This window comes from Malus domestica, chromosome 06 (assembly GCF_042453785.1).
Source record: "Malus domestica chromosome 06, GDT2T_hap1".
NCBI classification, from domain to species: domain Eukaryota; kingdom Viridiplantae; phylum Streptophyta; class Magnoliopsida; order Rosales; family Rosaceae; genus Malus; species Malus domestica.
In genome coordinates, this window is record NC_091666.1 from 29,251,503 (window position 1) to 29,373,438 (window position 121,936).

Genomic DNA, 121,936 nt, shown 5'->3' on the forward strand with positions numbered 1-121,936 from the left:
CCATCGGTCAAGTCAACACAAAGGGCAAGCCAAGTCTTTGGGACGTTTATGCCGTTAGATCCAAGATTTTTTTAAAAGGTTTCTTTCAAATAATTATTTTGATATTGACTTTAGAGATATTAAGAATTAAAAGATTTTTGCGCTGAGAGATATTTCGATGTCTTGAAAATACAGGTCCGTATTTTAAGTATAAGGCTTTTAGCCAAAATGGTCCCTAAGATTTGCATAACTCCTCACTTTGGTCCCTGAGATTTCAAATCAATAGCAGTGGACCCTGACATTGTCCACCATCCATCATTTTGGTCATTCTATTAAAAACTTAGTTAAGTATCCCGGAGCTCTTGGCCGGAAGTTTGGGCAATTTTCAAAGTTTCGTAACTCAATCGTTTCTTAACCAAATTTAACCCATAATATATCAAAATGAAGATAGAAAAGTGTACAATAAGATTATACCTAGTTGGAAGCCCAATAGTTTCCAGGGATGGTCGGAAAATAGCCTCAAAGTTGACTGGTCCGAGGAAAAACTGGAAAACTTGCCGGAAACTGGGTAAACTTTAAACGTTCATAACTTCTTTAATACTCAACGAAATCAAGTGATTCAAAAACAAAAATCATACTTCTTGATGAGACAAAGAGAATGGTACCTTTTCAACGGATAACTCGTCATGGTTTGGCCAGAAAACGGCTCGAAAGTGGCTATCTTGGTCTCGAGTTAGTCACTTTCAAGCCATTTTCGGACAAACCACACAGAGTTAGCCATTGAAAAATGTACCATTCTCTTTGTCTCGTCGAGAAGTATGATTTTAGTTTTTGAATCACCTGATTTCGTTGAGTATTGAAGAAGTTATGAACATTTAAAGTTTACCCAGTTTCCGGCGAGTTTTCTAGTTTTCCCTCGGACCGGTCAACTTTGAGGCTATTTTCTGACCATCTCCAACAACCATTGGGCTTCCAACTAGGTATAATCTTATTGTACACTTTCCTATCTTCATATTGATATATTATGGGTTGAATTTGGTTAAGAAACGATTGAGTTATGAAGCTTTGAAAATTGCCCAAACTTCTGGCCAAGAGCTCTGGGACACTTAACAGAGTTTTTTAATGGAAGGACCAAAATGATGGATGGTGGACAATCTCAAGGACCACTTCTATTAATTTGAAATCTCAGGAACCAAAGTGAGGAGTTATGCAAATCTCATGAACCATTTTGGCTAAAAAGCCGAAGTATAATAATACAATTAGTTTGAAACATGAAAAAAAAAAAAAATTACAACCAGTTATATTATAATACTTCGTATATCAAACCGTGTTGCAGATAGATTAAAAAAATTCATTCCTTGCTAAGGCCAATGGGCCACCATCCCCTCCAAAGTCTCCCACCGGGGCCACTCCTCCAGTCCCAGTCAACACTCTTCTCCTCTGAATTTCCAAAAAATTGTTTGCTTATTGTTTTGTCCTCTTATATTATCTGCAGGTTGGAGCCGAAATAAAATGAAGAAACGAGGGAAGAAATAAAGTTTGGTTTTTTGATTGGAAAATACTTGGCATGTAATGAGTCGTTCACACAAATTACAGTTAATAAATAACGCGTGAATGAGCACTTGATTGCGTTATTTTTTTTTTAGTACTTCGATATTTTTACATTAAGAGGAGGGAGAGTTCGGCTAAGTCACACAATAGGCAACCTAATTCTGGAATTTACTTGTCTCAAAGGAAGTATATTATTGATTTGCTACACGAAACCGACATGTCAGCTTGTCAGCTAGTAGCTACACCATTAGAGGAAAGATTGAAGCTTAGTGTTGATCCTAATCAAGTACCAGTTGACAAAGGGAGAAACCAAAGATTAGTAGGCCGTTTAATGTACTTAGCACACAAAAGACCAAACCTTGCATATGCCTTGAGTGTAGTGAGTCAATACATGCATGATCCTGGAGAACACCATATGAATGCAGTGATGAGGATTTTGAGATATTTGAAGGGAAGCCCAGGCAAAGGAATATTGTTTAAAAAGAATAATCATCTTAGAGTTGAAGGTTATACTGATGCAGATTGGGCAGGATCAGCGGATGACAGGCGGCGCTCAACATTAGCTTACATTACATTCGTTGGGGGCAACTTGGTCACATGAAGGAGTAAGAAACAAAATGTGGTTGCCCGGTCTAGTGCAGAAGCTGAATACAGAGGTATGACCTTAGGGATTTGTGAAATTTTATGGCTTAAGCTTTTGCTAAAGGATTTGGGTATAAAACATGATCAACCTATGAAATTGTTTTGTGATAATAAAGCTGCTCATGACATTGCACATAATCTAGTACAACACGATACAACAAAGCATGTTGAGGTTAACCGGTTCTTCATCAAAGAAAAATTAGAAGGGAAAATAATTGAGGTACCAGAAATAAGAACGGAAAATCAGTTGGCAGATATCCTCACAAAGGCTGGTTCAAGTCATAAGTTTTCAAGTTTCATACACAAGTTAGGCATGTGTGACATATATGCACCAACTTGAGGGGGAGTGTTGACTTTTTTGTATATATTCTATTATAGTAATCTTAGGATTCTTAGTTTAATATGTTTTTATGTAAATTATTTCTTTCCTTATTGATAGGATTGTAACATCTTATAAAACCTCCTTGAGAGATGAATAGAATACACAATTATTCCAAAAAGCATTCTCTTCTGAAAAAGGCAGAGGTTTCTTTCATGTCTACTCCCTCTGCAATTCCTTCCAAATAAGAAAATAAAAATCATTTTTCTCTACCCTTAATGCACGTGGAATTTTAAAAGTGATATATCCTAATCCAATTCTTAATACCTGACCAATTCTAAAAATATACGAGGATGCACAAAATTTGTCATGGAGAACCATACCAATTGATTCCCCTCACCATTTTATAGTCAACAATTGCAAAGGTGATGACTTTCTCTTTCTCTCCTTATCTGTTATTGCAAAAAGTTTAACAAAGGGTATTATGCGGGGTTGATGAAAAAAATTGACACCCAACACACTTATCTCCTAAACTCCAAAAAAAGTTAAATCAAACGAATTAAATATCCATAAATCTAGTCATACCTTAATTGGAGGATTTAAAACTTTAAAATCACCATCTCATGAATCTAGTTCACTTGGTTCTCCAATTTCAATCTCAGAAACTTATGACCATACTCCAAAGAAATGGAAGAGTTTGAGTGATGTATATGCTCAATGCAAGATGAGTATCATTGAACCCGAAGATTTCAATGAGGCATTTGAAGATGAAGCTTGGAAAAAGGCTATAACAGAAGTGATGTTGATGATTGAAAAGAATTCTACTTGGGAATTAGTTGACAGACCAAGTAGTAAACCTACTGTGGGAGTGAAGTGGGTATATAAAACAAAGCTGAACCTAGATGGCTCCATTCAAAAGCACAAGGCAAGGCTTGTAGCCAAGGGTTACACACAGAAACCAGGGATTGATTTCAATGAAACCTTTGCTCTAGTGGCAAGGTTAGATACTATTAGGACTCTCATTGCACTAGCTGCACAGAAAGGTTGGAAACTTTGGCAATCGGATGTTAAATCAGTTTTTCTGAATAGTGTTCTCAAGGAAAAGGTATATGTGGATCAACCTGATGGTTTTGTGATTAAAGGGGCTAAAGACAAGGTGTATAGGTTGAGAAAAAACCCTCTATGGTCTAAAGCAGGCACCAAGGGCTTGGTATGGTGAAATTGACACATACTTGATTCATTGTGGGTTTCGCAGAAGTTCAAGTGAAGCAACTCTTTATGTGAGTACCAAATAAGGTGTTGGGACTCTAATCATATCAATCTATGTAGATAACATAGTGTATACAGGGAGCAGTGATGAAATGATGTAAGAATTCAAGGCTGAAATGATGAGTAAGTATGAGATGTCAAATTTGGGTTTACTTCATCATTTTCTTGGAATGGGAGTAATTCAAAGTGAATGGAGTATATTTATAGATCAGAAAAAATATTCTTTGACTCTCTTGGATAAATCTGGGCTTAAAGATTGCAAGCCAGTAAGCACTCCACTGGTTGCAACTGATAAACTGAGAAGAGGGGATGGAAGTGAATCTAGAGATGAGAGTTTGTACAGGAAACTTGTTGGGAGTCTTTTATACTTAACATCAACTAGACCAGATATTATGTTCTCTGCTAGTTTGCTTGCACAGTTCATGCATAAGCCTTCCAAGAAACATTATGGAGCTGCCAAACGGGTTCTAAGGTATATCCAAGGGACAATTGACTTTGGAATTGAATATGTAATTAGAAAGTCTTCTCTATTGATTGGCTACTGTGATAGTGACTAGAGTGGATCCGAGGAGGATATGAAAAACATCTCAAGGTATGCTTTTTCATTTGGTAGTCGAGCATTTTGATGGGCTTTTATTAAGCAGCATAGTGTAGCACTTTCAACTGCATAAGCAAACTATGTTAGTACAACTGAAGAAACCTCTCAGGCCATTTAGCTTAGGTTTGTGCTCGAGGACTTCGGAGAAGAGCAAGTTGCTGCAACTTCCCTATTCTGTGACAACACATCAACTATAGCCATGTCAAAGAATCATGTGTTTCATCAAAGGAGCAAACACATTGGTAGGAAGTTTCATTTCATTAGAGATGCAATTCAAGAATGAGTGGTTGACTTGATTTACTGCAAGAGTGAAGAAAATATTGCAGATATTTTTATCAAGGCTCTTCCCAAAGAAAGGTTTAATTATATGAGAAGTCTACTTGGTGTGAAATCAGTTAGCAATTTAGAAGGGAGTGTTGAAATGTAAATTGCTCACTGATTTCTTATTAGTAGATGATTTACTTAGTAGATTTCTATTTGCTCTTTATGTAACTGTTTTATGTTATGGTAACTTGAGCTCGTATGCCAAGTGTATGGTCTTAGATCAGGTCTCATTTCTAATGGCTCACATACCTTGTACTGCCATGTGTCATAATCACAAGGGCTCATGTATTTAAAGGGTGATGATGACTGATGTAAGAAGAATGAATGAATATGAATGAAAAGCATGATCTCTGTGATGGTCATAATGATGCATTGAGAATATTCTCTCTCCAACTTCTTATCTCTCTCTCTGTTCTTCCAGCTCTCTTCGAAATCCAATCTCTGAATATTCAAACTCATCCAAATCTCAACAGTTCTAGTCTAGTACTATTTTTTTCTCTTCTTTTTCTCTAATAGCGGTTTTTTGGCCTAGCAATGTATTTGTCCTGTGAATTCTGCTATTAATAATTTTCTTTTATCAATCATTATATATTGTGTAGAACTTGAATAACTTCTTACGCATGCCGTGGCAAGTAAGGAATCATCTTGTTCCTTCTTCCATTTACTTTAGTCTGCTGCTTGTTCTTTCTTCCATTTACTTTTGGATTCTGCTTCTGAGATATAGGCAAAAGGTAATGCGTGAGTCTTCTCGTCTCACGGAAACCGCGTTCTGGCAACGACAATCAAATTGGCTATCCTGTGCATTGTGATACCAAAAAATTGTTGGATATATGTCAACAATCTGTGATTTAATTATATATATGCTAATAAACAATAAATGCAAATATAAAAATTATTGAATAGAGTATGAACAACGAAATAAATTTAAACATAAAAATTGATGATTGAGGCTTGCGTACCGCAATGTCCTTTAAACAGAAATTTCGTCCCTACTCAGTGCTTGTAGTTCTACGGACGTCTGTTTCACCAGGATTCAACGATCAAGTTAGAATTCCAGCACCGGAAAACTTAACTTCTGGCGAATTTCTGTGTAGTACTCTCAGTAAGAATGCTATGGATTATAGAAGGAGATTTATGTTTTTCTGTACTCTAAATGCCAGGCAGACGGATGTATATATAGAAGGATTAAGCTTGTTCGCAACAGGTATGGAGAAGAGATGCATATGTTGGCAAGCATCTTCTCAGAATGGGTGCTTTGCTCTGCGTTCTTTCTGTTCAATCTTTAAATGAGGTTTAATTATTTACTCAGTTTTTCTTTCTTTCAATATATAAAGTGTACATGTAAGAATGATGAAATGCAAAACTGTGATCAAGAGATTAAATAGGTTGTTATATATGTAGTTAGTTGGTTGGAATTTGGTTGGCTTGATAAGATTGGTTAGGGATATAGTTAGTTGGTATAAGGAGGAGGTTAGTGTTACTTGCTTTGCAAGTCTTGTAATTGCAGCACCTATATAGGTGATCATTGTAAACCATTGTGCATTAATCAAGATAGTGTTTTTAGCTACAAATCCCTATCTCTCTCTCTCTCTCTCTTTCTGTCTCTCTCTCTCTATGATTCTACATTTTAGCAATCTTAACATGGTATCATCGCCGGCCGGTCTGGTGCTTCCGCTCAATCTCTAAAGCATTTATTTCTCTTCTATACCCTCTGATTTGTATCTCTTTGTGATATTGGCGTTGGAAAACATACCAGTCGCTCCGAAAGTTGGTTTCTTCTTGTCTACCCACCAACTGCTTGATCAAAAGCCGCAGTGAAAGATTTCTTCATAAATTTTGTAAAATGATCACTGCTGCTCAGTTGCAGATTGTTTAATTGCCTATCACAAATCTTCTTTCCACAGTCTCCACTTCTGTCACAATAAAACTTGATGATTCCAACTATCTTACTTGGTGTTTTCCAGTCCAATTGCTTTTGGAAAGTCATGGAATTATGGGGTTCATGGATGGTTCAAGAAAATGTCCACCAAGATTTGACAATGATTCTAACACTGAAGGGGTTGAAAATGATGACTACTTGGTTTAGAAAATGCACAATATTGCACTTATGCAATTGCTCATTGCCACATTATCTGCGACTGCCATTTCTTGCATCATTGGAAGCAAGAGTTCTTCTGAGATGTGGCTGAATCTGATTGAGAGATTTTTTTTGCAATAACAAAAGCGAAAATCTTCCAGATGAAGACAAAACCTCAAAATATCAAGAAATGGTCAGAATCAGTTTATGTTTATCTCTAGAAGATCAAAGATGCAAGAGATCATCTTGTTGCAGCTGGGGTAATCTTTGACGATGATGACATTGTCATACTTGCATTGAAAGGTTTACCTGCAGAATTCACCTTTCGATGTGTGATCAGAGGAAGGGAGAATGGAATCTCTCTCAAATATTTCAGGTCTCAATTACTGGTAGAAGAGGCTATCATTGATCAGTCTTTTGAAAATTCATCTGGATTATCTTTTAGAAGTGTAATGGTTGCTAGAGTTCAATCTGAAAAAAGGGAAAGCTCTTGCTCTTGATCAAGTTCAAACAGGGTCTACTTCTGATCAATCTTCCAAGAACAGTGAAGGATCAAGTTCTTAGAGTTTTAATCTTTACAATGGTTCTTATAACAATCTAAATGGGGGTTATCATAACTATGGTAGCTATAAGGGTAATAATTCCCGAGGCAAAGGTAGAGGCAGATTTCAATACAGTTCTGGTCTAAGATTTTCAAATGGTAATCCTAGTATTCTTGGCACCCCAAAGCCATATCAATCTCATTGCCCGAATCACCTTTATGAGATTCCTATTTGTCAAATATGCAATAAAAAGGGCTATGTTGCAACAAATTGTTTTCAAATACACAATAACACATCTTATAGTTCTCCCATTCAATGCCAAATATGCTGTAAATTTGGACACTCAGCCCTCCAATGCTAACACAGATGCAACTTTGCTTATCAAGGGAAGCATCCAACTGTCAATCTGACTGCTATGCATGCCAATCATTAACCTTCAGCACCATCTGAGCAGTTTTGGATTGCAGATACTGGTGCTACTTCACACATGACATCTGAGTTAGCAAATTTGGAACTATTTACTCCATATCAAGGAAATGACACAATTACCACTGCAAGTGGTGCAGGTTTGCATATTTCCAATATTGGTACTTCTTAATTAGTAGTTCCAAATCATTCACTCACTCTTAAGAATGTATTACATGTTCCAAGGCTTTCTCAACACTTGTTATCTATTTATCAACTCTGCAAAGACAATAGGTGCATATTCATTTATGATGATGTTTCTTTTTGGGTTCAGGATAAATCCACATGGAAAATACTGCTCAATGGGTTGTGTAGAACTGGTTACTATCCTATACCATTCAACATTTCACAGAAGCTATCACCTACATTACTTGCATCCCATTCATGTTTTCTTGCAAAACCAATTAACTCAAGCATATGGCACAAAAGGCTAGGATACACATCAAATGCAATTACTTCTACAGTTCTACATCAATATTAAGTTCCTACATCACTGGATACATGTTCATCAATATGTAACCATATTTAGAGAGAAAGTTCACCAAGTTACCCTTTAATTTTCCTATAACAAAATTTGTACAACCTTTAGAGAAAATACATAGTGATGTGTAAGGACCTGCCCCTTTACTATCCTATGAAGGATTTAGGTATTATGTAACCTTCATAGATGATTGTACTCAATATACATGGATTTTTCCATTAAGAAATAAATCAGAAGTATTTGCAACATTTGTTCAATTTCATGCCTACTTGTGTATATAGTTTTCTGGTACAGTTAAGGTATTTCAAAGTGATGGTGTTGGTGAATATACAAGCACTAAGTTTCAACAATTTTTGTCAAACCATGATATTTTACATTATAAATCATGTCCATATACACCTGAACAGAATGGCTTGGCAGAGAGAAAGCACAAGCACCTTGTAGAAACAACAATTACACTTCTCCAAATTGCAAAATTGCCTAACCAATTATGGTTTCATGTATGTGCTACTGCATCTTCTTTGATAAATAGGATGCAATGTCTTTACATATGCAATCACCATTTCAAATGTTATATTAATACAATTCTTGAGATTAAACATCTAAGAGTCTTTGGTTGTGCATGTTTTCCTCTATTAAAACCTTACAACACCTCTAAACTTCAACCTAAAACAACAACTTGTGTGTTTCTGGGATATGTAGGCCAATATAAGGGTTTTATATGTCTAGATGTTGCTACTTGTAAACTTCATGTTTCTAGACATGTTTTATTTGATGAAAATAGTTTTCCATACTTAAATTCCAGCTTGTTTCAAACTTCAAAATTGTCTTCTGCATCATCTCAATTGCATTACCTCATTTAGCTCCAATCATCACATTAACAAATTAAGCATTATCACCCTCATCTCATTCACTATCATATCAGACCACAGACTCTTTGACTATAAATTCATCTAGTACCTCAGAATCCTTGTATGCATCCAGAGCCTCAGATTCCTTGGAAATTGTTGCATCTAGTGCTCCAAAGTTTGTTTCTTTACCTGCATATGATAACACTACATCACATATACCCTGTGAATCTCTACTACATCAGTTGTCCCTAACCAGCTCTAGTACACAGCACCCTATCTCTATGGATCTTGATTTCCAACATGAGCAACTGAGTGTTGTTTTGCCAATCCCAATGAATGTACATCCCATGCAAACAAGATTTAAGAATGGGGTGTTCAATAAGAAATCTTTCTCTGCAACTATCACTTCAAAACCTAAAACATTCAAAGATGCATCAAAAGTTTCAGAATGGCAGGTTGCAATGAAAGATGAAATAGTTGCTCTTCATTCTCAGAAGACATGGTCTTGTCACATTACCACCTGATAAGAACTTGGTTGGATGCAAATGGATATATAAAATAAAGAAAAATGCAGATGGGTCTATGGCAAGGTATAAGGCAAGACTTGTGGCATAAGGTTATAGCCAAGAAGAGGGTGTCGGTTACTTGGAAACATTCAGTCCTATGGTAAAACCTACAATTATAAGGTTGGTCTTTGCATTAGTTGCTCAATTCAAGTGGTCTCTTAGGCAGTTAGATGTCAAAAATGTCTTTTTCCATGACAAACTTCAAGAAGAGGTCTATATGGCACAACCTCCGGGGTTTAAGAGTGCAACACACCTATCAAACTATGTTTACAAGCTTCATAAATCATTATATGGTCTAAAACAAGCTCCCAAAGCCTGGAATGAGAGATCCACAAGTTTCTTACCAAGTTAGGGGTTTCAAGCTTCACAAGCTAATCCTTCTTTATTTGTGCAATAATCTTCAAAGGGGACTATTCTATTGCTTTTGTATGTTGATGATGTAATCCTCACGGGCAACAGTTCTCAATTGATCAACTAAGTTATCATAGCTCTCACTGCAGAATTTGAAATGAAAGATTTGGGTATATTACACTATTTTCTAGGATTGCAGATTAGTTATACCTTATAAGGATTGTTTGTGTCACACACAAAATATATTAATGAGTTGATTGATAAAGTGGATTTGCAGGATTCTAAACCGTGTGCTACACCATGTTTACCTTATCACAGGCTACTCAAAGATGATGGGAAGCTTTATCACAGTCCTGAACAATATAGGAGTGTTGTTGGGGCACTTCAGTACCTCACTTTTACAAGACCTGACATAGCCTTTTTAGTCAATCGAGCTTGTCAGTTCATGCACAATCCCATGGTTTCTCATATGATTGCAGTTAAAAGAATAATTTCATTCGATATCTCAAAGGTACATGTACCTATGGTATTAATTTTAAACCAGGACCAATGCATCTGCAGTCTTATAGTGATGCATATTGGACTGGTGATCCAAATGATAGGAGATCAACTTAAGGATTTGTTGTGTTTCTTGGTTCAATTCCTATTTCTCGGGCATCTAAGAAACAACATACATTTTCTCGATCTTCCACATAAGCTGAGTATCGGGCTCCAGCAATCATTGCTGTTGAACTTGCCTAGATTCGACAATTCTTCTGTGATATGCATATTCCCTTATATTCATCTCCAATGATATACTATGATAATGTGTCAGCCATTGCACTCTCCACAAATCATATGTTCCATGCTAAGCCCAAACATATTGAAATAGACTATCACTTTGTACGTGAGATAGTCACTTGAGGAGATCTTCAAGTTCAACATGTCTCTTATGTAGACCAATTAGCAGATATTCTTACAAAACAATTAGTAGATATTCTTACAAAGGGCTTATATGCACCATTGTTTCAGCAGCATTGTAGCAATCTCATGCTCAGTTCCCTCGAGCATCCGATTGAGGGGGGATGTAAGAAGGAAGAAATGCAAAACTGTGATCCAAGTGAGGAGGTTATCAATGGTCAGAACAATGCCACTTGTCAAGAGATTAAATAGGTTGTTATATATGTAGTTAGTTGGTTGGAATCTAGTTGGCTTGATAGGATTGGTTAGATATATAGTTAGTTGGTATAAGGAGGAGGTTAGTGTTACTTGCTCTGCAAGTCTTGTAGTGGCAGCACCTATATAGGTGATCATTGTCAACCATTATGCATTAATCAAGATAGTGTTTTCAGCTACAAATCTCTCTCTCACCATCTTTCTCTCTCTACGATTCTGCATTTTGGCAATCTTAACAGGACATGATGCTAACATCTATTTTATTCGCACTTTTGTTGGTTATGATCGATGTAGCTATTGAATTTCTCCTCTATTTTTTTTAAGCAAAAAAGGGCCATTAATAGTATAAGTATCTTTCTTTTTGGGGTGTGATATACACACACCTCATTTTACTTCTCACACACTTTTTTAATTTTCGGCTGTCAGATCGAATGATTAAAGAGGATCAACGAATAAAAATTATTAAGAGGTGTGTGAGAAGTAAAATAAGATGTGTGGATAGCACACCCCTTCTTTTTGTACAAACTTTGAGTACGTGTAACTGTATGTTGGTTATATGAGTTTTTTTTATAAATGACCTTCGATTTGTATATTTATAACTGACTAGATGGGTACCTTTTTTGTATATCAAGACATGCATTTGGTTTCAAATATACCAGTGAGCTTCAGGTACGTTTAATTTTAAAAATAAAAAAATAAAAAAAAAACTATAATATTAGTATGTTTGTATATATGTGGTTTCTTTGATTTTAAACGTACAAATACCGTTTAAGTACATTTTTTTTTAGCAAACAATATTATCTACACTAAGGAAGTGGGGGTTTGACTAAGTCTCACACTGATCTAGCAATAATGTGATTTAAAAATTTCTTTTATTTTTCGTTGTTTAACTTATCTTTCTTTGACTTAATTTTGCATAAATGCTAAAAAGACTTTCAAAAATAGAACTCTTTGTCGCCTTATGTTTTTAGAACAACGATTTATAATGTTGGTATATAAATTAATATTAAACTGTGAAGTATTAGAGAGTTCCATTTTACAAGAGTCTCTCCTTAGTATTTAAGGAAAATTAATGATAAGGGCTCCAAAACTTTGGATTTTAACCAAAAACCATCTAATAAGTTTATTTAATGGTTAGGACAAAGCCCAACACTTAATCAGTCCAATCAACATGGCCCAACTGAAATAACCTAATGTGTTTCCAATTTTACCCTTGACCTTCCGTTAGTTTTTTCGTGAAACAGACCAAACTACTACCCGCAAGCAAAGCAACAAAAATCCAGATCAATGCACTGCCAAAACCGCATAAAACCCAACCCTCACAAACGGCCGGCCGACTCCAACCGCACTTCGAACAATTTTATCCCTTCGAGTTCCCCATGATAAATCATTCAGTTATGATCTTTTTCTTTTGAATTCTTTCTGCTTTTTGTATGTTTTGAAGATATTTTTCACGCTCTTTTCCCCAATCGGCGGGATGTATTTATGATCTTTTGGTTAAATAATATCTATTCGAGTCTTTCTACTCCAGAGAGCTGGAGATGTTGTTCTTCATCCCGGGTTTGCTCTGCATTTTCATACAAACCTCCTGTTCATCAATAGATGTGCGCGCGGATTGTTGATATATAATTGTTCGTAGTGCGGTGATCATCCCTGACAAGGTACCGTAGTCTGTAGCATATGATTGTTGCCTTGGGACAGCATATGAACTTAATGAAAAAAGATTGGTAGCAAATCAATAGCAGGTCATATGTGGAGAATGGATTACAATATATTCAATTGTTTAAGCTCTCTGATGGCTTCCGCTATATATTTTAATTCATGTGTGTGAAGGAAGGATATGTGAAATTAATAAGCCCATATACAATCAGTGGGATCTATTTTTGATCTTTTGGTTAAATAACCGTTCTTTTTATTTTTCATACCATTCTTTTTTAATTTTTCAAGCTCCCCACGGGAAACCTTAGCTTTTTGTATCTTCATAACCTCTGTATCCTCTCATCACGAACCCAAACTGTTATAGAAATGGTTAATATTCAATTTAAGAAATAGTGATAGTATCCTTATTTAGTTCTAGAAATAGTCAGTGTTCAGTTTAATAAATAGTGATAGTACCAGTGTTGAGTTTCAAAAATAGTGTAGCACCCCTGTTTAGTTTAAGAAATAGTTAATATTCAGTTTAAGAAATAGTGATAGTACGGGAATTGAGTTTCAAAAATAGTGTAGTACTAATGTTCAGTTTCATAAATAGTGTAGTACTCGTGTTTAGTTTCTTAAATAGTCAGTGTTCAGTTTAAGAAATAGTAGTAGTACAAGTGTTCAATTTAAGAAATAGTGATAGTATCCATGTTCACTTCTAGAAATAGTGTAGTACTCGTGTTTAGTTTCATAAATAGTCAGTGTTCAGTTTAAGAAATAGTAATAGTATCAGTGTTCAGTTTAAGAAATAGTGATAGTACCAATGTTCAGTTTAAGAAATAGTGATAGTACCCATGTTCAGTTCTAGAAATAGTGTAGTACTAGTTTTCAGTTTTAAGAATTAGTTAGTGCTCAGTTTTAAGAAATAATTAATGTTCAGTTCTACTAGTGATAGTATCGGTGTTTAGTTCTAAAAAATAGTGGTAGCAACTTTTAAACTCGCAACAATCTCAAACTGACTCTTTATAAATAGCTTATAAGAAATTTATATTAATCTTACTTTGATTCTATAAATATTTTGATAAGCATTTCAACACGAGTTTGATTTTAAATCTTCCTCAGTCTAAATCTTTTTCAATTCAATTCCTTTGATTTCATTTAGTAGTTAATAAATTAGTAGATGAGCAATTCTTCCTTCTCATTTTAGTTTCTCTAATTTCATTCACAAATTTTTATGCACGCCATAAATAGTTGAAGCTCCTCTCAAACCCCATCACCTCAAAAATAAAAGACATAACCTGGCTCAATTGCCCTTAAAAATTGAGATCAATCGAGACTTAATCAATTCAATTTTAATTATACATGAGTAATGTTCAGCAAGTAAAAGAGTATATGGCAATGGCAAGCGAATGGGGAATATGTTGACGCTTAACTGGGTTCTGAACTTAATTAGTAGATATCATATAGGATGGAAGGGCAGAAGGGACTTCAACATCACATGCATTCAAACAAAAACCCAAAAGCAGACCTAAAGAGAGGAGACGCAGAGGAAAGCAGTTTGCCATGCTCAAAAATACCTCACGAACCTCCACTATATGCCATGCACTCTTTTCTTTCTTGGTTTCAACAAATTTGAATAGGTTACAAAATTGAATATTGACTTCTATTTCTGAACTGAACCAAAATAACCCACCATATTTTTGGTACTAAACCAAAATAACCAACATTATTTCTGCAACTACAACAAAATAACCCACACTATGTTTGAAATTGAACCAAAATAACCCACACTATTTCTGAAACTAAACCAAAATAACCAATACTATTCTGGAACTACAGCAAAATAATCCACATTATTTCTGGAATTACAGCAAAATAACTCACACTATTTCTGAAACTACAACAAAATAAACCATACTATTTCTAAAAATGAACCAAAAGCCCACACTATTTTTAAAACTTCAGCAAAATAACCTACACTATTTCTGAAATTACAGCAAAATAACCCACACTATTTCTAAAATTTGACAAAAAAACCTACACTAGTTCTGGAACTATAGCAAAATAACCCATATTATTTCTGAAATTGAACCAAAATAACCTATACTATTTTTGAAACTACAGCAAAATAACCAACACTATTTCTGAAATTGGACCAAAGTAACCTACACTATTTCTGGAACTACAGCAAAATAACCCACATTATTTCTTAAACTGAACTAAAATAACCCACACTATTTATGGAACTACAGCAATATAACCTACACTATTTCTGAAACAGAACCAAAATACTATGCACTACCACTAATTTAATTACAATACTATGGATGATATCATCAATCCCAATATTATAGGCCATGGCATATATAAGATTGTGACCATGAAGATAGATCAAAGTACATACTACAAATTTTCTCATCTTACAAGTTGAAACACAACATTCCATTAACATAGCTAATAAGCACCGCTGAGTCTTTATATCGGAATCTTGACTCTTTGGTATTTGATGCCCTGCACTCTTTGAATTTAATATAATTTACAATTGCCTTTTCTTCTAATCTTCTAACTTTTGCTACTTAACATATGATTAATCATTACCTTTTCTTCTGCTTTTTTTGCTTTTGCTACTGAACAAGTAGCTCAAACCTCACTTGCAATCACATCTAATAAAAAAAATATGAAACATTGTTTGTGTTTTTTGACAGCGGGTTCAAACCTCGGGGGTTGTTATGTAATTAGCTCATATGATTAAGATGAAGGTCATACAACATGTTGCTCAAACGTTAGACATATTTTAATCTGGTATTCTTTTTTTTGTTTTTTTAATATATAATCTCAAGATGTAATTGACATCTCATACAATCAAATAGCAAACTCAACTAAAACAGAATCAAAATGCAGCATTGTCATACTAAGTCCAGAGCGATCCTAACAAAATTAAATATCGAAACCCAAACCTAGATAACTGGACAATAACAACAGCAGCACCCATTTCTTTTCTTCCACGAGATGAACCTTCAAAATGCCTGCTTTCACATAAACTAACATGAGTCAAAAATGGTATTGGCAGGACAATCAATCCCCATTCCTCCTGAAAGAGGAACCCTCGGTCTCGGTGAGTCTGGCACGACCACCAGTAGGCTGGCACAGCACAGTCTGGCAGTTCCCACACACCACAACTGTTTGCGAGTGACTGAACACAGTGGTTCTGCACAAACATATTCGATTACATTCACTTTTAAACAACAAATAAATACTCTTATTTTCTAATTTAGCACATAATTTAATAAGTACTTAAACGAAAACAGCAAAAAAAGGATAAAAATTCACATGTTGAAGCACCCCTGGCACTTGACATCCTATTCAAGTTCAAAACATTCAAAACTAGTATCATCCCACTTAAACATTCAAAACTAAACAACCTAAATACAAAACCCAAAAGCGTAAGCATCCATCGATTAATATCCATACCATAAAGAAAGAGTTGGGGGTCTGTACAAGCCTCTTGATCTTGTGCTTCCTCTTCTCAAGCTCAGCTGATGGATGGAGCAAATCGATATCGTTCTGAAGCACCATCTTGATTGAAATCGAAGATCGTAGAAAATAGCGGCGACCGCGAATGGAAGACTCTAGGGAGAGACCGAGCTTGCAACAATGGCGGGTGAGAGAGCAATTTTGATTTGGTATTTTGGTTGACACCTTTGGTGGAACTGGTTGCAGAGGAAACCATGACAAGGCAACCTCTGAATCTACTAGAAGATATGCACCAAACAATCCTTCATTCAATTCACCAAGGGCTGGCTTCCGTTGGGTTAATTTTGGAAACTTAACTTTGTTCATTTTGGACTCTGTAATCCAGCCCGTGTGAAATTTGGGGCCCTTGTCCTTATGATTAATTTTGAGGTGCTTTTGATTAAAGAAAACTATAAGATGGTTTTTGATTAAAATAGTCTTGATCTAAACCCTTTTCATTAAAGTTCCCTAGTATTTATCATGCACTAAATGAAATCATATCCTATCCTTTGTCTAAATTAAGTACCTTCTTTACTATAGATTAATCCCTGTGATACTGCAGCTGTCTTTTTCCAATGGTACACCTATGGGATAGACAAACGATTTGCTCAATTGTTTCAATATCGGATATAGGCTATAGCCTATATTGAAACAAAATACACAGGTACATTTATGATATAAGCTGCCTATAGCCTAAATCTAAGAGGTCTGAGACCGTGAGATTCCAATTTAAAACTTCTTTCAACGTGAAAAGAGAAATACTAATCAACCAACAGCTTTCGGTGGTTTAGATTTTGAGTTTGACTGTGTCTAAAAATTTAGGAAAGGTATACCGTTACTGTTACTGCAGGTACCCAACAATGTTCTGAACTTGTATAAGACTTCCATTGAAAGCACTCAAAACCTAACCCTACGGTCCCTACCTAGACTATCTTCCACAATCTTCTGAACTTCTCTCTCTTAGACTTTTCAACAAAACGCGCCGCCATGGCCCACGAATAACGATAACAAACCCTTCCGGGAGAACGAGGATTTTTTCCGGATTCTCTTTGTGAAGATTTCAGAGATATTTCAATCACATTCATTTATCGTATATCGTACGATCAATTTTCGTTATGTACTGTTTATATTTAATTTTAAATAAAAAGATTTACAATGATTTTTATTCGCACGATATACAATAAACGGATATGATTAGAAGATTATGAAATCCTCACAAAGAGAATCCGGAAAAGATCCTCATTCCTTTCAGGAAATACCATGAATTAAAAAATAGGAAACTTTAACGAAAAGCTCATGGTACTGTTCACTTTAACGAAAAACCACATTTTTACACTAAAAAGTCAATCCTGGTACTATTCACTTTACCCTTTATTTTATCCTTATCATTAAAACTCAAAGTTTTCAAACCCTTTTCATTAGTTTTCCTTAAAAAATATTCCCGACCCAACACATAAAATTCACACTTATGATATATTGGCAATAGCGACGGTCAAAGCGAAATAATAGGTGACAATAGAAGGCTTAGAGCCTTGGACATAAAATACAAAGGCCAATACACGTACGAGACAATATGCCCTCTATCTTTCAACATAAATATGGAATAGCAACAGCTCTGAGAGGATATTTTCTGTGGACTGTTATACCCGTAGATTCAGTCGTATCTAAATCCTCCCCACTTGCTCCACCAGGCAACTCCCAGTCGAACTTGTGCACGATATTTGCCAAGGCAATCTCATTAAGAGTCATGCCAAACTGAATTCCAGGACAGACCCTCCTACCGGCACCAAATGGAATTAACTGAAAGTCATTCCCTTTATAATCTACCTCACTATTCAAGAACCTTTCTGGCTCGAACTCCTCTGGTTTTTCATATAGTTTGGGATCTCTTCCAATTTGCCATGCATTGACCATAACGTGTGTCTTGGCTTTAATTTTGTAACCACCTATTTCCGCATCTTGGGTCGCAATCCTGGGCAATAGTAGTGGAACTGGTGGATGTAAGCGAAGAGTCTCCTTTATCACCGCCTTCAAGTAGTGCATTTCAATCGAATCATCCTCTGTTATGAGTTCTTCCTTTCGGACTATTTCACGTACTTCATTCTGCAACTTTTTCATGACCCTAGGATGCCTTAAAAGCTCAGTCATTGCCCACTCTAGGACTGTAGATGCTGTATGAGTGCCAGCAGTAAACATATCCTGCAACAGTTTATATTATTAATTAAAGTATTACAAATACATATTATTACATGGAGGGAGAATTGTAGTCAGTTTTAACGGAAAAACAGCAGCGGGAAGCACGACAACTTATCCGATTTGATTTACTTCTTAACTTATAACAGTATACAATAATAATGTGGTTTATATATCACTGAAGTTTTTGTTTTTCAGCTATTTAATATCTTATATATGTACTAATCAGTCTGTTAAATAACTTTCTAACAGAAACACAGGGAGAGAGAGAGATGATTACCAAGATGAGAGCTTTTATAGTAACTGTATCAATAGAAAAACCAGGCAAGTTTTCTTTCTGAATTGCAAGCAAAACATCGACAAAATCCGCTTGGTCATCATCTCCAGTCTTTGGACTCTGATCCATGTGCTCTTGGACCACTTTATCTAAAAAGTCATCAAACTTCTTAGCCACCTTGTCGAACTTGGCTTCCAAACCGTTGACACGGCTCAACCAAGAAAGCCATGGGATATAGTCACCAATTTTAGTAGTTCCCAATAACTCAAAGAACTCCCGCAAAAGTCCCTCAAACTTCATCCCACCTTCACCACTGTACTTCCTCCCCAGAGCCACTCTAGATACAACATCATTGGTAAGCCTCAGAAACATTTCGCTTAAATTCAAAACTGATGGTGATGATTTCATTATGTCGCTGATCATGGATTTGGTTTCCTCTTCTCTCACAAAGCGAAAAGAGCGAACCCTCTTGTTGCTCAAAAGATGTATGACACATATACTTTTCACCTTCCTCCAATGCTCACCATAAGGAGCAGATGCAACGTCTTTACAGTTGTAGAGAAGCTTCTCAAAGTTGGTGGACTTGGGTCGATCAGAAAATGTGTGGTCATGGGTTTTCATGATCTCCTGAGCTGCCTGAGCCGAAGAGACAACAAGGACCGGGACACGTCCGAAGTGAAGAAGCATGAGAGGGCCATGGCGTTGAGATAATTTGTGCAGTGAGCGATGAGGGTCCAAGCCTATTTGGTGAAAGTTTCCGATGATAGGGAGCTTCGGTGGAGAAGGTGGTGATGAGGTTTTGTTGGTGGTTGTGGTGGAGGAGTACCATCTGTATATGAGGATGATGAAAATGGCCAGCAGTGTGAAGGCCAAAGGTTGCAAAAAGGAGGAGGTTTCATTCTCCAGCATCATAGTCCTATTTGGGAGAAGAAAATTTATGGCCAATAGTGTGGGTGTGTTTGCTGCGCTTGTGTGTTTATATAAGGTATAGATCATCCATGATTTCACAAGCTTACATATATATCAAAGAGTGCTGATGTACTACCTCGCGAGTAACTTAAATACAGCACTAATTAAAGATGAAGATGCCACATCATGACTATAGTTTGTTATTAGTTGTTATAAGTTTGTTACATTTGTAATTAGTCTTAATTAGTTGACAGTCAATAGCCAAAAGCTATATATATGTGATTGTATTATTCATTTATCAATTAATGAGAAAATACAGTTTTTCTTCACCTCTAAGAAAACTCTCTCCAAGAACTCTGAGTTTCTATACTAATCACTCATCTAGATCTACTTTAAATATTTTTTCATGATTTATGAGTGATGACAAATAGACAAACAAAATGTAGTTAATAAACAATGAAATATTCACAACAATAACTAGCCACTTAATACTACAGTCTGGTGGTATTTCTCTTCACTTGGAAGTGAGAGGTTTTAGGTTTGAATCTCGTAGATGGCGAATTCGATACCAAATTAAGCTGCCCATTGTGTGGCTTAGCCGAACTCACCTCCCCTTAGTGTAAAAATATCGATGTACTAAAAAAAGGTACTCTAAACAATTTCTGATTTGAGTGAAATTGTAAAAAAATGATTGACGAATGATTACCTAAAAACTCAATGGTTTGGATCACTGGATATATTTTGAGCTGGACCAACCAAGTACATTATTAGAGCAATTTGGAGCCACATAAGAGTTTGTGGACTCAATGAGTTCGTTTCTTTTGTTTATCTTTCAGCATGTGAACTTAAAGAGATTCTAGACAGCATAAAGGTCTTACCAGTTACCAGTCCCACCATACTCGGAGGTGCCTTCGGTTTCTTCTCTGCTCAGTGAAACGGACACACGATTTTTAACTTGTTCTCTTTTTTCTTCAGAGGATGTGTATGGTTGACTAGTTAAATTTTCTTGTGGAGAAAGACAAGAAACTTTTGAAGTGCTTTTGGAAAGTAGAGCGTTTAACTTTTGATTTTGAAGTTTAGTAGCTCAATGGAGTTGCAAGAAAAAACAAAATCCAATCTAACACCAAGTTCAATTGACAAACGTTTTATATGAGGATGACAATCTAATTTCGTACAAGATTATTCCTACAAATGAATATAAACATTTTAGATACCTTATGACACGCCCCGATCCTGATATTCCCCAAAATTCCGAGATAGGCACATGCTGGCCGACACCTGAGGTGACGAAAGTCATTTATTGAGTGCAAATGCGGAAAACAAGGAATAGATAAAACTTATAATTGTAAAAGAATAAGGAATATGCATTTAAGGAACGTGTTCAGAGCATACGACTAATTAGAACATCGAAAGAAATAATATAAAATTGAATGAAACAAAGGATGGATCCTACATTGAGAGGACTCGAAGATACCGATGCGAAAGTGCCTGGATGCCGGGATCGTGTGCCTCGATTCTAAATCCTGAAGGGGGCGCAAAACAAACATGAGTGGACCAAGTTGATATAGATATAATAAAACAGTTATCAACATACTAACCCCCAGGTTTTATGAAAACACATATATATCATGATAAACATAGGTTTTCCGAAACCTAGCATGCCGTGCAATATCTCAAATCATAACTTTTATATATAATAATCACTAGTGAATTGTCCGATAACCCCCAGGCCCTATGCCAACTCCCCGTCTCTGAGCAGACAATCAGAGGAAAATACACTTCAGGCCTCATGCCGGCTCCCCGTCCCTGTACTAAATAGCCAGAGGAAACACACTCCAGGCCCTATGCCAACACCAAATCGTCGCCCGAGACGGACTGGAATCTATCCCTACATCCCGTAACGGAAATGACCACTAGGTAAATACAAAACCATTGAACATATATATATTGAAAAACAACTTCATAGTATAAAATCATTCATCATCTATACTATAAAGAAGTGTTTGAAACATGTTCTAAATATCATATTGTCATCCATCAGATATTCTATAAGAACACGGGTTATAGGAAAAATAGTAATAATTCAAATTAGCCTCAATAAGCATGTTATCTCAAAACGTTTCATAGAACATAATCATCAAATCATACTTTTCATATATGCATTTCTACTATCAAAACATGTATTTTTAGAAGGGATCCACTCATAGATACTTAGCCGCCAAAGAGCCACGCAAACTAGCAACCACGAAAACGTCACAAATATTGCCCCTAAGCACATAAATGGTCCAATTAATAAACTATATAATAGCAAATGAATTTGGGAAAACAGATGTCGGAAACGAATTCAGAAAGTCGAATTACCCTAAGAAGTATCCCTGTTAAATTTCGTAAAAGCCAATAGAATATTCCCTGACGGAATATTCTTTGATGGAATATTCCCTAACGAAATATTCCACAAAATGATTTGAGCCGGCTAGAGTTTAGGGTTGATAAGGTTAAAGGGTTTAGGCTTTAGAGCTTTAGGATCTAGGATTGGACTTAGGGGTTTAGGATGCGTTTGTTGCACCGGATTGTCTCGGACTGGACTAGCTGTAGGGACTAAGTCGGACTGGCTTAGACTAGACTAAACTGTACTAACTTAGTGAAGCGTTTGGTGCAGTGTCGGATTAAGAAGAAGATAACTAAAAGATTCAAATACTATATTATTTAATTTATATTTATTAATAATATATTATTAATTTATCATTTTTTTTGTTTCTAGAATCATTTCTGTCTGCCAATATCTTTTCATGTTTTTTCATCTTAACCCATTCCTCCTCTTTTCCTCCGCCAGTCTCTCCCTCTCCTCTCTGTATCTTGTTTCACCATTTTTTAGAATTCTCTTCCTCTCCATATACCTCTTTCTATTTTCCTCTACCCACTCTCTCCCTCCCCTCTCCCACTTTTCCTCATCCACTCTCCCCCTCTTTTACTTATGCAGAGATCCGCGCAGAGGATTTATCGGAGCTCTCCACCCAGTACCTTCACTGACTTTCTAGGAAAATCTCAAAATTTTCTGGTGATTTTGCCTTTTTATTTTGAATTTGTGTGGGGGATTTGTCTGCAAGTGCTTAAATCTGGGGGTTTTGCATTTTTTTGTTTTGAATTTTAGGTATTGATTTTGAGATTTAGGCAGTGGGTTTGAGATTTGGGCATGGGTAAGGGAGTCGGAGCTGCAGACGACAAAGCCGTGCAAATGATGCTGGAGACAGGATTAGGAATCCCATGCTATTTGGGGGGTCTCACTAGGACCACCTAGCGAAGCACTTAGTCAGAACGAGTCCGACTTAGTCTCATTTAAGTTTAGTCCAACTTGCATCAAACACGGGATTACCAATCTTAGCAAAGTAATCCAGTCCAGTGAACTCTAACGATGGCAAACAAACACACCCTTAGGGTTTTACATAAGGCTCAAAGGCCTTGGTTTAAATAAATACAATAAAAACAATTTAAAATAAAGGGGTTTGGGTTTAAACGGGCCTAAGCCCTGGGTTTGGCACGGCCCAAAGGGCCTGGGTAAAATGGTTGGGTAACCCTGCCCAAAGGCCTGGGTTGAGGGTGGTTTTCAGGCCACCCTTCGGCCAGTTTGGTGGTTGATTTTTCACGGCTCATAACTTCTTCGTTACTTATTCAAATCAAGTGATCCAAATATGAAAGTTGTAGTACTCGACGAGATGAAGAGATTGATACCCTGCACGCCGGCCAAATCGCTGTGGTTTGGCCGGAAATGCCTCGAAAGGGGCGGTGCTCGTCGGAAAACTGGGTTTTGGCTGAAGGTTTTGGGAATTTTCAAAGCTTCGTAACTTCTTCGTTACTTAACCAAATTGAGTTATTCAAAAGCCATAATGTAGCTAGAAATGTGGAGAAAAGAATCATACCAAGTGGGGACCGAGTGGTAGCCGGAGTTGACCGGAAAATGGCCTGAAATATGGCCAAACGACCAAGGTTTATCGCTGGAATCTGGGTTTAGCTCCTCCTAGGTGTTTCTTCGTAATTTGACGTCCAGAACACATCAATGTGGTTAGAAACGAAACATGGGAACCAAAGGGGAAAGTTTAAAAGGTCTTGGAAGCTCACCTACAACGAAGCAAGTCGGGGAGACAATGAACAGTGGCTCCGCCACTATCAAGCTTCAGGGTCATCAGTCTGAGCTTCGTGGTAACAAGGTCCAGATGGTGGTGAGTGGTTGCTGTCTGGGTGTACATGTGTTTGTGTGTGTGTGTGGAGCTCGGGCAGAAGGAAGGAGAGAGTGCAGAGAGAGTTGAGAGAAGAAAGAAGGAAAGAGAGAAGGAGAGAAAGAGTGAGACCGAGAGAGAAAGATGGAAGGCTTGGACCCGGGGACAACAAACAAAAATGGGCCCTTGGCACACTTATTAAGATCCAAAAACATTTTTAAAAATAAGATAAACTCAAACTTAATGAAAATACAATTTAAATTAAAGATGAGTGTAACACTTTAACCATGTAAATCTTCACAGGAACACAAAATGGGAAAACAAAAGTTCTACTAGAACCTTGGTATTGCCATAACTACAAGGGGAGCTTTCCGATGGATGACAAGACCGGTGCATTCTTCCATGCTTAAATCTTTTGCTCTTGCTCCGTCGGGCAATGTCCAGTCAAATTTGTGCACAAGATTTGCTAACACAATCTCATTGGTGGCCATGGCAAACAAGGATCCAGGGCAACCCCTTCTTCCAGCTCCAAATGGGATTAATTCGAAGTCATTCCCCTTGAAATCCACTGAAGAATTCAGAAACCTATCTGGTTTAAACTCCTCTGGTTCATCCCACAATGAGGGGTCTCTTCCAATTGTCCAAGCATTGATTATGACCATTGTTCTTGCTGCTACGTCGTAGCCCCTTATTTTAGTTGCTTGAGTAGATTCACGAGGAACTAGTAACGGTATTGGAGGATACAACCGAAGTGTCTCTTTGATCACGGCTTTTAAGTAGGGAGTTTTATCTAAATCACTTTCTGTTATGTCTGGTTTTCCAGTAGCAATTCCCATCAGCTCATTTTGCAGTTTCTCCAACACTCTTGGATGCCTTAAGAGTTCGGTCATTGCCCACTCTAGAACCGTGTAGCTAGTATCAGTTCCGCCACCAAAAATATCCTGCAAGAAACAAGAAAAATATCTTAGTTCACCCAAAATCAATTTGCAATGGATGGAGAGGTAGATTTTACACAGGAAGAGATTTTCGCACTGCCCTTTTGTTCCCGTGCACTCTCCCCTTTTTTCTAGCCTTTTTATTACAACAACGGAGAATCAAGGAACAAAAACAAGGTGATAAGTGCAGAAGGAGAAAAAAAAAGAATATAAAGTTATGATACAAGTTCTTAAACAATTGAAGTTACGGAGGTTTCTTGCTAGCTAGGAGTTGTGGAGACAGAGAAGAGACTTACCAAGATGATACCTTTGATGCTATCTCTATCAATTGAAAAGCCAGCCGTGTTTTGCTTTTGAATTTCGAGCAGGACATCCACAAGATCCTTCTTATCTTCACCTTCAACACTCGAATTATTACCGCAGTTTTCGCCTTTTGTGTCAAGACTACACATATGCTCCTCAACTACAGAATCCAGAAACTCATCAAACTCTCTAGCAACCTTCTCCACTCTTGTGTCTAACCCGTTAACGCGACTAACCCAACCGAGTAGTGGAATAAAATCCCCTACATAAAAACCACCCAACAAGATCATAAACTCCTCAAGCAATTTCTTGAACTTCCTTGCAGCTTCACCTCCACTATACTTTTTCCCCAAAGCCACCCGACAGATCACATCATTAGTAAGTGAAATAAACAATTCACTTAAATTCACAGGCAAAGACGACATAGAAGACTGTTTCACATTCTTAGTCAGCAAGGCTAGTTCTTCTTCTCGTACTGCTCGAAAAGACTGAACCCTTTTGCTCGTTAAAAGCTGCAGCACGCAGATGCTTCTCATTTGCCTCCAATACTCACCGTAAGGAGCTGAGGACACACTCTTAGATCCGTAGAGAAGTCTATCGGCAATTGTTGATCTTGGTCTGTTGGCAAAAATGCTATCATTCGTTTTCAAGATCTCACGAGCAGCGTCGGCAGATGAAATGATGAGAACTGGTCTCGCGCCAAAATGAAGCACCATGAGCTCGCCATAGCGCTGAGCTAATCGTTGTAGGGATCGGTGAGGGTACGTGCCTAGTTGGTGGAGGTTTCCGAGTATTGGGAGCCTTGGCGGTGAAGGAGGCAAGTGTTTCAGTGAAATTGTAGTGCTCCAAAGCCGTTTGATGATGAAGATTGTGAAAATCAGGAAGGGAAGGACAATTAGAAACAGGTGCAACATAGCTAGTGGTTGCTCACTAACTATGATCTCAATGTCAAATGTTTGATTTTCCTTGTACGATATTTGGTCGTGCTAATCATATTCATATATAGGTCACGAGGACAACACATTGATGGGGTGGAAGTAGGTGCGGCCATCTCTGAATTAGTATATACTAGTCTCTTGTCACACGTATTTATAATCTTTTTTTTGTTGAAATTTTAACGGGAGAGGGAAAATTTGAGTACTATGAAAGCTTCACCTATTGTGTCTTCTCCCTCTATATATAGATGAAATTCTAATGAAAGAGGGACAAATTTTTTTTTTTAGTCAAACGATATATTTGTTAAATTAGATGTTAGATTAGTCGCCGGCGGGATTCGACCCATACCATCATGCAAGGGATCAATATATTTCCACCACTGTGATAAAGAACACTTAAGAATGACAATTTGAGTATTATGAAAGCTTCGCCTTTTTTTCCTACTCCCTTTATATATACAGATTAAGTTAAAAAACAAGGGAATAATATAGTGCCGGTCTTCAATACACAAATATTATTTGGCCACATCCATACGAAACGTATCCGGCCTACTATCTCACACCAGCTGGCAGCTAATAAGAGTTAATTTGTTAATTAGTGCGTGGTACAGCCACCAGAAAATGTCGTATAAAAAATACAATATGGCTAAAAGTTAGAAATGGAGCCATGTGTGATGGTGATCTTTCGTTTGTGCTTGTGGAAATTTTGGCAGCCACAGAAGTTCCTGCCAGTAGACTTGTTCAATTTAGTATAGAAAATTGCAGGCACTAAGAGTTCCTTATGTGAGTTCATCAAACACTATAAGGTGCAAGAGCTAAGTAAATTGAGTTGTAGGAAAAGTTGGACTTTATTAGGGTTTTAATGTCCGGAAAAAATAAACCATATTAGAGGGAAAAGTCATTAAACTATATCTAAACTACTTATTAATAAAACTATCTTTGTCAATTAAAAGATGGCGAAAAGATAATTTAGTCTTTTATCACACAAAAAAATATTGAGCAGTAATGCAATTTCATAGATCTCAATTTCACTGTTTTTTATTGAAGCCTCACTTACAGGCAAGGTATTAAATATCGATGATATCGGAAATATCAGTAGTCCAAAAACATGAAAATTTCGATGGAAATATCGGAATATTATCGATATCGATAAAAATTGAATAAAAACCACAGAAATTGTAAGAAAAACTTGGAAATTTTTATTGCAACTTTGCATAATGTTTATTTAGTCAATTATCTATTAGTTTATCACAAAAAAATTGGAAGGAAATGCATTGCATGATGGATTTAACTGATTTAAGTTGATTATATAACGAGCTGGCAAACATTGTGAGTGTAGAAAATATGTAGTAATTAATGAAAGAAGTTTAAACACACCATAATCATTTATATATAATAAATTAGTACAATATTTTACACTTTATACATTGCATGATAAGATACATGAGTGACTTAGTACCACATAGAGTTCCTATGAGGTTCAAAATTTTGACTATCTTCATCATCTCTATGTGTAGAGTAAGTGTATTGTGAAGAGTAGTCATCAAATGATAAATCCCCAAAACAGTTTTGCATGTAATTGTTAACATGCCACCCATATGGATCCGAGATTGGTTGATGTTGTCCATAAGCAAAATCATTTGAAGACATTTCCAGTAGCTTCAAAAAGTAGGGTGAATATATTGAAGACCAAACCTCACGATCACTGACACGTGGGCTGGATATTTTGAAAGCAGGTTTGGATTTTTTTTTTCTTCTCTCGGATAACACACACAGACTGACACATGGGCTGGATATTTTGAAAGCAGGTTTGGATTTTATTTTTTTTTTCTTCTCTCGGATAACACACACATGGGATGGATATAAGAAATTTCTTATATATTTTATGAATTAATTAAATTTACTATATCAAATGTAAATAATTCTTAACTAATATGTTATTTCTTATAGAAGAATATACATATGTGAATGTTTTATGTATATATATAATATGCTTGCCTATGAAAAAAAACCTAATATTATCTAAATAATTTATAATTTATATAACATATATATATATAATATATATACCAAACTTTTAAAAATATAAAAATGTGGGTGGTTTTCATTATTAAAAAGTTAAAACCATCAACCATCCCCTCACCTCTTTAACTTTAACATCACCCGTCCACTTTTAAAAGCATCTCATGGTTTTCAATTTTATAATCAAAACCACCTTGGGTTACCTCACTAAACCATCCCATGGTTTTCAATTTCATAATGGCCTAATCGGATAAATGGTCCCCGTGGTCATAAGGTATTCGGATGATAGCCCCTATGGTAAAAAAATTCGGATTTAAACCCATGTGGTCACAGTCTGTCAGGATTTAAACCCCTGTGGTCTAAGTTTGTTAGGATTTATGCCCTTCTGTCATTCCTCCATTAGGTTTAGGTTGGCCAAATCAGATAAATGGTCCCTGTGGTCATAAGGAATTTGGAAGATAGCCCATGTGGTAGAAAAAATTCGGATTTAAATAATTTTTAATTCATTTCTTCTTTTTTTTTTAAATAATTTTTAAAAAAATATGTAAATTAATTATTTAAATAAAAGATATATATCTATATATATAAAGTGAGCACCCTAAAATGGTGAAACATTCAAAATTCCATAAATTGTCCTTTAAGAATTTCATAAATTACAATTGAAGCAAAAGAAGCTAAAGTATTTAACCATATTTTTATTTTGAATGAATTTAATATTTAAAATTATAGAAGAAAAAAAACAAAAAAACAAAACCTCCAACATTAGTGGGTGGTTTCACGTTTTTAATTCATTTTTTTAAATGATTTTTTAAAAAATATGTAAATTAATTATTTAAATAAAAGATATATAAAAATGTCAATTGCCACACCCATATGCGTGTGGCAAGAGGCTAGTAAAGAATTAATTAATCGGTTGGATATTCGGGAGTCAAAAACTCGTTAATTTTATAAAGGCATTTTGAATTATTTGATTTATTAGATCTTGAATTTTAATGAATTATGTGATTTATTAGTTCCAACTCGTTCTGTCACGTCTCCTCAAAGAAACTCTGCTCCACTTGTAAGCTTAGCGGAGAAATGACAGAACATCTAGTTTCAGGCATAAATCCTAACAAACTTAGACCACAGGGGTTTAAATCCGAATTTTTTTTACCACAGGGACTATCTTCCGAATACCTTATGACCACGGGGACCATTTATCCAATTTTGTCAACCTAAACCTAATGGAGGAATGACAGAATGGCATAAATCCTAACAGACTTAGACCACATGGCTTTAAATCCTAACAGACTGTGACCACAGGGGTTTAAATCTGAATTTTTTTACCACAAGGGGCTATCATCCGAATACCTTATGACCACGGGGACCATTTATCCGATTAGGCCTTTCATAATTAAAACTACCTTGGGTGGTTTTCATCACATCACCCGTTTTAATCACATCCCATGGTTCTCTTCGCACTCTACTCTCTTCCCTCATCTTCACAGTTAAAAATTCCCTCATCTTCACAAATCGTCTCTGCGAATTTCTACAACTTCATAGATCTTCACAGACGAGCTGCAGATCGTCTCTGCAAAAATTCCCTCATCTTCACAGATATACAACTTTCGATCTCGTACGAATTTCTGCAGCTCGTCTCTGCGGATTTCTGCAGCCCACTGTGAAAATTGCAGCAAGTTTGGGATTTGCAGCAAGTTTTAGAACAAAATAACTACATCATTGAGATCAATATGAGTATCGAACAAAATAATAAAATGAGATTTCAATTCACGAAATAGTGTTCTAAAAATTACCTAATTTTTTAAGTGTGAAACAAATACAAATAAAGAAATTGAAATAAATACCAGGAATTTGTTGTTGTATATTACTGGGGTCGACCTGAACATCATAGTTAGCCAACTGAACTCGTTCTTGTATATTGCTGGGACCTACTTGTTGCATAATTAAAAAAAATTAGAAATTAGAAAGAAAAAAATTGTAGTAGTATGAGTTAAAGAAAAAAGAATATGAAATAAATACCAGGAATTTGTTGTTGTATGTTACTGGGGGGGGGTGTCATAGTGTGATCATCATTTAGAGTTGGAATTTGTTGTCTTTTTTCTTGTGCTATTAGACGTCGTCGAGCTAGATAGCTTTGATGTTCTTCTGGACTCAATGATTGACGTCATTGTCTTGCACGACTTTGAGCACGCTCCATGGAAAATTTTATCTAAAAAATTAATAAACATAATGAACCTAAATTAAATACAAATTTTGTGACATTCTACAAAGACGAAAAAGTCTACATAGATGCCTACGAACAATAGTAAGTACATGTAAATAAAAAAAGAGTAGATGAAAACATTAAGTACTTGTAGCAAAATACAAAACAACCTAAATGTTAAAATATAAAGCCTACATCACAATATGTACACTATTTACAATACCCATAAAGTCTATATGTCACTGTTTCTTTTGAAAAGAAAGTTTACATACTGACATCCACACTGCACTTTCTTTTTTAATCACGGGCGCTATGCGCCCCTAACGATGTCTTGCATTAGTTGTTTTTTTTGTTGTAGTTGTCAAGATATATTTTTATGTATTCTGCAAGAGAGAAACCTTTTCTTTATCATGCACATCCTAAAACGTTTTCATGTTTTTTTTGTTTTACTTTAATAGTTTGTATGTTATTCATGCAATTGTCAAACAATATAGGATTTTGAATGTAATTTCCTACCTAAAGTCCATGAACAATTGGTTCGATTGAAGTCTATGGGTGTTGAAATGTGATGTTGGTTTTTTAATCCTGACATTGTTGTGCTGTAGTTTTGGGTAAAAAATGTTTTTGCTCTAAGCAGGTGACTTGGGGAGGTGCATTTGGGAGGTACTGATTGTAATTTTTTGTCCGATTTGCAGTTGTTGGAATTGGGAAGAAGAGGGGCCGGGGCTGAACTTTTCCGAGAAGATTTCTGTTTGAGTACGTTTACTGGCTTATTATGAGGCTTTAGTTTCGCTTCCAGTATGGATAATGACATTTTGTAACCAAACTGTGGTTTAGATTATCGACTCCTTATGTTTAATTTGTACCCTTTAGGAGCATTCTCTATAATGTCCCGGTTTGGAAATGCTCATTAATATGTTCTACTTTTGACCACATGATTGTTTGGTAGTGGTGTTCATTTTAAGTTCTGATTTGCTCATGCCTCGAAAACAAATTAAGAAGCACCAAAAATTGGTGAGTTTGATGTCCTTCCTTTAGCTTTTGGTTTGTAAAAACACGGGGTATTTCTGAAAAATTAGGCCAAAGTAGGTTCTTGGAGATAACTACAAATGCTGAATTTTGGGTTGCAAATTTTTGCTTTTAATTTGATACAAATTCATTTTGGGTCAAGCCATTAAAACAACATGATTTCTTTCAATTAATGGTTGTTTACAAATTTGTCACTTGAGGTGGAAAGAAAAAAAAATTGTGTGTTTTCGTACACCTAACGCTAGAGTGCAATGAACACAAAATAGGCGAGGAAGTCATTCATCATATAAGAAAGAACTTCGTACAGAAGCAGGACCATCCAAATAAGATTTCAGGCCAAAAATATGGTGATACACGAAATACATAGTTATTCTGATTGTATATAGGAATGATGGATATGTATTCATGCATAAACAAAATGAAAAATAGGAGAAAAGTCCCTTTTACCTACTTTTGAATCGGCAAAAATGCGTACATTAGGGGAGAGTTTATGCATGTGATTATACATGAATGACACGATGTAAATACAAGTTACTGTTATTCCATATATTTTTTTTCCTCATGTTACTGTTTCCATATATTTCTTTTATGCAGCTCGTCTCTGCGGATTTCTGCAGCCCATTGTGAAAATTGCAGCAAGTTTGGGATTTGCAGCAAGTTTTAGAACACTGGACTTTTCATTTTCGACGACGGAGGCGCAGATCTTGGGTCTGAGCCTGGATTGCAGAGAGAGATCTGGGCAACTGCGACGACGCAGCCTCGGCTGCTTTTCCGACGACGGAGCCACGACGATTGTTTCGATAATATCGAATATATCACGATATTATCAATAATAGCGCGATATTTTGACGATAATTAGAGGGATACGTGTGAAAATATCGGTTTCTCTGAAAAACGATAATATCGGCGATATTTCGCCGATATTATCGGTATTTTAGTCATTGCTTACACGTGATGTTAAGATATATTAATATTAAAAATAAATAAAAAACAAAAACAAAAACCTCCCACTCTCACTCCCACCCATGTTTGTCTTTCCCTCCCTTCTTTCCATTTTAAAAACAAAAACAAAAAAGTGTTCATACAAACAAAGTGTGTAGGCATATGCTAGTTTGTAATTAAGGGAGCAGCTAGCTTGGTGACAAATTGAAGGCCACTACCTTCTAATGAGAGGAGGCAGTTACCAAAACATAGAAAGAAGTTGGTCCCTCTTCCCGGTACATATATACTGGTTTTCCATTTAGAGTGCTTGCCCCATTGTTGTCTGGCAAACCTTGCTGTTAGTACAAGAGGAGAGAAGACGAACTTGCTGCTGCATATGAATGTCTTCGAGTGCAGGTTAGTCTCCATGATATAGTCTTGGTATACTAGGGACGTTTACTGTGACAAAATTTGTAGCTTCATGGATTAGGGTTTACTGCAAGTTTGCTATAGAAAGTTGAAGCAGAGCTCTACCCTGCTTCTGAAAATAACGCATTATTTTCACAGCACAGCACCTTCAAACTAGCCCTAAAATTAAAGTCCAATGAAGAGATTGGCAGCCCTTACAACTTTAGAGAAAATCGGTTAATACCTCTTATGAAAATACGAATACACTATATTATGTTATGCTTAAGAAAATAAAATGATACAAGAAATACAAACAAATGTCACGTTTCTCAATATATATATATATATAGGGAGATTATATAACAAAAGATAAATCCACTTGGTTCATACTAGCTACCTAAAAATGTTGTGGCTAGAAAACATACAAACGGCCAAGGGTAATGCAAGGAAGACTAAATTTCTAGACAAAATTTTGTAAACTAAATGACGTATGAAATTTGATGATATGATTATTACTTAAGATTAACGTGTTTATTCTTTATTGATGACACATTATTTGATTTGCAAATTTAGTCTACCTGCCATTACCAAGAAAAAGTTAGAAATGGAGCCATGTATGATGGTGATCTTTCTGTTTGCGCTCGGGGAAATTTTCGCAGCCGCAGAAGTTTCTGCCCTTAGCCGTGATTAGAAATGAAGCCATATATCGAATAATCGAGTATGTGGTAGGCAACATGACGGTGAATTATATATTAAGCAATGAGATACGTGTTTAATACTATCATGTTAGCCGAAGCTCGAAGGGTATGTTGTAAATTAATTTTGGTGTTTCTTCTGGGGTTCTTGGTGTCCCTTTTTTTATCCATGATACCTCTTCGAGAAGAGAATGACAAGATGTATGAAACAACATTTTACTTCGACGATACAAGGATAATTTTATTGATAACGAAAGAAAAATTACATCTAGTTAGGGTAGACATAAACCTCACCCCTGATACAACAAGGGAAGCAAAAGAGAATACATGAAAAAGAAGGGGGACATAAACATTACCCTCTAGAACCGAAAACAAGAATGATACAAAAAAAAGAGGGGAGGGGAGGGGGACATGAAAACCTAAGAGTATATCCAAATGAGATATCAAATAGATGAACATAGTATTGTCAATAAACAATGAAATATTCACAACAATAACTAAAGGGCTAAACAATTACTATTTGAGTGAAATACTATAAGGATGATCTATAAATAATTACTGAAAAATTAAACGGTTGGGATCATGAAATATATTTTGGAGCCAGACCACCCAAGTACATAATTTGAGCAATTTGGAGCCACATGAGGGTTGGTGGACTCAATGAGTTACTTTGAAGTGCTTTAGGAACCAGAGCGTTTAACTTTTGAGTTTGAAGTTCAGTAGCTCATTGGTGTTGCAAGAAAAATCGAAATTCAATCTAACACCAAGTTCTATTGACAAAACGCGTTTTATCTGAGTATGGTAATATAATTTCGCTCTCTTCGAAATTTTTTGAATAAGTATGATTATGCATCGGGACAGTTTGTTAATGCAACTAAGAGTATTTTTTGCCCATCCTAGAGAGCATGTCTCGAGACATCTTGGCTTTCCTTTAGGTGCTACTCCTTTGACTTCTCTTGGGGTCCCCATGGCTGGACAACTTAAATTGGTACAGTTTGTTTATCAGAGCTTGTTTTATCCATAGTTTCTCAGTTTGTCAATTGTCATCTTGACTTTTAGAGCATCTTTCTACTTGCGCAAGGAATTTTATTTGGTAAGGGGACTTGGCTTCCCGAGAGTTGGTAACTGTTGATTGGAGTATGGGCTGTGGACCTAAACATGATGGTGGGCTTGGTCTTCATGATTTAGTTTCTTTAAACTTGATGGCTATGCTCTTCTTTGTGGGGTTCTTTTGCTCGTCAACATTCTCCTCTTTAGCCTTACAAAAATAAAATATCTATTTACGATTCTATGTTTGGCATGGTTTGAAGCATGCTTTGCCTATTCTGAATAATAATAGTTGTTGAATTATTGGTGATGGAATGTCAATTTCTTTCTGTTCTACAACGGTTGGATGACCCGATCATCTTTTGTCATTTCACCTTAGGTTCTTCCTTGGAATTTAGATGCCATAGAAACAAAGTTGGTCTTAGCCAGATTATTTATAATTTTGTTCCCTTCTGTGGTGCAATAAATATTATGCCTACCTTTGGCTTTAAATGTATAGAGGATAAAATTTTGATTTGGGAGCCCTCGTCTACTAGGAACTTTTCATTTTCTTCTAATTATTATCTTATTCAAGGGAAAGATAGTGATTGTGCTTGGATTAAGGTTATTTGGTGACATTTTATTCCGCCACACCTATCAATTTTGGCCTGTAGCTTTTTCATGATAGACTTCCCATCAAGGTACACTCCAACGACGTGATATTTCTTTGGCATCCATTTGTTACGTCATAATTATGAGAAATCTACTGCTAATCTTTTCTTTTGTTGTTGGATATCTAGGAAGATTTTGAGGTGGTTAGCATGTCGGTTTTGGTATCTACTTGCCTCTTTTAGATACTTTGGCTATTTTTATATTTTGGATATCTTCATATGTAAGCCTTTTTTTCAACAGTTGAACAATCTCTAAATTTCGCTCATCTTCGACTATTTCAGCTTGGAAAGCTCGTAATAAGTTTCATTTTTAGGGTTGGCCAATCCATTTTCATCGTCTTGCATGTCTATCAATTCTGGAATCATTTATGGTTGGAAGTTTATTCCTGGTTACTCTAAGAGTTTCAACACTCATATCATCTCTTATTTGGTGATTCGACCTATCTTTCACAAGGCTTCTACTATTTTTCCTGGTTTATGTTCCCACCCTCCCCCCATGGACTACTTGTAACTTCATTTTTCGTTATCAACAAAATTCCGCTCGTACTGCCAAAATTTTATAGAAAAAAAAATTCGTACAAGTTTATTCCTACAATAAATATAAAGAAACATTTCAGATACTTAACCATGTAAATCTTCACAGGACCACAAAATGGGAAAACAAAAGTTCTACGAAAACCTTGGTGTTGCCATAACTACAAGGGGAACTTTTCGGTGGATGACAAGACCGGTACATTCGGTCATGCTTAAATCTTCTGCTCTTGCTCCGTCGGGCAATGTCCAGTCAAATTTGTGCACAAGATTTGCTAACACAATCTCATTGGTGGCCATGGCAAACAAGGATCCAGGGCAACCCCTTCTTCCAGCTCCAAATGGGATTAATTCGAAGTCATGCCCTTTGAAATCCACCGAAGAATTCAGAAACCTCTCCGGTTTAAACTCCTCTGGCTCATCCCACAATGACGGGTCTCTTCCAATTGTCCAAGCATTGATTATGACCATTGTTCTTGCTGCTATGTCGTAGCCCCTTATTTTAGCTGCTTGAGTTGATTCGCGAGGAACTAGTAACAGTATTGGAGGATGCAACCGAAGTGTCTCTTTGATCACGTCTTTTAAGTAGGGAGTTTTATCTAAATCACCTTCTGTTATGTCTGGTTTTCCATTAGGAATTCCCATCAGCTCATTTTGCAGTTTCTCCAACACTCTTGGATGCCGTAAGAGTTCGGTCATTGCCCACTCTAGAACTGTGTAGCTAGTATCAGTTCCGCCACCAAAAATATCCCGCAAGAAACAAGAAAAAGACCTTAGTTCACCCAAAATCGATTAGCGATGGATGGAGAGATACAATTTATACAGGACACTGATTTTTTCACTCTCCCTTTGTCCCCGTGCACTCTCCCCTTTTTTCTTGCCTTTGGATTGAATATATCAAAGGAGAATCAAGGGACAAAAACAAGGTGATAAGTGCAGAAGGAGAAAAGGAGAGAATAAGTTCATGATGCAAGTTCCTTGAACAATTGAAGTAACAGAGGTTTCTTGCTAGCAAGGAGTTGTGGAGACAGGGAAGAGGCTTACCAAGATGATGCCTTTGATGCTATCTCTATCAATGGAAAAGCCAGCCGTGTTTTGCTTTTGAATTTCGAGCAGGACATCCACAAGATCCTTCTTATCTTCACCTACAACTACAGAATCCAGAAACTCATCAAATTCTCTAGCGACCTTCTTCACTCTTGTGTCTAACCCATTAACGCGACTAATCCAACCGAGCCGTGGAATAAAATCCCCCACATAAAAACCACCCAACAAGATCATAAACTCCTCAAGCAACTTCTTGAACTTCCTTGCAGCTTCGCCTCTACTATGCTTTTTCCGGAAAGCCACCCGACATGTCACATCATTAGTAAGTGAAATAAACAATTCACTTAAATTCACAGGCAACGACGACATAGAAGACTGTTTCACACTCTTAGTCAGCAAGGCTAGTTCTTCTTCTCGTACTGCTCGAAAAGACTGAATCCTTGTGCTATTTAAAAGCTGCACCACGCAGATGCCTCTAACTTGCCTCCAATACTCACAGTAAGGAGCTGAGGACACACTCGTAGCGTCATAGAGAAGTCTATCGGCAATTGTTGATCTTGGTCTGTTGGCGAAAATGCTATCATTTGTTTTCATGATCTCACAAGCGGCATCTGCGGAAGAAACGATGAGAACTGGTCTTTCTCCAAAATGAAGCACCATGAGCTCACCATAGCGCTGAGCTAGTCGTTGTAGGGATCGGTGAGGGTACGTGCCTAGTTGGTGGAGGTTTCCGAGTATTGGGAGCCTTGGCGGTGAAGGAAGCAAGTGTTTCAGTGAAATTGTAGTGCTCCAAAGCCGTTTGATGATGAAGATTGTGAAAATCAGGTAGGGAAGGACAGTAAGAAATAGGTGCAACATATCTAGTGGTTGCTCACTAACTAAGATCTCAGTGCAAATGTTTGATTTGCATTATACAAAGGAAGTGTTATTAGCACTTCAAAAATCTCATTTTACACTTTTCATAAGTGTATTCTTCTTTCCTAATATAAAAAATTTGGAGTGTAGAATAAGATTTTTAGAATGCTAATAACCATTCCCTTGTACAATATATGGTCTAATTCTTATCATGTAAGGTTTTTTTTAATTCTCTTATGTGAGTTTCAAACTTTCAACTCGTTTCCTCACAAAACACGAGGGCACATTGATATCATGGAAGTATTATAAGTTGAAAAACGGATAATACAGTGCCGGTCTTCTATATACAACTATTATTTGGTTACATCCATGGGATACGTATCCTACCATATAAGTAGTGCGGGGTACAGCCACCTGAAAATGTAGCATAGAAAATATAATTTGTCTAAAGTTAGGAATGGAGCCATGTGAGATGGTGGTGTTTCGTTTGCGCCATGGAAAATATTCGCAACTACTGAAGTTTCATCTACCAATTACATCTCTATTATTATATTCGAAATTACTATTTAAATTGAATCCGACCGTCCTATTAATTCATTTGGCTAGCCTACCCACCATCTTAGACCGTCACCCCCAACAAACGCCTGAGATCGGGCCAAACATGGTTCCCGAATTGGATGAAGAAGAAACACTTAATCCTCCAAAGAGCACCACTAAAATCTCCACCACAAATCGAAAGAAACATGTGGGAAGAACCAAATTGCAAATGCCAGTGCCAACGAAAGCAAAGAGAAAGAAGGAGGTGGTGGCGTAAACGCCCGAGCCGAAGCTTTACGCACCTTCCAGGGAGACCGCGAGAAATCGCGTTGAAGATTTGTTCAATCTAGTATAGAAAATTACAAGCATTTATTTCACGTAATTTTCTTGCTCCAAAAGGGCATAAATTATGGATTGACACTCAATTTATGTGAGTTAATATCAACTAACTCTTCATTTAGTAATACCTCCTTCTTAATATTAAATAAGTCTCGAGTTTGAATACTCCTTACTTATTCCATAAGGAACATAACATTACAGAACAAATCATGTAAGACAACCTCAACCAATATACAACTGTTATGGAGACTTCAAGAATAGCATAACAAGCATGAGCATTATCCACTAAGTGACCTTTAACAGCTACAACATCAACCACAAAATTGACTTCACGATAAACATGATGGAGATAAATATAATCAAAGGAAGATGCCAAGGACTTAGTGCCTTATATAATATTCTTTTTATGAGATTTATAAACATTGCAATTTTGGCTTGTTGACTTTTCCTATTAAATCACCTATACGGATCATAATAGATGCAGGGTCAAGTGGCGGAATTTTATTATTTTCAACTCATTGTGTATCGAGTTCAAATTCTTTATAGCAGAATTACTGCGTTTAATAAAAAAGAAAGTAAAAAAATTCCCCTTATCTCATCATTTGTATCATAAAAATAAGGTTAGTGCAATTCATACACTTATTTCCGACAACCTCTGTTAATTCTATAACCGAAAATTAATCAGGAGCATGAGAAGTAAAAATGAGTATTTGGATAACGCTATTTTAAAATAAAAGAGTCAAATGGGCCACCTACTTGATTGTTTGAGGCCCAATATTAAGTCTTTTACCCATTAGACTATGATTCGTTTTCTCGGGTATATCCAACTACCCCCAAATAATATTCCGCGGAAGAATAAAGCTAACTTAACCACAGTTAAATCCCAACCCACAAATCTAACCACGGTCAAAACAAAGCCCTCGATGAGCTGGGATAACAAAAGGATCGGTCAAACGCATGGACAAGAAAGCAACACGTGGACGGTCAGATCTCAACCGAACCGTGTTTCGCATTATTTGTTAAGTTAAAATTAGGGTTAGCTTTTGGCCTTTCTCTAACGCAACCCAAACCTTTTCTTCCCCAATCCCTCGAATTCATCCGATTTCTCGTCAATTTTGTTGGAAGATCTTTTATCTCCCGATCTGCGATCATGGAGACCGAGCGCGTGACGGAGTTTCCTTTCGCTCACTTGGATCGCCGCCCTCGAAAGAGGGCGCGTTTGGGCTGGGATGTTCCTCAGGCCCCAAAGGTAGTATCTTTGTTCTTCAACTTTTTGGTCCGATTCAAAATATTTGTGGGTTTTATCTGATGAATTGATTTTCTGGTTTGTGCTATTATATTTGATGATTTAAAGATTTTATGTATTTTATTGTTCTAGATCTGATATTAAAGTTTCAAAATTTGTCAAAATTGGTAAATTTGTTGGAAGGTTATATGTAAATTTCCAGATTTTGGATCGGAGCGTGGATATACGGATTGAATCTATGTGATTTACGAGTTTTCAGTTTTTTGTATGTCGATTTACAGAAAATCTATCTATTTAGGTACTTATTTGTAAATTTAGGAAAATTTTCATTCAATATTTTCAAAAGGCTACTAATATGATCTTAGGAAGCTTGGATTTTAAAATATTAGGGATTAATCTGTACTTTTATCTGGTATTGTCAGTAAAACTAGCGAATCCTTAGAAACCCGTTTGGTTAGATAATTTTTGGTAAATTGATATAGAGATAATTAGCTTGATTTATTGAAGATTTTTATTGTTGTGTTATGTAATTTTATATTTGAGAATTTCTTGAAGGAAGATATTGATATATGTGCATATTGTTGTTGGGAACGGTTGGTTATATTCGTTAATGTTTTAAATTTATATTTGCCTGTAATGTTTGTTCTCTAGTCTTCCTCGTAATTTATTAGCTTTGGTTTTGATTTATGAGATTCTGATTGGACTTGAGGGGTATGGATTGGAATGCAGTGTTGGGGTTGGCAGAATTTTGAATTAATATGTTAAATAGTCATGAATGGATGGATGTGTGTAGGCTCAGGTAGGAATATTTTGTGGACAAGAGCTTGGGAATGTGACAAGCTTTGCATCATTCGTGGCACCTGCAGAGCCCACTACTATTTCTCTATTTGATAAGGAAGTGGCTCGAAATGGTTCCCCCCCATGGAGAGAGGATGACAAAGATGGACATTACATGTTTTCGCTTGGAGAAAATTTAACATCTCGCTGTAATTACACAATCAACACATAAACTTATGTTCATTTTAGATTGCAATTTTTTTCTGGTTATTTAATCCTCTAGTTTCTGATGTTTCAATGAATTTTAGTGTTGGCCAGTTTTCTAACTCAATTCTTTATACGTTTTTTATATTGGAATTTGTTACAATTTAAGTTGTTGAGTTTAATTGTTGTTTTCACTTCTTTCAGACAAAATTCAGAGCAAAATGGGTGAAGGTACCTTTGGCCAGGTGTTGGAATGCTGGGACAGAGAAAGAAAGGAAATGGTTGCAATAAAAATTGTTCGCGGCATTAAGAAATATCGTGAAGCAGCAATGATCGAAATTGAAGTGCTGCAACAGCTTGGTAAACATGATAAAGGGGGCAACCGGTAAGTAGTTGTTGCTAATTTTCAACTTTTTTACTGACAGGGAGTGTTTGAATAAGCTTTATCTTGGAACTTTTTTGCATTACTTGTTTGCATTGTTAAATGGGTTCATTCCTTGCAGTTGTGTGCAATTACGGAACTGGTTTGACTATCGTAACCATATCTGTATTGTAAGTATTAGATTAGTTTGTGATGGATTGATTTCCCCAATTCACAAATAATTTGGGGGTTAAAACTTGTTCGTGAAATTCAAATGGTTTTAACAGGTATTTGAGAAGCTTGGACCAAGCTTATACGATTTTCTCAAGAAAAACAATTACCGCTCATTTCCCATTGACCTTGTCCGTGAGATTGGCAGACAACTCTTGGAATGTGTAGCATGTGTGTAGTAATACCTAAGCTAGTCCCTTTCTATCAAATATATATTGCTTCTCTTCATATTTTTCTTACATTGTCAATGTTGAGAGGGATAAATCAATATCTATGATTTTTTCACTGTTATTAAAACTTTATTAAAACACGTTGTATGGGCAGAGATATGCTCTTTTCATACCAATCAAGTCAGGATTGGTTAACTTAATTCAATTTTTTTTTTTTTTTTATTGTGGTCCTGCTTTCTGATGATATTCTCATATCTATGCAGTTATGCATGATCTTCGTCTTATTCATACCGACTTGAAGCCAGAGAATATACTCCTTGTTTCTCAGGATTATATTAAAGTTCCTGATTACAATAAGGTGGTTGCCGATTTCTTTTCTCAGTTTCTTTATTTTGTTTTTTGATTATTTGATTTTTAAGCATTCTCTCCTCCTTTCTCTTTTACTTGTGGAAATTTCTCTAACGTTCTATCAGTTGCTGCCGCAGAGCTCATCTCGATCACCCAAAGATAGCTCCTATTTTAAGAGAATACCAAAGTCGAGTGCTATTAAGGTTATTGATTTTGGTAGCACAACTTATGAGCGTCAAGATCAAACCTATATTGTATCAACACGGCATTATCGTGCACCAGAGGTGATTCTCGGTGAGTGAACTTACTGTGTACTGATGTCTTTGTGCTGTAAGCCTGTAGGTAGACATAATATTTAATTATTTATGATGGTTTTGTAGGGCTGGGATGGACCTACCCTTGCGATGTATGGAGCATTGGTTGTATCCTGGTGGAGTTGTGCACGGTTTGTCTGCTAACTATATGCTTTTGGTTATCAATATCTTGTTGTAATAATATAAGCCATATTTATGATGCTTGTGCTGCTTGGTGTAGGGCGAAGCCCTGTTTCAGACTCATGAGAATTTGGAGCACCTCGCCATGATGGAACGGGTACTTGGACCCCTTCCCCAGCACATGTTGAAGAGAGCAGAGTATGTGATGATAATAACCTTTGTCCATAATTTTTTTTAAGCATGAAGTTGCTAAGTTTTTTTTACGTAACCTTTGCACCTCGAAATTTACAGCCGACATGCTGAGAAGTATGTTAGGAGGGGTAGATTAGATTGGCCGGAGGGTGCAGCATCTAGAGAGAGTATCAGAGCTGTTCAGAAGCTTCCTCGGCTTCAGGTTTGTGGTTTACTGCCCTTCTGAATCTCTGTTGCCTACTTGGTAAACTGTTGGAGCCAACTCCACGTCATGTTTATACCTAAATGTCCGAACTTGTTGCTCATTTTTTGTTTTGCAGAATCTCATAATGCAGCATGTAGACCATTCCGCCGGGGACCTTATTCACCTCCTGCAGGGTCTGCTTAGGTACGACCCCTCGGATAGGCTTTCAGCTCGTGAAGCCCTCCGACATTCTTTTTTCACCAAGGACAGTCTAAGGAGATGAGTTTTTTCTCGTTTTTGCGTTCTGCCGAGTGAAGTGTACATTGTATATGCGTGAGATTTACGCTAGGTGTCATCCGTAACTTCCAGTAGATGTCCAATTGCAAACATTACCATTACGGAGGGAGGGGTGGACGCACCCGCTATTCCAGTTGCGCTGCACGCGGCCGATCTATGTAGTGTAAAAGTCTGCTAACCAAACTCTGCATTGTACAGAAATGACATTTTGTAAGAAATAAATTCTTCATTATCCTGCGTCTTCATGTTTTCGCCCAAGTACGGTTCTTGATTGCTTGCTTGCAAAGCAAGATATGTCCATACACTTTCCTTTGTACCCAAGTAATGACCGTACCACTTGCTCCCCAGTGAATCACTTGTTCAAGTTAAATGGTCATTTCCTTTTTCTTCAAGTTAAATGCGCTACAGTACTGTAATTTCACTCTTAAACTAGACCGGCCGGTCCGGTATGGTTGGTTTCTTCGATTGATCGGCCCTTGTGCGGAAAACTGTTTTTAAGAATCTTGGACCACCACCAAGATTACTTCTTGGGCCACCGATGTGCGAGCATGTGAACCGGGGACAATAATGTGTAAAAGTGTTTTATGTTCTGGCACACACATGTCAAGTTTTACTAGGCACATGCTCATGCCATTAGGAGTTGACAACACTGTTCACTACCTTGTTTTTGTTGATGTGAGCGCTTTTCACATCCCCATTAAATTGTGACACCGTCACATATAATACTAGACACATGCCATGCTAGCACATTCTTAGGAGTTGACAACACTAGTTCACTACCTTATTTTTGTTGATGTGGGCATTGATCTTCCATAATTCAAAAAGCGTGAAAATAGCATTACCCTTATTTAATCATATTTGTCTTCTTTTTTATCTAAATAAGTGGGAAACCACTCAAACTATTACTATCTCCATCCAAGTTGCCTCTAATCAGAAACCTACACCAGCTAGGCGCATTCCCGCACCGCTTTCTCGAAAGAATTGGTGTTAGCTAGAGTGGGGTACTTCTATTTAAATTGGTTTTTCTGCTTTACCTATGACCGATGTGGGATTCAACAGCAGTATGGCCCTCTAACGCTATTTCACTTCGGAAAAGTTCGAACACTGGTTGTTTCATCCGTAGACATGGCGAGGGAAGTCATGAAGACTCATGATACCGTCTTCGCCAGCCGCCCCCAAATGACGGCTCCATGCATATATTCTACCAAGGCTATGACGTGGCTTTTGCGCCCTGCGGGGACTACTGGAGAAAAGTAAAATTTGTGTTCTTGAACTTCTTAGCCTCAAGAGGGTGCAACAATTTCAGTATGCTAGGGTGGAAGAAGCGGCTGAAATGGTGGATAAAATTCGAAAAGCATGCCTCAGCGAATCTCCGATTGATCTGAGCGAGCTGCTGAATCCTGATATTGTCCTCCAACAACATAATGTGTAGGTCTATTCTTGGGCAAAAGTTTGACGATGAAGATGGTAGTTGGTTCGGAGAGGTGGCGGTGGAGTTGATGCTGCAAGTAATGAGCTTCAGTTTCGGAGATCTTTTCCCTGCTTCGAGATGGATTGACCATCTTAGAGGCTTCATTGCGCGTTTGAAGGCAAGTTTTTCCCGATTTGATAGGTTTTATGATCAGTTGATTGATGAACACAAGACAGCGAATAGAGAAGGTAAGACTAGTAAGAAGGATTTTGTGGATATTCTACTCCAAGTTCAAAACGACGGTGCACTTGATTTTGAGTTCACTAAAGAGGACCTCAGAGTACTCCTACAGGTTTGTTTATATCCTCCTCCCTAACTCGCATAATCGCATCACACATGCACGCACAGACACACATTGGTGTATATATGGCTGAAGAGCAATTTGGCTGCTTAATTTTATGGTTTTAGGACATGTTTGTGGGGGGAAGTGATGCTAGTTCAACTGCGATGGTATGGCTAATGGCGGAGCTTATGAGAAATCCAAGAGTGATGAAGAAAGTCCAAGAAGAGGTAAGAAGAGTGGTGGGAAAGAAGGCGAAGGTAGACGAGAATGACCTCAATCAAATGAAGTACATGAAATGTGTCATCAAAGAAAACCTAAGACTCCATCCTCCGGCTCTCCACTTTTAATTCCTCATGAATCAACCGCGGACGTAAAACTGGGAGGCTACGATATCCCCACGAGTGATGGTCAGTGCATTTTCCATACAGAGGGACCCCAAAGTATGGGACAGGCCGGAGGAGTTTCTCCCGGAGAGGTTCGAGGACAGCTCCATTGATTTCAAAGGCCAGGACTTCCAACTCATCCCGTTCGGTTCTGGGAGAAGGGGTGCCCGGGAATCACCTTTGCGGTTGTTTCGGCGGAACAACATTCTGTACTGGTTTGATTGGAAATTGCCTAGTACTAGTGGTGGTGAATTGCCCGCGGCCCTGGACATGACTGAAGTTTACGGGCTCACTGTCTGAAAGAAAGCACATCTGGTTCTTGTGCCGGTAGCCTACTCTCCTTGATCCCGGCCTCCAGAGATTTCGTGCTTAGTTTTCACTTAATCTAGTTGTTCTTTTGTTTTTGTTCAAGAAGAATTTGTGTCTGCCATTCCGTTTAATAGAAACACTAATCTGAAGTAGAAGAAGGGTGAACCCGACAATCTAAGTACTACAAGCCCCTTCTGCTATACAAAGATTGGATGGAATCGAATTCTTATCCTGAATTCGAATCCGAATTTGCTCTTAGGTGGTGAGCGTTGCACCACATGAAGAGATTGACATGTGCCATGCAGGTTAACCATAGTTAATTATTTTGATTAGCAACATCCTACGGTTGATAATGATGCAGTATTTTGGAATAATGCAATGAACGATATGAAAGTATTGAAAGTTTACATATATGGAAGGAAATCGTTGAATTAAAAAAAATAAGTAAATATAGCCTAATTGATTAGGGTTTGCCAAATTCCTTGGTACCCAAGTAAACGGCTTTTACATTTCTGCCCAAATATTCTCTTCTCCCGTAGAAAAAATGACTGAAATCCTCCCACCAGTTATATGAAAGCAGCAAACACAAACCTAGCCCACAAAATTTCACAACTTGCAATGAGATTAACGGCTTATCCGAACTCTTCGACTCTTGTTGTTCCTCCGAACCTTAGAATTCCCAGCAGATCACTCTCTCTTATGGTTCCGAAATTCGAGAATGGGACAGCTCCAGCCAAGAGAACAGCAATGAGCACTAGCAGGAGTAGGAGCAGAACCCCTCTAATGGCAATGGGATTCAGTACTACTGAATCTACGTTCCAACTCTCCTCGGCCGACCCCTGCCTTGATATATTTTTCAACATTGTCGAACCAGCCGACTATGTAAACTACGGGCACTACGTGTTTGCAACTGGATCGATCAAAAGGCATCCACCAGCCATAAAGGCGGAGGTGGAGGCCTCCTGTGAATATCTCAGGCAACTGCTGCCGCTGGCATGGTCCGACAATCCCCTAACCACCCTCAAACTCATATGTCACCTAAATGACTTTAATGGAAAATCCTATGAACAAGCGTTCTACACGGCGGCTGTTTGGCTCCACCAAAACCACCCCAAGACCCTGTTGTGCAACGTTGCGTCTTTTGGGAATATGTGCTTGCATAGCCTTGCAGAGATTCTGCACCACCTCCTACAAGGCCAAGACGGTAGATGGGGGAGAGTAGAGCCGCTCGGGAAACTGACCAAAAAGGCTGTAGAGATGTACGAGGGTGACCCGGATTATAAGTTGTTACATGACCGTGTTACCGATGTTTTTGTGAAGTGCTTGGAGTCAGATATTCAAAAATTGAAGGGACAATTCAAGCATGATTACCTTAAATATTATGTGCGTGAAGACATCGATGATGATGGTGGTGGTGATGATGATCAGAAGTATGCCGAGGTAACCCATGCATCAGACTGCTTCCTTACCGGAAACCATGACGAATCCCGTGCTGCACGGGCCACTTTGCTGTGGGAAAGCGTTGCGCGGAAGGTTTTCCCACCAGCATCATACGCGGAGGAATACAACGAAGACTACGAGAGCAGAGTTGTAGACCGGCTGAGGAAAGAGGTTTTGGCTCCCTTATACAAGTACTCCTGTAGTGGCTACAACGGGTGGAAGAGCTGGGAGGTTAAGGAGGAGAAAGGACAAGTTTTGTTCAAGGATATTTGGGACAGAGAAAAAGGTTGGAAAGTTGACCGGCAGAACCATGTCATGGAAGCAGCCATCTCCGGCAAAGAGTATCAAAGTCTCGTTGTTGTGGACTGATCGATCCATCACGGTCATATTCAACATCTATTTCGAAGTCATTTTTTAGAGTATCTGTTTCTTTTCACCCTTTGTGGTTTATGTGATATAATAAGGATCCCAGATATATTTTGAATTAATGGATTTCTGTTTTCTTTGCAATGTTTTTCTGCTTTACGCGCTTAATCTCGTAGGTCTCAATCCTTTGGTGTCAAGGAATGGATAGTCACTGAGTTCTTTGCAGTGTTTTCTGCTATAATGATCGATTGATACTCCATCTTCTTCCTTAATGATATGGTGTCAAAGTATAAATTGTAGCAGATGCTTGTTTGCCTAGACTCCTTGATGCATTTCAACAAACACTGCGCCACCATATATCTTAAGGCTAACTTGTTGACCAAACAATATATCTTAGCTATCTGTGGCCGAACCTGGGATGAGTTCAAGTTATGGGAGGAAACAGGTTTTCCTTCAAATCGCTGCTGCACTATATAAGTGCACATTACCATATAATGGATACACTATTTGTAACCTAATAGAAAAAGGGGGAACCCCCAATCTGAGTACTACAAACGCGTTCCCGTAAAATGTGATTATTCTATCGAGAAAAAGGATTCATGTTTTATGGAGAGATTCTTGCATGCGGACTGTCGTATGTAGCAGGCTAGGTTGAAACAGTTCAAGTTTGTTAATAACCTTGTATATGAAGGTGTGATAAAGTTTATGATGAGAAAAAGGTTTATAGTAAGTATCATGACGCAAAATACAGATAATAATTTACACACAAAAAAAAGTCATAAATCAAGTATTATGACGCGTTTTTGCGTCATTTAAGGGAATGGTATAGTGCTGGAAGTTATACCTAAAGCTAGAAATGACGAACATGAAATGGGTGACGGAACTAGGTTTAGGAACAAAAAAAAAAAAAAAAAAAGAAAGAAAGATCAATGGCCGAATTTAACGTGCCATTTGTTGCCCTGCTGCATTCAACTTTGGGTTTCCAGCAGTTGAATATATATATGCGATTGCCTTGCCAAGCCAACCTTTTGTATACTGGTTTGATTGGAAGCCGGCTAGTCATGACAATGCATCCCCCTCCTCCATACTAATTTATTATGCTCTTTTTTGCATTCCTTTTCATCAACGATAATCTACATTAAATGCATCCCCCTCCTCCATGAAAATTCAAACGTGAGAGCGAATTGGAACCAAAACGAACTTTAATGTATACACTGGTGTATGCTTAAAGTCGAATATCTCGTTGGTCTTGTAAGTGGTTGAAAAACCACGATTGCAATTTTCTTTAGGAAGTCGCATAGCAGTGAAGCTTAACAGACAAAGAAAACGGTGAAAAAGAAGAGAGACTTGTCTTTGCTCTCCTAGTTCAGGAAGACGGAAATTGCTGGTTTGGCTGGTCCAACCAAGAAAAACATGGAACTTTTTGGGCGGGCTCTTTAATCCGCACTACAACAAATAATAATGTTCTCCAGATTGATATATGATGCTAAATCGAGACCAACATAGAGTGGGCTGCTAGTTGGCTTTTCGAGACAAATCATAAGCGCATTTCTATGGCCCTTTGTCGAGCTAGAGTTTCTTTCTGAGAATGTGCCCTTATCTTCACTAGTGGATTGGCAAACCTATTGTGAACTCAATTCCCTAAACTACCTAAGCAATCGTACAATTGTGTAAGTCTAAGTTATATCACTTCACTCACTTCAGTTTCACCAAAATGATAACTAACTTGTCCCACCAGTGTGCTGTCTAAAGCCATAGGCCATAAGCTGATGATCTCCTAGCGCAAAAGCCACTGATCAATAGTATACAAGCACCTCTAACACTTAATTATACATCTATATAAATAATGCTATTATTTTTCCTTATAAGTGAAAAATTTTAAATTCAAATATTATGAATAACAAGTTCCATACCTATTTATTTCATCGCTCCTTACTATAAATATATTATTGCATAAAAGATTATTAAAAAAAAAACAGTAAAACACCTCCAGCCTCCTTCCTCTCCTCCTCTACACCTAGACTGTAGTCCTTCTATGTCAATAAAACAAAACCTTATAAAATGATACATTGTCATTTGTCAAGGTCTCTCTCATCTCTTTCATGCAGTTTTGACAAATATTATTATTTTCTTCTTCCTGTTTTCTCTTCTTTTACTACATATGAAGAAGTATACAGAGGAGTAACAATGTCATTGTTTTGTTTTTTGAATAAACTATATTATCTAGTCTTTTTTTTTTTGAATAAATGATATTATTTACATTAAGAGAGAAGAAGTGGGCAAAACATCACAATAGGCTAGTATTAATGTTAATCAAACTCGCCATTATTATAAAGTGAATATTATTAACGTCTCTCTCCCTCCCTATAATTGTCTCAACACACCCTTCACCCTTTCAATTCTCCGGCACTTAAATATCTCAACAGAATCGAGTTCAATCTCTTTGGATATTGATAGATTCTAACAAATTTCAAGGAAAAATGACCACACCAAACCAAATTGAATTCTGCAGATAACGTTTTATCACAATGATAGAAAACAATAATGCACATATACTTTAGTACGGGTTCGATCCTCATTGATCTCTAACTCACCAAGGCTATCATTTGTCAAAAAAAAAAAAATCATGTTCCTATCTAATAGATAATCGTTGATAAAATAGTGATGCGGTCGGGTCAATGTCAATTATGCCTACCACTCAATTTTAGAACCATGCCCTACTCTACTTTGTACTATACATGCACCTAAGAAATAAGAAAAATAAAAAGGGAAATACTAGTTACCTTCTCAATTTATTCGCAAAAATTTCTACTATCAACTGGTTTCTCAACATTTGGAAATAATAACTCAATGAAAAATGTTATTTACACTCATTTTTACTTCTTACACACTCTTGTTTATTTTTTATCATTTATCTTCTTCAACTCATCAAATCCAATAGTCAAACTGAAAGAGATGTGTGCGTAAAAATATGTGAGTAGATAACATTAACCTATCCTAATTTGAAGTTTTTTTTTTTTTTTTGGAAGATAATCTGAAGATTCTGAACCACCAGTTCTTTGTTACCCTTTTACCCTTAATGAATCAAACAAATAAAATAAAATAATACATAGGATAATTCGATTATTCGAGGCCACCTACCCCCTACCCCTCTATCTGTGCTCTTCCCCAACCTCCAGTCTTCTTCATCACTTACTCCCTAAGCAGCCACCGTCGCCCCCAACTCCGATGGCACCAATCACAGCTGCGTTTTACAGAATGCGGCAGCTTCTTTGCATTCTGGACTCCAGAATCCACCTGCTGCTATTGCCCATCAGGTAATTGTCTGACATAATCTAAATGTAAATCTGGATGAACTCACCCTTTAGCATTGGACTAGTTTTACTGGTTATGATTGATTGAGTGGTTGTAGATTATTTGTTTTGTGGGGTTTTCCCAAGATTTCATTTTTCACTTAAATTTAAACGATTTGGGAAATTGGTTAAATCTTGGTTATTAATATATTATATTGTTGATTAAGCATTTAACAGTTAAAAATTCCGAAACATCCTAGAAAAATTTCGTGCTGGTTATGACTATGAAACTTCTCTTGGACTTTCTGTTTTGGGATAAATAATTGAGTATTGCAAGAAGTATTTACATAAAACAGGTTCATCGTGAGGTAACATCATGTCCAATAATGTATTATTATGTGCAACTTTTTCTCTACATGATAATGTATTATTAAATTAGGACATCACGTAACAGTAAACTCGTTTTATGTAAGTTGCTCTCACATATTGCGGTACTACTTTTGTGTGTAAACATTTCCCAAGTTTTGAAGAAGCTGGTTCTTACAAATTAGACAAAAAAACCTGCCCCCTTCATTAATTTGTCTCTAAATTGGGTGTATTTATTGCCACAAGTTCCCTCTATTAATTTGTCTCCAAACTGTATGTATTTATAGCCATATGTTCCCTCTATTAATGTGTTATTTTTCTGGGTATTTTTATATGCTGAAGTAGTTGGGAACCTGAGCTGTGGGCAGAGAGAAAGGTAGGTTTGAATTTTTATATTTTATTTGTTTTTAATTTCTTTAGATTTATTAGAAATAAAATAAAGGGATGGAAAAAGAAATAATATCCTTTTCAGAATATTATTTTTTAAGTTGGATGTGATAAGAGTTTAATAGGAATGCCCAGAGGAAAAGGGCAAAATATAGGGATGCTAGCTAAGGCATTTCCCTCCTACAAATTCAGATACTAGAAAGAGAAATGCTTAGGAAACTTTTTCAAAAGCAGAATTCTTCATGAATTTTTTGTTACCTTATATTTTTGACACAATATTTATATTTTTAACTTAAAAATTGATGTTAAATTATAAGATGATATAGAGTTCATAAAAAATCTCATTTTGAGAGAATCTCCTTAGCTACCTTCTAAGTATCTGAGATATGAAAATTTTAATACACACACAAGGTGGTCCCTTTGTGTGGATGCAAATCATCAATGCAATCCTAATAGTTGATAGAATAGGAAAATATAAAGATACAATCCCTCCTTTCTAGGGAGGATGACCTCTTTTATTTGATAACTCTCTTTCCTCCCTAACAAGACAAAAACAATGTATTTTAGATCGGTTCCTTAGTCACCTTTACATCTACATCTACTTACAACAAGCATGTACACACAAGCAAGCTTGAATCTCATCATTTTATCATATAAACATCATAATTAGATCGGTTGATTCTTGTTAATGTTGAATGAAAATCATTTGTAAAAGAATTCATTTGATTTGGAGACCCTTTTGTCATCTGTGTGTGATGAATCATCGACGGTTTTGGTAACAAGTGGCATCATCATGATGAACTGTCAATTTATTTGATTCATATGAATGACTAAACAGGCTCCAAGCCAAATGAATTTCTCCTGATGATAAAGAGAATGAATACAGTAAAATAATGTCACATTGGTGGAAAATATATTCCACTTGATTAATGTTTGTACATATTATTTATTGTTTTATATTAATATTTAACCTTATCCTTATATTGTTATAAAGATATCTTATAATTCATATGTTAAATATTACATGCTATGTATACTTAAAGTGAGTATATATAGTGAAATGCAGAAAATTTTATTTTTTAGATCAAATTTTGTAAACCATATAACGTAAAAAAAAAGGTCGTACCCAGTGCACAAGGCTCCCGCTTTATGCAGGGTCTGGGAGAGGTGAATGTCGGCTAGCCTTACCTCCATTTATGGAGAGGCTGCTCCCAAGTCTCGAACCCGAGACTTACCGCTCATGGGCGAAGGCACTTGCCATCGCACCAAGTGCGACCTCTGTAAACCATATAACGTGATTGTTGATAATTGAATTATTATTTAAATATTGATTAACATGCTTATTTATTACTAGTAATACACTATATAATTTACAAATTTGATCTTAGAAATTAATCACCTAGTGTTACTCGTTATATATATACTTAAAAGGGCTTGAAAGTAGCCTCTTTTCAAAGTCAGACTGACACTAATGCAGATGCAATCTTAGTAGACAATAGTCCAAGTATAAAATTTGCATAAAATCTAGATTCTGTGGACCCTATAGTAAATGCATCATGATGATGATACTTTATTACTTACAACCATGTATGAAACATGACAAACATATGGAGGGAGGATGCTTTCCATGCATCTCTGCATGCCTTGCTTGCTTTTTTGAGTGCTTTTCTCGGCAGTTTTTCAGGTTCCTTGCTTTTTGTTTCCTCTTCCCACTTTCCAAAGAACTTGTGCACATGTGAATTCGTATTTATTTTTTTTACTGGATTTCGGATCCATATGATCCATGGAAAAGAAATGGAAGAAGATCAGATGGGGGTGTAGACGTGGGAAATCCAACTACTTCTAAGCAATGATTATTAATTTTGTCGTGGAAGTTCTAGAGATTTGTGTCCTATATAAACCCAGCAAAACCCAGAAGTTAGTATTCAGACAAACCCAGCAACAAGAGCTAGAACAGCAATGGCTATTCTAGCACTTGTGTTTGAGCAGCTGCAGAAGAATGTCTTTCTTCTTCCTCTTATCATACTTTCTGCATTCATTCTGTTTTCTCTTACTAAATCATCGTCCAATGGCGATGAGAAACGAAAACTCAAGTTACCACCTTCCCCACCAAGGTTGCCATTGATTGGAAACCTTCACCGGTTAGGCAAATTCCCACACCAATCTCTCCATGCTCTCTCGAAAAAGTATGGCGATTTAATGCTAGTGCACCTTGGGAAAGTTCCTACTTTGATCGTTTCATCTGCAGAGATGGCCAAGGAGGTGATGAAGACGCAGGACATTGCTTTCTGCAGCCGGCCAAAAGCCACTGCTCCGGGAATATTGTTCTATGACGCTCATGATATCGCGTTTGCTCCTTACGGAGAGTACTGGAGGCAAGTTCGGAAAATATGTGTTCTTGAGCTTCTGAGTCTTAAGAGGGTGTCACAGTTTCAGTACGCGAGGGTGGAAGAGGTTTCGGAGTTGGTCGAGAAGATTCGCAAAGCGTCGAGCCTCAATGGCGGGGGTCCTATTGTTCTGAGTGATCTGCTGGTGGCAACCTCCAACAACATTATCTGCAGGTGTATTCTCGGACAGAAGTTTGAGGGCGAGGAGAACAAGTGGTTTGGAGAGGTGACAAAAGATTTGATGTGCCAACTCATGAGTTTCAGTTTTACGGATTACTTTGGTCCGAGGATGAATTGGCTCGACCGTGCCAGTGGCCACATTAAACATTTGACATCGATTTGGTCCGAGTTTGATAGGTTTTTCGACAAGTTGATTGCCGAACATCAGGCGGCAGAGAAAGAAGGCAAGCCTCGCAAGAAGGACTTCGTGGATATTCTCCTCCAAGTTCAAAAGGAGGGCAATGACTTCGAGCTCAAAAGTGACCACCTCAAAGCACTTCTGCAGGTCCGTATATATCCCCCTTCATAGCTCTCACTCACTCACTCACTGTCTCTAACATTGATTATATACATATATGTTTGTATATATATAGCTGAAGATTGACTTGGATTCTTAATTTTACGATTTCAGGACATGTTTGTTGGAGGAAGTGATACTAGTTGGACTGCCATGATATGGTTGATGACAGAGCTTGCGAAGAATCCACGCGTGATGAAGAAAGTCCAGGAAGAGGTAAGAAGGGTGGTGGGGAACAAGGGATATGTAGATGAGAATGTTGACACCCCCCAAATGACCTACATGATATGTTGCATCAAAGAAAATATGAGAGTTCATCCTCCGGCGCCTCTTTTACTTCCTCGCGAAACAAGTACAGACGTGAAATTGGGACCCTACAACATCCCTGCGAAAACACAGGTGTTTGTGAGCGCATACTCGGTACAAAGGGACCCCAAAGTCTGGGACAACCCCGATGAGTTTTACCCCGAGAGGTTCGAGGAGAAGAACGTTGGTTTCGTGGGTCAGGAGTTTGAACTCATCCCGTTCGGTGCTGGGAGAAGGGTGTGCCCTGGACTCGGCTTTGGGGTTGCTTCTGCTGAATATGTGCTTTCCAACCTTCTGTATTGGTTTGATTGGAAACTGCCTAGTGGTGGTAAGGAATTGGCCGAGACCATGGACACCGATGAAGTTTACGGACTCACAGTCCACAAGAAAGCTTCTCTTAACCTTATCCCGGTCCCATACAACCCTTGATCCCTCCATCGAGATCTGTCGTTCTTATATATGTTTTTTATTAGTTTTGTTGGTTGTTTCTGCTGCGCCTAAATATGCATTAGCAATTCTGCACTTGACAATGTTGTAATCCTCTACGGGACGTAATGTGACCGTGTAGAAATTGTAGCAGAAACATAGTTTTTGATAATAAAACTTATTACAGCTGTCGTAATTCGCTTTGAATATTTGAGAATTATGTAATTAGTTTTAGTTATCTCTTGAAACATCTTAAAAAAAAAAATGGATAGGTATGGAAAATGGAAGGAGCGATGAAGCGGTGGCAGCTGACAGTTAGGTGGCAGACGTAAGTTTTTACGGCTTAAGGTTGTGGTTATTACCTTGACGTTGGTGGTGAGAGAAGCCAACTCCTCCTTAACTTTTGAAAAACAAAAGGTGCAATGAAGCAATGAAGCGGTACGACTGGTAGTTGAAGAACAGTACCAACGAAACCTAACTAAAAAACCAGTACATTGGTAGCAGATATATATAGCTAAGCTAAGTTGAACTAGCAGAATAAACAGTGGAACTAGTACATGCTTGCTTCAGCAGGGATAAACAAGGTAACCAAGACGGCTAGGTTGATCCATAAACTAACTCATGTTCTTGATTTCGTACTCTCTGTCAATTTGGCATCATCTTTGCTTGCTTCTGCAAAATTTGTTAGGTAGGCTTAGCCCTGGTTTGGTAAACATTCCGTTTCAACTTTTTTTCACAATTTTGGATGAAAAAAAAAAGCTAAAAACACAAAGCTGCAAACCCCAGCTTTGAAAAACCAGTTTTTTTCCACATCTTTTACATAAAAGTTTATTAAACACTATAATACTGTTTTTTTTTTTCAAAAGCACTTTTACAAAAAAGTTTACCAAACACTCTGCTGTTTTATTTCACAGCTGCTTATTCTCACATCACAGCAGAAACAGTTTTTTTTCAAAACACAGCAATACCAAACCAGCCCTGACACCATGGTTAACTAATGCTTGGCTAAGCATGCACTGATTACAGGGAATACGATTTTTACACCCTAAAAAATGTCGAATCCGGCGGCAATGGACCGAATTGTTGTTAATCAGAAGCAGAGGAAACAGGCGTATTGGTACCACATTTGTTTTCTTGACATTCACTAAATCAGGTGGCAAACTTCACTTACCCTCATCCCCGCCAAAGGTTCCGGTAATTTGGAAGCTTTACCAGCAAGGGCACACTACACTACCCTACCGCTCTCTTCGAGCTGTCTAGAAAATATGGCCATCTGCGGCTCATGCACTCGGGCCATGCTCCGACTCATGTGGTTTCGTCTGCAGAATTTGCCACAGAGGTTATGAGGACTCGTGAACTGTTTTCTCCAACCGGCCTAAAACCTCAAAGTACTTCGTGTCTTTTTTTCAAATCTTTTTAGGTCTTTCTTATAATCTCTTTTCTTATAATCTCTTTCCGAACATAAAAATGAAGAGGAATATTGTTATCTTCCAAATAGTCAATGATGAGCGTGATAAATGACCAAAATTCAATTGTCTAGATACATGCAATTAAAATAAAACCAACAAATAAACACAGACAAAGCAACATAGTGACAACAATTCTAACTAAATTATAGATTGATAATATACTTTATAGATTTTCGATTACGCACCACAATATTGTAGGCATCGAGATCTTTGGTTATTGGATATGCTATCATTAAATTTTACTTGTATTTCTAACTCTTTATTGTTCTAATGCATGTCATACACCGAAACATAATAACAATTTTGACACTTCTAATAAAATAAAACTCATGCATCTCTACTTTCATTCAACCAGAGAAGAAAAAATACACAAGATGGAGGCATAAGCCGGCTTAGGTCGAGTTACAGTCCTTAAAGAGTAAATCTAAAATAAAATTTGGTGGAGAATCCAACCAAGCACAAGGAAGTTCGACCGAGGAACCATAACGGGCTAGGCGATGAGCGATGCCATTAGCTTGGCGGCGGACACGAGTGCAAGTAACCTCAACGGTCATTGAAAGCAAAGCTTTTGTATCCTCCACAATTGGTCCAATCGGAGACAAATTGATCAAAGAATCCCTTAGTGCTTCAATAACTTGAAGGGTTCATAGTTAATCACTTGGACTTGGCTTTCTCCATAATTCCCCAATAATCTAAAGGATCCTTAAGCATCCATAATTCCTAACCAAATTAAACCATGCACAAGAAGAATTCACTTGGACTTGGCCTTGTCCATTTTTGCACAATGCCATTACCACTCATCTTTCGCACCAGACCTGCCGCAGCACAGCCGCAACTGTATACAAGAATTTTCCTAGGGGTGTGCTATCCACACACCCCATTTTACTTCTCACACACCCTTTGATAATTTATATCTGTTGATCTTCTTCAATTCATCCGATCCAACGGCTGAAAATTAAAAAGGTGTGTGAGAAGTAAAATGGGGTGTGTGGATATCACACCCCTTTTTCCTATTTGGTCCTTTATACTAAAAGAGGAAGAGCCCAAATCTACCTCCACCAATTTTTTCTGTCTTTTGACAAAATAAAAAGAATTTTAACGAAATACTTTCGGTATTGTTCACTTTTTTACGAAAATGACATTTTTACTCTAAAAAGTCACTCTTGATACTATTCACTTACAGCATATATTTGTCATTTTGATTAAAACTCAAAGTTTTCAAGTTATTTTCCTTAGTTTTCCTAAAATAAAAGGAATTGGATCCCATCCGAATCCACTTAGATCCCCACATCTTAGTCATTTATCGTGTAGCAGACAGCCAGAAATTATTTGACTTTTTTATTTAAAATTAAACACAAATAGTATATGACGAAAATTAATCGTACAATATACGATAAACGGTTAGAATGTAGAAATCCTTAAGATCTTCACAAAGTGGATCCTAAGATGATCATTTTTCAAAATACAAAGGGTAAGAAAAGTGCATTTGATGTGGGGCACGATGTGACTTTCGTTACTTGTATATCACGAACTTTTCCACTTCTTCCACCTTTGGCTACATGTACAATATACTTTCCTACTTTTCTTGTGTGCAAAGAGCCAAGAAATTGCATACAAGCCACATAATTCTTCGATTTTGTAGTGGAGGGAAGAATACTTGTCACCAAAAATTCAAAGTCTAAATTGTTTGGTTGAAATTATTCATGATTTGGTGGTCAATGATAGGAAATGTTGCATCACTTACACCACGACAATTGGGAAAAAGTGCATCAACCTGTATTATTTTTTCTAAGAAATGATAAAAAAATTCCTTAAAGTGAGATTCTACAATTAAAAGCATCTTAAAAGAAGATATCAAATTTAAAACATCAAAATGATATTTGATGTCTTATGTTGCAATTTAACATTTTGTATAATTTTTTGCTCCAAATATTTGAATATGCAATAACATTTATTATATATTACATCACATTCATTAAAAAATTCAATAAATAAATTTGACATTGCTGTCATATTGGAGTCCCTCTAGTTGAATCAATGATCAATATAAGTTTACTGACCTGGCTCTTCAATCGACAATCTACTGCTCCCTCATTTGAGGGCAGAAGGTTTTGCCTTCAATTGACTTAGCGTTGTCTAAGAAACTGAATGCTCAGTTGGACAGAGTTTGCTGCGATTTTTTACTGGTGTATGTCTATATGTCAGTTTTGACATTTCTTTTGAAGATGCTCTTATATTTTTTATATGATATTGGTACGAAAATTAATGTTAAACTGTAAAGTGACACATAATTCGTGGAGACTCTCACTTAGATTTTTTTTTTAATTTTCTTTTATCCTTAAAAAAGAGATATTGATCGGTGTGGAGTTCATACCAATCAACTAATTGTCGAGCGTGATTTGACGCTACCCATATTCTTTTGGATTGATGTTTATCTAACTAGTTTTAAGGGTCGATATGTCCATCTATATCGGATAAACTTGTATTCAAGTCATCAAACACATGTGGACAATATCAGTTGCACAATCTTAATTTGATCGTGAGATAAAGATTATATTAAATACATGTTAGTATCAATTAATTTGTCAGAATTAATTGAAATTAGTGCCACAAAAAACATAAAAACAAGAAAACATCCAAAAAAAGGAGCACAAAAAAGAACATATAAACAAGAAAAATCTAAAAAAGAAGTGTAAAAGTCAATCTTATGTTTGAACTTGAACACGAAATAATACAACTCGTTAAACAAAGAAATTATTTTCACTCTTGTTGTCTTTTAATGCACTCCTATTATTTGTTTCCCCTTTCAATTCTCATTGATATTATTAAATCCAAACACCATAAGAAGAAAAAAACACACAATGAAAAGAACAGGCCGTTTTCCAAACACCACCTGCAGATCCACTTTAGTGAGACCTACCTGACTGGCGAGAAACTTTTATAGCACAAGTACATTCTGTAATCGTAGTTTTCTGTGCCAATAATACATATTGCATAATAAGACTACATATATCACATGGCATGAAACGTAATCATATATAACATGTATTATTAGTATAGAACGTTACAATAGCAGTAGACTCGTTTTATGAAAATAGCGTTCTACGCGGATACCCTTTAAATGGTCATTCTAAGGGCTGGTATGGTATTGCTGTGCTTTGAAAAAAAACTGCTGTGAGAATAAGCGGCTGTGCTGTGAGAATAAATGGCTGTGAAATAAATCAGCAGAGTATTTGATAAACTTTTTTGTAAAAGTGCTTTTGAAAAAAAAAACAATTTGATAGTGGGTCTTTTCATTAAATAAGCACTGTAACTCCGTGTGCTTTGAAAAAAAATCAGTTTTTCCTTTGATTTTAGCTTATTCTCACAGCAGCTTCCAAAATAAGGTTTTTTTTTCAGTTTACCAAACACCTAAAATCCTCACAATTTTTTTTTATAGATGCTTTTTTTTAAGCATCTAACTCTCAAACAGCCGTGAAACTGATGAGTTCACTTCCCCACTCCAGAATTGTCGTCCATGGAGATGTTGTGGGCCCAACATTCGAAAGGATGGGCTGCTATGTCCTATTATTTATCCTTATTTTAATAAATTGGCGCGTAGTTTCATATATATTGGTAGTAACTTGCTGCGTTCTTGCCTTCTTGGACCTTGGTTGCCTAAATTCCCCTTTTCACTTAAATTTTCAATTTTATGGCAAACTTCATTGGAGCAGCAAAATCCATTTAAAGCCTCTGGTTTCTGCCCCTCTGCCTCCACCACTCAATCAAAGCCTCCACCTTTAGGCTTTAACCCCTCCTCTCACACACTCTCTCTCTCTCTCTCTCTCTCTCTCTCTCTTTTCCCTTCCCAATGGATGCTTCCTCTGCAACAACCATGGCGCTCAGAGTCTCCTCCTCCTCTTCCTCCTCCTCCTCCTCCGCTTCTTTCAAGCCCAACAAGTCACTCCCTTTCAAGTTCAGCACTTTCCGGCCACCTCCCCAGTCCACACCCTTCAAATCCCTCAAATACATCCAAACGCCGCCATCTTCCAATCCCAACCCATTAAAGCATCCGCCGCCGCCTCCCCAAAACCCTGGCTCAGCCTCCCCCTTCTCCTGCTCCGCCCTCACCCTCTCCTCCCAAACCTCCGAGCTAGTCCCCTTGAAGCTCCAAACTTTGATCTCCGAGTTCCAATCTCTCCCTGAGCCGATCGACAGAGTTAAACGCCTGTTGCACTACGCGGCTCTCCTCCCTCCGTTTGATGATTCGGGTCGGGTTGATTCGAACCGGGTCATGGGCTGCACGGCCCAGGTGTGGCTGCAGGCCGAGATGGACGAGGAGGGCAAGATGAGATTCGTGGCTGACAGCGATTCCGAGATCACCAGGGGCTTCTGCTCCTGCCTGGTTTCGGTGCTCGACGGCACGTCGCCGGAGGAGGTGTTGCGGGTCAAGACCGACGACTTGTCGTCACTCAATGTGGGATTGCCGGGCGCGCAGAGGTCTAGGATTAACACGTGGCATAATGTGCTGGTCAGTATGCAGAAAAAGACTAAGGCTTTGGTAGCCCAGCGGCAGGGTACGCCGCCGTTCGAGCCTTTCCCGTCGCTCGTCGTCACCGCCGAGGGCATTCAGGCAAAAGGCAGCTTCGCTGAGGCCCAGGTTGGCATAATGGATTGTGTTTCTGGTTGATTTATATGATTATATTGCCTGTTAGAAGTGCTTTATTAGAAAAGTTTCGAAATTTGTGTTAAAATATTAAATGCTTCCTGTAAAAGCACTTCAAAGTGCTTCCTCAAAACCACTTCAAAGTGCTTATGCAGAAAATGGTTTTATGACCCAATAGCTAAATGTAGTCAGAAGCATTTTTGGTTGTCATAAATCACTTTTAGCGGTTCGGAAAGCAGTTCAAAAGAGGCCCTCAATCATTTGTATTAGATTCCAAGTTTGATTTGTATATTAAATTGCAGGCGAGGTACTTGTCTCCTGATGAATCGAAGGTTGTGGAACTTGTTAATGTGTTGAAGGAAAAGAAAATTGGGGTTGTTGCACATTTTTACATGGACCCAGAGGTTCAAGGTATTTTAACTGCTGCACAGAAACATTGGCCTCACATCCATATATCTGATTCTTTAGTCATGGCGGATTCCGCTGTGAACATGGCGAAAGCTGGTTGCCAATACATTACAGTCTTGGGTGTTGATTTTATGTCGGAAAATGTACGAGCTATACTTGATCAGGCTGGATTTGAAAAGGTAGCTGCTTTGCTTCCATTCATGTTTTAGTAAGAAATGCAAAATATGTGTTGCACTTGTTAAGTTGGTTTTGACTAGGGCGTTTACGATTGAATGGCTTGATATCTCAAGGGTTCGTTGGAAAATTATTATAGTAGAGTTAATGAGATGTTGGTTTGGTGCCGCAAACTGGTGAAGCAGTTGATAATATATTCATTTTTTCATATAATTTGATTGCAGGTTGGTGTGTACAGGATGTCAAATGAACGAATTGGATGTTCTTTGGCAGATGCTGCATCTAGCCCTTCGTATATGGGCTATCTTGAGGCAGCTTCTAGGTCTCCTCATTCGTTGCATGTTGTGTACATTAATACTTCTCTAGAGACAAAAGCATACGCCCATGAGATTGTGCCAACAATTACATGTACATCTTCAAATGTTGTCCAAACCATTTTGCAGGTTACTGGAATTAAAACCTTTATCTTAATCATATTGAAATTCCGCAATGTCCACAAAATCAACTGGTACTCATTTTCTTTCTTCTGGCTATTGTAATAACATCTAGTTCCTCGTCTTATACAGGCTTTTGTTCAAGTTCCAGATGCAAACATATGGTACGGGCCTGATTCTTACATGGGTGCAAATATTCGAGAATTACTTCACCAGATGACTAAGATGACTGATGAAGAAATTGCTGAGATACATCCAAAACATAATAGAGACTCAATCATATCTTTGCTACCTCGCCTTCATTATTTTCTGGTAAGTCTACTTTTATGGCTTTCTGGAGAGTTATTCATAAATTCCTTTCAATTTAACTCAAGGATAGCGTCAGGAAATTTTCTTTCTGCAGTTTTCCTTGCATTTTCTGATTGTGGTCCTCTTGCTGCTTATTTATCACTGATGATGCAAATTTCTTGTATCAGGATGGGACATGCATAGTACACCATTTATTTGGAAATGAAGTTGTCGACAGGATAAAAGAAATGTACTGTGACGCTTATCTAACTGCTCATTTTGAGGTCCCTGGAGAAATGTTTTCTTTGGCAATGGAAGCAAAGAGAAGAGGAATGGGGGTTGTGGGTTCTACCCAGAACATACTAGATTTCATAAAACAGAGGATTCAAGAGGCTTTGGATAGAAATGTCAATGAGCACCTTCAGTTTGTGTTAGGAACAGAATCCGGAATGGTGACTTCAATTGTAGCAGCAGTTCGTAGTTTGTTAGGTTCTGCGAGGTCTGGAGGAGCAGAAATTAATGTAGAAATTGTATTTCCAGTTTCATCAGACTCAATGACAACGTCAAGTTCTTCCCCGGGCCTTGACTCTGTAAAAGTAGGTGATGTCATACTACCTGTCATACCTGGAGTTTCCAGTGGGGAGGGATGTTCCATCAACGGCGGCTGTGCATCCTGTCCATACATGAAGGTCAGCGTTTCCTTTTTTGAGTTTGATTTTGATAGTTTACCTAGGTTTAACACATCCCAAATGTTTTCGAGCATGATATCTGGTAATAATTTTGGAAAGTATAGGCACGAATCAAGGATATTCTCGGAAAGTACCTAAATCATTAGTTTCACCCTTAATGGTTGCAAGAATAGTTTATACCGGGTTTTCTTCTGTAATAGTTTGTCTTGGCGATTCTTATTACAAATTAAATCAGTAGATAATTAAATATATTCAAGTTGTTGATTAGGACTTGCTTGAGCTAAGGTTCCTCACGCAGTCTTCAATGTAAAATGCCAGATGAATTCTCTCGCCTCCCTCCTGAAAGTTTGCCACCACCTGCCCGATGAGATAAATAATACCCTTTCCGCATATGAAGCGGGCCGTTTCAAACTGCAAACTCCGAATGGAAAGTCAGTTGCGGATGTTGGGTGCGAACCAATACTGCACATGAGGCACTTCCAGGTTAGTTTCTCAGGACAGTAAACATCTTACAGCATACATACGTAGCTTCTTGAGATTTTGGATTCATCTTTTTGTGGATATCCTTTGCAGGCCTCTAAAAAGCTGCCGGAGAAGCTTATTTCCCAGATCATTCATCCGTCTGGTGACGGAAACTCGGTGCTGTTAAATTAAGTGAAAGCTTTAGCCCAGATGACAGCAACCTTGGACTGCAAGCAAGATTCTGAATCCTGAGGGAGGCATTTTCTTCAAGCAAAGTATTCGTTTCCAAACCTTTGTTGCATCATTTCCTCAATTTCTTTTTCATACGTGACGGTCTTGCAGTTTAACTGGTTTAATTACACACAGCATAGTTCAGAGTTTAGAGATCTATAGGAATGGAATTTATAATAACCATGGACTTTTATATTCAATCCCGCGATCAAGGAATTTGAGATTCTTCCCGAGTATTGCCTTCTAAATCTCCATCACCGGGATACGTAGATGTTTATGATGGTAAGCTTTCACTTACTGGTACTGACTGAATGGCGAGCACAGACATGCGATTCATTCCTCAAGCGTACAAGATAAACGGCATCAAGAAGTTGGTAACTATTTCATCTGAATTTTGTTTATGTTATTTGGAGATGTGTGATTATCGACAATAGTTACGCATAAAGCTCGAAAGGGCTCGTTGTTAAATAGTTCTCTTCCCGCTGCATTGTTTTGGGAGAGTAGGCGAGCTTCTCATGTTCTGTAATCTGTACTCCTATGGGGAACGTTATATACAAATTCACTATTTGACCGTCATTACCTGTGTTGTTGCTTTGCATTTGTGCTCTGCAAAAACTTGGTCTGTTCCCTGAAAACCAGCTGAACTTTTGTTGTGATTTTGATACAAGCTATGTTGTGGGAGAGGTGAATCGAACATAGGACCTCGGTCTAATCCCTCGGGTGTAAGGACAAATACTTTTAAACACAAATTTCTTCTAGCTGACCTTTGACTAAATAGTTTCGTACTATTTTTCACTATGTTCATCCATTCCAAGTAGACATAGAAGGTGCAGGTTAATAGGCACGTCCAATCTTGCACACTTTGCAAACGAGTGAGACTAACACACGTCAAAGATCAAAGCATTCACGGTTTTAGTCAGTTCTGATAAAAATGTGACTTGTAACTTAATTGTTCGAGAATATTTACTCTAGCACCAATCTTACATGTCCGGAACTTAGAGGATTTGCATCAAAACGTACAGTCACTTTTTTTTTTCAAGTAAGTAAACATTACCATTTGTCACTCTAACATACTTTTTTTTTCTTTAAATTAAAAAAAAAAAAGAAAAAAGAGAAAATAAACTCAAAAACATGCAAATTATAATCCAGCATTTGACCAACTTGACCACTGCATATTACTTTTATGACGACTTTGCCCTTCTCTTCTCAGCAATAAAGAAACAAGCCAGGGACAAAACCGAGAAAGCACTGAAGGCAACCGACGTAATGTCAAGCGACAGGTGGCGCCCGGTGATTCCCTCGACCACAAACAAGTTGGCGGTCTTCTTAGCGTCGGTAGTCTGACCGTACGCCACCTGCTGATCGGCGGCGTCGAAAGCGTAGGCGCGTACGAAGTAGGTGGCGCCCGGCACGTCGCGCTCGATGATCCAGTCGAAGCTGTCGTTGGACTTGCTGCTGGTGTACGGCCTTTCGACGATCTTGACCAGGCATGTCTTGTCCTTGGCGAGGTTGTCGACGGTCTTCCTCCACCCGCGGTCGACTTGGCTCACTTGCGCGAAGCATAAGTTGACCTTGATGGTCTTGAAGGTTGAGTCGGTGCCGGCTTCGTAGCTCTGGTTTAGACCCCATGAAACGGTGAGCTTGTCTATCCCGGCTTTCAGAACTGCAAAAAAAATTATCATGGATTAAGAATCTAATTTTAGATTACCTTGTTAATTAAAAAAAAAATTAAAGAAAACCCAGTTGGGAAGTTAGGGTTTTGGAGTCGAAAGTTAGAGACTTTTTGTGTATGTGTTTATGTGAGTTTTGGGAAGTGTAAAATTTATTAAGTGAATTAGAAAAATGAAGATTTTGGACTAGAAAATGGAAAAATTTGCAAAATTTGAAAAAGAGTAATGTTAGGGAACAAAATTTTCAAATTAAATGATGTGTCATTAGTAAGAATAAGCACGTTTATTAATGTTTAAGTAATAAATTAATCATCAACTTCCATAATCGTTAGTTTCCAAAACTTTAATTACAAATTTAATGTCATTAACATTATCCCTACTAAGAATTAGAAAGTTAGAAATTTTCGGTAATAATTTTGACGCTTCCGTTTTCTTTATACCGGTGGATGGAAAAAAGTGCAAGAAATGAGTGTGAATAGAAAAAAAATAGTGCAGAAATCATTTTTCTTTCGTATTTCTGTTATATTTAAAAATATATATATATAAATTATAAAAAAAAAATCATAATTTACAATGAAAAGATTAAAAAACCCAATTGAAAAAGAAAAAAGGGTTTTGACAAAAAGTTAATATAGAAAACCTTGTTGCAAAATAAAGAGTTTGGACTAGAAAGTTGGAGAAGTAATTTTCACACCAGCGTTTTCATCTTTTGCACTCCTATTTTGTATTTTGATTGAACAAATCGAAGACAAGAGAAGGACGAAGTGCAGAAGAAAGAAAGGAGTGATCGAATTTTGTTTACCTTCCCTAATTCGGAAACTGTAAAATTCGTGCTTACCAAGAAAATATAAAGAAACCCAATTGAGGAAGCAAGATATTGAACTAGAAAGTTGGAAAAAGTTTTAAATTAAATGTCTGTGTTTACCCTGGTTCTCTGTGTGTGAAGCAGTAACAAGGAGACTATCCTTGAGAGAAGAAAAGAGGACAATCCCATAGGAGGTTTGGGAAAAGCAAGAGAGCACAAGAAGTGAAGCCAACAAAATCCCATGCGATGCCATCTCGGAACTTTTACTTGCAAATCCCCAAAAGATTGAAACTTTAGAGAGAGAAAAACTTTAGAATCTGATTCTGGAGGGGATGCTATGAACTGGCACTTGCGTCCCCTTATATATAAGTCCCAAAATTCAAATTTGGGTTTTTGCAGAAGAGGTCAAAAGGGCCAAATTAGGGATTCAAAACATGCAGATAATTTAGGGAAAAAATAGTTTAATATTTGATGGGAGTGTTTAAGTGGCCCTAAAGTGCACCGAAAGGGTGGGGTTATGAGTTTTCTTGTATATTTGTTTTTTACTTCTGAAAAAAAAAAACAATATTATCTATATTAAGATGATAGAAGGGTGTTTATAATAAGCTATTAACAGTATGGTTTAAATTCGTTTTTTACGATGATCGAATTTAAGAACTTTTAAGTACAAGTGAAAAAGAATATCACTAGACCGTAGTAATAAGAACCAATATTTTGGTGTTAGAAGTATTAAAAATTCAAGGTTTCTATGCCGGATGTGTTTGGTTTTTTTTTTATGAGTAATGTTAGTGAGACCAAATTTTTTAAATAAAGTTGCAAAATAAATAATGTGTTACCAATAAGAAACAAGTACGTTAATCGACACTTAATTAAGAATTCAATCATCTATAACCATATTATTTAGTTTGTAAAATTAATTTAAAAATTTTGATCTCTATAACTTTACCCTTTGTTTATTGGTTGACTTTATGGCGGTTGAATTTTTTAATGTGTTCCTAGTTGTGTGGGTGTTGGGCGGGGTGGGGGAAGAGGTGAGAAGAAAAGATATGCGATACATGGTGGTCCAATGTGTTCATTCATTTTTTTTTTTTGTCCTTTATGTCTTGTAAAGGGCAAACAATACGAGTCACCAAGTAAGTGGGAGACAAGAGTTGAGATTCATAAATAAAAAATGCTCCTCTTCCGATATTTTGTTTTATATTTGTATCATATTTTATATTTTTTTTAAATAAAGATGAGTCTCATATATATTAATAGATCTTATTTTTATTAGAAATGAAAAATATGTGGTAAGTGTAACATTACTATTAAGAAATGAAAAATCCACATTTTTCTACTTAATTTTGTTACTTTTGGTTGATATATGCAATTAAATTTAAGAAATAAATAGAATTATGTTGAGAATGAATCTCACATTTATAAGAGCTTATAAGTAGGTGAGCTATTCTCTATATAGGCAATTGGTTTTATTGTGAGACCTCAACTTCTTCATAGTATAAGAGTAAGTTGTCCCATGTGTGAAGCCCAATGACCCCACGTGCTCCACATCACCCAAGTTATGTTGTGCAAGTGTTAGGTTTAAAAATTTGCCACACGTGATGAGACGTGTTAAGAATGAATCTCACATTAATGAGAGGAAAGACCTTTCATGTGCTTATAAATCATTAAACTACTCAACATACTCTCCTTATTACCAATTAATTGTATACACGTGTGAAGCTCAATGACCCCACGTGCTTCACGTCACCCGAGTTGTGTTGTGCAAGTGTTAGGTTTGAAAATTCGTCACATGTGATGAGCCGTGTTAAGAATGAATACAACATTGATGAGAGGAAAGACTTTTCATGTGCTTATAAGTCGGTAAGCTACTCAACCTACTCCCTCTATTACTAATTGATTTTATAATGAAACCTCAATTTTCTTACTGTTTTCCCAATAAAAAATTGTTATGGTTTGCACGGTGATCTCATAAACTCCATTCATATAAATACTAATTTTAAAATTTTCTGATTCATGATTGCTAAATTGAAATTTTATAGTGCGCATACACGTTTAAGTGGCAGAAAGCCTCCAATTTCATATTCAAACCAACTCTTTTGCCCTCAAAATTGTGCAACCAAGAGACTCAGAAGATGTTATGCACAAATTATTGAAAAAATTAGACAACTGTGTACTTTTCTCAATCCAATGTCAACGAAAATGCTTCATGATTTCCCAAAGTAATTTAAGAGATTATATCCATGATCAAACTTCAGTACAGCTTATGCAAGCATAAGAGAAGATTAACATTTTTTTTTCTTTAATTAGATTCTAAAATCAATGAGAAGGATTAGAATAATGAAGATTATTTTTAATAATTGTAATTAATTTGGGTCATTTTTAGGTGAATTAAAGAATGACCCTTCAGCATGCTCAAAAAAAGAAAAGAAAAAAAAAAGAATGACCCTTCAGAGTTGATGGGGCTAGTCACTCGTGATTAATTGTTATCTTCATTTATGAAAAAAGTGAAATAAACACTATAAAATGATATTTATAGACAAACTATTTTATTCATAACAGAGACGTGAAAGTTGAAAACAAGGCTTAACTAAACACAATAACGAAAACAAAAATATGTTGTTATTTCAGAAAACAAAAATAATATATGATTCATATAAGAATTGCCACAAAAATGGAGCAGGTGTTTCTTGAAGCCAGCCCCAATCAAGTAGGTGTTTGCGTTAAGTAGTGCAAGTTTGGACGTGTTTTGATGGTTTTGTCACAAACTCAGTGGCTTGAAGTATTCCGGATTTAGCATGTGGAATATGTACGGTCAAATCGTAGCTGCAGGAGCAGTTTCTATAGGATAATATTCAGTTCTGTAAGCCGAACTTGCAGGCCATAAACATGGTTTTCTTTGGCCATCAAGGTTGGGTCTTGATCGTGTTCTGGCGGAAGAAGGTGGAAGGATATTTGTGGTGATGTTATAATCAACATAATTAACGGGGAAGCACAATTTCCTTAAGATGCGTTTGTTGCACTGGATTATTTCGGACTGGACTAACTTGAGGGAGCTAGACTGACTTAGAATAGACTAAGCTGGACTAGCTTAGTGAAACACTTGGTGCACTGTTGGACTAAAAAGCTGGATAAATAATATTATATTATTTAATTAATAAATATTAATATTTTATTATTATCCTTTTTTCCCTCTTTTCCTTCCTTCACCATCACTCTCTCCCTCTTTCTCTCCCTCTTTTTCTCCATTCTCCGTCCCACCCTTCCTTCTCCCATATTAGACATCTTAATTCCAGTCCCTATCTCTCTCTTTTTTCTGTCCAACTCCCTCTCGATTCCACTCTCTCTCTCATCTCTCCCTCGCTCTAGCTCTATGTTATTCGACGAAACCTCACATCTCCATTTTTTCTGACGAGTTGCAGGTTTTCCATCGTGTTTTTCGACCAAACCTCGTCGAATTGGATGAGGTTAGTCTCCTTGCTCCTTGAGTCCATGGATGTGGATATTCTTGGCTACATGACTTCTTGGATGGATGAAGGAATGGATTCTCCAAGTTCCCAAAATAGGGAACCTCTAAGTCTCCACACCAAGGAGGGCATTGAGAAAGAGATGAGTGACCTAGAGGAAGAAAAATTGCTAGCTATTTTCCTCTACGGTGGCCGGCCTCCTAAGAGCAGAGAGAGCTTTGTGTTCTCATATTTTCTCTAGAAAACCCTAATGAACTTTTGGCTATCAAGTCATCTGTATAGTCACTTCACTTAAGTGACAAAAAGAACCAAAACCCATTCATCTACAATGGCTAACCTTCTAAAGGCTTTGGGCTGTTTGGGCCCTTTTGAGTCTTTAGTAATTAAGTTGTCATACAACTTAAGTTAATGGGCTTGACGATTCTAAGCCCAATGGGCCTTGAGGTCAAATAATTACTCAAAAGCTAAAACGAACTTATTCGTTTGATTAATTAACATATTAATTAATCCTAGCCATAAATAATTAAACCATTTAATTATCCTTACTTATCTCCGTTGTTTCTTCAATCTTTATCTTACATGGTATATGATCCATTATGGTGTATGATCCATTATGTTCCTTTTAGCGAGGTAATGGGCGATTAGAACTCTTCAAATCGATCGTGAATTGGAACATACTTTCAATTCTCCCTTTAGTGATTATACACCTTTAGGGCTTCCACAAACCAGGAGTGACACCTAGCAGTATATCATGGCTACCCAAGCTAATCAGAAGAGGTGGAGAACCTATTCAATTTAGGATTACAATGCAATACGGTTTTTCTCTAATACAATACTCTTGACCACATTGTTTGGTTTGATAGTTTATTCATGTATATTATCCAATGTGATTCTTTTACTTATATGATTACCTTGAATGTGATTTGGAATGACTTCCTAAATCTCATTCATACTCTGGCTAGAGATTCTTAATCATATCATGAAGTATTCTCCCTAAAACGGTTTGAAGGTTAAAGATCCATTGTTGTGCATTTACTTGCCTGCATGACTAAGTGGCTTAACCCCAACTATATTGTGGACACCATTTAACGGAGTGACTTTGACATAGTCAAAGATCAAGGACCTAACCACAAGACAACTATGATGCCTCAGGTCAAAGGATTACTTTGCATTATCCCAACCATGAGTTCTCATGTGACATGAGTATGAGAACTCCTTGTTGATCGCGTTCAGTGGACCCATTCTCTATTGAGCACCTACATGCTTGTCTTGGTGTTAGTCACAACAATGACTCTAGACTAGTCACTCTTTCTAAAAGAAGACATTGCATGTACTGATCTTAACAGACTATCAATGCCCAATTGGCAATCCTATGATCAAGAATATTTAGGATATGCATACGAAAGAGAATGGTCTCATGAATCTAACTTATTTAGATCACATTCTCCTAATTACATATTCCCTGGACTTATCGTTTAAGCATATGACATATATATGAGACGGCTTTAAGCAATAATCTTTACCCTTTAAATTAAACTAGATTAGTTTAACATGTGAAATGTCCGTAAAGTATCATCATATAATTGGCTTTAGAGCACATTTCCAATAGGTCTTAGCTAGTCTCATGGTTGTCGGGGGTACTCGCTAAGACCGGATAGTCCTGCCTTTAGTCGAGGCGAGTGAGAGCTAGTATCACTAAAGCTAATCCTTGCTGGGAACTAACATGGGACTGGACTAACCCTTAATTTTGTCCAGTCTAGTGAACTTTAACGAAGGCAAACAAACGCCCTCTTAAAGAATTAGGTCAGCCATTTAATATATCATTATCGCAAGACCAAGTTTTCACGACTATCATTCACGCATATATTCTAAGAAGTCAATGTAAAAGCTAATGTTGTGGTTGAAATAAGATAACAATGTCATGTAAGCAAAAGTTGACCAACAAAATGCTTTATCAAAAGGTAAATATTAATGGGAACTGTTATAAGCACTCTAAAAATCTCATTATACACTCTTCATAAGTGTATTTTTCTTTCTAATTATAGAAAGTTTGGAGTGCCAAATGAGATTTTTGAAGTGTTTATAACAATTCTCATATTAATTTTGATAGTTATAATAGTTTCTTTTTATAACCACAATTTTTCAATGTAGAAACAAATGTTTTTAATAAATTGAAGTACACAATTCCTCTTAAGATTGTTCTCTCATCTTGTGAGAGTCTTTCTCACCGTTGTGTGAGCGGTCTTCACTTTCGTAGATCCACGTTGCTACCAGCCTTAGTTGTGGCTAAGGTCGGTGACAATCCCATGATTTGTCTTTGTTTTCATATTTTCCTCGCTCTTCATGTTACCTGCAATTTTTCTTGTTCTTGCCCTTCACCATTTCATCCTTTCTATCATCTCTCTGCCTTTGATTTTACCATTTCGAGTCCTAATCCCAAATCCTCCTTGTCCTCTATCCTCCATGATCCATTCCCCTCCATCATCTCCATCATTTGGCTCTAGCATCTCTCTGCCATCCCCAATTCCATTTAGGTGCCGCCTATTTTCACCGCGATTTGTTGCAAATGTATGAAAGTCTGTGTAGAGCTTGGGCTCAGGAATTTGCAACACCACCTTTGTTGTACATGAGATCTTTCTTCCCCCGTACTTCTTTGATTTCAGGAGGCCTATATTATTAGAGTTTTTATGTGTTGTTTTTTTTGGGCTGGGCTCCAAGGCTAGCTTTGGGTTTTGTCTTCTATGTTTTTGCGCCCATTTTATCTTTTGTGCTTAACCTGTATTTGAGACTCTATTGTACTTATTCCTTGTTGGTAATGAATTTTATCTTTGTCCAAAAAAAAATTCCTCATAATAATTTGAAGTATGTACCAATTCCAATTTTGGGGTTTGACTATAATACTTATATGTATTCAGTACAATCACCCTCTGAAGGTCAAATATGTTCATGTAAATATATGTATTTAATACAATTACCATCTAACTGAGATAATGATTGTATTAAATACATGTAAGCCGGACATTGTATCTTTGAGAAAGTTTATGTATAGTTTCCGCAAAAGTTTATTTTGGGAGTAGCTTATATCCGTATATGGAGTTTTGCTTTTTTCCACCGTGAAATCAGACCCCTCTGTCCAGTCTCTTACATTATTGATATGCTCATCCCCCGAAATCTTCATTTCTCATCTGAAGGCAGATTAGAGAAATCAACATTCTAAGTGGTCAAAAATGTTGCCCAAGGTGTTTATAGGTCTCGAGTCAATCAGTGATATGCCTTCAGCTTTGTGACTGAGAGCTTTGGCATGTGCTCGGGATCTAGATGAAAGACTCGGGATCCAGATGATAGTTGGTTTAACCTCTCCCTTGGTAGGTAAACTTAAATTGGAAGGAAAGCAACTCAATGCTTTTCTTTTCTTTTCTTTTTTTATTATTTTTTTTATGGCAAGAATGCTACTAGATTAATGGCAGATTTATCATGTGAGTGTCATTGAAGTTTTATTTTGAATCTAAACAGGTTTTTGTCAATTGTTATTTTCAAAGGTTGTGACAGTTTGCTGGCCTAGCAGAAATTTTTGTGATCATAAAACCGTCATGTGATATTACTATTGTGAATGTTACGCAATGAAAAAAGTTTGTAAAAGATTGTTGATCGGCCTTTGCAGCCACCAAAATAATATATGTAAAAAGTTGCTGATCAACGATAATAGGTAGCTTGCAATTTTTTTTTAATGTATCCTATTAAATGGATTTGAGAGCTGCGATATTACTTAATTATTTTAACAATTTACATTAGCAGCTTTTAATTTTTCACATTGTAACCGAGAAGCATGTATATCATGAAAAATAAAAGAAGTTCTAAAGTGACGATCGAAGAATTTAAAAGTGTTGGTTGGTGTATGTGTGCAAATATAACTGTAAACAGGAATACAAATCCATGATTGAACCCCTACTTTGGTTGTAACATGAACACCTTAGGTTTTATGGAATGCTTTTAAAGATCATAAGAGTAAACTAACAGATTGGTCGATTCATAGATTGAGGCAAGAGACACGGGTTTCGGACAACCAATTCGGGTTCATGCCAGGCCGCTCAACCATGGAGGCAATCTATCTCTTACGAAGATTGATGGAAAAATATAGAGATGGGAAAAATGATTTACACATGGTCTTTATAGATTTGGAAAAAGCGTATGATAGGGTCCCAAGAGACATTCTTTGGAGGATTTTAGAGAAGAAAGGAGTACGAGTAGCATATATCCAAGCTATAAAGGATATGTATGAAGGAGCAAAGACTGCCGTAAGAACTCATGAAGGACAAACCGAAAGCTTTCCCATAACTGTAGGATTACATCAAGGCTCATCCTTAAGTCCTTACCTTTTTGCGTTGGTAATGGATGAGTTAACAGGACATATTCAAGATGATATTCCTTGGTGTATGCTTTTCGCAGACGATATAGTGTTGATAGATGAAACTCAGGAAGGGGTAAATGCAAAGCTTAACCTTTGGAGAGAAGTGTTGGAATCTAAAGGTCTTCGCCTAAGCCGATCAAAGACAGAATATATAGAGTGTAAGTTCAGTGCAAATGGAGGCCAAAACGAGTTAGGGGTGAGGATCGGAGATCAAGAAATACCAAAGAGCGACCGTTTTCGTTACCTAGGATCTATCTTGCAAAAGAACGGAGAATTAGATGGAGATCTCAACCACAGAATACAAGCTGGATGGATGAAGTGGAAGAGTGCATCCGGCGTGTTGTGTGACCGACGTATGCCACTGAAGCTCAAGGGAAAATTTTATAGGACGGCAATAAGGCCGGCGATGCTGTATGGCACAGAATGTTGGGCGGTGAAACATCAACACGTACACAAAATGGGTGTAGCGGAGATGAGGATGCTTCGTTGGATGTGTGGGCACACGAGAAATGATAAGATTAGGAATGAGGATATCCGGGGTAAAGTAGGAGTAGCCGAAATTGAAGGAAAGATGAGAGAAAATCGGTTACGATGGTTTGGACATGTGCAAAGAAGGCCCACTGACTCTCCGATTAGAAAATGCGACTATGGGACAGAGGTTCAAGGCCGAAGGGGTAGAGGAAGACCTAGGAAAACTTTGGAAGAGACTCTAAGAAAAGACTTAGAGTACTTAGATCTAACGAAGGACATGACTCAGGATCGAGCACAATGGCGTTCTAAGATTCATATAGCCGATCCCACTCAGTGACTTGGATTTTCCAAGTCTCCAACCGAGAAGTTTTCCTCACTCGGGAAATTAAGGGAACACTACCCCAACCTACATGCTCCACTCAGAAAGCTTCAACATACAAGCTTCAACAAAAGAAAATTCAAAGAACTTAGCGAAGAAGGCTTTGGTGTATTTAACACAATACGTTGAAATGAAGGAAAGCTTATTTATTGATATCCCCAATAAGCTACAAATATGTACATATACATGAGTCAAAATAAACACACAAGAGGGAGCCTTCACAAAGGTTGCTTAGGAGAAGTCTCAGCAGTCGGTAGAGCCCCAGAAAGAGAAGGCACCGGAGGGGGATCATTTGGAGCCTCAGTACTGGACAAAACCCTAGAAGGAGGAGGCATCAGAGGTTGATCATTCGGAGCTTCATTACGCGGTACAGCCCCAGAAGACGAAGGCAATAAATGCCTTTGGAACAAACCCACAAATCTCTGATGATCAAGTAAAACCTGACCATCAGTTTCCTTCATCTGGTCAAGCTTCCTCTTCATGTTTGTAGCATAGTCATGTGCGAGCCGGTGCAACTGTTTATTCTCATGCTTGAGCCCTCTAATCTCCTGTTTGAGACTCATCACTTCAGCCGCCAATGATTCAACTTGGCGGGTTCGAGCAAATAGGCGTTGGGCCATATTAGACACAGAACCTGCACACTGAACACTGAGAGCCAGCGAATCCTTAACAGCTAACTCATCAGACCGTTTGGAAAGTAGTCTGTTATCTTTGGGGGTGAGAAGGTTCCTGGCCACCACCGCAGCGGTCATATCATTCTTCATCACAAAATCCCCAACGGTAAGAGGACCAGTAGGGGAGACGAAGGATGGGCGCCATATGTTGTCTGGAGAAGGCGGGGCTGCCTCTTCAACAAGGTTCAAGTCAAAACGACGGTCGGAGGGGCCAGAAATTTTCAAAGGTGTTGAAGAGAGAAGAGGTCGGACAAATCAAGATCTTAGAAGTGCAAGAATGAAGCTTCTACTGGTGGAGATTCAAGTGTGCTTTGGAACTTAATGCCAGCCCCTATAAAAATCTGCACTCGACGGAGCTTCAGAAATCGAAGAGGCGCCTGCTCAGAAATCGAAGAGGCGTTTGCTTTCTCAAAAGCTGGGCTGCTTAGAGATCACGAGGGTTGATCTCAGAAATCGAAGAGGCGTTTGCTTTCTCAAAAGTTGGGCTGCTCTAAGACCACGAAGGTCGATCTCAGAAATCGAAGAGGCGCTCGCTTTCTCAAAAGCTGGGCTGCTCAGAGACCACGAGGGCCGATCTCAGAAATCGAAGAGGCACCTACTTTTCCAGCCTTGTCAGCACCTGTCACACGCACACTCAGCTTTGCGGAAATTATGGGCATTCTGTCGAAGACTTCTGGGGAAGTAGAAAACTCATGAATCTTACTGTTCAATCACCCACTTCGCACACGCAACAATAGCTCATGGGTACCACAGATAACTTTGCCAAAGTTTGCTGCCAAAGTTGAGCACGTGAAGCTTGCAGCTCCCACTACATCGCTCTGACCAAGAAGGGTAAAAGAATAGCAAAGAAACAACACTAACAAAGTTTAGACCCATAAATTTTGAAGGTCTAGCTACCATATTATTACCCACAAGGGTAAAGGAACAGTACCACTGCTGGATAATTGGAAAGTCCCTGTGTGTCAACCTCTGTGCTTCGTGGCAAGGTAGACTAGCAAACATGCCCAACCTTTACTCACATTCGAGAAAACACTCCCAATAAGATTGCTTGCTCCAAAATCGAAGAGGCACCGTCCTCCGAATCTCGAGAGCCAGACTCCCAACATGACTACTTTCTTAAAAATCGAAGAGAGGGTAAAGGAACAGTACCATTGCTGGATAATTGGAAAGTCCCTGTGTGTCAACCTCTGTGCTTCGTGGCAAGGTAGACTAGCAAACATGCCCAACCTTTACTCACATTCGAGAAAACACTCCCAACAAGATTGCTTGCTCCAAAATCGAAGAGGCACCGCCCTCCGAATCTCGAGAGCCAGACTCCCAACATGATTACTTTCTCAAAAATCGAAGAGACACTGCTCCCCGAATCTTCGAGAGCCAGAGCCCCAGCATGATTGCTTTCTCAAAAATCGATAAGGCATCGTTCTCCAAAGCAATCGAAGAGGCGCTCGCTTTCTCAAAAGCTGGGCTGCTCAGAGACCACGAGGGCCGATCTCAGAAATCGAAGAGGCACCTACTATTCTAGCCTTGTCAGCACCTGTCACACGCACACTCAGCTTTGCAGAAATTATGGGCATTCTGTCGAAGACTTCTGGTGAAGTAGAAAGCACATGAATCTTACTGTTCAATCACCCACTTCCCACACGCAACAATAGCTCATGGGTACCACAGATAACTTTGCCAAAGTTATCTGCCAAAGTTGAGCACGTGAAGCTTGCAGCTCCCACTACATCGCTCTGACCAAGAAAGGTAAAAGAATAGCAAAGAAACAGCACTAACAAAGTTTAGACACATAAATTTTGAAGGTCTAGCTACCATATTATTACCCACAAGGGTAAAGGAACAGTACCATTGCTGGATAATTGGAAAGTTCCTGTGTGTCAACCTCTGTGCTTCGTGGCAAGGTAGACTAGCAAACATGCCCAACCTTTACTCACATTCGAGAAAACACTCCAAACAAAATTGCTTGCTCCAAAATCGAAGAGGCACCGTCCTCCGAATCTCGAGAGCCAGACTCCCAACATGACTACTTTCTCAAAAGCGAAGAGAGGGTAAAGGAACAGTACCATTGCTAGATAATTGGAAAGTTCCTGTGTGTCAACCTTTGTGCTTCGGGGCAAGGTAGACTAGCAAACATGCCCAACCTTTACTCACATTCGAGACAACACTCCCAACAGGATTGCTTGCTCCAAAATCGAAGAGGCACCGCCCTCCGAATCTCGAGAGCCAGACTCCCAATATGATTACTTCCTCAAAAATCGAAGAGACACTGCTTTCCGAATCTCGAGAGCCAGACCCCCAGCATGATTGCTTTCTCAAAAATCGAAGAGGCATCGTTCTCCAAATCTCGAGAGCCAGATACCACAGACCATTTTTTCAAAGTGATCTCACAGAGTTAAAACATGTGAAACTGGCAGCTCCCACTACCGTGCTATGACCAAGCAGGGTAAATGAATAGCATTACTACTTGTTGTTAGGGAGACTCCTATATATGTCGACCTCCATCCCCAACGGACAGGCAGACCTGCAAAAATGCTCAACCCTTCATCATATCTGAGAGGGCACTCCCAACGAAGCCTTTCGAAATATTCAGCTTTCTTTCCCCCCGATAATACCTCTGCAAACAAGCTATACTAGAGCAAGAATATCTCATATCATCAGGGTTAAAAGTAAGAGTATCCCATATCATGCTTTTTCCCTGTCTTTTCCTTTGGCCTTGTTTTTACCTGCAAGACAAGGAGAAAGAGAGCAATCAGTCAGCACTTGGAATCAAGCTTCCAGCCAGGAACTGACTGCCTGGAACCCCTTACCTGATTACTTACCTGGCATTGCTCTCGAGTACTCATCTTCAACATCTTATGTTTCCAAGGAAGATTCCGTATCTGCTTGAGGAACAGATAGGGCAAGTGCGAAGGATACAAGGAAGCATGTGGAGACGAGCGTAACAGCACACGTGCCGATACATCCATTACTCTGTCAAAAGCAAAAGTATCCCATATCAGCAGGGTGGAACGTACTCTAGATTTGATGGACTTGTTTTGACCCTCAAATTCTTCAGTCGGCCTTATACTCTGGAGGAAACCAGAAAACCCTCCAGCACAGTTCAAGAATAAGTCTGTGGAAAGTTACTTCTTCAAAAGCAAAAGTATCTCATATCATCTCTTCTCATTTTTCTTCTCTTTATCCTTCATGCTGCTGCAAGATGGGGAGAAGGTGAACAATCGGTCGGAGCTCTGATTGCTTACCTTGTCTGTCACCTCTTTCAGCAGACCCCCTAGCTCGGCGACTTGGGGGACTCCTACTACATGGTTTGTATCGCGCTTGACCAAGCTTGAAACTACAAGTAAGCTTCAAGTGAAATTGATACATTACCTTGTGCATCTCCACCAGTTAAAGATACCACCCCTGGATGGAAGAAGAGTACTTCCAGAGAAGATGCCACATCTACCTATGAGACAGATAAGGCAAGTCAAGACGACACCACACTCCGATACTTAGAAGTTTCGTGATTACGAGATCATTCTCCCACAATATTTCCTAATGTCATTTGTACTAAATCATTCACTTGTACTCACTAAAGGAGAGCTTGAACCTATGTACTTGTGTAAACCCTTCACAATTAATGAGAACTCTTCTATTCCGTGGACGTAGCCAATCTGGGTGAACCACGTACATCTTGTGTTTGCTTTCCTATCTCTATCCATTTATGTACTTATCCACACTAATGACCGGAGCAATCTAGCGAAGATCACAAAAAGCGACCGTTTTCGCTACCTAGGATCTATCTTGCAAGAGAACGGAGAATTAGATGGAGATCTCAACCATAGAATACGAGCTGGATGGATGAAGTGTAAGAGTGCATCCGGCGTGTTGTGTGACCGTCGTAGGCCACTGAAGCTCAAGGGAAAATTTTATAGGACGGCAATAAGGCCAGCGATGTTGTATGGCACATAATGTTGGGCGGTGAAGCATCAACACGTACACAAAATGGGTGTAGCGGAGATGAGGATGCTTTGTGGGATGTGTGGGCACACGAGAAAGGATAAGATTGGGAATGAGGATATCCGAGGTAAAGTAGGAGTAGCCGAAATTGTAGGAAAGATGAGAGAAAATCGGCTCCGGTGATTTGGACATGTGCAAAGAAGGCCGACTGACGCTCCGGTTCGAAGATGTGACTACGGGACAGAGGTTCAGGGCCGAAGGGGTAGAGGAAGACCTAGGAAAACTTTGGAAGAGACTCTAAGAAAAGACTTAGAGTACTTGGATCTAACGGAGGACATGACACAAAACCGAGCGCAATGGCGTTCTAGGATTCATATAGCCGACCCCACTTAGTGGGAAAAAGCTTTGTTGTTGTTGTTGTTGTTGTATAATTTCTCAAATCCTATGATTTAAATACTTTTGCCTACTTAATATACCTCCTTTTTATTTTGGTTTTGTGTTGAATTTTACTGTTTTGCAATTTGCAATTAATCGGTACATTACCAAGTTTGAATATTTTTATATAGGTGATTTAATTTTTCTTGCATTTGGAACCCAAAAAAAAAAAAAATGTGATCTTCTATTTTTCTGACGTTTACTTATATTTTGCATCTCAGAAGGGCAGATACACTCATGAATCTCAACCGACTTGCATAGGAGTAAAAAAGATTGTTCACTGACGGAGGTAAAATGATTCTTAATCTTTCGTGAGGTTTTCCTTTATTGTTAGACTATTTATCAGATTTTTGGCTTCTACATAATTTACCAAAACCATAACTGGCAGATGGTTTTATACTTGACCGAATTGTTAAAATTATTTCATTACGAGGCTGAAAAAGCTGGAGTGTTCCGTTTGCTTCCAGTACATTCTTCCAACCCAGTTCCAGTTCTCTCTCGCCAGTTTCCAAGAAGCATAGCGTGAGTTCCTCTTCTTTTTCTTAATTACACAGTATTCAATTAGCATGTGGGATGTATTGTTAACATTAAGGACCTCTGTAAATTTTTTATTGTTTACTGACCAATTGCAGGTAGATGGTATGCTCACAGAACTTGCCTGCTTGCTTCTTCATATACCTTCCGTGCAATGTTTGATGGTGGTATGATTTTCCAATTTCTCGTTTGCAGCATTTTCTTTTTGGTTTTCGTCGTGTATGCACTACAAAAGTAACACAGCGGGAGTAGGTTTAGAGGGTAAAGAAATTTCTTCATGTAATGAGAAGTGAGGGTTTTTGCTTAACCACTTTTATTTACTGGTTTTTTAGTCAAGTTTATAGCACCGAGGATATAGGTGAACGGTGAAGCAATTTGGGTAACATGTTATGAGAAGTATACTAAATGGTTTTTCCTTTTTTTTTTTGTTTTGTTAGAGATTAAAGATGTAAGTGTACCAAATTGGAAGCTCAAATATTGAACAACATGATTTACTTCATTTGTTAGTTGGTAAAGACTTCGTCTCTCCTCAAAACCCATTGTATTCCTTCGGCTCTTTTTTCTTGGTGAGAATTGGAATTTTTATTTATGTTTTGAAACTCTAAATTGGTTGTCCTTGTCATATGAAAAATGAATATATTTTTGTGTGATTGTATTTGTATGAACAACTTAAACCACATCTTTTTCTATGTAATGTATTCTTCAAATACCTATCTTTTGTTCATTATTACACATAAGGATGCAAATAGACGATGGTATGGACGTGGACAGATTTGAATATGTGATATATCCTACATATATTTATCTTTTTACCTTATGGAATATGAGGATGTAAATAGATATTTCTTTGATATGGATATAATTAGGTTTTAATATATTTGATGTTTAACAAATTTTAAAACCCGCGGTATCGCACGGATTCTTTTGCTAGTATTATCTAATATTTCTTTATATTAAGTTTGAAGACATGACATTCACATGTACCCATGTTGGTAGAAGAAAGTTGCTCAATTATCAAGATTAGATCAAGAAAGAGGAAAGAGAAATTTTGTATAAAAAAAATATAATATGTCGAAAGATGCCTCTCTAGGTTGGAAACTTATTGGGCATTCATATGTGTATTTTGTCTGTCTTTCTCCAATCATGCCCATTTGCTCAATCCCAGCTGTAACTAACCTCCAACCCCTCTCCCTCTTGCGCTCCACCTCTTTTTCCAATCCAATTCTCCAACAATCAATCCAATCTGCATCCTCACCGTCCCATGCTGTCCCCATTCCTTGATGTCCCATTTCATTTGCCACCCTAGCTCATTCCTCTGGTGATGAAACCAATCATATTCCAAATCAATCACATAATGTACATGTTATATGCGTGAATAACTTGAGAAACTATCATTGTGCGAACTTGAAACACCGTCACAATAATGTCTTCGTAAGTGATGATGAGTATAGTCTACCAAGAGATAGATACATTTTCTCATTCAATCTTCCAGGCATAAAGAAATAAGCAAAACTCGGATGAACCAGCAGAACTTGCATTAATCCCTTCTACTGATGCAGAACTAGTCTGAGAGGACAATGGAGTTGATGCCGATGAAGAAAATGGCGGCGAGGATGACGAGGTTCTCGATAACGGTGACAGAGATGTACTTGAAGCAGGCAAACTTGGCTTGAAAATAAACAATGCACGCCTTAATCCTGGACTAAAAAGCCAGTCATGGACATCCCAATAAACCTCAATTCTCAACTTGTTGATACGAATGGACTCATTACCTCTAAACTTCCATTGAAGATGCTTCACATGAACCACCAAATGCCCATCAACCCTAATCTCCAACTCCGGCTCCACCCCATTTAGGGTACTTCCACTCCCAATGCTCCCGTCGCCGCCACCGCCACCTCTGTGTTTGCATTCAATTGCAATTTCATGCAGCCTGCCTTTTTCATAAAACTTAGCTTTTGTGGAAAACTTTTTCTTACCAAAAATGTGCTCTTTTTTAGAAACCAAAGTGGGATCAGTGAGGGCAGGTCTAAAACCTGTTTTTCTGTATGCATCTTTTTTGAGATCACCAAGAAGCAAAACAACTTCCTTGTCACAAAGAACCGCAACGTAGTACTCTGATTTGGGCTCCGTCCCGCCGTTGAATTTTGCGGCCTTGAGGTCCCAGAAGATCTCCACTGCCTTCCCATCAACCACAAAGCGCTTGGAGCCTTGCTTCCTCCAGAAGTACCATGGCTTGAGCTCAACTTTGAAGCTGTGTTGGGTGTGCTGCTGGGTTTGATCTCCATCCGGGCCCTCCATCGTCACCGATAGGCCATGGAGGAGCAGGTTTTTGCACCATGTGATCGTGATCAAGCGGCTCTGATCGGCTATCTTGGTTCTGTACACTCTCATGTAGACACTGTGGCCTGACCTAGCCACAGCTGATGCATCATCACTTAACTTCTCACCTGAGGAGAAGCAAGCAGGAATGCCAATGTGGTCTTGCATTTTTCGTCACCACGACGGATTCAGGATTTGAAAAATGAGGTGCGTCGAACGACGATTCCAAGACTCAAAAATGAGGTGCGAAAAAACCTTTATAGCAGTGACGGATCCAGAATTTAAAACTGAAACGTACTTAACGGAGTTATCAAAGCAGAAAGTTTCTCAAGAGGATGAAAACCAAAGGAGTGGAAGATGAGGAACAAATTGGAGGAAGGAGAGTTGGGGGGGAGAGGGGAGTTTTAAGACGGTGGGAGAGAGTGAGTGAGAGAACCTAGTCACAAGATGTGTTGAGTCACAGATGCTGCCAGAGGTGTGTTTGGCAGCATTGTTTAAAGAACTATTTCTAAACTGGTAGATAGACTGGCAGTTCATTTCTAATCTCTCTCTTACCTGGATTTCAATTTATTTATTTTGTTAATTGTACTTTAAATATATTACAATTTTCTTTGCAATTTTACAAAGACAACTTTATTGAATCCGAGGTGGTTTTGCTTCCGCTGCACGCACTTAAATTACATAATTCCACGCATGGTTAAAAGTATAAGTAAGACCATTTGTCAACACATTATTTATGGTTCAACCATGTTATTTGACTCTCTGTAATTGAACTCTAAATAATGAATCTAACTATCGAACAACCATCAGCCAACACATCGTGTATTTTTATAAAATATATAGTTCATGATTACCGTGATCATACATTATGTAATAATACATGTTTTAAAAAATGTGAGAAATTAAAGTATCTTGACTCTATAGCATGAGTCAATCCAAAAGTAGATCTCTTTAACATCAACCAAAAAACCCAGTCAAAACTATATAACGTAAAAGAGTTTGGATAATTTGGTTTTGCTTCCCGATGTGGGTCTTGTGGATTTTTTATTGTTTGAATAAGCGTTCATAAAGTTTGTATATGGGAGGTGCAACTTTTTTTAACTTTGTATTAAAAAATGTGTAGCAATTATGTAGTAGAGGAATCTAAGACTACGGGGGTGGTGGCGATAATTGCTGAGGGAAAAGTCTGAGGAATCTAATGTTTGTAGCTGCTGCAGAACTGGTCCAGCTAATGGTTGCATAATAATGCTTGGATAATCCTCACTTTTTTTACCTATAAATGATATCATTGTGACGGTTTCATTTCAAGTCAATCAAAGCATTATTATGTATCTTAATCTTAATATTTTTACATGATAATGCTTAATTCTCTTGACGTACTGCTATAGTGATATCCAAGTTGATAGACCAAAGTTGAAATCAAATATCATCATGCAAGGAATGAATCCAAATTTTCTCACATAACTTAGAATGACCTATATTAGCAAAAGCATCAACCAGCATAGTTAGTTGTCATTCTTCACATATCAAAATGTGTAAACTAATAAATAGGGACTGAAAAATGGGCGAGTTCCACGTTGAAACTTGGTATGTCATACGTGAATATCTAGGTATGTTTTTTGTTGTTCAACTCGAACCTTCATCTAAACCTCATATAAAGAGGGATTAAAAAAAACAAGAGGATCCTCAGACATGAACAACTAGATATCATTCCCCATGTCATTCTCTTTCTTCACCTTTTTTACACGAACAATGATTGACTACTGAAAGAAGAGTAGAAGCTCTTGTTGAAACCCCATTAAAATTTGACAAGTGTAAACAAGTAGGGCGATGTTGGTTCAAGTTTTAATTCTTCAAATTATTTGGACACGTGTCCAATTTTAATAACACTGATTGAATTCAGCAGGAGCTCCAGCTTTTCTTTCGGCAGCCAATCCTTATTCTTCTTACACATGACTCATGAAATATTACATTTAACCTTTAATTTGGTATGTGAAGAAAAGGGCTAGTCCTCTTCAGGCCCAAAGTCCATTACTGGGCCAGATTATACCGTTGATAGGCCCGTTTGTACAATCCTTGGGCCCAAATCGGAGCCCTAATGCCTTGAAGCCAAAGAGGGCATTTTCGTCCATCTACCCTGAACATAAACCCCATTTCCCAAGCTACCGTGGGTTTTGGGTAAGCCACCGGTCATCCCTCCCCGTTTGGTTCCCTAGAAAACCCAATAGAAAATTGCATCCATTTTCTCATTCCCCCACTCCATTTTCTCAGCAACCAAACAGAAAATTTGATTGCATACCCACTTCGTAAAAATGCAGACTTTAAGCGCGAGCATCCGATTGGTCCGAAGACAAAGAATCGACAGCTCAAAAATTGCTCATTTTAGATCAATCGGAGCTTACCAATTGAGCAGCGGTTCTGGGTTTAGCTCGTTGGCGTCGGATCGTTTGGCGTCTGCCGAGAAATTGGGGGATTTTTCGGGGTTGGGGTCTCTGAAAAGCTACTTGTTTCAGTCAATTTCCAAGTTTTCGTATCGGTCTTCGGCCTCGTTCGTATGTTTTCGACTCGTTATACTCTATTTAACAGCATTTTAGCATGTTTTAGTTGATTTTTAATTTGAAGATTGCACTTTTAACATGTTTATGGTATTGGATTTTACTCTGAATATGCCTGTAATTGTGAATTTTCGGTGTTTTTATTCGAAAACACAGTGTTCTTCGTGTAAACGAGTTATTGGGTGTTGGTACATTTGAAAAAAGAAGATTTCTTTGTTAACTTAAAGGTATTTGATGCACTTCGAGCTTGCGAATGAGTCTACAGGCCGATTTGCTTCGCGTTTTGCTTTTCGTGTTTAGGAAGGTCACTTGCCAGTGTGCACAATGGAGGATCCCTTTCCACCTAATCCACCAATTCTGTGATCCGAACCGTTGAAATTTGATCTAACAAGGGTCCCTTTAAAAGTTATAATAACTGTAGCCGTTTGATCAAATTTCAACGGCCCGGATCCTGGACTTGGTAGATTAGGTGGAAAGGGATCCGGAAAGGATCCGCACAATGGTCGTAAGTCATAAACTTTGGTAGAGAAGGTGAATTGGACGACTATTTTTATGTGTATGAGATGTATACAAGGGTTAACCCGAACACTTGTAAACCGGAAATGTGATAGAGAAGTAACAAAAAGATATTCTGGAGAGATGTGGATTATGACATAATTACTGTACAACTAGGAAACACGAACATTAGATCACACGTCATAAACACATATTTATGTTATACAGTGTGGAATTCATCTGAAGTGCAATATTTTGTCTTTCTTTCCTAAGATCAATTTTTTGTGATGCTGTGTACTATATTGTACCAGACTACAACTAGCTCTCCAAGTGAGACATCAACTTGTTCGTGTAGTTCCAAGTTATTCAAGAGTGCTCGACCAGGATTTTGTCGATGTGCGGCAGTTTTACCTCCTTTCCCAAGCAGGTGCATTACAACAGGGGCAAATCCTGTTCAATCAGCTACTCAGGATTCAGGAATGTATGAGTCTGATGTAGCTCCTCCCATCAAATTCAAGAGGCTTGATAAAACTGCTCACCACATAATGCAGGCATGCCTCTATCTGTTGGTATTCATGACAAGACATAACGCGTGTTCTATTCCTTTTATATTTATATTGGTTCATTATATATCCACAGATTCTAGATAAGGAAGCTGTAGAGGAAGTGAGGACACAGAGAGAAATACCGGATGTAAGGCCTGGGTATATGGTGCAACTCAGAGTGGTATGTTGTGTTCATTTTGAAAAATTAAAGTTTTGTAAGGTGCTTTATGTTGTGGACGGAGTTCCTTGTGAGATTGAGCAGATTCTTTTTTTCCCAATGCTTTTCTGTATGTGAACAGGAAGTACCCGACAACAAGCGACGTGTTTCAGTCGTGAAAGGCGTCGTGATAGCTAGACGTAATGCTGGTCTAAACTCTACAATTAGAATCAGGAGGCAAGTGGCTGGGGTCGGGGTTGAATCTCTCTTTCCACTGTAAGCAATTCTGGTTTTTATTTTCTTTTACATTGATGGTCCTAGCCTGTATTGTCTTTGCTACCCTGCTTTAAGTTGGAAAGAAAACATGTGATTTTCATAGTGGGATGTCCTGGAAGAGGGTGTATTGAAATTTTACTGTGATAACTTATTAATTCTCGACTCTGATTATACGGGTATTACACGCTTGTACAACATTATGCATACGACATTTTCGAAGATTAGTCAGTTGTTGATTGTCTTATAAAATGTACATTAAAATGGAGCCTTTAGAAAGTTTCTGAGTTATATAGTCAAAATTCTCTTCTCAAAAAAAAAATATAGTCAAAATTCTGTACTCTAAAATTTAGAAACTAACCATGCTCAGTAAATATTGCTAGTTAACGCTCTGGTGTTCATGACTGCAAACTAATTAAGGGCTGGTTTGGTATTGCTGTGCTTTGAAAAAAAGCTGGTGTGAGAATAAGCGGCTGTGCTGTGAGAATAAGCGGCTGTGAAAAAAATCAGCAGAGTGTTTGGTAAACTTTTTTGTAAAAGTGCTTTTGAAAAAAAAAACAGTCTGATAGTGGGTATTTTCATTAAAAGAGCACTGTAGCTCCGTGTGCTTTGAAAAAAAACCAGTTTTCCAAAGCTACAAATAGCAGTTTCAGCTTTTTCCTTTGATTTCAGCTTATTCTCACAGCAGCTTCCAAAATAAGCCTTTTTTTTTTCAGTTTACCAAACACCTAAAACTCTCACAGCTTTTTTTCATGGGTGCTTTTTTTTTAAGCACCTTACTTCCAAATCACCCCTAACTTCAACGCAAATTCTAGATTTTTAGTTATTTACACTTAAATTACTATTTGGGTGAAACAGATGATATTTTGTACGCAAACTCGGTGTGGTGTCTTCAAACAAATATTTATATTGATTTCTGATTATTTCATGTGCAACTCATGTGTGGGATTTGCCTATTCCTATCATTTGTTTCACATAAGTAGAACTGTGCTCAGTCTCAACAGAATGACTGAAAGTCGATAACGTATGGCAGGTATTCGCCTAATATAAAGGAGATTAAGGTGCTGGACAAGAAGAAAGTGCGGAGGGCGAAGCTGTACTATGTCAGGGACAAAATCAATGCATTTAAGAAGCAATCGTAGCCAGTGGTATCAAAAGGATGTTGCCTGACGAAGATGATTCCCATGTATGACTTGGGTCAGAAATCCAGCAAAATTTTGGTGATCTCATTTCCTATTGTTCTTTTTCTTTTGAACGCGTTATTAGTCTGTGAATCTTCATCAAGTCTTTTGAGAATCTGAGATGCCTGGTAGAGACGTGCGAGTTCAACTGAATACCGGGCAAGTTACCTGAATATTTTACTTTCCGATTTAGTATGTACTCAGGTTGATGAATGATATCAAGTTGGCATAAATGTGATTGTTACACACGTAGACTGTTTTATCATTTATTTTACTTTGGTTAGCTTCATCTGTAGTTTCGAGTCCGTTGGCCATCTCTTGTGTTGCTATGGAGAAATGAGAAATTTTTCAGTGTGATTATCACATTTCCTCGTGATGTTGCTAATTCACATGTTACAATATGGTATCAGTGGACAACATGGTTTAAACATAAGCGACCTAGGGTACGAGTGGATTTGTAACACAACATGGCAGTGTGACGGTCACACTAAATTCGTTTGTGACGTCGCTTAAAACAATATTTGCCAGTCAACTTTTGAATACATCAATATTTTTTTTCTTTTTAGTACATCAATATTTTTACAGGAGTTCGGCTAAGTCACACAATTAGTAGTCTGATTTGGTATCGAATTCGTAATTCACAAGATTAGAACCTAAGATCTCTAACTTTTAAGCAAAGAGTGATATTACTAGACCATATTACTGAGTGGCAACATAGATCCTTTTTAGCTTATAGTTTTTGGATGTGAATTCAAGCGAGGTCACCATCAGCGTTTGTGTGCTAGTTCGTCATGTCTTTATGAATTAGAAAGAAAATGGTTACTGGTGATAAGATTTCTTTTGGAAAAACTATTTTCGTACATTAGCGTGACGACCTTGATTAATTAACGTCACATTAGCTGCTAAATTTCCTGTATTAAATTACAATTAATTAACGAGTCACTTTCAATTGATTAGTAGTTTTATAAAACTTGAACAGTTCTGATCATAGATTAACCTGCTAACTGGTTAGCTTGGAAAGAGATTTTCTCCAGATCCCTTCCTCCTAATTCATCAAATCAGGAAATTTATGCCGTTGAAATTTAATCTAACAACTACAAACAGGGTCCACTTTAAAAGTTACAATAACTTCAACCATTGGATTAAATTTTAACAGCACAAATTACCTGATATAGTGAATTAGGAAAAGGGATCCGGAGATGATCCTTTCCATTTATAAAACACTACCACTTTTTGGGATGAAAGATTTTTTTAGGGAACTTTAACGAAAAATTCCCGGTACTATTTACTCTAACGAAAAACCACATTTTTATACTAAAAAGTCAATCCTGGTAGTATTCACTTTATCCTTTATTTTGTTCTTATCGTTAAAACTTAAAGTTTTTAAATCTTTTTAATTAGTTTTCCTATTTTTTTTAAGCACTCGTCTATTTATTAAGAAAGTCAAACTAATATTTAATCAGTAGAGCCCACTTGTAAAAATTGTCAACCGTTGGATGGCTCCACGTAAAGAATCAACGTAGCAGTTTAAGGTTCGACATCAAGCTGAAGAAACGCGCGTAGCACATTACTCCCACATGACCGAAATAAATAAAACAAAAATAAAATAAATCAAATCAAAATCTCAGTTAGTTCTTCTATCATAGACGGCTTCGCTTTCACGTCCCATTCTCTCTCTCTCTCTCTCTCTCTCTCTCTCTCTCTCCTCCTTTCACCTTCTCACACCTCCGCAAACGCACGCTCCTTCGTCCGCTTCTCCGCCTTCATACTTCAGCACCTCCGACTGCCGGTTTCCTAATACGGTGCGTATTAGAATTTGATCCGAATCGGGTCGTTCTCGGGTCGATTTGCTTGGAAAAGACGAACGAGTCATCGACAATGCCACTGGATTTGTCGTCGGAGCAAGACACCGACGATGCCGATATCGAGTTCGTTGAGGTTGATCCCACTGGTCGATACGGTCGGGTCAGTGGCCGTTACTTTTTTCACTCTCTCTTTTGTTTTAATTTCCATTTATTTTCTGTTTCTTTTTTTAATTATTTGTTGATTTGATTTAGCTGGTTTACTTTTGAAATGTTTGGAAATTAATTACTCAATGCCTTAAAGTCTTAATCTTTTGTTAATAAAGTTGTGATTTAGATTGATATGTGTTGAATTCTCTTTCGTTTTGGTGATTTTGCAGTATAAAGAGGTTCTAGGAAAAGGGGCTTTCAAGAAAGTGTATCCTTTTTGCTCTCATTTGTTTATTTACTTATTTATTTTTTGAATTAATTTTTGGGTTTTTAGTTGGATACAATGCGTTTGAATTTGAACCATTTTACTTGATATTATATCGAGGCGGAATTGTGTTGTGGATCTATTTTTGTGTGGCCTTGATCGGTAAGGAACTTAGATATCGAGCATTTGATGAATTGGAAGGAATAGAGGTAGCTTGGAATCAGGTTAAGGTGGCGGATCTACTACGCAACTCCGAAGATTTAGAGAGACTGTATTCGGAAGTTCATTTGCTTAAGACTCTAAAGCACAAGAACATAATTAAGTTTTACAATTCGTGGGTCGATGCCAAGCATGAGAACATCAACCTTATTACGGAGATTTTCACTTCGGGAACTTTACGACAGTGAGTATTTAGTGATCTGTTGTTGTATAACATTCAATGTTTGTGATTTCTGTATGCTTTTATTCAGTGCCCCAGTGTCTCAGTGTCCATTATCGTGTAGGTACCGGAGAAAGCATAAGCACGTTGATTTGAGGGCGTTGAAGAAATGGTCTAGGCAGATCTTAGAAGGCCTTTGGTATCTTCATAATCATGACCCCCCAGTAATCCATCGAGATTTGAAGTGTGACAACATTTTTGTCAATGGGAACCAAGGTGAAGTCAAAATTGGTGACCTAGGACTGGCTGCTATTCTTCGACAGGCTCGTTCAGCTCACAGTGTCATTGGTGAGGACTGCAATTATAATCATTATTCATATTTTTCTTCTGGGATAGTATTTAGTTCAGAATCTTTAGTAACAGGGCCGGCAATGTAATTGTTTCATCCCTTTAGGTACTCCCGAGTTTATGGCGCCAGAACTTTACGAAGAGGAATACAATGAGCTTGTAGACATTTATGCCTTTGGCATGTGCGTGCTAGAGTTGGTGACCTTTGAGTATCCATATGTTGAATGTTCAAATGCTGCTCAAATATTCAAGAAAGTGACATCAGTAAGGGCTTCATGACTTTTTATGCGTATTTTCTCTGTGGACATGAACAGTCACTTGAGGAAGACTTTCAAGACTTGGTTTGATCTGTCAGACTCAAGTTTTTTATTAATTTAATTTTTCTAGATACATTGCATTATTATTTCTTTTGATTGTGGTTAATGATTCATTTCATTGGATTGTGATGCATGATTCAGTTGTTTAGCTTATTTCGCTACAGGAACTTTGGATCCTTTCCCACCAATAGAAAGGTTTATACTTGTAATTCTAGGCATATTTGCACAAACGCCCCTTGATCTCCTGTTCCAGGACCAGCATAAATTTTGTTAGTTTGCCACTTTTCTGAAAAATAGAGTTGTTAGGAGGATTGTGGTGAATGATTATGATACATTCTAACATGGTCCTTGAATCAGTTATAACATGCTACTTATATCTGTTCTTTTTTTCGTTTTGGTATGGTAGGGAGTAAAGCCAGCATCGTTGGCAAAAGTGACAGATCCTGGAGTTAAAGCATTCATAGAAAAATGCATTGTGAAAGTTTCAGAACGCTTGCCTGCAAAAGAACTTCTTATGGATCCTTTTCTCCAATCAGATGACGATCGTGAAAGTATAACTCGCTCTCTACGACCCACTCATTATTCAGGTAAAGTGAGTTTTTTATCTAGTGCTCAAAGGCTTTTTGTGTCATTCTCCTCACATTGTGACATGCTAGATGCAGAAGGCAGTTCTGATCAGATTGATATCGAGACAAAGGATATGGACCCTTCTCATGAGACAAATCGGGACTTCAGTGTGCAAGGTCAGAGGAAAGATGACACGATATTTCTGAAATTACGAATAGCAGATTCTACAGGTAGCCTTTTCTTTCTTTTTCTTCCCGCTTTCCAGTTTATTTACTTTTCAGTCAAAGAAGTATGTTTTTATGCCAGTTCCTGGTCTTAAAATTGAGAAAGTTTCCACCTGGGCCCAGGTCATTTTCGAAATATTCACTTTCCATTTGACATTGGGGAAGACACTGCAATTGCTGTTGCTAGTGAAATGGTTCAAGAGTTAGACCTGACAGATCAAGATGTTTCAACAATTGCTGAACTAATCGACTCTGAAATCCATTCCCACATTCCAGATTGGCCGATCGGCGAAAATTCTGGAGATCATATTGATGGTGAGGCCTCAACTCCTTATAGCCATGCTTCTGAGTATAATGAGGATGCTTCCCCCTTGATACACGAGGACCTTCTTTCTAGTAATCTTGCATTAGAAAGATTGCCTTCAGGCCGCAAGTACTGGTGTGAATCACCCAAGGAAGGCGGTGGAAATTCTCCAGGGAAGTATGTCATTACCAATTTGAATTCTCCAGCGGATCCAGTCACTGCAGGAGGTGCTGAAGAAAACGAGAACTCTCCTGGTAGCAGCCCTAGGGAGGAAGATGATGAAAATGGTGCTGGCCCCTCAAATTCACCAAATGGTGGTGTTGAGGAAGATGAGAAATCTCCTGGTGGCCATAGAGAGGAAAATAATCCAAATGGTGATGGAGCCTCTGAATCACCGAGTGGTGATAGTCATGCAGCTACTAATCCACATCTTATTAATGGAGTTCATCCATTTGAATCAGAAGAAGTAAAGATCATTGCCGAGAAACTTGAGAATCTATTGGTAGAACAGAAAAAGGAGTTAGACGAGCTCAAGAGGAAGCATGAATTAGCAATAGCAGACCTATTGAAAGAACTGCCACCAGTTTTCTGTCAAAAAGTTTTAGATATATGTAAGATGAGATTTCCAGACTACAAAATGCAGTATGAGGGAGACAGCTAAACCAATCAATTTGCAGATTCAGCATCTCTTTTCCGTTTCATATCTCCACTGCCAATGCCGGGATATATAGATTATTCATTTGATTTTCCAGTGACAGAAACAGAAGTTGCAGATATATCCTATACTTCGGTAAAGGTTTAGCAAGTGATAGAAACAGAAGAAGCTGTGTTTTTTGCTGCTGGATGTGGATATTGAGGGAGATTTGTAATATAGGTTCAGCAAGTGATAGCCTGGAGGACAATCATTCTTGTCATCTAGATCAGCTTTTAGAGTGACCCGGGAAGCCCTACAAATTCCGGCACTTGGAACTCCCGCGAGGCAACTCATCGAGTCTGATAAGTCGATTTGATGCCTGAAGATGAACAAGCTCGCCTACATATAACGAATACGCGGTAGCCATCACATGGAGTACATACCTGTACAGATAATTCTTTACCCTTCTTCTTTCAGTTATACCTCAAATCAGTGCGTTGAGCAAATGTGAAAATTAATTTAAATTTCTTAGTTTTGGGGGTTACGTGTTTGTCAAGTTATTGTTGCGGCATGCTTTGCCCTTGGTTTATTGTTTAACTGCATAATAATCATAACATGAAAGTTGAAATTTATAATTGGCCCTTGTTTTTTCTGGATTCCAAAATATGAGGTTGGTGTTCGTGGCACGTTGGCCATTGCTTCGTATGATTTGTTTCCAAAAATTAAGGTATTTGCATCAGTTACGTGGCACAAAGGGAGTCTGGCTTTTATGGGTTGCCATCACATAATGGGCACAAATCACCATCGATCAGTCGATTGCATATACTTTGGAGCCCAACTAAATGAGATCCATTATGAAAGTGCTTTTAAAATGACTGAAAGTATTTTTAATGAGAGTGCTTTTGGAATTAATGCGTAGTAAAAATGCAAGTGAATCATGAAAAAATATTTAAAAATGTTTTTTGCAAAAACTATATAGTTGCTACCTCCTGCAACAAGCATTTAAGTATTTATGAAACCTAGAAGCACTTTTACCAATAGTACTTTCAGTTAGCCTCCAATGTCCAATGAACTTAAAGAGTCCCATTGGGATTTTTTTCTTTTACTTTAAAGAAAATAAATTTGTACATGCAATTTTTCTCTTTCTTCACATTTTTGTTTACTTCTGTTTTTTCATTATCTTTTGATTTATTAATCAAATGACCAATGGTAAACATGAGTGTATAATGGGACGAGAGAGAATGTGTGAAAAGTGACAAAAGTGTTTACAATGAAAAAGAGTATGATGGTGAGTTGTCAAATAAAACTATTTTCAAAATAATTTAAGAGTTAAGCTTTGAAATTTATAGAAAACTCGGAGCTTGAGGATGGATATTCATACTCCAGAAGTTCTTTGCAATTGGAATTGAAATCGAAATCCCTAAAAATGCAATAAGAGCAGGAAAGGTTTTATTTTCACACGTGTGAGCCCACAACCCTGGTTGCACAGAAACCCCAAACTCCCACCAGTAATCCACGAAGACTAACTCTGAGGCAGAGAAATGGATAGACCACCCCATATGAGGTCCTCCTGTGTCTTCCTAACAAGATAACACTCATCTCACTCTCTCTCTCTCACTCTCTCACTCTCTCTCTCTCACTCTCTCACTCTCTCCCTCTCCCTCTCTCTCTCCTCCCGCTTTCTCTCTCTAAAGACTCAGTCTTTCCATGGCAATTTCCACAGCAGCAGCTGCAGCTGCAACCTCAGCTTCCTCAAAGCTCGCATACCCATATGCCTCCACAGCCTCCCCGTCCCCCACAACCTCTTCTTTCTCCATTAGACCTTCTTCCAAGCTCACCCACCTCTCCTCCTCCTTCCTCAACCCCTCCACCATCCTCCACCTCACACCCGCCTCCAACACCCGCCACCACCGCCGCAACTTCACCGTCAAAGCCGCCAGAGGTAAGTTCGAGCGCAAGAAGCCCCATGTCAACATCGGCACAATCGGCCACGTCGACCACGGCAAGACCACCCTCACCGCAGCCCTCACCATGGCCTTGGCCTCCATCGGCAATAGCGTCTCCAAGAAATACGACGAAATCGATGCCGCCCCGGAAGAGCGCGCCCGTGGAATCACCATCAACACCGCCACCGTCGAGTACGAGACCGAGAACCGCCACTACGCCCACGTCGACTGCCCCGGCCACGCCGATTACGTCAAGAACATGATTACCGGCGCCGCCCAGATGGACGGCGCCATTCTCGTCGTCTCTGGCGCCGACGGCCCAATGCCGCAGACCAAAGAGCACATCTTGCTGGCGAAGCAGGTGGGTGTGCCGAACATGGTGGTTTTCCTGAACAAGCAGGACCAGGTGGACGACGAGGAGCTCTTGCAGCTCGTCGAGTTGGAGGTGAGAGAGTTGCTTTCTTCCTATGAATTTCCTGGTGATGATGTGCCTATTATTTCTGGATCTGCACTGCTTGCACTAGAGGCTCTAATGGCGAATCCCACCATTTCGCGAGGCGAAAATCAATGGGTTGATAAGATTTATGAACTTATGGACTCTGTTGATGATTACATTCCGATTCCTCAGAGGCAGACTGAGCTGCCATTTTTGATGGCGATCGAAGATGTGTTTTCGATCACTGGCCGTGGCACTGTCGCCACTGGCCGTGTCGAGAGGGGGAAGGTTAAGGTCGGAGACACCGTCGACATTGTTGGCTTGAAGGACACCAGGAACACAACTGTCACCGGTGTCGAAATGTTTCAGAAAATTCTTGATGATGCCATGGCTGGTGACAATGTGGGGTTGTTGCTTAGGGGTATCCAGAAGATTGATATCCAGAGAGGGATGGTGTTGGCCAAACCCGGGACTATTACCCCGCATACCAAATTCGAGGCGATTGTGTATGTGTTGAAGAAGGAAGAGGGGGGAAGGCATTCACCGTTCTTTTCGGGTTACAGGCCGCAGTTTTACATGAGGACTACTGATGTCACCGGGAAGGTGACTTCGATTATGAACGATAAGGATGAGGAGTCGAAGATGGTGATGCCTGGCGATCGCGTTAAGATTGTGGTCGAGCTGATTGTTCCGGTGGCGTGCGAGCAGGGGATGAGGTTTGCCATCAGAGAAGGAGGGAAGACTGTTGGAGCTGGTGTTATTCAATCCATTATTGAGTGATAGAAAATACAAATTATGTGGTGGTCTCAACTTGTTTTTGCAATTTGGTGCCCAACTTGAACTCTCTCAGCTTCAATTTTTATCTGGTTTTTGACATTTTGAAGCAATTTCCACCATGAAATGTTATATATCTTGTAGGTTTCATCATCTTGATTTGCTCTGCTTTTTGTGATCACTAACGTTATTGTTGCATTTTATAGCTCATATTTTGTATGTTACCACATGATTCAACAGCTAGAAACCGCTCATGTCCGGCCTTAGGCCATAGCATGTAAATGGTAAAGTGTAATCTGTCACGAGAATATACAAATTTCTGACCGATTTGCCATGCCGCCGCTGTTTGAGCTTCAAACGATATGGCCACGGGATTGCCTAAAAATTAGGTGAACAAAAATTTGGTACTAGCATATAGATTAGTAGATAATATATTCACTAAACCTGCCATACTCTGCTAATCATCACTAATTATAAAAAGTCTGCCTTTAAAACAAGCTGTTTATATATAAATAGACATTTAACGACACATTGTATACGATACAGTACACACATTGCCTTGCTGCAGACAAATATTGTCCATCTCAAAGACAACTCTCTTACTTGACTAGCATAGAACTATCTTTCCTAAAACCATGCTCCACTGTGTATGCTGTGAGTGCCGGAAGATACACCGTCCTTAGCGACTAAGATCAGTCCTCGGCGTCCTGCAGAAAGCTTTGTATTCTGATGAGTTCATATATCCAAGAATATGGTTGATGCAATCAACTCTTGCACGAATGTCGCCCTCTGCCTCCTCTCTTCTCTATCCTTTTCACAAGCTTCATCTGGCGGAGATGGCTCGCCGCTGCACAGACAAAATGCATCAGTAACAGGGCATCAACAGGCATCACCATGAAATCACATATCCTAAATGTTAGTTAGCGAAACCAGTACAACTTGCAGCGGAGTCGTGCCATCATGACTTTACCCAACAAAGTAGAAGAAGGGCAACGGAAGAGTAATAAAAGGAATTAATAACAACTTGGCGAACTACCCACTTACGACAAATATCAGAGCAAAATGAGGTGAAACAACCGAAGAAGCATTAATAACAAGTAGTGAATTACCGACTTATGACAAATATCAGGGCAAAATGAAGTGAAACAATTTAATACTGCATCTTGATGAAACATGTGGGAAACGTCACGGTTCTACATTGGATGACACAAGCACAACTGCGAGATAATGGTTGGGTTTCCTTGTTTCCTGCTTCCTATTTCTCTTCATCACCCCCGCAGAAAACTGCCTAACTGGTGTGATGGAATTGTAACTGTCCTTTACTTTTAGTTCGAAAGTGAAGTTGGTTGGAATTGAAGTAACATAACATTTCAAAAAGTAAAGACCCCATGTAACGTAAAAAGCACTATCCCATAATTCCCAGATGATTATGCAACTTTTCAGACATGTACACTTAAGGTGTCAACCATATATTTCGAACGGTAGTAAACTCGTCAGATAAAGTTCCAAATCAATACCACACAAAGCTAATAGTGTTCATTGGTTATTAGAATCAGTGAAAGTAAACGATTAAACAAGAGGTTACGAGACAAAGATAGGAAACAAGAGGAAAGAGATACAATCATATTACGATAACTTAGACCCTAACAGAACTAAACAATTTAAAGGATTTGCAAAATCAATATATCTTGAAATTTTTGAAACCGTAACTGAAAGCAGATTTAGATGCAATGTAAGCCTTTCCCAGATACCAAATAGTTATTAGGGTTAGAAAAAATATATAAACCACAAATCTTCTTTTTTGGAAAGCTTATAAAAAGAAGATCTTTCGTACTATTGGAACATATGGTAAGGACATTTAGTTTCTGCTTTATGAAATCACCATATACCTGGGTTTTGAAGACCCATTTGCGATCATATCATCGGTCCATAATACATGGTGATATTAAAATAAAGATTTCTAAAGTTTGTAATCCCTATTGTACCTCACACTCAAACAATCACTAATATGGTATCGTTAAACTTTCATTAAACAGCAAAAGGAGTGTACCTTTTTAGGCCGCAAGTGACGGGGGAATCGATATCGGAACAAACATCTTCGGGGATACCTGTAGGGTCTGGAAAAGATATATTGCAGATAAATGGTGAGAGGAGAGGATCAGGTGCAGATTCCTGTGCATATGACCTTCCATTTTTCAGCAGTGCCTTCCCAAGCATTGCTGAACTACCAGGCCACAAACCGGATTTTTGAGATTTTCTCCTGTGCTGAAAGATAACAGATGAATCCTTTAAGGGTCCGACAATGATCAACAAAGTTATTGGCTAAATTGACTATTATGAATCCCATGACCCAGTATAGGTAATAATACCTTGAAGGAGCTTGCATGATGTACCGTAAAATGTGCAATTACATCTTTCCCCAGATTCGCAGCGCACAAAGGACAAACCTGCAATAGTGGGATTAAAGCAGCCATCAGGTTCAAATTCTAACTGAAATATCCATCAATTTCACACAGCATCTTTTTTGTCGAAACCTTAAAGGAATGACTCAAGAATTCAATTTTGATAACATCTATCTCCCTTAAATCGCACTCGACAAAATATCAGGTAAAGGAAAGCGCTTACTGCATTTTTAAAGTTAAAGCAGTGTTCTTCCTCCAAGTGGCTGCAGAGCAATGGGACTTCAATATCCACATAACAGAAAGGGCATGGAAAACAAGATTTTGCATCGTCATCTCCTTCAGAATCTTCCAAAGCCATATGATTATCTGTTTAACATATATAGAAGATGGAAGATCGATCAATAGATAAATAAATCGCAGATGTATATATGTACACGTGTATATGCGCACACACGTGGATTTAACAAGAAGAAATCAAACGCTTCGAGAAGGTTGATCTCATATTAAAAGAAAGTACTTGTTTCCATTAAAGCAACATCTCAAATGTTCAGCCATTTAAATTACGGGATCAAACACATGCAGACAAGCACGCATGCACACACACTCAAACGGACACAAAAATGACTATATTAGAATGATAGAACCTAACACGCAGCTATTACTCCGGCCCCAAGAAATTACTATAAGCGAACTCTTTGCCTTGCATTGGGTGATCAAGCACGGGATATTCATGAAACAAACACCATTTGATTCTTCCCCAATCGGACAATAGGCAGAGACTAAGAAAATATGAATGCATCTTGTTATCTATACACTGCATAAACTGCAAATGAATTAACCAGTCTCAACAACCATCCAAAAGCGGATTTTTCATCTTTCTCCATATGTTTTTCAATCGAACCCTCAAATTTCTCACCTTCACGAATAACAACACTAGAAGCATCAAGCTCAGATTTTCCCTCACCCAAGGCCTTTGACAAAAGGGCTTCTGCTTCCTTCAATATCTGCTCTCTCAGTCTCTCCAGATCTTCCTGAGAACACTCAAGTTCTGATTTTTCTACATTTCCCTCTCCGAAATTTTCGTGCCCATCATATTCTTCACATTCACTATAATTTTCCTCATTTTCTTCATCCGCAGTATAATTTGTCATGCTGATATATCCTCTTTAGTCTCTCTTTTGTGGGGTTGATAAACCCCAATATAATCAAACTTTCTCCACCTAATTAATCAAAGCTTCTTAATTTCCATGTGGCCTATGCCAAACCCTAATTCAATCAGAAATTGAGGGGCCCAAATAATCACACAAACAGGCAACCCTAAGTCCCTACTGCAATATTACAAACAGGGAAAGCTTTTATGAACAAATCTAGGAAACTTGATAAAATTACCAATCTAGCATCATACGAGATATGGAAAATCTCAGATTTTCCGGACTTTTTTATTTTATTAAAATGTGATATTTTCCCATATTTATATTTCAGGATAAAACATTATCCGCTTCAAAATTCAAGCAAAAATAGATCATTTAAACCAGGGTTTAACAAAACAATTAGTAAAAAACAATGTGCCAATTTCTTTCTTAAATCCAACCAAAGTTTTAACCTTTAATCCCAACCCAGTTCTAGAAATCTCTCACACAAGCATTGCTTTACTCAAACATAAAAAATAAAAAATAAAAAATAAAAAATAAAAAATAAAAAATAAAAAAAACTCAATCGGTGCAAGTTTTATTAAATTTAAGGACCTCAATTAACGGATTTTTAGTTCAGGACCAAATTTAAAATACGGTGAAAGGAAAAGGACTACTAAATTTTACTCAAAACAAAATGTTGAAGCAAAAACAGAAAATTGAAGTACCATAGTGAAGGCGAGCAGCATGAACAGCAGAAAAGCTCTTAGCTGTATGAACCCTGGAAGCCCACAAGTCAGCGTCCATGGTGAGCCAACTCTCCGGCGACCCAAGTCAGCTTTTTCCGGCGAGGAACGGTGGAAACGGTCCCCTTGGGAAATGGGTTGGGATCAAGAGCTTAAAGTTCGAAGCTTTGAGAGAGATTTTGGGGTGTGAGTGGTATGGTGATGTTTTGCTTACTCACCCTCCTCTCTCATATATTGCTCTGACACTGAGTTTTTTCTGACACACAAAAGATACTTGATGATAGATGACACGTAGACTTTTTATTTATTTATTACACCATTGTTTTTATTTTTTATTTTTACCATAATGATGAAAACCTGTTAAATTATTTGTATAACAAGCACATTCGAATTTCATCGATAACTAATTTGATATTTAATTTAACAAAATTTATCGTTTAAGAAAAAAAATATTATACATGATTAATTGCAGTTGTGCTAGTCAATTGTCAATCTGTTTGTCAAAGTGCAGAGAAAACCATGATTTTATTCTATTTTTATTTAATTATTTAAATATTATATTTGCTTTCATGCTGCATTTGACATGTATTAAAGCAGGATTAGTCTAATTTAATAATTAATGCGATTGTTTCTTTTTTCTTGGTCAAGTAATTAATGTGATTGTTTAATGACCACAAGAAAAGAAAAAAGAAAAAAAGGAGTTGGTTTTATTTTATATGACTCGTGTGAAATAACCTTTCTGCGCATCACATGGAAGCTTTTGGCAGGTCTTGAAAGAAGCCATTGATGCTGATGTTGCACATCTTTTGGGCCCTTTTTCTTAATTGTGAATGACGTGAGGTAATTTGGTGAGATTTGGATTCTGGGAGCAAGGCTACAATACTCTGACGGATAGTGATAGTTATCCGCTTATTTTTACTTATCACATGCGTTTTTTAATTTTTAATCATCGGATCAAATAAATTAAAGAATATTATTAATTAAAAAATTAACAAAAATATATAAAAAGTAAAAATAAATGTCTGAAATACTACTTAGAGTCCTTAAATCCGATTTAATGATTGTCTAATTTCTTTTTACTAACGTTGAATTGAATCTAATGACTCTAAGTAGCAGTACTTAATATTTCCACGTATTATAGAATAGATGTCTTGAAAATTATGTTCATTGTTTATAAAATTCAACGTAATGTTGCTTTAAATGTGACTCTTATGATATTCATTTATTTGGAGTTAGGAAAATCACGAATTGAAATAATATTTATGTTTTAATAATTGTACGGAAGGCAAGATAGGGAACTCTTAGACGAGATTCGCTTTCAAGAAATTCATATACTAATTTTGCACCCCATAATCTTAAAAATGTACGTGAAAACATACTTCACTAAAATATATATGCGATAACTTTACTTTCTAATGCATCTCCAATTTTACGTCTAGGATTTGTCTGATAACAAAGCGAGCATGTGCCGCCTTGACAATTACAAGTTAGGTTATTTCCAACTTACCTCCAAATTTGTCGGGGTTTTCGAACTCGTGCCCTAACCAGAAAATACAAAACACTTAGGTTTTAGGTGATCAACTTTGATACACAAAGATTAATAATGCAAAAAAAAGATGGGGAAACAGATGGGGGTGACAAGGACAACCTAATAACCCAAGTGTCCAAGACTCAAAGCATAGATAAGCATGCGATAACAAGTTGGACAAAAAGTTGCTTTAGTGAGGAGGATGGTGGTGACTTAGTGAGTGGTTCATGCATGAACTTGGACTAGGACTAGGACGGTGCATTACACCTAGAAAAAGAGCCAAAAAACAAATGCTCAAAAGATGGGGTGGGACAACTTCTTCTCTTAAAGGGATTAGCTCAATGTTCTAATTTCTAAAATATTCAAACCCACCAAAGGGGATTTGTAGTTCTCTTTTGTTTTCAATTTATAAAATAATCAATATTTGAGACTAGTTTTCCATAAGTATAGTGACAAGTAATAGTTTGCTTGGCATGAAAGGAACTTAACAAAATCCAAAAGGCATGTGAAAAGGAACTAAGGTCTCGTCTGATGACTCGACCTGAATTGAATTGTCTTAGTTGAATTAGACTAATATATTAGTCGCTTTTTGGTGAACTTGTAAATGTTGGAACTGAGCTTATTAAATTGGAAAGGAGTCCAATATATTATGTCTCTCAAGTGTTGTTAGAAGGGTTAGACATAATAGGATTGGCTTGTGCTGAACTCCAATCTTAATCCAATCTTAGTCACCAAGCAAATACAATGGAATCACAATATAATCAGTGGATAATTTAGGCTACACAAAATAACTAATGTTTGGGATTTGTTAGTTTTGTTGACTAAGTAAAACAATAATCCACTCAAATAGGAGATGGATTATGAAGACATTATTAATTGACATATTAATAATGATAAATGAGAAATATGCTTGGTATGGTAGACTTGATCTAACCTAAGATGCTCCATCCTAAACCGTAGCATGACCACTATAAATCGGGGAGTCTTAATGAAACACTCATGATACTGTTCACTTTTAACGTTAATGACATTTTTACACTAAAAATTCACTCCTGATACTATTCACTTACAACACATTTTTGTCCTTTTGGTTAAAACTCAAAGTTTTCAAGTCATTTTCATAAGTGTTCCTTATAAATAAAGGTCTTGCGGAAGGGTTAAAGGCATCATAAAATAGCAGCCTCACACTAGCCAGCCGAAATTCCTCTTGGGAATTTATTCTCCGTCACAAAGTTTTCTTAAAACACTCGGTTCACCAAGGTGGAGGCGGGGACTTAAAGAGGAAACTCTTGGAAGCCACTCGAAGTAGCCAACTCTCCACCCTATGTCCCAAACCTGTGCATGAAGGTCTAGCTTGTACATGTGTCTTCATTGTTCCTCGCTCGAAGGTTGTAAGAACAAGACGATCGTTCGACTCAAGGCATAACTTCTAACTTGAGTATTCGTATACATTTAGGGTGCGTTTGTTGCACCAGACTGTCTCGGACTGGGCTAACTTCAGGGATTAAGCTAGACTGACTTAGACTAGACTAAACTGGACTGATTTAGTAAAGCGTTTGATGCATTGTCGGACTAAGAAGCAGGACTATAATATTATATTATTTAATCTATATTTATTAATATTTTATTTTTAATTTAATATATCAATTAATATTTTGTATTACTTTATCTTTTTCCCTATTTTTCTAGAACCATCTTCCTCTCCAATCTCTTCATTCATCCTTGCCCTCTGCTTTGGTTTCTGTTGGTTTGTTTTAGCTTGCCTCGGTGTAGGCTTCTGTGTTCGTTCTGGCATCTTTGCCCTGGCTTTCAATCCCAGTTTCTACCAAAAAAAAATCTCTTCATTCATCTTTTTCTCCGCCACTCCCTCCCCATTCTCCTTTTCTCCCATTTTTGTCCCTCCTTTTCTTTGTACCAGTCTCCTTTCCCTCAATTTTTTCTCCGGTTTTACTTCTGTACCAGTGTCCCATCTCCCCTCCCTCCCCTTTTATTTATTTTTCTATTTTCTTCATATTTGGTACCTATATTTTCTGGACAAATCATAGTTGTGCAAGAAAAATCACTCAAATTCACTTTACCCGATGCTAAAGTTTTCAATCTTGCACCAATCCTTTGCACAAAATTTCCCTAACTATGTTTCCAACCCAACCCTTTGCACCCAAAACTTTTTAATTTCAAAATCTCAGGTCACAATCTCTGAGCAATGATGTTGTCGACAGAAGAATCTGGGTCACCATGAGCAACGAGGTTGTTGTTGTCCAGCCACCATGGCTGATGTCGGTGGTGGAAGAATCTAGGTCAGTATCTCTGATCAATGATGCCAAGCAACCCAGCCACCATGAATGTTTGAAGCTTCAATCAAAGAGAGAGGAAATACATAAAGAAAGAGAAAAATGGGGACTGGGTAGGGGCGAAGCAAAGATGAGGGGGTCTTAGCAGTCCGCTCCTTCTCGAGGGGTCTCACTAAGAGCAACTCCACCCTTGGAGCCATCCCCCGGCAATCCACTATTGAATCCACCCTATTGAACATTAACTGTCTTTAATGAATAGTAACTACCATTAATGAACAGTAATTACCTTTTGCATCTCCACCCTTGGAGCCCTCCCCCTTGGCAATAGGTAATAAAATAGTAGTTTTTTTTTGTTTGTTTAAATAATATAAAATAAAATAAAACAGGGAAATGGGGCTGTAGGGCCTCGGGATGACACAAAAAACAATAAAAAAATGCCTTGGCCCTCGGGCTGCAGGCCTGTCAACTATCCACCCCCTTGTGCTCGGGCTCCCACTCTCACTCGGGCCCTCCATGGTTGGAGAAGAATCAACAGGCCCTCGGGCCCCTTCTTGCAGCCCGTCCCCCGTCCAAAAACGAAGGCTGGAGTTGCTCTAAGATCACCTAGCGAGTGTTTTGGTCGAAGCGAATCCTACCTAGTCTCATTAAACTTTGTCCCTCTTGCAAACAAACACTAGACTACACTAGCTTTTAGTCTAATCCAATCCAGTGAGGCCTAGTGAAGCTAAGCAAACACACCCTTAATACTTACATATATATCCAACAGGGATGAACTGATGTTTTCTTTGATCAAGTACTAGGAAGGACTTAGCCCAAAGTTTGAGAAATTGTGAAGAGATCCAACATTAGAATGGGCCACAGGTGCTCATGGTAGGGGATATCACTAGCTTTGACAAAAAAGGAAGCTAGGAATCTTTTCATGGATGTCTAAGACCATTTTGGACATATAGCAGATACTATTGTTTTGTGTGGATTTTATTTGATTTGAGGGGCAAGTGGACAATCATGAGGGAGAAGTCATGGCCTTTTGGCAATTATATGTCTGTTAATTTGTTGACACTAAAGCTTTAAGCTTTCATAAAGATACATTTTTAGTTTTTTTTTATTTTTATTTTTTATAATTTACATGGACCAATAAAGATATGGATATGTTCATTGTCCCTTGATCTGCTGCCTCATTTTGTTCAAACTTAAAACAGAAAGAGAGTGGGACTGACAAAAGGCCAAGCTAAAGTCATTCTAACTATTTACCTTTTACGAGTAGAGTTGTGAGCATTACCACCGATTGAGGGTGATAAGTAAAAATACACTCACAAATAAATTGTAATGTATGGCTTGAAATTCCCCCATATATTGGTGGGGAGTACATAGGAATAGGAAAGTAGTAACATTTCTGCCAGATTTCATGGTATCATGATTCCTCCTCATTCCTTGCACTTCAATTATTCAATATTTCCCATCATTTAGTTAGTAAGAAAAAAAGAGTAAAGAAAGATGAATATGATTATAGTACTCAAGAAAGCTTCATTAGCAGATTGATGGTCAATAGTCTACCTATGCTTTTAAAATTGGGATGCTATGCTCAATCTGTGTATGGTAAACAATTTCTACACCATTTTTTCTCTCCCTTTATGTACACATATGTTTAACATTTTTCTTTGATTTTCTTTGGTTTTATTTGAGGAGCAACTGCTTTGTTGATTCTTTGTGACCGACAGGTCACCGGTTCGAGTTGTGTAAACAACCTTTTTGCAAAGTAAGGGCAAGACTCCCTCTCCAATCCTCGCAAAGTGGAAAACCTTGTTGGCTTGTTTCTCGTGTATAAAAATGGTGTGATGAACAGTGGTTCTAACTTCCGGAGGGAACCAGCACCAGCCATTGTGGTAAATCAGACAAATAGGCCCCAAAACCTAGAGGACCATCACTCATCAGATGTCAAACTTGAGTTCCCCTAGCAATGGAACGTATGACATGTCCTTCCCTTTAGGGATAATGCTTGCATCACTGTGTGAATGCAGATATCTCATCCTTTACAAATAAGGTATTTTTACCGTATACATTTCATATTGGAGCTATTTAATTTCTTAATATACATTTGAAGATTATGCCTACAAAAATCATTCGAATCATTTAAAGGCGCTGGTGTGGAAAATACATTTTCTTGTAGTGGAAAGCTATTCAAAACCAGGCAGCACTTCAAAGTTTATCAGTCGCTTCTGGACTTCTGGGCTGTGCACTCTTCAATACTAATATTACAAACGGAAGTGGAAATGAGCTTCTTCAAAACTATTGTTGGGTCTTGCTCCAGTTTTCATTAGATTTTTACCAAAACATATGAACACCGTACTATTTTTGGTCGCGGCAGAGATACATATAACTAAATTACATGAATATATATACCATATAGGCTAGTAATTTGATATATTTGAAATCTAGCTTAAATCCAACCCTAAGAGAATGCTAAAGCTATTAATTCTTATTCTACATACACACACACACACATATATATATATGACTGCATAGTGCATATATATAGCAACTGCAAAGACATATAATTGAGACTAGATCTTTTCATTACACATACATACTACATTAAATCTTACAAGAGAATGAAATATGAGAGCATGACAGCATCATCATATATAGAATATATTCTGCATAAACTCAAAACGAAAAAACCTAAAAAACTAGAAATCAAAAGGAAAAAAGAAAAGAAAGAAATAAAATATGGTGATTGATCGGACCAGGAGAGCTTCATTCCCCCGTTACTGGATGCTATATATCCATTATATCACTCATGGCTTGGAGAGACCCCAAGGCTCTTTAAATGACAGTTCCAAGAAACACCCATCTCTTGAAATTGAGGGAGATATTAACCCTAATTTGGTTTCAGTACTGCGCTGGAGCGCCAAATATTTCGGAAACAGTTCCAACATCGTGATCATGGAGAGAGAAGATGTACAGTCGAGTGAGAGTAAGAAAGAAGGCAGCAGAGTTAGAGAAACTCATAGAATATATTCACATGGTACACACACATATATATATAGATGGATATATAAATAGCTATATCTAGAATGTTATATATATAGAGCTTTATATCAGGGAGAGAGAGAGAGAGAGGTGAAATATTGTGAAGCACGCATAGTGTGGACTGTGGAAGTGTGGAGACCTAATCTTATATTCCCGCATGCAGGTTTCTTCCCTTTAAGAACAGTGCTATAGGGCACGTTTCCACAGGGAAAAGGAACACCCAACAAACAAAAAGGGGGACGACACACTCACACAGTGATCACTGTGGACTGTGGAGGCAAATGTGTGTGTTTAATTTTTATGGTGGTTACATTTTTTGTGAAGGCAAAGCAAAGTCGCAAACTTAAAGCATGATATATTGGTGCCCGAAAGGTGGGGCTAGCTAGCTCCCTAACCTTTGAAAAAGGGTCTTTATCTATGTATAGGTGTTTGAATTTTTGGCTCTCTCTCCCTTTTATCTTTTGGTCGGTTCATATCGAAAAGGGTTATAATTTTCTTTTTGTGTTGCCTTTCATATGCTTTTGTTGTTTGATTTAGGTTTACTTTATTTTCAACATCTTATGAGATTAAGTTAAATATCAGAAATTTAGCGTAGTTGGTGAAGTTGGTTTGACCATCAAAACTTCGTTAACACACATTTAGAAAGACTAATTATGTCTTATCATGTGCAAATTGGTTGTTAACATTCTTCTTCCCCAACCTGCATTTCAGTATAAGAATTATTGTATGGTGGGGTTAACTGCATTGTTAAGTGTAAATATATCGTCATCTTATGATATTGATAGATGTAACGATTTTACCGTTGATAAGATTGTGCCGAACTTGGTGGCATACGTAAACTTGTAAGTTGTAACTAAGTAGGTCATTAAAGTGATTTTTGGGTGATAAAACCTAAGCCAAATGAGATATGTTGTAAGAAATCTGTTTGAAATCTCTTCGATTCCAGATTAACAAAATACATTCTAAGTTTCTAACAGTCAGCCACCAATTAATTCTGAGCCACAAAACCCTTGTTTCCGTTCGTCAGATCAAATTGGTTTCTGCATGAAAGTGTTCACTTTGATTTTAGCTATAACATATCCAAAAATCAGAACATCCAACTCATGTCCAGCTCCAGGCGTCGATCTGGGCAGAGGCTGTGCGCGGGTTACTCGGATCTTATCGTTTCAGGGTGTGAGTGAAGAATGAAGATGCAAAGGAAGACAACATAGAATCCATGAAAAATTTAGTCAAACCATGAAGCGGTAAGTTTAGGATTAAAATTTACAGATTTTACTTTCATATTTCATGTCGGAAGTTGATGAGTAACTAGTTCGTGATGAGTAAAGGGGTTCATGCAATTGAAAGATTCCATGTGTCATGCTAAATATTTGGTTGTCTTCACATTGCATCTTTGATATAATACACACACACACACATGAAAAATTATAGATATTGCTTTAAACATGTTCGCATGTAAAAATTAAATTAAGAACCAAAATTTCATTTTTTTCCTCAATGAAATGAGAGAAACTCCGATTGACTTGATCCCTTTATCGAGTAAATAGGCAATCTAACTCGAACAGTTGATGCAACCAATCTTAAGCTTAGTCATGTCTTGGGGTTTGTTTTAGGAGTGTGACATGTGAGGTCATCTTAAGCATGTCCTAAGCTATTTTGGTTAGTAGGACATCCCATCCTCTATGAGTGAGTAGCAAACAAACAAACAGTTGATAAAAAAGGTGAGCTATCCTCACGCATCTTTTTTACTTCGTACACACCATCTTAATTTGTAGTCATCAGATTGATTGAATTAAAGAATATCAAATAACAGAAATTAACTAGAAGTGTGTGAAAAGTAAAAAAATGGTGTGTGGATAACACACTATATATGCATATACAAGCCTTTCTTAACAGTGATTATGCTCCATTGTTTTTTTTTTTTTTTTTTTGAAAAGGAGATTATGCTCCATTGTTCATGGACCACTAATAGTCAGTATGGTCACTGTATATATTGGTGCTCTGTTATCCCACTCCGTGAACAATGAAACGGGATCCTGTTAAAAAGCTAGTAGTGTGTGTGTGTATATATATAAATATGGGAGGTTCAATATTTTCTTATGTGAAACTCCCTTTGTTAGTTAGTGTGTTTATATTTGTCTTGACAATCGCTTGAAACACACCCCTCTAAAGATAAGAACAACCATTTTGTAAGTTTGCTATTGCAAAACGAATAAAAGGACCACCGTTGTTATGTTGCGTAAGTTCTCTCCTCGATCCTTTCCGCAGTTCCACCATCCTCTTTTCTCCTATAAAACCCCGCCACGTGTATTCAGATTCTGCACAACTTCCCTCACGCCCGTTGATTAAAAAGGGCGAGTTCCCGGTTCACTTTATATCCGACACCGACTTGGCGTGAAAGAAAATCAAGGTGCGGCCCAGGTGAAGAAATTTTTCATTGCGACAAAATAACAAGGGATACATCACGTGTTTTTATATAAATGATGAAAAATTTAATTTTTTAACATACATATCTCACTATTTGTATAGTGACACGTGGTATATTATCCCGTGTTCTGGTCACAATGAAAAATTTCTCGCCTAGGTGACCATCCCTACAGCATTGGCGGGTCCCTGCTTGTGAAGGTCTTATATAAAAGTGAGAAATTTACACAAATGGAACGCAAACTTTTCAATTTCTATGTTTACCTCCGAAACTAGAAAAGGTTACAATTGACCACTTTTACTTAATACGTTTTGACAATATCTCACTCGCGTCCAATTCTATGCCAAAATTAACTTGTGTCCAATTCAACCCACTATTTCGTTACGTATAATCATGCGACATGTATGATTCAATTGTTTGAAGTCGATTTTGGTTAAGGAAGATAACGTATATCTGATTGGTCCTCAATTCTACGGGATAAGTGCAAAATGAATGTAGATGGTATGTTGTCAAAATAACTGAATAAGGAAATTGACCTTCAAAGTTGGTTTGTGCAAGTAATGTCCTCGAATTTTACAGGATGAGTGCACATGAATGTGAGTGGTATATTGTCAAAGTAACTGAAGTCTGGTCATTGCATAAGAGCAACTCCAGCGTTGTTGGTTGCTCGGGGGACAGGCGAAGAGAAAGGGCCCGACGGGCGGGGGATGGGGCTCCAGCGTATGCCAGCTCGAGGGACAGGCCTGGCAGGGATTGCCAGCTCGAGAGCCTGAGGTCTGTGTGATGTATGGCTGATGTGCAGCATCGGTGCATGCGCTCAGTGTTCTTTGCATCCTCCTTCCTCCTCGTCCTCCTTCCCCTCCAGCTTTGACAAGGATAATAACGGATCTGGGCCGTTCGATGGAGAGCACAAAATCGCGGGGTTGTAGACGGAGATTGGAAACCCTTTCTCAACGATGTTGAGGGCGAGATTTTTCCCCATGACGGCGAGGCCTGCCAAGCCTATGTGTGATAGAGTTGGTGAAGCTTCCATGGCTGCTGCTGAGAGAGAGAGAGAGAGAGAGAGGACTGGTCAAAATTAGGGAAAAATAATAATATTTTATGGATTGGTTGAGAAAAAAAATATTAATATTTTATTACCAATTGCCAGGGGGGAGGGTTCCAAGAGTGAAGATGCAAATGGCAATTACTGTTTATTAAGAGCAGTTACTGTTCACTAGGTGGATTGAATAGTGGATTGCCAGGGGAGAGGGCTCCAAGGGTGGAGTTGCTTTAAAAGTGGAAAAGTATGTTCCAGTTTTGCAATTTTCTCATAAAAGTACCATGGTTCCTATTTGGGTTGTGAAAAGCCCATGGATTCCCATTTGGGCCCATCAACATATGACCCAAGAGAAAATAATCTACAAGTCCACATTTGACCCAATTATATTCGGGTTGACCCGAAAAATGCTTAAACCCTGGAAATCCCCTGTCAATGTCTCTGTAGGTGGTCTCAGTGAGAAGTTTGGCAGCCATGAATCGAGCAATGGCGGCGTTTCTCAGTACCCGCCGATTCGCCAACTCGCTGGCGGCGGCTCAGTTCGACGTCATAACTCGGCCGCTTTATTCTCAGGTGACTCATTCCTCTCACCTCTCTCACTTCCTTTCAAATCAATCCCACTGTCATTCCCATTTCCTCAACACCCATCAAAAGCTCTTCTTTTCCTCGACCCCCAACTCGGTCCTGCAACTCGTTCTGGCCAACAAGTGGTCTTCCGAGTTGGAGACCGAGTTATCCGAGTCGTACCCATCACTCACCCACGATGTAGTAATCTATGTTTTGAAGAAATTGGATAAAGATCCACGAAGGGCTTGGGATTTTTTCAATTGGGTCTGCGAGAAGAACGGATTTAGGCCGAGTTCTTCGGTGTTTAGCTTAATCCTTAGGGTTTTAGTGCATAAGAGTTCGATGATGGAGTTTTGGATTGCTTTGAGGAAGATGAAAGAGCAAGGGTTTTTCATTGATGAGCAAACTTATGTGGCAATTAGAGAACAGTTGAAAACGGGGAGGATGGATAGTGATGTCGTGGCTTTCAAGCATTTTTACGAGAGGATGATCGAAGATAACGCGGCGGATGATGTTGTGAAGAGCGTGGTGGATGTTGTTTCGGGGTCGGATTGGAGTGATGGGGTTGAAAAAGAATTGGGGGAGCTCAAAATTGTGTTATCTGATAATTTTGTCATTAGGGTTTTGAGGGATCTGAGGAATTACCCGTTGAAAGCGTTGAGGTTTTTCCGTTGGGCTGGTCAGTGTTCTGGTTATGAACACAATACAATTACATACAATGCAGTTGCGAGGGTTCTTGCGCGGGCTGATTCGATAGGGGAGTTTTGGAGTGTGATTGAGGGGATGAAGGGCGCGGGTCATGAGCTGGATTTGGACACCTATATAAAGATTACGCGGCAGTTTCAGAAGAGCAGGATGATCGAGGACGCGGTGAAGCTGTATGAGCTCATGATGGACGGCCCTTATAAACCCTCTGCTCAGGATTGCAGCATGCTTTTAAGGAGCATCTCAGGGAGTGATAAACCGGATCTGGATATGGTGTTTAGAGTTGCAAAGAAGTTCGAGTCTGCAGGGAATACACTATCCAAGGCTGTTTACGATGGGATTCACAGGTCTTTGACAGGCGCAGGCAGATTTGATCAAGCGGAGGAAGTTATGAAGGCTATGAGAAATGCAGGGTACGAGCCGGACAACATTACATACAGCCAATTGGTCTTTGGACTTTGTAAGGCCAAGAGACTTGAAGAAGCCTGCAATGTGTTGGACGAAATGGAAGCAGATGGATGCGTTCCTGATATCAAGACTTGGACCATTTTGATTCAAGGGCATTGCGCCGCTGATGAAGTTGACACAGCGCTGATTTGTTTTGCAAAGATGATGGAAAAAGGTTGTGATGCGGATGCTGATCTGATGGACGTCTTGATAGAGGGGTTCCTTAAGCAGAGGAAGATAGATGGTGCATATAAACTGCTTGACGAAATGGTGAAAAAAGCTCGTTTGGTACCGTGGCAAGCCACATACAAAAATCTTATCGAAAAATTGTTGGAGGTCAGAAAACTCGAAGAAGCATTCAAACTTCTTCAATTGATGAAGAAACAGAACTACCCACCTTACTCAGAACCGTTTGTCCGGTATATATCGAAGTTTGGTTCTGTGGAGGATGCTGCAGACTTTTTCAAAGCATTGACTGTTAAGGAACATCCGTCATCTGCCGCGTATGTCCATGTTTTGAAAGCATTCTTTAAGGAAGGTAGATACTCCGAGGCGAAAGATCTGCTTCATAAATGCCCTCATCATATCCGAAAGCATGGTGAAATTTGCAAACTTTTTGGTTCTACGGCAGGCAAAGAAGCAGACTACTACAGAAGATGAAGGCAAGCGTAAGCAGACTACTAACGAAGATAAGCAGAAGCGGACTACTACTTGTACGTTGATAGTTTCTTGTAGTAATTTCATGGCTCAACCCCATGAATTTTGTAACCTCTACCCATGAATTAACTACATGTTTTGCACCAAGAAATCGAACCATGCCTGTTTTTGTATGATTTGTTCTTTGGTACAGATACTTGTATGACATCTTCATCACAAAGGGAAGCTACTAATGCTTTAAAATGAATTATATTTTGCGCCATCGTTTTTTGGTACAAATACATTGTTCACAAGATGTGAAAACTATTCATTCAGTCAGGTAGCTCAGAACGCTCCCTCCTAGCCGTATCCGTCATTGTACTCAAGAACTTGCTAGGGTCACAACCGTAAGGATTTGCAAGAGCCGCATGTGCTAGGAACGGAAGCTTTCTTAATGATCGCCCGCTCAATCCCTAAAGAAACCAGAGACAAAATCAACTATCAGATAGACTGAAAAGGACCTAACTTACAACTTTAGAAGGCAAGGAATTGAAGAATCCGTTGCTGACCTCGCATGCTTCTGCAGTTTCGAACAATTGTTTACACAGGTGTAGTGGTGTCTGGGCATCTTGTACCTCAGGCATATTCAGTTTCTCTTTCAAGCTAGCAAAGTTAGGAAGCATGCTTTCACAATCCTACAATTTACAAAGTTCATTACGAATGGCTTGGAACTTTCCCACATACTCGGGGGAGAATTTTAACATGTTAAAAACTTTAATTACAGTATCAGAACCGAACAAGGTTAGCCAGACAAATGCACCTCTAGATGTGATAAGATTCCTGTTCGTATAAGTTCATGCAAGCAGGATCTTAGGATTTCATAACGCGCTTGCAAAGTTGGGGGACCAACATATGCTTTGATATCAGCTCGATCAACAAACGCAATATCTGCAACCCAAGAAATGGTAAATCCATACATACTAGGATGGTGAAATTTAATTTTTTTTTTTCCCTTCCACAGAGAAAATAAAGTATTTCTCTTTCTCTAGCTTGTCAGAACCACAGAGACCTCTGACTGACAAGAGAGACTGATAGAAAGAGAACCAAAAAGAAACTAAACTCTTTAATATAAGGGAAAAGTACATTAACTCTTGGCAAACTACAGTTTACCTCTCCAATCTACAGATGAAAATCTGCAAGCAAACGTAGAGAAGTTCATTTTACACGTTAAGAAATTAATTTGTAGCCTTACCAATAGCAGCAGTTATGTTCGATGTTGTCAGAATTATAACATTTGGTGCTGATTTCAATTTATCCAGCTGAGTTAGCAGCGCATTCACTACCTGGCATGTCAACGTTTAGCTGTCAATTGAACTCAAACTGAGCTATACTGAACTGTATCGAAAATGTTAAATGTAAATTATCTGCATTATTCAACCAAAAAGCTCAGAAAGTAGTCTGGAATAGGATAAAGGAGAAAGTATGGTACCCGAATAGAATCTGAAGGTTCAGAGCCAGATAAAGCAGCTTTTCTAGCAGCAGCAAGGCTTTCAACTTCATCTGCAACATCACCGTATATTCATGAATTATAATCCAAATGGAAGATATATTATCATAAAATGAAAACTCAAAATGAAAATAAATCTCACCAATCAAAACAAATACCAGATTGTTTTCCTCCTCAACCATCTCCTGAATTTTTGAGAAAAGCTTCGCAACCTACGATTGAGAAATACTTTTAATGAAAACAGAGAACTGCATGTACCAAACCCAACTCCTGTTTACAAAGAGCAGAAGCATCTTTTAGGACTTGCAGTATCAACTACATACCAACTTGCCACTCTCAGAGAACCATTTACTGAATAAAGAATGTGCATTAACTTCAATCAGTTGGCATTGCGGGTACCTGCAAAGAATAAAATACTGAGTCTGGGAATCTTCACAGACGCACATCCATTTTAGTGATGCATATTCATCTGAACAAGACAATACATCAACAAACCTGGAGTTAAATCGAATGGACAGTTTTTGAGCCAGTGCCTTGCATAAAGAAGTTTTTCCAGTCCCTGGAGGTCCGTGTAAAAGAACAATGCTGCAAAGAGATAAAAACAATCATATAGGTGCAAAAAAGCAATTCCTCAGCAATAAAAGAAATAACAAGCATATGTGTATAACTGTACATAGGTGAAATCAACAAACAATTCCTTACCGATTCCATGACACAAGGAAAGGATTGACACCCTTTTCAGTAAAAAGCAATGCACTAGCTGCATAACGCAGCAACCTTTGCTTGAGACCAGATTCATAAATTAGGCTGCAAAAGTAGATGAGCACTGAGCATGTTACATTATCAGTTGATAAAGGAGAAGAAAATTAGAGAAGTTGCAAACTAACCTTTCCCACATGCCATCGAATTCCTTTGCAGGAAGGATCCATTCGTTGAAGGTGGAAGGTTGTCCATCCCCACTTACATCCTCACATGCTCCCTCTTCGCTAAGCTAACGAGCACATACAAGCAAGAGATCAACACTTGAATAGATATCGAGTCCCAAAGTAGTCCAGATGGTACACCTTTTACCTGGAAAACATGCACAACAGGCTTCACTTGCCAGAACAAAAGGATCTCATGGTTCTGCACCCACTCATCTACAAAAACAAACAGTTCAAGCATCAGAACCAGCAAATATCTTAAGACTGCATCCTCCTCCTTTATGTAGTACGTAAAGTATTGCAAATTTTGTGTAGTCAGATTTCCGTTTTATCAGATGAAAAGTTGCAGTATTGATTCTAGCTGACCATCAAGTTTCAAAATTTCTTCACTTTGCCTTTAAAAAAACATAACCCGTGACAAGCATCAGAACCAGCAAATATCTTAAGACTGCATCCTCCTCCTTTATGTAGTACGTAAAGTATTGCAAATTTTGTGTAGTCAGATTTCCGTTTTATCAGATGAAAAGTTGCAGTATTGATTCTAGCTGACCATCAAGTTTCAAAATTTCTTCACTTTGCCTTTAAAAAAACATAACCCGTGACTAGTTCAAAGATAAAAAAGAATACCCGTATCGCAAATACAGATACTTTGCACATTTTCTGTTAGAAACCGATCATCAAGTGGCACCGGCACTGGTCCATCAGAATAGCTCAAACTCCTCTTTTCAAGCATTCTAAGCATTTGACAAAGGAAGAAGAAGAAAAAGAAACCAAAAGCACATTATGTTAATCCTCAGCACTGATTGCCCAACTTTTCCAAACCGTTAAGCTAAGCAGGCATTTCATCAAACACATAAGACCCAATTGAGAAACAACTGAAAAATCAAAATTGATGATTCTAATTAACGAATTTAACAGCACACCTCTCAACGGCAGACTGCACGTCGTTGGCCCGAGCTGTGCTGGAGGGCTTGAGGCTGACTTCAACTGAAACCCACAATCAATTTCTCTTAAAGAAAGTAAATTTACAACTAAATCATCAACACTGCCTCAAATTGGCTCAAAAACTAAGAGCAACAACTAATTGAAGGCAAAAACGACGCCGTACGCACCTGAAACGAGGACTTTGTCTTGGGGAAGAATGGGAGAAGGAGCTGAGTCTATTGTGACGCCGCCGTTTTGGTCGGCGATGCCGGCGTCTTGGGGGTTTTGCATAGAGACCTCCATGGGACTGGGAGCGCTCATTTTTTTTGGGGTTTAGGGTTTAGGGGGGCTATGAAGTGGAAAGCATCAGATAGATGAGAGCAGCTTGGAGAATGGAGGAGATGAGCGAAACCCTAGATCTCAACAGAAATCTGGGAAATTGTTCATCGAAATGAGCGGGAAATTTTGAAGGATTATACTTCTGTGATTTTGAAATAAGCCACCATGTTTTAATTTTCTCATATTGCTCTTTACCGTTTTGAATTGTTTGAATTTCACTAAATTGATGATATAGTGAGCATAAAATTCATAACTCACTTCAATCAAAAATTCAAATCTTTCAAATGTAAAAATTGATAGAATTTTAGAAACTTAGAAGATAATGTGAGAAAATTAAGATCTCATGACCTGTTTTAAATCACTTCAAACTTTGAGGATGCAAAATGTAGTTAGCCTATAAATTTTTTCTTCGCTCAACAAATGTGAATGATTGTTCCCTTTAGGAATAAGTTAAATGTTTTTTTTTTTTAAATGGTAAAATATGCTTTTGTTTACATGCGGAAAATCTACAATAAAATAAAATGAGTTGAGATTTGAAGAACATATTGTACATCTTCATCACATTTATCTGCTCCATAGATATACCAATGCACTTAAATCACGAGATATTTGTAGCCACATTCGTTGATATGAATGACATATTTCGACAATTAACTTTAATTTGCTACATTTTATCATCCAAAGAATACATTTGTGCTAAAAGAATCAAATGTCCTCAATAATTTATGTAAAAAAAATATTAAATGTGTGTGAAGAAAATTGAGATTTCACCATAAAATTAATTAGCAATATAAAAAGTAACTCAATTACTTATAAGCACATACAAAGTTCATTTTTTTTTTCCGGGATGTGAGATTAATATTCTCAACAATGTGTCGCATGCTCTCAATTTTAGAGTACTTTGGTCAAGAAATTTCTCTCTTGATGTCTATAACAAAAATAAGACTTTTAAGTAAGGGTGCGACTCAAGTAGGTTGACGCAAATTTGCTAGTCGCCGTAACCCTAACTTTACCTTCACAATTTTGGGATTGGGTTTCAATTGGGTTAGGCTCACTTGGGTTGGGCTAGAGTTACACAGCTTTACTGAGCTCAATCATGTAACATCTTGTTTGCAAGATTTTTTTTTAGAAGTTTGAGCCGAATAACGTGAATACTAGTTAAAATTTGAACTCGAAATTATGCCAAAAGTTTGATTCACGCTATTCACTTAAAAAGTACTTACTCATTCTATGACAACATCAATGAGGCAGCCCAGCCCATTTTTCATGCCCATTTCCCGATCTGTATGTGTTCACCTCACAAGCTTGTGAAAGACAAAATTCTTACGCCCACAAAAAAGGATAGGGTTGCCTAAACTTATCTCTGTTTGACTACCAATTTGTGAGGCTCTAAGTTGCTCAAAGATAACATGCATGGCCCATACAAGACTTTGTTAGAGCAAAAAACAACTCACCATGAAGCAAAAGTTACAGCTTAAAGATGACAGAGAACTTGAAATCCTCAAGGCTGTGGCACAAGCTTGGTACAGCCACTCCGGCCGCTCTCAGCCCATGTCCGAATTTGACACCCGCCCGAGAAATTACAACGGCAAATCGCCATCCCGGTTCAAGCTTGAAGCAATGAGAAAATCATCATCAGCTGGTGATACAAAATGGGATTTCGGGCAGTCACTATGGGATGCTTATGAGATTGTGGCCGTTTCGAAAAGGTTAGAGACAGGGCTAGTCCTTGATGAGTTGGAGAGTGTGGCACGAGTCCGTCAGAGGCGTAGGGAGAGCAAGCACAGCCTTAGAAGTTTATTCAATAAAATATCTTCAAGAAGATTGGATGAGGCTAATGTTCCCCCAGATGACGATCCATAATTCGTGGCCTTGTTTATTTTTTGCAGGTTAACATAATTTTTTCTCCGAATATCTACGAATTTTGACACTAGGATTACATTAAAAAAAGAGGAGAAAAGTCTGAATTATATGTGCGTTATTTCTTTTTTGTGTGAAGAAATTGTTATCTTTCAATCTTCATTTGCTTAGTTGGAGATCAAAATCTGTGTTAAGCTAAAGTAGTACTGCACATCGTAACTTTTGGCAAGCGAATGGTGTATCGCGGTATGTTACCAACAATTGGTTTCGATTGATTTCTGCAATGATATATAAAAGTTCTATGTTGGAGAACCAAACTAAGTTCTGCAGATGGCATAAGACATGAGGTAGAGCAGGATTTTACTAGATGTTTTCGCCCGTCTTGCGGAAAAAAAACCAAGGATTAGCATTTAGCATCAGTTCTTTTACTGTCAATTCTCAAAACCATCACGAAGTCTTACACATTTACTTGCTGCAGGAGTAAATATCACACATACCGCTGCTGCTGCAGTCTTGTTTCAATAAGTAAAGATTAATAACTGAGACAAAAAAGAAAAAGAAAAACTAATAACACGAGAATAGCAATAAGTAATAATAACTTGTTTATTTAGGAAGTGAAATACATTAAACATGACAGTGGCATCCTATTAAGAGCTTAATTAAGGAAGTTCATCAGAATGGATAATTGCAGGCACTTTATTTATACAAGTCATGGGTTGCTTAAAGTTTGCCCGCCAATCATCCTTGTCAAGAACTCTCCGGCACCTTAGCGTGGTTTGAAGGTACTCCACTTGAAGAGCTCAAACCCCTTGTGCTTCTGCTCGATGTAGCCATCGGCCTCAACATCAATAGTTTCCTCAGACACGACACAGTTCCCCTTTTTGTCGCACTCCGTGACTGTCTTAGTCACTTCAACCGTCTTGTGAACTTCCGGCATGGACTGCTGGTTCTGCTGACGCTGTTCGTAGTACTGACCGCCATAGCTCTCTCTCCCAGGGGCCTGGTTGCCGAATAGGACTTGGCCATGAGGGACATCAGTGAGGACACTAGGGGTTCTTGCCATCCTATGCACATGGGAGTAATAGTCGTTCCCATTTTGGTGCCTGGTTGGGTAGTCGTAGCTTCTCCTCATTTTTATTTTTTTTTTGGCAATCACAAATTCACAAGTACCTTGAACTTGAAGCATTAGGAGGATGCAAAAGCTTCAATTTATAGGAAAATTGGTTTGGCCTATATTCTAAAATGATAAGGGTGGCATCTAGTTCTGCTGATGTGGTTCTAAAAATCTCCACCTATCACCGCTTGGGCCTTGCCTAAGCGCTAGGTGGTTGGTCATCGCTCTGATTAATGCTTAGACATTTGAAAATTAAGAAATGGCACCTAGACCTGTTGAGGCACCTGCCTAGACCACCTAGAGATCCGCCTAGGTCACGGCTCACTTAGACAGAAAATATATCACTTTCATTTTGCATTTTATTTTTTCAATAAATTGTAAGAAACTTGTTGCATGCTTAAATAAACACACATTATATCCTTGTTTCCCATATTTTCATTATGTTCCAATACTTCATAATATATATATATATATGTCATTCTATTTTGTAGTTTATGATGAAATTATATATATTTTAAGTATAAGTAGACACTTATTTACACAAAATATAATAGATTTACTTAAATTCGTCTAGTCTGCCTAGGCTCCGTCTAGCCGCCTAGGCACTAGGCTCCATCTCGCCGCTCGACTAGCGCCTTCTAGAACCTTGCATAGAATAGATGGTTGAGTGGATTGAAAATGAAATAGACCTAAGGAAGACAAAAGGACACAGTGGAAATTTACATATTTGTTGTCCGAGCTACGTTTTGGGTGCATTGAAGACAGAATAGAATGAAGGAAGACAAAAAGACGCAGCGAAAATTTACATATTTAGCCATTCAAGATCGTCTAAACTTCCAAAACAGCATTTTAAAGTTTGTAATAAAATTCAAACTTTCGATTTTCCATCCAGTTTATGTCATTTCAATGTCCCTAAGACCCCTGAACTTCCTCATGGCTGAGTTTAAGTCTATTTAAGTCTTTTGGCTTTGTAATATACATTTAAGAATCAATCAAATAAACCTTTCAGTTTTCTTCCAAACTCTGGTGGATTTTTCTTCTAGGGTTTACGTTTGTATCTCTTGTTATGTCGGGCCCCTTTCTTTGAGTTCAAAAATTAGAACATCGTCTTAGTCAAATAAGAAGGTGGTATCTAGTTTTACTAACGAGAGTAAGACTAGTTTATTAAGCTATTATGCCAGCCTATTTTATTTAAGTTTGAATTCCTCTCTCTACAAATATCGTCTTGTTAAATAAATAAAATAACATCTAGTTCTGTTGATGTGAGTTAACCTAATTTACCAAAACAATACGTCGACCTCTTTACATTCAAGTTTAAATATTTTTCTCATGTAAATTAGAATACTGTCTTGTCAAATCAAAAGGGTGTAGCATCCCGTTCCCTTGTCTATATCAAACTGTTGATTCAAGCATATGAACCTAACATAGCTGGAAAAAGGAGGTGAGCCAGAAATAAGCCTCATTTGGAGAAATTTTTAGTTGTGACAGAAATACGAGTAATACATTACGTGTTTTTATATAAGTGATGAAATTTTTTATTTTTTAAGCTATTAACTTTTTAACACACATATTCCACAATTTATATAACGACACGTGATATACCATCTCGTGTGACAGTTACATTGAAAAATCATTCCTTCATTTGCAAGGTTTCATATCCCTAGGCATATTATCAGTTTCCATCCTGATATTAAATTATTCTTACACTTTTCCAGAAGCTCCTGTTCCTATATCATCCAACAACTTGCTACTCACTTTAAAGAAAATGATGTAATATCCACACATACATTTTTAATTTTCGATTGTCAGATCGAATAAATTGAAAAAGATCAACGGACATAAATTATCAAGGAATGTGTGAGAAGTAAAATAGGATGTGTGGATAATACACCCCTAAAGAAAACTAGCCTTCATGCACACGTTTATGTGCGTACATAATTTAATTTTTTGAATTACAATGTGCTATATGCGAATTTTTGTTTGAACGTGTTGTCTATATTTAATCTAAGAACGTAACATGCAAATAGCTCGAAGACAAGGAAGTGTTTACATAAAAGAAATTGAGACATTAAAAAAGCACCCCAATGTTGAACAAAATGGCATTAACAACCTTTACTATCTCTCCCGCCAAACCCAGCACTGTAGTAACTATCACGTATGCGATGCAATATTTTAGTAGATAAGATGTTGAATTTCCCTGTAATAGTTTCAATCATATAATGTTCTTAAAATCTATTTTCGTGACATTTTCGCTTCATCCTAAGCTTCATAGTGTTAATGCAAAATGATTTTAGAGATGTTCTGGCCGACAAAAATCCATT

The 121,936-nt window shown here is 37.9% G+C and overlaps 17 protein-coding genes and 1 pseudogene across 28 annotated transcripts; 10 read left to right on the plus strand and 8 right to left on the minus strand.

Moving 5' to 3' along the window:
• Positions 1 to 15,868: 15,868 nt before the first annotated feature.
• On the minus strand, positions 15,869 to 16,708 carry LOC139196718 (uncharacterized). Its single transcript, XM_070823062.1, has 3 exons — positions 16,280 to 16,708; positions 16,139 to 16,167; positions 15,869 to 16,016 (listed from the first exon to the last, which is right to left on the minus strand). Exons 1-3 carry the CDS (start codon positions 16,646 to 16,648, stop codon positions 15,884 to 15,886), a joined length of 531 nt encoding a protein of 176 aa, XP_070679163.1. The 5' UTR covers positions 16,649 to 16,708; the 3' UTR covers positions 15,869 to 15,883.
• Positions 16,709 to 17,775: 1,067 nt separating this feature from the next.
• On the minus strand, positions 17,776 to 20,809 carry LOC103437660 (cytochrome P450 736A117-like). Its single transcript, XM_070824109.1, has 2 exons — positions 18,795 to 20,809; positions 17,776 to 18,520 (listed from the first exon to the last, which is right to left on the minus strand). The coding sequence occupies exons 1-2, from the start codon at positions 19,785 to 19,787 to the stop codon at positions 17,909 to 17,911; spliced, it is 1,605 nt and encodes a 534-aa protein (XP_070680210.1). The 5' UTR covers positions 19,788 to 20,809; the 3' UTR covers positions 17,776 to 17,908.
• On the minus strand, positions 20,809 to 26,292 carry LOC103411574 (cytochrome P450 736A117-like). 2 transcript variants are annotated; one of them, XR_011582397.1, is made up of 3 exons: positions 25,146 to 26,201; positions 24,195 to 24,855; positions 20,809 to 20,914 (listed from the first exon to the last, which is right to left on the minus strand). XR_011582397.1 is itself a non-coding variant. In XM_008350202.4 (2 exons), exons 1-2 carry the CDS (start codon positions 26,064 to 26,066, stop codon positions 24,247 to 24,249), a joined length of 1,530 nt encoding a protein of 509 aa, XP_008348424.3. In that variant the 5' UTR covers positions 26,067 to 26,292; the 3' UTR covers positions 24,155 to 24,246. The 2 variants fall into 2 exon arrangements, 1 of the variants encoding a protein (XP_008348424.3); XM_008350202.4 differs by lacking the exon at positions 20,809 to 20,914 and having other exon boundaries at positions 24,155 to 24,855; positions 25,146 to 26,292.
• Positions 26,293 to 35,597: 9,305 nt separating this feature from the next.
• On the minus strand, positions 35,598 to 37,514 carry LOC103437684 (cytochrome P450 736A117-like). The gene is made up of 2 exons (XM_070824110.1): positions 36,639 to 37,514; positions 35,598 to 36,344 (listed from the first exon to the last, which is right to left on the minus strand). The coding sequence occupies exons 1-2, from the start codon at positions 37,496 to 37,498 to the stop codon at positions 35,732 to 35,734; spliced, it is 1,473 nt and encodes a 490-aa protein (XP_070680211.1). The 5' UTR covers positions 37,499 to 37,514; the 3' UTR covers positions 35,598 to 35,731.
• A 1,834-nt stretch (positions 37,515 to 39,348) lies between these two features.
• On the plus strand, positions 39,349 to 43,052 carry LOC103437661 (serine/threonine-protein kinase AFC2). 6 transcript variants are annotated; one of them, XM_008376150.4, is made up of 11 exons: positions 39,349 to 39,620; positions 40,411 to 40,603; positions 40,803 to 40,983; positions 41,102 to 41,150; positions 41,247 to 41,361; positions 41,624 to 41,718; positions 41,846 to 42,002; positions 42,089 to 42,153; positions 42,243 to 42,340; positions 42,434 to 42,536; positions 42,655 to 43,052. In XM_008376150.4, the coding sequence occupies exons 1-11, from the start codon at positions 39,522 to 39,524 to the stop codon at positions 42,799 to 42,801; spliced, it is 1,302 nt and encodes a 433-aa protein (XP_008374372.1). In that variant the 5' UTR covers positions 39,349 to 39,521; the 3' UTR covers positions 42,802 to 43,052. The 6 variants fall into 6 exon arrangements, with proteins under 6 accessions (XP_008374372.1, XP_008374371.1, XP_070680213.1 ...); XM_008376149.4 differs by having other exon boundaries at positions 39,353 to 39,620; positions 41,834 to 42,002; XM_070824111.1 differs by lacking the exon at positions 40,411 to 40,603 and having other exon boundaries at positions 39,422 to 39,620.
• A 363-nt stretch (positions 43,053 to 43,415) lies between these two features.
• On the plus strand, positions 43,416 to 45,554 carry LOC103409702 (phenylacetaldehyde oxime monooxygenase CYP71AN24-like; annotated as a pseudogene).
• A 325-nt stretch (positions 45,555 to 45,879) lies between these two features.
• Positions 45,880 to 47,070, plus strand: LOC139196924 (uncharacterized). The gene has a single exon (XM_070823285.1). The coding sequence runs from the start codon at positions 45,880 to 45,882 to the stop codon at positions 47,068 to 47,070; it is 1,191 nt and encodes a 396-aa protein (XP_070679386.1).
• Positions 47,071 to 50,188: 3,118 nt separating this feature from the next.
• LOC103437662 (phenylacetaldehyde oxime monooxygenase CYP71AN24-like) lies at positions 50,189 to 54,945 on the plus strand. 4 transcript variants are annotated; one of them, XM_070824115.1, is made up of 4 exons: positions 50,189 to 50,384; positions 51,072 to 51,102; positions 53,362 to 54,005; positions 54,132 to 54,945. In XM_070824115.1, exons 3-4 carry the CDS (start codon positions 53,364 to 53,366, stop codon positions 54,750 to 54,752), a joined length of 1,263 nt encoding a protein of 420 aa, XP_070680216.1. In that variant the 5' UTR covers positions 50,189 to 50,384; positions 51,072 to 51,102; positions 53,362 to 53,363; the 3' UTR covers positions 54,753 to 54,945. The 4 variants fall into 4 exon arrangements, with proteins under 4 accessions (XP_070680216.1, XP_070680214.1, XP_070680215.1 ...); XM_070824113.1 differs by having other exon boundaries at positions 50,204 to 50,384; positions 51,069 to 51,102; XM_070824114.1 differs by lacking the exon at positions 50,189 to 50,384 and having other exon boundaries at positions 50,989 to 51,102.
• Positions 54,946 to 59,827: 4,882 nt separating this feature from the next.
• LOC103437663 (quinolinate synthase, chloroplastic) lies at positions 59,828 to 64,125 on the plus strand. Its single transcript, XM_008376153.4, has 7 exons — positions 59,828 to 60,857; positions 61,166 to 61,450; positions 61,670 to 61,888; positions 62,012 to 62,191; positions 62,356 to 62,856; positions 63,175 to 63,339; positions 63,430 to 64,125. Exons 1-7 carry the CDS (start codon positions 60,069 to 60,071, stop codon positions 63,508 to 63,510), a joined length of 2,220 nt encoding a protein of 739 aa, XP_008374375.1. The 5' UTR covers positions 59,828 to 60,068; the 3' UTR covers positions 63,511 to 64,125.
• Positions 64,126 to 64,552: 427 nt separating this feature from the next.
• On the minus strand, positions 64,553 to 66,471 carry LOC103437664 (high-affinity nitrate transporter 3.2). The gene is made up of 2 exons (XM_008376154.4): positions 66,145 to 66,471; positions 64,553 to 65,212 (listed from the first exon to the last, which is right to left on the minus strand). Exons 1-2 carry the CDS (start codon positions 66,275 to 66,277, stop codon positions 64,731 to 64,733), a joined length of 615 nt encoding a protein of 204 aa, XP_008374376.3. The 5' UTR covers positions 66,278 to 66,471; the 3' UTR covers positions 64,553 to 64,730.
• A 14,846-nt stretch (positions 66,472 to 81,317) lies between these two features.
• On the minus strand, positions 81,318 to 83,113 carry LOC103443554 (uncharacterized). The gene is made up of 2 exons (XM_070824116.1): positions 81,742 to 83,113; positions 81,318 to 81,643 (listed from the first exon to the last, which is right to left on the minus strand). The coding sequence occupies exon 1, from the start codon at positions 82,816 to 82,818 to the stop codon at positions 81,805 to 81,807; it is 1,014 nt and encodes a 337-aa protein (XP_070680217.1). The 5' UTR covers positions 82,819 to 83,113; the 3' UTR covers positions 81,318 to 81,643; positions 81,742 to 81,804.
• A 1,667-nt stretch (positions 83,114 to 84,780) lies between these two features.
• On the plus strand, positions 84,781 to 88,108 carry LOC103443446 (uncharacterized). Its single transcript, XM_008382299.4, has 5 exons — positions 84,781 to 85,202; positions 86,012 to 86,251; positions 86,340 to 86,426; positions 86,545 to 86,678; positions 87,709 to 88,108. Exons 1-5 carry the CDS (start codon positions 84,963 to 84,965, stop codon positions 87,815 to 87,817), a joined length of 810 nt encoding a protein of 269 aa, XP_008380521.3. The 5' UTR covers positions 84,781 to 84,962; the 3' UTR covers positions 87,818 to 88,108.
• A 1,372-nt stretch (positions 88,109 to 89,480) lies between these two features.
• Positions 89,481 to 93,481, plus strand: LOC103443447 (probable serine/threonine-protein kinase WNK3). Of its 3 annotated transcripts, none has more exons than XM_070824117.1 (8): positions 89,481 to 89,821; positions 90,039 to 90,076; positions 90,249 to 90,476; positions 90,577 to 90,800; positions 90,907 to 91,064; positions 91,524 to 91,704; positions 91,774 to 91,914; positions 92,032 to 93,481. In XM_070824117.1, exons 1-8 carry the CDS (start codon positions 89,735 to 89,737, stop codon positions 92,871 to 92,873), a joined length of 1,899 nt encoding a protein of 632 aa, XP_070680218.1. In that variant the 5' UTR covers positions 89,481 to 89,734; the 3' UTR covers positions 92,874 to 93,481. The 3 variants fall into 3 exon arrangements, with proteins under 3 accessions (XP_070680218.1, XP_008380523.3, XP_070680219.1); XM_008382301.4 differs by having other exon boundaries at positions 89,493 to 89,821; positions 91,780 to 91,914; XM_070824118.1 differs by having other exon boundaries at positions 89,493 to 89,821; positions 91,783 to 91,914.
• A 28-nt stretch (positions 93,482 to 93,509) lies between these two features.
• On the plus strand, positions 93,510 to 96,155 carry LOC103443448 (elongation factor Tu, chloroplastic). The gene has a single exon (XM_008382302.4). It carries the CDS (start codon positions 94,554 to 94,556, stop codon positions 96,006 to 96,008), a length of 1,455 nt encoding a protein of 484 aa, XP_008380524.1. The 5' UTR covers positions 93,510 to 94,553; the 3' UTR covers positions 96,009 to 96,155.
• Positions 96,156 to 96,489: 334 nt separating this feature from the next.
• Positions 96,490 to 100,566, minus strand: LOC103443449 (protein DEHYDRATION-INDUCED 19 homolog 5-like). Its single transcript, XM_008382304.4, has 5 exons — positions 100,263 to 100,566; positions 98,628 to 98,770; positions 98,372 to 98,449; positions 98,053 to 98,267; positions 96,490 to 96,849 (listed from the first exon to the last, which is right to left on the minus strand). Exons 1-5 carry the CDS (start codon positions 100,339 to 100,341, stop codon positions 96,738 to 96,740), a joined length of 627 nt encoding a protein of 208 aa, XP_008380526.1. The 5' UTR covers positions 100,342 to 100,566; the 3' UTR covers positions 96,490 to 96,737.
• A 10,449-nt stretch (positions 100,567 to 111,015) lies between these two features.
• Positions 111,016 to 113,142, plus strand: LOC103443451 (pentatricopeptide repeat-containing protein At3g48250, chloroplastic-like). Its single transcript, XM_008382305.4, has one exon. It carries the CDS (start codon positions 111,068 to 111,070, stop codon positions 112,970 to 112,972), a length of 1,905 nt encoding a protein of 634 aa, XP_008380527.3. The 5' UTR covers positions 111,016 to 111,067; the 3' UTR covers positions 112,973 to 113,142.
• On the minus strand, positions 113,106 to 117,169 carry LOC103443555 (pachytene checkpoint protein 2 homolog). Its single transcript, XM_029103944.2, has 14 exons — positions 116,491 to 117,169; positions 116,302 to 116,365; positions 116,006 to 116,112; positions 115,527 to 115,594; positions 115,343 to 115,446; positions 115,158 to 115,262; positions 114,951 to 115,040; positions 114,779 to 114,854; positions 114,598 to 114,667; positions 114,438 to 114,508; positions 114,201 to 114,291; positions 113,769 to 113,896; positions 113,518 to 113,643; positions 113,106 to 113,421 (listed from the first exon to the last, which is right to left on the minus strand). Exons 1-14 carry the CDS (start codon positions 116,621 to 116,623, stop codon positions 113,281 to 113,283), a joined length of 1,374 nt encoding a protein of 457 aa, XP_028959777.2. The 5' UTR covers positions 116,624 to 117,169; the 3' UTR covers positions 113,106 to 113,280.
• Positions 117,170 to 118,096: 927 nt separating this feature from the next.
• Positions 118,097 to 118,504, plus strand: LOC114825492 (uncharacterized). Its single transcript, XM_029104227.2, has one exon. It carries the CDS (start codon positions 118,097 to 118,099, stop codon positions 118,502 to 118,504), a length of 408 nt encoding a protein of 135 aa, XP_028960060.2.
• Positions 118,505 to 121,936: the final 3,432 nt, after the last annotated feature.

Excerpts from the sequence above, each read along its gene's own strand:
- LOC139196718 (XM_070823062.1), bottom strand. The coding sequence starts at position 16,648 with ATGAACAAAGTTAAGTTTCCAAAATTAACCCAACGGAAGCCAGCCCTT. Across the intron at positions 16,168-16,279 it reads CCCCCAACTCTTTCTTTATG|GATGTCAAGTGCCAGGGGTG; the intron begins GTATGGATATTA and ends GAACTTGAATAG. Across the intron at positions 16,017-16,138 it reads TGCCAGGGGTGCTTCAACAT|AACCACTGTGTTCAGTCACT; the intron begins GTGAATTTTTAT and ends ATGTTTGTGCAG.
- LOC103437660 (XM_070824109.1), bottom strand. The coding sequence starts at position 19,787 with ATGATCTATACCTTATATAAACACACAAGCGCAGCAAACACACCCACA. Across the intron at positions 18,521-18,794 it reads CTATAAAAGCTCTCATCTTG|GATATGTTTACTGCTGGCAC; the intron begins GTAATCATCTCT and ends AAACTGTTGCAG.
- LOC103411574 (XM_008350202.4), bottom strand. The coding sequence starts at position 26,066 with ATGTTGCACCTGTTTCTAATTGTCCTTCCCTTCCTGATTTTCACAATC. Across the intron at positions 24,856-25,145 it reads GCATCAAAGGTATCATCTTG|GATATTTTTGGTGGCGGAAC; the intron begins GTAAGTCTCTTC and ends TGTTTCTTGCAG.
- LOC103437684 (XM_070824110.1), bottom strand. The coding sequence starts at position 37,498 with ATGTTGCACCTATTTCTTACTGTCCTTCCCTACCTGATTTTCACAATC. Across the intron at positions 36,345-36,638 it reads AGCATCAAAGGCATCATCTT|GGATATTTTTGGTGGCGGAA; the intron begins GGTAAGCCTCTT and ends TTGTTTCTTGCG.
- LOC103437661 (XM_008376149.4), top strand. The coding sequence starts at position 39,522 with ATGGAGACCGAGCGCGTGACGGAGTTTCCTTTCGCTCACTTGGATCGC. Across the intron at positions 40,984-41,101 it reads CATGATAAAGGGGGCAACCG|TTGTGTGCAATTACGGAACT; the intron begins GTAAGTAGTTGT and ends CATTCCTTGCAG. Across the intron at positions 41,362-41,623 it reads ACTCTTGGAATGTGTAGCAT|TTATGCATGATCTTCGTCTT; the intron begins GTGTGTAGTAAT and ends ATATCTATGCAG.
- LOC139196924 (XM_070823285.1), top strand. The coding sequence starts at position 45,880 with ATGAGATTAACGGCTTATCCGAACTCTTCGACTCTTGTTGTTCCTCCG.
- LOC103437662 (XM_008376151.4), top strand. The coding sequence starts at position 53,073 with ATGGCTATTCTAGCACTTGTGTTTGAGCAGCTGCAGAAGAATGTCTTT. Across the intron at positions 54,006-54,131 it reads ACCTCAAAGCACTTCTGCAG|GACATGTTTGTTGGAGGAAG; the intron begins GTCCGTATATAT and ends TTACGATTTCAG.
- LOC103437663 (XM_008376153.4), top strand. The coding sequence starts at position 60,069 with ATGGATGCTTCCTCTGCAACAACCATGGCGCTCAGAGTCTCCTCCTCC. Across the intron at positions 60,858-61,165 it reads GCAGCTTCGCTGAGGCCCAG|GCGAGGTACTTGTCTCCTGA; the intron begins GTTGGCATAATG and ends ATTAAATTGCAG. Across the intron at positions 63,340-63,429 it reads TGCACATGAGGCACTTCCAG|GCCTCTAAAAAGCTGCCGGA; the intron begins GTTAGTTTCTCA and ends TATCCTTTGCAG.
- LOC103437664 (XM_008376154.4), bottom strand. The coding sequence starts at position 66,277 with ATGGCATCGCATGGGATTTTGTTGGCTTCACTTCTTGTGCTCTCTTGC. Across the intron at positions 65,213-66,144 it reads TTCACACACAGAGAACCAGG|TTCTGAAAGCCGGGATAGAC; the intron begins GTAAACACAGAC and ends TTTTTTTTGCAG.
- LOC103443554 (XM_070824116.1), bottom strand. The coding sequence starts at position 82,818 with ATGCAAGACCACATTGGCATTCCTGCTTGCTTCTCCTCAGGTGAGAAG.
- LOC103443446 (XM_008382299.4), top strand. The coding sequence starts at position 84,963 with ATGCAGACTTTAAGCGCGAGCATCCGATTGGTCCGAAGACAAAGAATC. Across the intron at positions 85,203-86,011 it reads ATCGGTCTTCGGCCTCGTTC|ACTACAACTAGCTCTCCAAG; the intron begins GTATGTTTTCGA and ends ATATTGTACCAG. Across the intron at positions 86,252-86,339 it reads CTGCTCACCACATAATGCAG|ATTCTAGATAAGGAAGCTGT; the intron begins GCATGCCTCTAT and ends ATATATCCACAG.
- LOC103443447 (XM_070824117.1), top strand. The coding sequence starts at position 89,735 with ATGCCACTGGATTTGTCGTCGGAGCAAGACACCGACGATGCCGATATC. Across the intron at positions 90,477-90,576 it reads ACTTCGGGAACTTTACGACA|GTACCGGAGAAAGCATAAGC; the intron begins GTGAGTATTTAG and ends ATTATCGTGTAG. Across the intron at positions 91,915-92,031 it reads ACGAATAGCAGATTCTACAG|GTCATTTTCGAAATATTCAC; the intron begins GTAGCCTTTTCT and ends ACCTGGGCCCAG.
- LOC103443448 (XM_008382302.4), top strand. The coding sequence starts at position 94,554 with ATGGCAATTTCCACAGCAGCAGCTGCAGCTGCAACCTCAGCTTCCTCA.
- LOC103443449 (XM_008382304.4), bottom strand. The coding sequence starts at position 100,341 with ATGGACGCTGACTTGTGGGCTTCCAGGGTTCATACAGCTAAGAGCTTT. Across the intron at positions 98,771-100,262 it reads TGCTGCTCGCCTTCACTATG|ATAATCATATGGCTTTGGAA; the intron begins GTACTTCAATTT and ends TATGTTAAACAG. Across the intron at positions 96,850-98,052 it reads GTCACTTGCGGCCTAAAAAG|CGGCGAGCCATCTCCGCCAG; the intron begins GTACACTCCTTT and ends TTGTCTGTGCAG.
- LOC103443451 (XM_008382305.4), top strand. The coding sequence starts at position 111,068 with ATGAATCGAGCAATGGCGGCGTTTCTCAGTACCCGCCGATTCGCCAAC.
- LOC103443555 (XM_029103944.2), bottom strand. The coding sequence starts at position 116,623 with ATGAGCGCTCCCAGTCCCATGGAGGTCTCTATGCAAAACCCCCAAGAC. Across the intron at positions 116,113-116,301 it reads GTGCAGTCTGCCGTTGAGAG|AATGCTTGAAAAGAGGAGTT; the intron begins GTGTGCTGTTAA and ends TCAAATGCTTAG. Across the intron at positions 115,595-116,005 it reads TATCTGTATTTGCGATACGG|ATGAGTGGGTGCAGAACCAT; the intron begins GTATTCTTTTTT and ends TTGTTTTTGTAG.
- LOC114825492 (XM_029104227.2), top strand. The coding sequence starts at position 118,097 with ATGAAGCAAAAGTTACAGCTTAAAGATGACAGAGAACTTGAAATCCTC.